At 43.7% G+C, this 135,518-nt stretch overlaps 2 protein-coding genes and 1 long non-coding RNA gene across 6 annotated transcripts; all 3 read right to left on the bottom strand.

The window, feature by feature from the left end:
• Positions 1-283: 283 nt before the first annotated feature.
• LOC137156221 (prosaposin-like) lies at positions 284-18,375 on the bottom strand (the record flags this gene model as incomplete). The annotated part of the gene is made up of 13 exons (XM_067552948.1): positions 284-421; positions 2,244-2,351; positions 2,948-3,028; positions 4,389-4,558; positions 4,794-4,977; positions 5,411-5,509; positions 6,977-7,093; positions 9,224-9,280; positions 10,390-10,533; positions 12,071-12,265; positions 14,052-14,177; positions 15,392-15,466; positions 18,235-18,375. Coding segments are annotated over 13 exons (1,533 nt in total), but the record flags the coding sequence as incomplete, so codon positions are not given.
• A 22,088-nt stretch (positions 18,376-40,463) lies between these two features.
• On the bottom strand, positions 40,464-74,412 carry LOC137156069 (prosaposin-like). 3 transcript variants are annotated; one of them, XM_067552662.1, is made up of 14 exons: positions 74,314-74,412; positions 59,675-59,808; positions 58,163-58,237; positions 57,728-57,853; positions 56,979-57,173; positions 55,532-55,675; positions 54,835-54,891; positions 50,209-50,322; positions 48,987-49,088; positions 48,507-48,690; positions 48,136-48,299; positions 45,206-45,286; positions 44,501-44,608; positions 40,464-43,896 (listed from the first exon to the last, which is right to left on the bottom strand). In XM_067552662.1, the coding sequence occupies exons 1-14, from the start codon at positions 74,351-74,353 to the stop codon at positions 43,861-43,863; spliced, it is 1,560 nt and encodes a 519-aa protein (XP_067408763.1). In that variant the 5' UTR covers positions 74,354-74,412; the 3' UTR covers positions 40,464-43,860. The 3 variants fall into 3 exon arrangements, with proteins under 3 accessions (XP_067408763.1, XP_067408762.1, XP_067408761.1); XM_067552661.1 differs by having other exon boundaries at positions 59,675-59,811; positions 74,314-74,361; XM_067552660.1 differs by lacking the exon at positions 74,314-74,412 and adding an exon at positions 73,946-74,072 and having other exon boundaries at positions 59,675-59,811.
• Positions 74,413-76,593: 2,181 nt separating this feature from the next.
• LOC137156220 (uncharacterized) lies at positions 76,594-94,824 on the bottom strand. Of its 2 annotated transcripts, none has more exons than XR_010920701.1 (3): positions 94,713-94,824; positions 86,902-86,968; positions 76,594-77,229 (listed from the first exon to the last, which is right to left on the bottom strand). It is a non-coding gene; the product is annotated as an uncharacterized lncRNA (long non-coding RNA). The 2 variants fall into 2 exon arrangements; XR_010920702.1 differs by lacking the exon at positions 76,594-77,229 and adding an exon at positions 84,326-85,003.
• Positions 94,825-135,518: the final 40,694 nt, after the last annotated feature.

Below are 135,518 nucleotides of genomic sequence, written 5' to 3'. Positions count from 1 at the left end.
GGACTAGGGTCATCACCAACCAACCACAAAATTTCAATTTAGTCAGCCTATTCTGGTTTTGGTTTTGTTTTTTTAAATTAGACATAAAGCTGTTAATTCACAATGGAACAAACCCTACACTACACCACTCCCCACCGAACAACCCCTCTGCTCCAAATGCACAAAAAACAGTACGGTTTTAAGGCTTTTAGTGAGTCAGCTCTGCAGATGAATTCCATACATGACAGCCGCACTGCAAAGAAACCTGAAGGTACAGGACCTTCAGGAGGGAGAGGAGAGAGATAGTTCTTGAACTGACCTGGACATCTCAACCATCCCCACCCAGACAAATCCCAGGATGCATTATCAAAACCATGGCAAACATTTTCAGCTGGAAAGGTTTCTTTTAGGACCATATATGACGTTTGCAGTGCTCAACGGCCTAGGAGAAAGAGGGAGAGAGGTGTGAAAGAGGCTTGTATCTTCACATTATAACATAGCCAGTGTCAACTTGTGAGAACAGTTTGGAGTTCCAGCACCAGGCAGGATTTCAGGGCAAACTGATATTAAATCAAACTCTCCTGCTCGTCTTTAGTGGTCCTAATGAGCACTGTAGGAGAAACTTCACCAGGGAAGGCCGGGGCAAAGGAAGTCATACATACAGGAAATCCCTGGTTTGATGTATGATCATGACCACTCCATTGCCACGTGGGCAGGGTCTAAGGAGCTCTGCCTCATCCCACTACAGGAAACAACTCATAGCTCATCGACCTGCTTGGGTTCTTGCACTGCTTTTGTCACCATGGTACCTGAGCAGCTCTCCTCAGTTAACAACAGTCCCTTCAGCTGCTTAATGAATGGCATCAACTGGCTCCAAAAAAGTACATCCAGTCCTCCTTGGCTGGAAGGACAGGTAGCCAAACAACCTAAGGCTCAATTTATACCTTAAATGTAGACTCTGAACTATTGACCAGGGAGTGGGAAAGGAAGGCCTCTCCCATACTAACAGTAAAATATTAGCAGAGCTAAGATTGGGTATTGTTTATTCCCAGGCTAAACTTCTGCTTTAGCAACTCACCCCTCTGTACTACAGGGTAACAGCCACTAAGTGCTTGTGCTCCTGTGCCAACCCTTTGTGCTGGCATTAGTGAGTAGCGGAGTTTTCCATGGCAAGCTGTGCTGAAATTAGCAGCCTGTATCGGCATCTGTATGCATCAGCAACCATTCTGTGACTGAAGCAGTCATCCAATAGGAGGGTGGAGCATGGGAAAAGAGTAGAGAGACTTGATCGTACAAATATTCAGTCACTGAGAGACTTTTCTACCTCACCAGTGAAGAACAGAGGCTCAAGGATCTGCAGCATTAACTTGCCATGCTACCACACCCAATAGCCCCAGCCCTGGCTGTGATGGCAAAAATTTGTCCTCCATGCTTGTTTTTTCCTGGACAGAGCCAGACAATTATCATGGGTCGTGAAGATACCTGTCCAAAGGCCAGTCCATAGTATAAAGTAAGAGTTCAAGTTCTAGAGGAAATGGCCAAGTCAGACGTGAACAAAGATAACTTCTTCTATTTCATCTATGGATGTGACCAACCTTCTTCCTAGCTGATCTCATTTCTTTAGGATGTGTTTTTAGTCTCATAATCAAAAGTCTAACTCCTCCATATTAGCATCTGTGAATTTCTCTGAAATAATCCCAGATTCCTGGCACCCCAGGAGTTAAAAAGCATTTGTGTGAGCTGGTTACATCTTCTGAGCCTCTCACCTCAGAGTCAGCTGTTTGAAATTCCACAAAATTAAATAAAAATTATCAACAGTGAAGTGTCAGGTTTTAGAGACAGAAGAGTCCCATTAGGGGACCACTGCCGGCACCAGATGGTCACACTCCAGTAGAACATCGAATCCTTTGACCAGCATAATTGTAAGTGTTCTAGCAGTGGCACATTTACACTTCTTCTGAAAGGACCTGAGAGATAAGCAAGAGCTGACAAGCCTCTATTCCCACTAGCTAAACTACCCTCTCTCAGCAACTGGAGGCCAGGTATTTGTGGTTCTCTCTCACAAAATGTGGCCTGATTCTCCTCTTATTTACACCAACATTACACTGATGAAAATCCACTTCATTCAGTGGAGTTGCTTCTCATTTACAACAGTGTAAGTGAAAGGAGAATCAGGTTCAATATTTTTGAAGTACTTTAGTTTGTTGCCCATTAATTTAACAGCATCTCAGAGCTGCCCTCTGAGGGAATCTCTGGTGACTTACATTGCATTGAGCTGCAGTCTCCATGTTCTTACACCAGTAGCTTGGGCCCCACACACATGGATCTTTACCCATGAGATCCTCTTTGGAAGATACGCAAGCTCCTACTTTCTGTGCAGTGAAAGGAGAGAGAGAATGAAAGAGGAAGTTATATCCTTCCATTTACCATTGACATTCAGTGATTTCACTTCCTTCCTCCCGCCACCCCCATCCCCCATGATTCAGTCCCTCCTGTACTGCTATGACTATTTCCAATGGGGATTGGAGTGTTTAGACAAAACAGAGGCAGTGCTGGGAACTTCCACACCACAGTGCTAGACTGCTATTGGCAGCTGGGTCTGTAGCTGAATGAACAGACTTGTGAGACACTCCCTGAGAGGACACCAATTTTCAGACTCCGGTTAATTTCAGCTTCTATGGTGGCTGCAGATTTGCTGATCTAATATTGAAGATCCCATTCAAAGTAGGAACACACACCTCACACTGCATTACATGACAGTTACATTTCCTGCATTTGAATTGTGAGGCAGGGGAGAGAATAAAGATTTGCACAATTAACCTTTGCAAACGGTAAGTATTATAAAACTATTTCTTCTTTCCTGGCAAAAAAGCAATAATCTATGAACAGCTGTCCTTTCGTGAGACCATGAAATAGTCTAAACCGATAGTATACTTCCCGCATAGCACATGCCAGCTGAACTACTTACAGTGCACACAAAGAAAGGATCCATTATCTGTACCAGGAGTCGTAGGGCTTCTGGTTCATACTGCAACACAATCTCATCACACTGTAACAAGAGGAGATGACATGAGACTGAATGCTCTGCTAGACCGTCACAAGATGAAGACAAAGTATCCTGAATCAAACTGGGAACCCCAGATTGCCTGGTACTTTATAGACGACCAAGTGTTTCCATTGAGATTGGGAAGGAGATGCCTAGGGAGAGTAGTTCAACCCTTCAGAAATGTGCAGTGCCTCACTACAGATCAGGAAGATTGCCCAAGGAACGTACAAGCTATCGCTTTCCCTCCTTCCCCACCGCACACTATATGCAGTGAGGCAGGTAGGAAAAGGGGAGGAGATGAAGCTCCTGTGACCCTATGCTGAAACACAAAGACTTGCACTGCTGTGCAGGAGCTGGCCCTACACTATCATGCTATGAATGGGTCAGTTACTCTCAGCAGCAGCGCCAAAGTACTGAGATAGCCAAATGCTCTTAGGCAGATGGTCTGTAGTTGTGCTAGGACCTTTTTCCCCCAGATGTAATAGTGCAGCGCCAAGACAGCAGCCACGATGGCTTTTACTCAGAAAGCAGATAGGAAAAGGATCCAGAAACTCATATGGATACATAAAGGTGGATTTTTAGACTGCTCACAGCTCAGGGCACAACAGGTGCCAACCCTCAACTCCCTTTTCCCTCCAGAGAAGGGTTTGCAACTTCTCCACACACCTCACTCTGACTGTTATACTTATTGCAAATGACTGAACAGCTCAGACACAATACAATGACAAAGTACAGCATGCGATGGATTTTATGGGCATGACAACATATATCTGAGTTAGCACATAAGGTGTCTCTCTCTAGAACGGTTCTGTAGTGATGCCGGAATACATGGCTCTCCACATTTGTCCATTTTGTATTACTCTTTGTTTCCGATTGTGATGCACGCTGCCACATATCCAGGGGCAGGTGCCACCATCTGATCTGCCAGAGATCAACTTACCCCGTATGCAGGCAGTTTATTTTGAACAAAAAGGAAGTCTATATTATTTGATGCTGAGTAAGAGAAGAGAAATCCCAGCAGGAATTTACAATTAATACACTATCCAGAGTCTCAGCTGCACTGTGGCCAGTTTCAAAGCTCCAAATATCACCTGCCGGAGATGGAGGCAGTCAGCCATCGAAAGTACAGAAGCCACTGCGAAGACTCAGACACTAATGCCCAGCCTCAGTGCATGTGAATTTGTTCCCAGCTGGATTTTAGAAACGATAATCTAAACTATAAAGGTGTAAAGCATTAAGAGAGGGGAGGAAAGCAGCAGATAGGTGACAGAGGCACTGCAGGTGGAGCACAGGACATGTGTTTTAGTGAACTGAGTAGGGAACATCAGATCTTCCATCCCCTACAGTAGCTACTTGCAATTACCTTGTCTGTCAAGGGTTTTGGCAATAAATGACAGCCCTTCACAAGCAGAATCCCAATTTCAGCCTGCGTTTCATTCTCCTCCAGCTCATTATCAATATAAGATACAACAATCTGACACACATTGCAGAATTCACCAGTATTTACTGGTAGCTGCTCCAGACCAATTCTCTCTATCAGAAACAGAAAATTAGAGTGTTAGATCTCAAGCTTTCTAGTGAGAGTTCTCAGCAGCGCAGTCTTCTCTAGTCCCAGACCTAGGAAACAGCAAAAGGTTCCCTTCCTCGAACCCCAGCAAGTGGTCTCAAATGAATACTGTACTAGTGCCATATATATATATCTATAGATTGGACACTTCACATGTAAACAAGCATGTTTTGGACAGGATACTGGTTACCCCGTGCTTACCAGTGTGCAAAGGACTACTTTTGGGGCAGCATTTCAGCATAATGCATACAACTTCAGGATTAGTCGCTTCCAACAACATGACTACGACAGCCTTGCCATAGGAGTCCACAAAGTCCTTACACTGCCCTATGACACCATGAGGTAGCATGTAGCAGACCTTCTCCATTTCATTGACTATTTGTGCCTGGAACACAAAAGCAGTAGGTGTAGGGAGAAGAGAGAATAAATCTATGCAATCTAGCCTCTGAGTATCTCCTGAGGGAACAGATAGATCTCAGTCGTCTGTGCAACCCTTCCCTCTGCTGCAGACAAAAGTTTAACTGCGTCAATTCACCCACTAACCCAAAATAGTGTCTAAGCCAAGGCCTCTCCCACACCAAGCCTTTGGAGGAGATTGCAAGCGGCATTTAGCCTTTCACAGAATTCCGTCTCTCCCTAACAACCCCTAAACAGCAGAAATGAGAATACAGTTAGGGCTATTGCCAGGGCTTCATGCCAGCTCTCACACGCCTCCAGAGCAACAGCAGAACATGCTCCACGCAGGACCTGCACCCATAAATAGCCGGGGCAAGCTCTGCATCACTGAACAAAAGGTGTCCCCTTCACCAGCCACATACCTCTGTCATGTTGTTGTCCATCAGTCGCTCTACTGTCTTCACCACAATCTCACACATACCACACAGGGGAGTTTTATTTCCTGGTCCCAGGTTTTTCTGCTTATTACAGCACAACAGAACACTCATATAAAACAATGATCATATGGAGTGGGGATACAGTCATTTCTATAGAACCCTACTGCTTTTATTAAATTCCCTACAATTTTTTTCCCCAGTGATCTGAAAGACATTGCTTGTGCATTGAAATCTCTCAAATGATAAATTGAAGAATTGGTCTGACATCAACTGGATGAAATTCAATAAAGAGCAAAGTACCACACTTAGGAAGGAAAAATTAAACACATAACTACAGAAAGGGGAAAAACTGGGTAGGTGATACAGCGGAAAAAGATCTGGCAGTGATAATGAATCACAAATTGAACGAGAGTCAACAATGTGATGCAGTTGTAAAAAAGGCTAATAGCATTCTGGGGGGTGTTAACAGGAGCGTCAGGAGTGTCATGGAAGGGAATTATCCCACTTTATTCAGCACTAGTGAGGTCTCAGCTAGAGTACTGTGTCCAGTTTTGTGCACCATAGTTTAGGAAAGACGTGGGCAAGTTGGAGAGAATCCAGAGAATAACAAAAATGATAAAAGGTTTAGAAAACCTGACCTATGAGGAAAGGTTAAAAAAAGGGTATGTTTAATCTAGAGAAAAGAAGACTCAGGTGACCTGATAACACTCTTCAACTATGTTAAGGGCTGTAGCAAAGAGGACTGTAATTAATTGTTTTCCATGTCCACTGAAAGTAGGACAAATAGTACTGGGCTGAATCAGCAGCAAGGGATATTTAGGTTAGATATTAGGGAAATCTTTCTAGCTGTAAGGATAGCTAAGTACTGGAATAGAATTCCAAGGGAGGTTGTGGAATCCCCGTCATTGGGATGTCAGGGATGGTTTTGGTTACTTGGCCCTGCCTCAGCGCAGCGGGCTGGGCTAGATGACTTCTTGAGGTTCCATCCAGCCCTACTTTTCAACGATTCTAAAATATAAATTGATCTGACTGACTTATGTGAATGTGAACACTGTACATTTTTTTAAAAGGTGCATCTGGGGTTCTGACAACTCCAAACTCAGACTAAATTTCAACCTTACCAGAGATTAGCCCTCAGTAAGGGCTAATTTCTCTGATGATGTATGTAGAATTGTATATCACAGATAAAGTTATAAGCAACTGAAAGTGATGGCCTAACCAGAGCTGGGGAAGAAGATAGGGGAAGGGGTAAAGTGAAAACATTTTTGCAAAACAAATGAAAGACCAACGTTTTTAAAATTTGAAAGCTTTGATCAGTTCTAATCCTGACCATGCTCTAGTTCTGTACTCCATTTCATACCACCTCTCAGCAGTTTTGCAATCTAACCACAGAACACTGAGGAGATCGATACTTTATACCAGAGATTCACGCTACTGAAGGCTCTGCATTTATTGCCTGACTTTGATCCTTCCTCCAGCTCATCTTGGTAATATGCAAGCCTTGCTCTTTCCGTGGCAAACCAACAGAGGGTGCTAAAACACTCATTTTACCTCTTCAGGCTCCTTCGTATTTGACATATGCATCACTTTAGCTGGTACCAGTGACTGGAGGGGCTCAGATTTCAGGAAAGGACAGAATCCAACCATGCCACAAATATCCTTCGGGTGCTGGAGAGAGATACATAAATTAAGTAAGGACAGGCTCTATTCGGTTATTTAGGCTCTATGAAGAATTCACTGAAGAGGGAAGAGATAACCCAAACCAGTGTTACGAAGGTTGCAATACACTTGGCAACTGTAGTTTTTCCATATATTCTTGGAGGAAACTGTGGTATAGGTAGGTTACCAGGCCAGCGGTCTGATCAGATTTCCTTTGTAATATACTCATACATAGACTCATAGATTATAAGGTCAGAAGGGACCATTATGATCATCTAGTCTGACCTCCTGCACAACACAGGTCACAGAACTTCATCCACCACTCTTCTAATAGATTCCTAACCTAAGACTGAGTTATTGATGTCCTCAAATAATGAAGGTAGGACAAGAAGTAATAGGCTTAATTTGCAGCAAGGGTGATCTAAGTTAGATAGTAGGAAAAGCTTTTTAACTATAAGAATATTTAAGCTCTGGAATACGCTTCCAAGAGAGATTGTGGAATATTGTTGGAAGTTTTAAAGAACAGGTTAGACAAACACCTGCCAGGGATGGTCTAGGTTTACTTGGTCCTGCCTCTGAGCAAGGGGCTGCACTTCTTGATCTCTGAAAGTTCCTTACAGCCCTATATTTCTATGAATCTATGAATTTTTTATGAAAAGTAGAAGAAATGCACCACCACAGGCAAGTTTCGCACATACCTTAGCTTTCTGTTGGTGAAGAAGCAGGGTGTTGAAAGAAAAAAGATGAAACAACAATTAGAATTCAGAAGAAATAAATCCAGCCGTCAAAATATGTATAGAAATTCCACAAATAAAATGAACTTGCTAGGAAAGAAAGCCACCTCTCCCCGCCATTCCACCAGGAGCCCAGTTATCTTTGTTTAGAAATGTGAAGCAAAGGTTTGATTGGCATTGTCCATTCCAGACTAGTGCCCAGCATGCTAACAGCCCATTTTCATGTGATTAACACAGAGATGTCCCTCAGTCAGACTAACTCAGGACAGAAGGAGAACATGGCCAAGAGCAAACCCAAGTGTGTTCTTTTCCCCACCTTAAAATATTACCCCTAAGTATTAGTTACAATCCACATTTAATTGGACCAAATATATAAACATTTGAATATTCTTGTTACCATATAAAACTATGTCTTCACATCCCCAGATGGCACTGAAAGAATAAATTCCAAACACGAGCCCATAACATTCCTTTGAATTTGAAAAGGATTATGTACAAATAAATTTAAAATCTGGATTATTCTTTTAAATAAAAGATTCTTTACTTTAAAGGCAGCCTTGCTGTCTAGCAGTTAGAATAGGAATGAAAGTCAAACTTGGGTTCTGTTCCCCACTGAATCAGAGAGACACTGTGCCTCAGTTTCCCAACCTTGCAATGAAAATACCAATGCTTAGCCATCTTTCTAGAGTGCTTTGAGATCTTGATTGAAAAATGCTGTGTAAATGCAAAGTGCTACTCTGAATAATGATTTTCATCTCACAGCAGTGGGGCCCTGCCATCTATTACTGCAATGACATGTTGCTCTTCTTTTCTCCATTGCTGTCAATCCAACCCACACCACCCACATTCAGATTTTAGTTGCTTTAAAGCCTCCAGGGCTGTGAAGCATTTTTCGGGGATGTGCCATGGCAGCTCCATTTATCATTTGTTCCATTGGGAGGGACCTACTCAGGTACCTGTTAGAAATGCTCAGTTTGCCTAGAGAGCTGAGTGTGCGTCAAATGTAGGAGATGAAGTCTACACAGTGGGAAAATTTAAAAGCTGCACTAGATGCAACTCTGACAAGACAAGAGGGTGCCTTCTTCTGAATCCAAAGTGACAGAGTTATCTAAAATTGGGACAATTCTATGGCAAAATTAGACATTTTTTAAAACCCCACTAAATAAAAAACTGTCAGATGTTATTCTTTCCAAAATCCACTAGCATTCCTGCATGGCCTAAAAGGAACAGTAGGACATTAATCATGTAGTTTTCATACTTCCATGGAGGACCTTAGGATTCCTCAAGGTTCATTCTGAAAGCTTAAAGGCAATAAAGTAACTTTTTCCAGAACAAGCTCTGATGAAGAACCAGCACCAAGAATAGAAATGATATCAAGAGGGTGTTTACATCATATTCAGCTTACCACGTTACTCATCAACTGGACAGCAAACTCTGAATGTTCAAAAATATAGCTCTTGCACTGTGGGAGAGACCGACATCTCAGTATATACCAACAAACCATTCTTGCCACAAGGCACTGTCAATGCCACATTAGGAAGGCAATTATACCAATGTTGGAAAATTCAAAGCAACAGTCCCCACAGAAGTTAGCCTGACCTCAATGCACATTTTGAATTTGAATAGCGTTTTGAATTATTCTAGGTGTTATCTTTCAAGCCTTATCAGGGGTATGCAGTGTGACAAAGACACAGTCACAGGGGGAATCAGAAATGAAGTGGCAGACGTCTGCATGTAGTGTTGCATTTTTGGGCCTATCTTTTTAAAGAATCCCTAGTGTTACCTCACCTGCCTCTGGAATTAATTGCCACTCCCCTCTAAGATGTATCCAGCGTTTTGGAAGCTTCCCTTATACAGCAGTGATGATATTTTAGGAGTGGGGTGGGAAAGGAACAGGAAAATAAGACCTTTAAGAGCCTACGGGAGTCAGGTGACCAGCACCGACAGTGGTGACATCTCACCAAGAACCAAAGGAGTTGGGAACTGAAGATTCCAGCCTTAACCATTTAGCACCTGAAGCCTTGTGTTTGATAAGTTGGCCCAGTAAATAAAATGGTATTATGTTACCTACCTTCCCTACAGTATTATTATTTTTTGTATTTCAGTAGCACCTGCTATGTGCTAGGCATTGTACTCACACATGAAGACACAGCCTTTACCCCAGATAGCCCCCAGCTATGAACATAAGCCAGCAGGCAGGATGGTGGAGGGGATAGCATAGAGTCAGTGTATACACAATTTCTTTAAAACAAATAATTTTCATCTCTCCCCAGTTTGCCCTCAACCTAGCTAATGTTAATTGGTTAACTTCTTGTCGGGAAGTGAGTAGAGGAAGGATTTGAAGAAGGAGAGGGTAGAGGTCTTACGGACTTTTCATCAGGGACATTGTTCAGCATTTTCATTAAGGACAAATACAGCCACAAACATTGTGTCCACGTGGAACAGCAGGAAGGGAATGGGTGCAGACTGTGAAGAAAGACTCCAAAGCAGAGCATTTAATGGACTCTACAGCTGTTCAGTACCACCCTGGCCACAACTGGAAGCTGATCTTAGTAAAATCAAAATTGTTACCCTGTCAGCCATGCTAGGTCCCAAGTATTCACACAGCTGCTTGGCGTTAGCAACAAAGGACTCAGGGAAGAAAGGTCTGGTTCTCACTTCTTCCTGAATGTCAGTGACCAGCTGAACACAGTGTCCACACAAGTGTCCTCCCTCCTGACAAAAGATAAGGGGATAGACAAAAATTAAAACACATGCCTTAGACTAGTGGTGCTACTGAGTCCTCACTACGAACAGAGGAAGCACTTACAGCAGTTTTATCCCGTTTGACAAGTGAAGAAAGCCAGGCAGAGAGGTTAAGTCTCAGAGAGAGACCGTGACAGAGCATTAAAACTCAGCATTCCTAGCTTCCATTCCTGTGCTCCGCCCATGTTTCTTTCCAAGGAACAGTCCCCTCAGAACACACAAGTAAGACACAGACTCTTCTCCCATGCTTCCCTCCCATCCAATTTAAATCTACAGCAGCCTTGCCTGGGCATATACAGGGCATGCCAGCTGAACCCTCACATCCCTGACTTTAACAAGCTGCTGACTTCTGTCTGGCGCTGGTGTGTGCAGGATGGAATCTCACCTTCACATGCTTTCTGCATGTTGCCCCTCACCCCAGTGGGAGAATTGAGAATTAGTACTACCTGACAATATGCATTGTTAGACAGCACAAACGATCATAAAGTTGGAGTGAATAAAACAATAAAAAAACCTGAGGTATGTACAACACAAAAGAGCTAGTAAAATGTACAGTGTCATTATACACTGTGAGGGAATAAGAAAGTCAGAGAGAGAGCAGAGAGAGAGAGCACTTCTAAGAGTGGAGGAGGAAGAGTAAAAACACATTAGCATAAGCCAGGAATGGTCCCATATCTAATCAAACTGTTCCTTGCTAAGCTGTACAGTGTTACTGTTTTAACACAATAACATTTAATTAATTAATTAGACCAACAATTGTGCTAGGCCCTATATAAATATATAAACATATATAAACATATAATAAGTGACAATCCCTGCCCCAAAGAACATTACTCTCCCAAATATAAAGCTGTTTCATTGAATGGTGTAATCCATTCATATACACTACACTTTGAATTTTATTGCCAAGGTCTTAAAATTGGGTTTGTTTGCCATTGCTGCTCCAACTAGACTCTTAGAGAATTCCTGTCGTTTACATGTGATAAAACAATTCAGAAACAATCCAAGTTATTGTATGATCAGCAATGAGGCTAATTTTCTCAATTATTGACACCACCTTAGTTGTTGATTTCATTTATTTTTAAATACCCACTAATGTGCATTCTAAAGTCTGCTTGTGGAGGGTCACATGTTCTATCACTGGCCACTGCAAAGGGAAGGGAAGAGACCCATTCTTTCAAAGGACTGTGTTCATTCTAAATCAGAATTGGAACAGTATTTCAGCCAATGTCAATCAGTGTGGCTCCATTGCCTTCAGTGGAGCTATGCTAATGTGCAGCAGCTCAAGGACTGGCCCAATATATTTCTGAAGTCCAATTGTCAACTTGAAACCTGAATGAGAGTTCCGCTCTCTTGCATTGTAAAGCCATGTGTTTGTGCTCCCACGTGTAATCAGCATGGTATGTGTTATTAAGAAGCATTGTGACACTAGAACACAACACAGCATGCTTCCTTTGTGTGCAGCTGATTAGCTTCCTCAGTCAATCTGTCCATATTGCATCCTCACCCAGGTGTCTTGCTGGGGCTTGTCTTGAGGGTAAAGGAGAAGAGGGACATTAGCAAGGAAAGGAGATGCCATTTTAGAGAAGTCCATCGCAGGTATCTCGTTGGACTGCAGAGGCTTCTCAAACTTCAGAGCTCCCTCATGAGTCTCTATGGATTTGCACAAGGTGAGGGCACGGCATACAACATCAGGGTTAGACTAAAAAGAACAAAGAAAGGCCAAGTCATTGCTTTGCTGGCATCCACAGCCGACTTAAAGTTCGCCTTGCACCTGAGGGGAGGAGATGAATACAAATAAAAAGCAGCATCCTTCCCTGCTACTTAGTGCCCCTCAGAGCAGCAAAAACCTAAGTGAACAAAGCAACAGTTGCTAAGGGCAGGTCTACACTACTGCTTAAGTCGATCTAACTTACATCACTCAAGGGTGTGAAAAAGCCACCTTTTGAGCGATACAAGTTACAGCTACCTAAGTGCTGTCCACACCAATGCTCTGTCGGCAGAGATGCTCTCCTCCCAACATAGCTTCTGCCTCTAACGGAGGTGGAGTAATTATGCGAACGGGAGAGAGCTCCTGGTGCAGTCCTACGCAGATCCCCTAGCTTTCTTCTGTAAATAAAAGTGACAACTAGAAGATACACAGCCAGCCAAGCTAACTGCTTTAAAGGTGAAGGAAAAAGGAAATTTTAAATACTATGCAAAGGGAAAAGGCTGGTGCAGACATCAAATTGTTGTGCGGAAATAAACATTAGAGATAGAGGAAAGCTTAACTTAAAGACTTTTCACCACTAGACCCTGAGTCAGGGCATCTGGTCTCTGTGTTTCTCTTGCAACGGGCTGGGGGAAGATGGCAAGTATGTTCCATGAAAATTTTTGAACCAAAAAAAATGGATTTAATTAGAAATTTTACTAAATTTTCTGGTGGTTTGTTTTTTTAACTAAACAAAATGAAAACGTTAATTTTGATTCATATTGAATTTTTTTTCTTTCAGGTGTTTTTGTGGGGCAGGGCAGGCAGGAAAATAAAAAAAGAAATTTTTCAACTTGAAACTAAACTAAAATGAACCTTTTCGTCTCATAAAAAAAGACAAAAGATTTCAAAGGAATCAGAAATGTCCATTTCCTACTTAAGGTCATTTTTTATCACAAAGCTTTTTGATCAGCTCTAATAGTAAGTGACCTCACTAACACATAAAGGGAGCCTGCAAAGAGGGGAAAGAGGCACTTGTGCCCTTTTTTTGCTTCTTTCTGATGCATGAAGAGGCCTGAGAAGTTTGTTTTTTAACATTAGAAATGCCAGTGTTGTCTACCCTGGAAGTCTCCATGGTAGACAGAGAATATAGTAATTTCACAAATACCAAGGATGTGAAACCTGACTAACTGAGAGGGGAAGGGGAGTTTCATCAGACTTTAAAAACTTAAATGTCTGAGAAGCACTTTGAAAAGGAAATTCAACATCCCCTACTCTCCAAGCTAAGTTCCAAAAAAGCTCTATATCTACATTTCTGAGACCTCCAACAAGTCTTCCTGCAAAATCATAGAGGGCCTTAACCCTCCTGATATTTCTAGTGTTAAAAATAAGCAGAAATCATTTCGTTTTGTAAATATCTTTTTAGAATCTCTTTATACATCATAAGAAGCAAAAAATGGAACAAACCTGTTTTATTTTCCTTTGGAGGTCACTTTTAAGGTTCCATTCCATACAGCAATTTAGGTTTTAATAGAGTCATCAATTGCTATAGTTCAAATAGGACCCTGTATTCAAATCTTGGCAGGTAAGTGAAGAATTTGTTTATTGGCGAGCTTAAGTTTTTGGTTTTTTATTACATAAAATAGTATATTGGATTGGAATCTGCTTATATGCTCTTTCATAAGCATATTACCATATTATTTATTATCATTGTCCGAAAAGGGACAAAAATGCAGAAAGTCAACCCGTCAGTTTTACATCAGAAATTTGTACTGTTGTTTTTTCCCCAACCAATTACCAATACTTGTTTGCTCAGCTCTACGATCATTATCATTCCAGTGTCCACCATCTTCTTGCATTTGACTGACCAGTCCTGAAAAGGAAGGTACCCGCATGACTTATCCAAGAAAACACGGAGCTTTTCCTAGGAGACAAGAGAAGAAGGGAGTGTTATGGGTTGTGTTCACATACACAATCCAAAAAGGTGTGTAAGTTCTTCACATTCTGAGGAGCGACTATGACAAATCTGGGCAAACCCTTATGCTCCTGGGGAAAGGCAGACTTACAGCAGAACTGGAGTATGGATGAATAAAATATGTTTATTTCTCCAGTCCCAAATTTAAAAACAGACTGTCCCAGATCTTCTGGAGGAGGAAAGAATGCTGGTACTGGCACCTACTACGCTGTAGTAAGAGGAACATTTCCTGCAAGACCAGTCATTGTGAGAAAGAATTCCTACTGGTTTAAAGGCTTCATATGAGGCAAGCTCTCTAGCTTATAAAATAAGATAGTGGATCCAGGAGATCCACTATCTTTTCTCTTTGCCTCTGTTTCATAGACACAAAGATTCCAACTAGAGATAAGAAAGGAGGCTAAAAAGACCTGACTAAGTGGGATAACGATGATTGACTGCTGATCAGATGGAATGGCACTTGCATCAAAGGGAAAGAGGGGAGAGTGTTGCAAAGTGGCTTCAGAATCCCCTTGTCACATCACACCCCAGAACTTTGTAGTTTCTTAGAGACTGCCTGGTAACCCACCATCCTAACCAAAGCTAAACAAGTGCACCACTAGTCCTCCAAGAGGGGTAGGCAAAGAAAACACAAAAACATTCAAACAACAGAGTGTTTTGAAGTCAGTCAGTGACATATCAGAAGTAAGTAGGAGCTCTGAATTTCCCAATGGGTGAGGCAGGGAAAGGGACCCTGTTTGCCAGAGATGATGAAGCCCAACCCCTCCGTGTATATCATAATTCTCACTTACACCTATTCCCCATTTAGGCACCTTCCCATTGCAGCGTAACCATTTGCATTGCCAAAGAGATCACAGTGTAAAGAGGCCTTAATGTAGATGAGACTCTGGATCAACGTCTGCATGGAAATTCCTGACTAGCAGGTATGTAGCAATAGTGACAATCTATTTCCAGCCCCCAAGTCATTTTCAGTCATTTGTGAACATTCTGATCATCCACCAGACAGGAGATCTTATGGTTGCTTTCCTTTTCTTCCCTCTGTGAAACTCAGGTAATGAAAGCCATTCATGATATTGTTCCCCTTCATTGCCCCTCCCTGGGTCACTACTATAGTACTGCATCTAGTGCTCAAAGCCAAAGGTTCCTGGGTTCTTCAAGCTACTTACTTCTGTACAATTGTCCTGCAAGATCCTCCCAACCAGAGATACCATCATTTTACACATATGGCATGGGATGCTTTTCTGGGGAAAAGAAAAGAGAAAAAAAGTTACCAGAGGGGGACCTGCATGTTGGTACATAAATGAAAAATTTCCTTTCCCTGTCTTGTCTCTGTATCATATAGCGAAGGAGGAAGCTAGCTTCATATAATAAGCCCAAGTTTTAACCCTTCCTCCCCCAATTTCTAAAAAAACAACATTTCCCTGAAATCTCACATGCCCCATCTCATCCCAGGATAGATTTTTTTTTCTGGGAAGGTTGAGTTTTTGGGTATTTGGAGAAAGGAGGGCAGAAAAGGAGTTTTAAAGCTACCATGCTTCCAAAATATTCCCATCATCATTTATTCCAAGAAAGTTTTCTTAACATCTTTTTGTCCTCCCATCTCTAAAGTGTCATGTCCGCCAAACTCATGTTTACTTTGGTGTATTGGACTCAGTAAAGAGAGGTGCCTGTTAGTGGAGTCTTTGGAGTAGGGATCCAGTGGGGGAATGACAAGAACTGGTTTTATCTGTATACATAGATAAATGTTACATAACATGAACATTTTTAAATATAAAACCCTTTACAGTACACTGACCTGCTGCTGGCAGAGGTGGGAAGACATAAGAAGGAGAGACAGGTAAATGAGAAGGGGCAGAAGATTGGGAAAGGTATAGAGATGGAGGCACAGAGAGGGGAGATTGGGGACTGGAGATGGAGTGGGTGGTACATAGAGCCATGCTTCCTGGTCTTAGAATGGGGGTATGAGCTAGGAAGAGGAGCTACATAGAGAAAGTGCAGGAGACTGAACGAGGAGAAATGTAAGGGGGCAGAAGGTACCTGGGGAAGGGGCTAGGAGAGGAAACAGATGCAGAAGACAAGTGATACGGACTGGGCCTAGGTGACTGCAGGAGACAGAAAGATGGAGTCTTATCCAGTTAAACACTTCAAATTTCCAGACATTTCAGATATAGAAAATTTCAAGCACTTAAGTTTTACAGAGAGGATAACACCCTACCTGTCTCATCCTCCATCCCCTGCGCCCCTCCCTGGCTTTCTACCACTCCCGTACCCCACCCAGGTGTCACTCCCCCACCATCCTTCCTACACGACTTCCATGGACTAGTGGACACCTGCAAGGCGGAGCCCTGCTCTAATGGGCCTGCTAAAATCTGTCAGAACCGGGATCCTGCCTGCAGACTTTGTACACCAACCTAACTTGCACTTCTGACACTAAAGCAAAAAGCCCCAACAACCCACAGTGAAACTCTGAATCAAAAATTCTCATGGATTAAAAAGAGTGAAGGATGAAAGCACGCCTCAGAAGGAGTGAGTTAACCCTCCAAAACAGTACCATGCTTGCTTCCTTTACTAAAGTCCTACACCTTCACAAAATACAAGCCAATACGTTAACAAGTCTGGCAATGACCAGATAAGGTCTCCTGCCAGTGCCAACTGCTTCTCTGGGAGAATTTAGGTTTTTTACTACTTTTCCCATTTAGGAAGAGGTGGAAAAGAAATGGTCTCTTGACCTGGCTGACTGGTGTGCAACATGAAATGGAGCATGGAAAGAGGAAGGAAGGAATTAAACACAAGATCAGGATGAGTCATAAGGTTGAAGAAAAGCAGATCTTCCTACACTGGGCTGAGGGAAGAGAACCCTTGGTGTGGGAGAGTCATCACTCTTTGCAAACTCAAGTGACCTTTACATTTGTTGCCTATTTCCCCATGCTTAGCCAGCTGGTGTCCCCCATTCTCTTTAACCAACTGACATACACAGGACCCAATTCCCACTTACCCCAAAGCCTTTTAACACTCTTCTAGCAGCAGAAAGAGACTTTAAAGGTGAAATGAGACTGACAAAGAGGGTGTCCCCACTGACATAGAGCTGGTGTAATGACTCTTTGCCAGCCTTGCTCCCAGCATAGGGGAACTTTGGGGGCATGTCAGTGCAGGCCAAGGGCATGACTAGAGTGCACTGCTTTTGAGCTATTCTCTCCCTCCCAAAAATAATGGGTAATGGGAAGCAGAGTGTAACTTAGAGCAGCTCCAAGGCTAACTTTAGCTTATACCAAAGACTGTGCAGTGCCCTGAACACCCCCAGAATATGAAGAACATACAGGTAGCTTAAAGACTCCCTTAACCATTCACCCTGTTGCTGCCTCAAGTGCAAGGGTGGGGCAACTGAGAATCAGACCCTCACGCACTATGTGCACAGAAACCAGTACATTTTATTGGCCATTTTTTTCAGCACACATGGTAATAATTGTGTAGTTTGAGAGATTTAGGCTAGTCCAAAAATTAGCTTCAGTTTCTACAGAAAAGTTCCATACATGGGAACTCTTGGGAGAATCTATAGGCATTTATATATATTCACAAACTTTTTATTATTGGAAGGCCTGCAAATCCTCTAGCATAAGTTTTACAGTAGCCTAACATGAGCTCTGGAATTATGCATTATTTCTGGCAGATGCAAAAGTTACATGGTGATTCCTGTAAACTTCAAAGAAATAGGGCTGTCTGTTAGATTGGTGGCAGCCTATCTTAGAAGGGGCCTGATCCATGTGGAGCAAAAGGACTGAAAGAGAGAGAAGTCAGCCAATCACTCTCTCCCTTTAGTTCATTCACATAGTGCAACCCTATTGATAGGAAAGAAAGACTTGATGCAAAACTTGTGGAGGACACAATTACAGAAAAGTGCAATTCAGATGTCACCTCTCGCCTCTAAGTAGGGCCAGAACTTTACAGAGAGCAGCATGTGGAAATACAAGGGCTATGACAGAAGGTAAGTTTGTTCAGCCTGCCCACTCACCACAGGAAACTTGTTCCAAACAGTTTGCTGACAGTGCTCCACGGCCCCACACCGCAAAGCAGACTGCAAATTCTGACACCAATTCTCAGGACCCTCCGTGCACTCTTTCTGCCAGGAGAGGGGGCTTGCCACAGCTGCCAATGAGAGAGGGAAAGAGTGTGTCAATTTTCAAACTACACAACAAAGAGGATATTCAACCGTTGAAGAAGAGAGTGACCTCATGTTGGTCCATACGGAGGCCTTGCCTGTATGCCGTCATCCTAAGACATCTTTATCACATTTTATCCTGAGGTGTTGGATGGCAGTGCAGGCCAATTCAGCATGTAGGCTACCCCACATAGCTCTGTGGGTCCTATTAGCCCCCCAACCCCAAACACTGATTTGTTTACTTCATAGATTAAACTATACCTCCAGTACACACAAAACCCCTGGTTCTAATACATTCATATGCTAGAACCAATTAAAAATCAATCCAAAAGAATTTGGAGGAATCAAAGAGATAAATTATATGAACTAGGAAGAGGATTCCAGAAACATAAGCCCCAAAGTTCCCTCCATTAGATCTCAGTCCCCCAGGACTCCCTGCCACTGCCTTCCTTCACACAGACTGTGCCTTGAAAAGGAAGAGTATTAAAGTCTTTTCACTATTACTGGCTGGTATGCATTTCAGCACGGGAACTAGCAAACTAGAGTACTAGTACTTCAGGGAAGTTTCCCTGATATTTTCCCCTGAGATGTAGCATATTCTCACAAGTGGGAAATGAAACCAATGCAGGCTAGTTCATTTTAGAACAAACAGTGCACAGTGCACGTGGATAGTATCTGAACAGGTAAGTGAAACTCAGCCATTGTATAATGTATAATTGTATCTGAAACTCAGTCATTGTATAAGATACAGACATGAGCATTTGCCTTCGGAAATGCTCTTTAACCTCTTTAGGGTTTATCCAAAGCCCATTAGCAACCAAACCCTACCAGACAAGACTTCCACTCCTTCAGGGTGAGTTGAAATCAAGTTTTGCAGTGGGAAGCAGTTCAGGACTGTGGAATAAGCACGTTAGCAGGAAATTTCAGATAAGTAATCATCAGTGAAACTGAAAAAAATTAATGTAAATAGTCATACTTAAGCTTCAGGGTGATCACCTGTTGGAGCTATTGGTTCAGATTTTCTGCAGAGGCAGGAAGACATAACCAGTACAAAGGCTTTATTTATTACAGTAAGCGATTTCCTCTGTGCACAGAATGTTAACCTATGAGGCTAACTGGCTAAGGGAAACTCACACTTTGATGCTTCAAACCCACTTCCCCCTTCTCTCCCAGCTAAAAAACCCCCACCTCCACCTACCCACAATAAGCACCTTAATGTATTATTTACAGAAGGCTAATGAGTAATGTTTATTAACAATTGGCCCCTTCAAAGGGTCTCTCATTAAGTCCGCTGAAGAATTATCAACCCAATATGAACACAAATATCCAAAGTGTGTACTCTCTGGGAAATTGGACCTAAATTCTATGGTGGGATCTCTGGTGCTTCAGCTGCAGCAGACTGATAATTGTATTAAAGTTTCATTTTAAAAATGTTTTTAATGAACAACATGAATAATCAGATACATGTGGCGGTCCCTGAGTTATTAATTTGATTACAGTCAGTACACTTTATGCTCTCCAGACATTTTTTTTACTGAAAATGTATAACTCCATTATAGAAGTTCTTGGGGAGAAACAAGAGATTTTTGCAGCTAGAAAGGGGACAGAATAGTTGGAGCTTTTTGCAGTCAAGATGCTGTGGGAAGCAGTTCAGGACTTTGGATCAGTAACTAGTTAAAAGACAGGAAACAAAGGGTAGGAATAAAGGGTCAGTTTTCAGAATGGAGAGAAATAAATAGTGGTGTCCCCTAGAGTCTGTACTGGGACCAGTACTGTTCTACATACTCAAATTATTTGGAAAAAGGGGTAAATTTGTGGGAAATTTTGCAGATGACACAAAACTACTCAAGATAGTTAAGTCCAAGTAGACTGCGAAGAGTTCCAAAGGGATCTCACCAAACTGGGTGACTGGGCAACAAAATGGCAAATGTTGATAAATGCAAAGTAATGCATATTGGAAAACATAAGCCCAATTATACATATAAAATGATGGGGTCTGAATTAGCTGTTACCACTCAAGAAAGCAATCTTAGAATCATTGTGGATAGTTTTCTGAAAACAGCCACTCAATATACAGAGGCAGTCAAAAACACCAATACAATGTTGGGAATCGTTAGGAAAGGGATAGATATTAAGACAGAAAATATCATATTGCCTCTTTATAAACCCATGGTATGCCCACATCTTGAATATTGCATGCAGATCTGGTCACCCCATCTCAAAAAAGATATATCAGAATTGGAACAGGTACAGAAAAGGACAACAAAAATTATTAGGGGTATGGAACAGCTTCCATCTGAGGAGAGATTAATAGGCCTGGAACTTTTCAACCTGGAAAAGAGATGACTAAGGGGGATATGATAAAGGTCTATAAAATCATGACTGGTGTGGAGAAAGTAATTAAGGAAGTTTTATTTACTTCTCATAACACAAGAACTAGGGGTCACCAAATGAAATGAATAGGCAGAAGGTTTAAAACGAACAAAAAGCAGTATTTCTTCACACAACGCACAGTCAATCTGTGGAACTCCTTGCCAGAGAATGTTGTGAAGGCCAATATTACAACAGGGTTCAAAAAAGAACTAGATAAGTTCATGGAGAATAGGTATATCAATGGCTATTAGCCAGGATGGGCAGGGATTGCTCTTTGCCAGAAGCTGGCAATGGGATGGATCACTTGATTATTCCCTGTTCTGTTCATTCCCTCTGAAGCACCTGGCATTGGCCTCTGTCAGCAGACAGGATACTGGGCTAGATGGACCATTGATCTGACCCACTATGGCCATTCTTATGTTCTTATAGAATAAGCATGTTAGCTGCAAGTTCAGATAAGTGATCAGCAGTGAAACTGTGAACAAGTTTTCATTTAAATAGTTACCTTTAAGCTTCAGGGTGATCACCCTATTAGAACTATTGGTTCAGACTTTCTGCAGATGCAGAACGACATCACTGCATCCATTTTTGCAAATTTTGGCCTTAATCTTGCTGTGCCTCAGGTCCCAATCTGTAAAATGGGAATAACCACCCCACCTCACAGGTGTGTTGTGAAGATAAATCCATTGTTTGTTAAGTATTCAGATATAATGGTGACCAAATACCACAGAAAAACACATGAAGAAATTAGTAATTACATATTCAATGGATGGTGTGCAATAAGTAACACATGGGGTCCATTCACTGAATAAAGAAAAAAGAAAATATTGAACTGCCGCCTCATTCCCTGAGCACCATCCATCCTGTGCAATGAATGAGGCAGGGGTTCTGTGGACAAAAATAATAGATGATCATGAAGACTCTCATAATGCATATATGTCTGGGGGCAGAACTAAGGTTATGTAGGCGACCACAAATCTGGCAATTCCTAACTTGAGTGATTGTCTTTCCAACCTTAAAAATGTTCTTTTAATGTAGTTTATTTGCATGGAACATGTGCATAGAACAAATGTAAGTGCACAATAGATGAGCTGTACCAAGTCAGTAGCATAGTCTTTGATCTAGAAGGCTCCTGCCACAGGCAAAAAACAGGAACCGGAAAGTCAGAAATTACAGGAAAATGGAGAATTTAAACATGTTTGCTACTATGGTTCCCAGACTCTTGCCTCCTCCAAGGAGAGGAGGTGACGGAGGATGGCAGACACCTCCCATCCTGCCTCTGGGCTCTTCTGTGGTGGCATCATACTATTATAAATAATTGCTGAATAAACTACTCAGTTAGCTTGTTCCTCTTCTTAGTCAGATCTTTTTTTCCCTGGCCCCCTCAACATTCAGGACCTGTTTTAATATTATAACTCAACTTATGCTGTTGGCTAAGAACAGGAAGTGAGTCCATAATATACAAATTGAGATTTGCCAAAGTCAGAGTAGGACTGGCCCATAGCAAATTTCATGTTAAGCAAACAGGGACAAGTCAAGGAGAAAATTCCATCTGACCCAAATACATGTTAGAGCTCAATTACTAGGGCTTGGTCCACACCGCAACTTCCTTGCACGATGTGAAGAGGGTCAGCACTATTGACACATTACTTAGCCCTGACACATGCGGTAATTCATACAGGTGAGTTCTGGATGAGCTAGATATTATTATTACTACTACTACCCCTGTTTTTATTAGATGAAATGGGAGGGTCAGACTTGAGAGTTTATTCCAAAGTGGAGGATACGATAAGCTATAAATCTTCAGGGCTAGAGTAAATGACAGCCTATTATTGTTTCATTCCTTTATTTTAGGAGTGCAGGATGATGACTCAAATTCTTAGGTAGCAGGTTTTGTAGGCATCTAACAGAGAGTCTTCTTGGCCTACTGTGACAGTGGCTGTAGCATGAGTCCCCATTCCCCAGATCAATTCAGGTATGGCAGTCATAAGATACTCCGTTGCACATCACTGAATAATCTGTTCAGAAGGCATCACTGCCTAAAGCAAGATGAAGTGGACTGTGGAAAACCAAGTTAAAAATCCTGGCCCCACTGAAGTCAAGGGCAAACCTCCCAGTGACTTCAGTGGGGCTAGAATTTCACAGCAAATGTGCTGCTGGTTATTTCTGGTTTCAGTCTCATACTTGTATACCAATTCCATCCTCACTAATTTGTCTGCCCCAATACCAGTGGTGTTTGCCACTTAGCATTGTCTTAGAAACAGGATGCTGAATCTACTTTAAAAGCCAAAGACAGTGTTAACTGCTACCTAGAAGCAGCCCTATTCGTTTAGACCCAGTCAAAAAATTAAATGCAAGCTAGGACAAAGACAAAAAATTAGGTACAGAAGGAAGATTTAGCGTGAAACTGAGAGGAAATAAACTGATATCACATGCAGACACAACTTGATGCTGGGCTCAGAGAACTATGGGAAATAGGTGGAGTTTAATGTAAATACTGAACATCAGTCACTGGTTAACCCCATTGGAATTGCTGCCAAGTTTAGTTCCATCCCGGAGGGATTCATCTGTGTCCTACCAACATTCGCATAAACAAGAGAGAAATTTAAAACATGGTGTGAGCTCCTGGCCCTCCAGAAGTCAGTGGGAGTTTTGCCATTGTCTTCAATGTGGCCAAGAATTGATTTCACTGGGGTCAGAATTTCACCCCACAATCAGGAGGCACGTAGTTTAAAAAAAAAATCCCACAATTTTCAGAAATTTTGACTTCTTTCCACAGAATCAAAGTTCTGATGTATTAAAATCTCTGCTACTACAGCGCTCCCCTTCCCACTGTAAACCATTGCCTTGCTAATGCAGCCTACCAGGAAACCATATTGATCTACACAGCAGCAGGGAAAGCATCGGTTCTGCTGTCTCCACCCAGCAGGTCCCTTGCCTCAGTAAGGTGGCAACCCACAAGCCTAGTTAGGGCCTTGGAATGTGCTCCTGAATGGAGCTTTAACAGCCTCCAGGCTCTTTTCCATACCCTTGTGTTTTGCTCAACAGGAGACATTCTTTGGTTACTCATTCACCAGTGCAATCGTTTCCTTTCCTGCCACAATGGCATTGCTGGAAGGAAATTACAGGCCTGCACCTGTTTATGTCATTTGCCCCACCTTGGTTTTCCAAGCTCCTGTGTAGCAATTGGAATGAAGGCTGGGCACACAGCCAGCCCCTGTGAGGGGGATGTTACAGGTTCAAAAGACCTGCATCTTAACACCGAGACTCAGTAAAACTGATACTGCTTCCCAGGTCTTCAGGAACGGACATGGCAGAGTCCAGAGCCCAGTCTGGGCCTCACTCTTTATTGCATGATGAAGCTACCGCTTGCTGCTGCTTGTGAGGATCTGACCCAGGGATTGCATATGTCATTTTGAAAGGATAGTGTCATGTAAGTAACCCTCATAAGGCCAAATTCATCCTTGGTTTGATTCTACTGACTCTGATGGGCTTCCACTAAGGATAAATTTCACCTGCAGCATTTAACAAGCCACCCTAGTTATTCCATGGGCCCCAGCGACACAAGCAACTGAAACAGTGACACTAACTGACTGAGAATAGGACTCAGAGCAGAGAGGTAACAGAGCATTTAGAGGCTAGCTCCAGTACTCTTTCCAGAAGAGAGTCTGGCATTCAAGTCAGAGCTTGTCCCAAGCTGGATCCTTTGCTGTGATGTCTACAAAAGACTTGACAATGGTTAAGGCAGCTGGTGTGCTGAGCCCACTGCCATCATGATGATCAGTAATGTTTCATTGTTTTCTTGGGCTCCCCCCATCTTCGTGGCTGTCTCCACTCATTGCCTCTTGTCTGGTAAGCCGGTTGGGACAGGGACTCTGTGTGTGTGTGTGTGTGTGTGTGCGCGCGCGCGCATTGCCTAATAATGAAATCTCTGGTCCATGACTGGGGCTCCGAGGTGCCGCCGCAATACAAGTAAATAAATACTAAGTATACTAACTATGTGCTAAATTCTGTCTAACAGCCAGGGGCAGAAGGCACTGAGCAAATTACTGCAAACTGATCTTTAAGATTAAGAAGGTCATGTCACATTCCCAACCCAATCTCACAAGCCAGCTCTATTGTGATGGCCTGTAATGCATTTTGTGATGCCATGGCTACTATGAAGTCTAATGAACCAGTAGTTGCCCACAGGGGCCAAAGGCAAGAGGCAGTTTTAGTTTACTGTGTAGTCTGAAAAAGATTTAATTACGTTGCTCCCCTGAGGGAAATACAAAAAAAAAAAAAAACCACCTTTAATCAAATAAACTCATTTGAAATTAACATTTTTTCTTGAGGCTCTGTGGGCCATTTCCAATGTGCCAGCACAGTTCCTAGTAGTTGTGACAACAGCGAAAAATGGCCTAGCCAGTGCGTAGGGTGCCAAGCTCTTTTTGGTCACAGTGAGTTATTTGCTCTGTGACCTCCACCTTTTGCTTTTAGAGGCTCTCAGCATGCAGTTCACAGCTGTCACTTCCCCACCAAAACATCATGGAGGTCACCTGTTGTGTACCATACACAGTTAATTATTTATAACTAGATCATACCAGTGAGTCTGTCCACAAAGATCTGAGGGAACCAACTGTGCTCTGCCCACAACACATTCCTCTGGGTAGAGCAACCAGTGAGCTCCTGAGGAACATTTACTTTCCTAAGACCTCAGTATCAACTGGGCAATTGCCTGATACTGAATGCTAGCCCCATAAGCCACTCAGAAAGATGAGGCTCAGACCAGCCAATAATTGCAAACAAAAATGCTGTGAAATAAAGACAGTGTCTGTCCACAGATCTTGAAATTAAAGCATACTAAAAGTAGTCTAAAAGGAATGCTGTAGCAAAGGTATCATAGGCCTCCATGTCTATTGTCTCCCAATAGCTTCCTTATCAGATATGTGCAGGGTATAAGTAAAAACATTATTTTTCTATTTGCTGGCCTTGCCACCTCACCCTGGGTCAAGCTGGGTTCTTTCCATCTCTCACATTTTATCTATCACCATTATGAAAAGGGTCTGCAGACCAATCAATACCCTCAGTTTCACTTATGTAAACCTATCGCCTACATTTGATTTGCACAGGTTGGCCCTGGAACTGGAACTTAAACAATTCTGTTGATGACACACAAAGGTGAGAAAAGTCCAGATCACACTGCATTAGGTGTACTGATAGATATGTTGAGTTAGATGGTGGTGTTTTTATAGGGTCACTTTCCATAGTAAAACCATAGTAAAGTGCCATTAACATTCTGCTATCACCTCCTCCCTCCCCCAGAGGGCTGCCAGGAATTTGCCAGAAATGCATGTTTGATTCATTTAGAGACACTGCCTTGATTTAAGCCTCATTCGTCTCCTGTTCACTCCAAGAAGCTTCCCTCAGTCTCTTACTGAGGGAGCAACAACCCCTTCCATTCATGCCTCTCTCCTGGATGCCCCTCATCTCTCCCATGATCCCCTCATGATACCCCCTCCATTTCTGGGATTTTTATCTGTGTCCTCCACTTGGCTCTCCACTCCGTCACCTCTCTATCTGTTCAGCTTTTTGGATACTTCGGAGAGAAACCTGCCAGTGACATGCATAAAGCAGAATAGGAGTGGGAGAGAGAGCAGAAGAAACACTCAGCAAAGCTGCAAAAGTAACTCTGTACATATGTACTGAGTTACGTATCCTACTGAGCAATAATATTTTAAGGGCACCTATATTTGCATAGTATATCTGCCCTGGACATCGAATGAGAATTTCAAGTCCTGCTCTAGTTTTATTTGGTTCTCTTTAAAATGGTGGTGTGCACCTAAGGATTGAAGTATTTGTAGTCCACTTTAATGGCCCTGCTGGTGGAGTGTAAACAATCTTCCAAGTAAGTAGCAGATGCAATATTTTTTAAAACACCCCCAGAAATAGACAGACTGTCAGGGTCCGCCTATCAGATGTTGCAACACTGGACTAAATCCAAATGGATCTATCCAGGGCAGGACGGTGCAGATTGCAATTCATGGCATCAGCAAGACTCACGTGTGTTAGCCTAGAGCTCTGACTGATACCAACATGCTATTTCAGGAGAAAAACAGGTTTAGCAACAAGACTCCCTTGCTGTCCTAGATTGGAGCATACACCCTGGGCTTTCAGAATCAACCACTGGTCTAGTTACAAAGAGGCACCGTACAAACATGGATTTATCTGTAGGTTCCCTGAAGGCTGCAGAGTGACAGAAACCCTCAAAACAAATTTCTGACCATTATTTAAAGTTTAAGGATTTGGAAGGGTAGTTTTCAAAACCAATAAAACTTGCCAAGGCCAGTCTACAAGAGTTAAGAAAGGCGGTTCCTTGTCCCTTCCCCCAACACCAAGCTCTCTCATCTTTATTCTCTCTCCCCTTACATGCCTCAGCCATCTATTAGTTGCACATCAGGTGGGAATGGCTCCTAAAGGAGCACTGCCCAACTAACTTTTAAATATGATCTGCTCCAATCCTCAATGGATTAGTTCCATGTCTTTGAAAGATTTATGTTTCCACTCCCTTAATGAAGCATTAGAGCTATGACTGTAAGTCATAATGAAGCCGAAATTTCTGGGATTTACTATTTGTTTTTTAATTGTGTGTTTATTTTAGGCACATTATGATACATTTTCAATCTGTATATTTCAGCATCTAAAACCTACTAATAGGTAAAAGCTAAGATGTATTTGGGCGGGGGTATGAATGAATTTGCAAAACTTACATCTACATTTTAGTTCAAATACTCCTGCCACTTATAATTGTTATATAACAAAAAGATATTAAATCTTCCTTAAAACTAGCTCTCTCCTGATCTGAATGTATTATTTAGCTTCTCAAAAAGAAATCAGAAGACAAAATCCAAAAACAGAAAAAGTTAAGATGGGGGGAGGGAAGAGAGTCAAAACAGCAACTAAAAAACTTCCCAGTGCATATGTTCAGAATGCTGCATTGTGGAAATTGGCTTTGGATTAGTTTTAACAGTGCCTAGCACAATGGGACCTGAGTTCTAGGGTGAAGCCTCAAGATACTACTGTAAATACAAATACAATAATTTTGATAATATTAGTATTAACAATAAACCACAAGCTAGAAATTCTAGCCAAAATGTTCACGCTTTGGAGGCCTAAAGCGAGGTACCCTAAATCCATATTTAGGAATCTACATTTGTGACTTGATCTTTAAAAGGTGCTGAGCACCCACAACTCCTGTTGAAGTCAGATTTGTAGTCAGTGAGCAGCACCTTTGAAAAACCCAGCCATTAACTAGATCTGTAAGCACCTAACTTTAGCTCCCATGTTGGAAAGTGTTAGTTTATCTTCACACTTTTATGCTGTAATTTCTGGTGGATTTTAAATCAAGATGAATTGCACCATAGCTCACACTGGAGCATCAATGGCGGGATTAAGGCTCTGGGCCAGAATTAGTAATTCAGGTTTCCCACAGAAAACCTCCCACACACATCTTCTGTGAATGGCATATTTAAGTCTCATCAGCTGAGCCTTTTGCCAGGGCCCCAGTGCTGGGTGAAAAATTAACAGGAACAGTGACAAAGTTAACAATTTCAGAACACCTTGTAGAAAAAAAGAAAGAAAAGAGCAGGAGGGAGGAGAGGTGAGAAAAGGAGCCAGGGTCTGCTTTTTAAATTTAGTTGTGTTCTCACACTGCAAAAGGCAGCAGCACACACCTCTGTTCAGTCGGGTTACAAATATTCATTGGCAAGGGTGACACCCTTATTCATCTATTTCTCCATCAGCTATACAGGGGAAGGGCAAAGTTATTGCCCATTTGTTTTCAAACCAGCCAGTCCTACAAACTGGGTGCTGCAATCTGTCCCATGATCAAGTTGTCCTCCATAAAGCCTAACCACAAGTCTGCCCTGGCTTACCTAAGCAGTCAATGTTTTCACAATGCACTCAGTCACCTGCTCACCTTGTATTCTTAGCAGGGCTCATTTTGCCTAGAACACCTAAAGTTTCTAGCTGAGAGGGAAAGACTAATCCAGGTCTAGTACTGTGGTCATAGACTCAGACTTTAAGGCCAGAAGGGACCATCATGATCATCTAGTCTGACCTCTTGCACGTCATAGGCCACAGAACCTCACCCACCTACTCCTGTAATAGACCCATAACCTCTGGCTCTGATCTTCTACTTCGTTTGGAAATACCTGTGCCATTTGACAGTTCCACAGCAGATAATACAATACGCTCTACATTAGTACCAGGGGTCTGTTACTTTTTACAGAGGGAGGGCCAGACCCGTAACTGTGTCAGAACCTCTCTCAGCACAGCTGGGGCACGAGGGGGTTGAGCAAAGGTAGATTTAAGGCATTTCTGTGCTCTCTAGGTCATCGGGGATCAATGTAATTTAGAACAACTCTAGGGGCTCTCAAGCCAGCTAGTATCACCAGAGCACTGCATGCTTCAGTCACATCCCCGTCGCTGTAGGTTGAGGTCAGGAGGAAGCGGAAGGGTGGCTTTCTATCATCTGGGATTTCCTCACACCACAGCAATCCTCAACCTGCCCTGCAAGTGTACTCTTCTGGCCAGCTTTGCACTAGTAAAATAGCAGCCAGAATCTGACCTTAGATCATGTTTTGGTTACACGTCTATGGAGTATCCGGGTCTGCATTTGTGGGAGTGAATTATTTTTATATATAAACAGAGAAATCCTGATTCCACTGAGGTCGGTGAGCAAAACAACCCTTGACTTCAAAGGGGCCACAGTTTCACTCAGAGTATGTACGTTCTATGGCTCATTAGGTTTAGGGCTGTGTGCTGCAAATGCTGCATTGATTGAGGTGCTTCATACCTGTCAGAAGTCTTAGACCCAGAAATGCCTTATTCATGGTGGTAACCTTGCCTATACTTCCTGGGAAAGGACTGCAGGAAGGGACAGTTACTTCCATTCCAGTTCTTAAAGACACAGGGTTGTTCACTTACATTTGGTTAATGTTAAAGTTTGTCAAAATATGGGAGAACCTTGCTACAAAAATTTTAGAAACATCAAGTTTCCATTTCACAGGCTTTGAAATGGCCCCCTTTTCCATGAAATTTTCTGAGATTGAGTTAATTAAAATTTTTCTTTTACTTGGAAACTCAGTTTTGGTAAGAAAAATACAGCTGTGGGTAAACAAAAAAATTGAGCAGGAGTTCAGTATAAATTATAGAAGGTTTCACAAAAAACCATTTCAACGGTGTTGACAACTTTTGGTACAAAGTGTCATATTGGAAAAGGCAGGTTTCTACAAAAAACTTCTTCAAAAATTTTGACCAGCTCTACTTACTATTCTGCAAGAGACTGAAACATGGCTCATGACGGATACAGGCAATCCTTGTCAATCTAGGGCCCATGGGAAAGCTCTGTGTTACATAGTAGACACACACACATTGGGGTAACTCCCCAGAGAAACAAGATCAAAAATATGGAGGCTAAGGAGTAGCAGAAACCTCCTCCAGCTCTCAGGGGTGGGGAGAGGCAGTGAGAACAGAGGGAGAACTAGTCCTGTGGTCAAGTTATTGGCAGTATCTTGTTTTAGTGTGCATACAATTTTTATGTAGATTCTGAATGTCAAGATCATAAATTCAAAGAAGCTGCCTGATGACACCTAGTTATACTGCTGAACATTTTGAAATATGTGCCACTTATTACCAACCCCCTTCAGATTCACAAGCGAAGTGATAGAGAAACCATCTTCATTGAATTTCAATTATTTTTTAATAAAAGCGTCACACTAATATTTTGTTAGGGAACATAATTAGCTAGGAAGTACATATATTATGTCTATATTAGCATATACCCTGTTAGTACCCTCTCTCATCTCCCCTTCCCTCTCCCCCAAACCAAGACACAAGGTATATTCTTATACTCTCAGAGCTTGCTTATATGACAAATTCTTACATATTCACTCGTGAGAATTAATTTTCAAATATTGGACAATTATAGACAGTAAGATTATAAATACATGAGCAGCAGTTTTCTTCTTTCACCTTTTGTTTTCTTTTTATGCTTCTTATTGTTTACTTTCCATGTGAACTATCACTACCTACTTGCAGTTTGCAGCCTGTTTACTCCTCACTTGGAGTGTGTGTTTGGTTTATACTGTATGGTTTTTTTTTTTTTAAAAAAAGAATATGATTAGAATAATACAGGCGTGTTGAATCTGGTTTTTGTAATATATTTTTTTCAAAATTACAAGAGGAGATAGTGCACTGTCTTTCATCTTTTCAAATCTCATGATTGATTTTTTCAAAAACAGAGAAAAATGTTTTGGCATATGGATATTCAACTGCCAGCCTGATCCACAAAACATGAGTGACAGTGGTCTAGTGAGAATAAAGACAAACCTAAGATGTAAAGACTCTGGTGATGGTATACATGAGCAACTCCATGCATGACTTGAGGCAGATAGCGCACTCACAATATGGTGTCACAGAAAGTGTGTCTACCTACACATCATCCTTGCAAGTAAAGAGGTACCCCAAAAGACTGGGACAACAACAAGAAAAGAGCCCCATCCCACCAAACAAGCAATGGTGTTCTGATGTCTCTGACTTCATCTTCCTGCCTCTTGACATCAAAAATATTTTATTTGACATCAAAAATACTGAGTCTGATAAGTTGACATCAAGAATGTTTTGTTACAAGTTGGCTCCTGTACCAACCACAATGTTCACTGACTCTGGTGACATGAGGATTGCCAGGGCAAAGCAAACCTAAAAAAGCAGCTTTAGACAGAGGTATCAGCTAGACATATCTCACAGGAGGTCATCTGCACAGTCACTGATGGTTCTGCAGCTCTTTGGGTAATACGCTGGCCAGTCAATGGTATCATCAAAGACTTTGTGACCAGTTTCAGAGTCTACACTGAACACAAGCTAGCAGCAGGTGATGTATTCCTTGTCTTTGATGGGTACAAAGACTTCAGTACAAAGAGTGCCACAATATCTAACAGAGCTGCTGTGGCAAGCAGAGTGCATCCATTGAAGATAAGTACACAGCTACCTCCCCATAAAGTCATCTTAGTTACTTGAAAATAAGAAACAGTTGTTTGACATCCTTTGTACAGCGCTCATTCAAGACAGCGCTAAAGCAGAAGATACTGACCACACACAGACAACAACCCAGCTGAAAATAAAAAAAATCAGGGAGGTATGGTGAGCAACAGAGAAAATATGGCCACCTCACATGAGAAAGCCAACAACATCCTTGTACAATACACAGTGATGGTTGCAAAAGAGAACCTGGTGGGAGTATCAGTATTATCAGATGACACTGATATTTGTTTTACTCTTGCATCATTACCTTGAACATGACCTAACATCTTTAGAGATTATGAAACCTTCAATCCAAGAGAGCTGTAAGAGACATCCTGCTGCTGCAGAGCAGCATAGGAAGATCTTACCAGGACTGTTAGCTGTCCATGCACTTTCAGGCTGAGATAAAGTAGCTTCCTATTTTGGTCTCTGCAAAGGGACTGTGTTGAAGATTCTGTGAGCTGGAAACTCCTTATCTTTGCTGGGTGAAATCAATGCACCAATGCCTGATGTCACTGAAGAGGCAACCAAATTCATGGCTGCTTGCTATGAACAATTAAATTGTGCCATCAAGTCAGAAGCACAGCAGAAATCATAGGCAGTGAAAATTAGCAAAGTTGCTACATCAACACCCAAGCTCAATTCCTTACCACCACCAATTGAAGCATTTATAGAACATGTAAAATGAGCGCCTCTTCAGGCATCTGTGTGGCATAGTGCTTTGGATGATACGCACCACCACTTGATCAACTTCAGTTAGAATGGGTACACGACAGTTCCAAGTCTTTCTTTCCAAAAACTACCAGACAATGTCGCACTTGCTCCTCCAGATATTTTGAAGTTAATCAAGCGATCTTGCAATGCACCTTGTGAAATCTATGAGAGGTGGATGTAAGAGTGCCAAACTGCCATGTACCATATTGTGTGCATGGTGAGGAGATGTGGTGCGTTGCAATTACCTGAGAAAATCAGCTTTAGCATTTGCAGATGAAAACAGCCACGGCAAGTAGTAACGTGTATTACTCATATTAAGACACTCAACTGTAGTTTGAATGGGGAAAAACATTAGTTATTTATAATGATTCTTAAATGAAGTATTCAGTTAAAATTATGATAATTTTGTTGAATACATATATTTAGGATTATTTTTCACATTAAAAATAGTGTTCACTATCAAATGAAAATTGAGGTCCATGCTATATCCTGAAACACCCCTCCTCATGTACCCCTATTATTCAAATATGTATAATTATTGATTGATATTGCAAACCTTCAATATATGTATTTCACATATTAGAACTCTTCTGCCTTGATTTTGCTTGCACCAAATTATGCAAACTCTTACTGATTATGGGTGGGGGGCAGTGAAGGTGCAATGAAATGTTCATATTTCAACATGCTTAACAGTGGTAGTGTGTCATCGGGCTGATTCTTAAAGTGTATGATCTTGCTATGCAGAATTCACAAAAAGAACCTCATATGGATCCTAAAAAGAGGTTGATCAGAGTGTTTGTGCAACTCAAAGCCCCTTGTCCCTTACAGTAGGCAGGGTGAAGTCTTAGTTTGATCAGGTAACTAGTAGCCAAAGACAAATGTGAAAGGTTGCGCCTGATCTGGGGATAGGGAGAACACCTTTGCTGGAATCCCAGTATCCTGACCTTTCAGCAGATGGAGGGGGTAATGGAGATGGGATTCTCACCAGGGCATTACTAGTGGGGACTCTTCATCTTATACCTTGACCTCAGTAGGGTTAGTACTCTGTTGTGTCGGTGTTAGATTCATTTTTTGAAGCCCTGGCTTTGAATTCTGGCCTGTACACCTACTCTCTCAGATAAGCAATTGTCCCTGTTGCTACAATACAGAGCAGGATGTAGTGCATCTTACACTTAGGGAAGTGATACAAGTCTCATTCTAAAATGGATGCCTTTGTTCTTGTTTCAAAGCCTTGTCCTGGCAACGAGCTATCACATGCTAGCCTATAACCAGTATGAAATGGGGAGATGCAGGGCCATAGAAATTCCCTGATGAAAAACCTCCCACTCAACCCACTTGCAGCTGCTGGGAAGGATGAGGGTGCTGGGATTCCTGCCAGGCAGGGTGGATAAAAATCTATGATTTAAAAAACAGAATTTGAGGTTTTTTTGTTTTTTTTTAAATTTACATTGGTTTTTATTTAAATTAAATTATTTATTTTTAAAAAATAAAAATACTTAAAATAAAAATAAAAATGATAAACTATGTTAAGGCCTAAATTTATTATAATCTGTTAAAATCACAAATGCAAAAACTAATACTGAGTAGAACGTGTTTGCTACCAAGTTTTAAAGAAAGACCACTGAACTGGTGGAAGTCACTGGCTAAGCACCTGGAACCAGTGTTTGCTGAAGTGCTAATCCAGCTTTTGACAGCAGTAGCGTCTTCTGCAGGTGCAGAGAGAATATTTTTTTTATTTCAGTTTATTCAACTAGTTCAGTTTAGAGACTACTTCATTGAATGATAAGATGTCAATTGGGAGTTGAAAAAGCAGGAAAGCTTGTTTTCCTCTTCCAGTCTAGGAATAAAAACTAGAGAGGATGAGATCTACTAGTTCTAAAATCTTGAAGGACATAGTGACTAGAAATAATCAGTTCAATTCACTAACTACATATAATACTCCTTTTTTTTAGTAAGTTGATTTTAAATTCTGAACCTGTTTTGATGAACTATTTGATAAACTTTTTTTTCTTATCCAGCATATTTCAGATTTTTTTTATTAAATAAAATTATTAAAAAGTTGATTTTCTTGCATTTTAATTGAATTTGAATTTCTACCCAAATAGAGCTTGACAGAAATCACAAGTAAAAATTAATCATCTAGTAAATAAGAAATATGTCATGCACCTTTTTCTAACATCATAAAAAAGTGAAAACTAAAAGTGTATGTTAAACTATATAGTTGCTTATATAAATGCATATAGACATAGTGTATCCTCTGGGTTTGCAAAAAGCAACAGCCAATTTAGTGTAAAGACTGTATTTAGTTGTAAATCAACAAGAATCAACCTTTCTTTAAGAAAATAACTAAACAGCATGAATGCAAAACACAATTAAAACTGACTATTTAAATCAAGGTTTCCTGCTTCCTGATTTAAATTGCTTTGATTCAAATTAATCCACCCACCTGCTTACCTGGGTATTAATCCTGACACCTGCTAAAGGGATAACATCTTTCCTATCAGTCTCTTGTTTATGAGTGACACATTTAATTTCCCTTGGACAGATCTCTCTCTCGCACACCCTTTACTCTTACTCCCTTACCCAGAGCCCCTTGACAGTTCACAGGATCTATGCTACTCTACCCCTTCTGGGCATGAAAGGGGGATCTCCACTAAGGGATCAGAAATAAAGCATTTTGGAGGGATGACAAAAGCCAAAGCTATTTCATCAACGCAGTGGGGGAACATGTATGACTGTCATTAACATGCACTTATTCAGGGGACTGGAATTCTGCCCTGATACAGGAGCTCAGAGCAGCACGCAGCCCCGACTGAGACTGGGTCTGCACCAGGAACGCTTTACCAGCATGGGAATACCAGTATTCTATACCGTCACAGTGGCCCTGGGGCAGGGGCATAACTATCCTTTGTACTGGCCTAGTAACACCTCAGGCCCACAAGCGGAACAAGCTACACTGGGAAAAGCGCTGTTTTGCCAGTATTGCTACATCCACACTAGGGACTTCTGGTGGCACAGCTGTGAAGGTCAGGGATCACACCTCTTCACACCCCTGACCCACACAGGTATGTTGGCAGGTCTGTGGTGTAGACCTGGGCTGAGTATAGATCCATGATGGTTCCTCCACACACCATGGGTGCCTTGATACTATACTACTTGATAGCAGATACTATACTATATCTATACAGTTGCACCAACCCATAAAATAGTTGTGCTTTGAGAGCAGTTTTGATTAGTGAGTTCTCAGCATTGCTCTTTTGATCTTTCGTGTTTGGTATTGTATTTGACTGAATTATACTGGGATCCTGAAGGCAAGGACGCGTCTGTGTAGCGTGCAAAAGCATTGCAGGCATGTCTGATGCAATCTTGTGTAGGTGGTGGTGTGGCTTGTGCAGTTCAGAATCTTCAGCCTATCTGAAGCTAACTTTCAGCTTGATAGTGGTGGACTCAAGGAGCTCCGTACATTTAGATGAACAAAGAGAAGGTCAAATGGAATTTAATTGTAGTCTATATATAACTACCTGGGGAACAAATATTTGATAACAGATAATGTGCTGTAATGGCTGGAAGTTGAAACAAGACAAATCAGGTGAAGATTTTTGACAGCGAGGGTAATTAATCATTGGAACAACTTACCAAGAGTCGTGGTGGATTCTCCATCACTGGCATTGTTTAAATCAAGATTGGAGTTTTTTTTCCTAAAAGATCTGCTGTAGGGAGCTATGTTGGGGAAGTTTATGGCCTGTGTTACAAAGAAGGTCAGATTGGATGATCACAAAATGGTTCTTTCTGACCTTAGAATCTATGAATGTGACTAATGTATTAATTCCCTGTATTAATTCCCTCCACAGACACCCATCCCAAATCAATCCAAGCACAGAGAGCAATGTTACCCATTATCACAACTACGTAGTGTAAAAATGATCCCAAAACAGACCCATATGAGGATGATGTTGGGGGACAGAGACGAGATGTTTAAGGTCTCCTTCACTTAACAGGAATAAGCCACACTCCCTGCTATGAGAACTGGGGAATAGGAGAGCGGTGCTGATGAGACTCTCAAACTACAGAAAACGCAAATACCTCAAATGGCTGATAGGTGCAGATCCCCGCAGGACTGAATAAACCTGTGAGCTCAGAGATTTTTCGGTTACAGTCTTGATGCTTAGGCTCCAACAAACACACCAGGTACGTAGACGTAAGGTATACCCCAATAACATTTTTGGCCTACCATGGCATGGCATTTACCCAGGACATGAAGTTGGGATCTCAAGATCACAGATTGACCCCAGTAGGGCCCCTTGGGGATTTAACATCTTCCCCTTTCCTTAGTTCTGTGTCTGACATCTACACCATGCCAAATGCCTAGTTCTCCAATCTTCTTTAGGTTATCTCCACTTGCAGCTCTTTTCTGAGTCCCTATCTAATCTCTCTAAGTGTTTATAAAGGTGCCAGCTAAGACTTGTCTACACAGAAGTTATTCTGGAATAAGGTAGGGTGTGAATTCAAAGTGCAATACCTACTGTGCAATAGCTTCCTGTGTGGGCATATAGGACTGGTCTACACATGGGCACCCCAAAAAAATTAATCCAAATTAACTAAAGGAGGGACTTTAAAGTGGATTAGTTAAACTGCATTAAACACCTGTGTAGATGTTCTTATTCAGAATTAGAATGGCCTTAATTTGGTTTAGCATAACTCACTTATTGACTCTCAGCACCCTGCAGAGTTATGTGTTACACACCCTGCCGCCTCGCACCACCCAGCTGGCCAGACTAGCACAGGAGGTTGAAAAGCACTCTAGCTTTGGGAGTTGGCTTGGCAAGCACTGACACGATAGCTGCTGACAAACTTCCCTGAATTTCCCAACTAGTTGCTTCTGACTCTGCTTTTGGTATTTATATTTCTCCATTCCTCAAACCGGGCAAGGTGCTACTGTCCTGTTACAAGGGTCAGCGTTTTGGCAGATCGCCACCCCCAAACAGCACACCTCGGACATCAGGCAGGCTGAGAGAGGATTTTCATTTCCATTTTAAACAAGTATTTCTGCCTACACAGAGTAAAACTGATTGCCAGCTTTGGGACTGGATGGATTTTTCCTTGGGGAATTTGGCAAGGACCTTAGTGATTCTGTGCCTCTCCCTAGATGCAGCAACAGGGATCACATGTTCAGATCAGATAAGCGTGTCTTGCAATCAGTTCCCTAGGACTACAAGGAGTCTAGTGGGTATTGGTTTGCTTGGGTTATTCTCATAGTCCAAGGCTATTTACTGGTAAGTTATGGCTTTAATTTTCAGTATGCAACTTTTACTAGCAAATATCCAAAATCCCACTTACAAGATTTCTCTATAGCCAGTGAAGTTCTGGAGATGCCACGTGAGATAGTAAACCTATCAAGAACTCACCCAAACACCAGCTGAAGTTCGGCAGCATGATCATTACTAGCTTACATGCAGCCATTCAGAACCTTAACAGGAGAAAAGCTTCAGAGCGGATCATTCATCAGCATCTTAATTTCTTTATACAAACTAGGGAACAGACAGTTCATGGATTGATGCAAAGGCAGCGCTGAATGACATTCCACCCACTCAGAGAATCAATCAGAAGTGACATGTCTTAACATTTTTAAGTACACACCACCTCTATGCAGGTAAGAGAGACAAATTGAGCATCTCTCTGGACTGCAAGGGACGTCTGCTATGAACTCAGACACCATTGTCTCTGCTTTGCTACACTGGGAACAAACCAAGTACATCCTCCCCCTGGAAACCAGGGCAAATGGGCTGTGCTCACTTCCTTTCTGGACAAGGGTTAAACCACAGATAGAAGCTATAGCATACTGCATATCCTCAGTTGGAGCGGGTGGGAGACAGAAAGCAGATACTAGAAAAAAAGAGGAGTGTATCTGCTATTGTCAGCTCTAAGAAAAAGGGGTTTTGTGCTCTCCTCTGAGGAGAGGAAAACCAGCCTGACCTTACCTTGGTAGGAAGCCAAGTAGAGCGCTATCAGCAGCACCCAGCCCTTCCACATGCCGTCCATGCTGTTGCTGGGTTGAAAATCCTTCAATGAGTGGAATCAGAGCTAACCCTGTTCCAGGGCTTTCTTCTCTCCTGTGCTTCTCAAACACTGAGCAACCCCGAGACAGACAGAGAGGCGTGAGCTGACACCCACACAAGATAATCACCACACCCATTCTCCTGCACATCACTGTAATAATTACCAATAATAATGTGTATGCTGAGGAAGGTGCGAGAACAGAGCGCACCCAGGAGAACTGAAGAAAAACTTGATGCTGCTCAGGACAATGGCCTGCTCCCCATAGGTGGAAAGAGACTGTCCTGTCATGGTTTCCTGCAGTCAACCAGGGTGGGGAGGAGAGATTGTTAAATCCAACTGTCTATTTCACACAGACTGAACACAGCAGTACACAAGCCACCCCCACCCCACTCCATATTGATCAGTTTCCCTCTATACTGTTTTTGTTGTTGGGTTTAGAGGAGGTGGATTCTTGACAGTGATCTAACATTATGCTTAGAGACGGCCAAGTGACGACTTCCCAGATGACTTATAAAAGGACTTTAAAAAAATACACACACACACTCGAAATCCAAGTCAGCTTGTAGACGGATATTGCCATGTCTCCAGCAGACTCCTCCACCCCATCCCAAAGCACAGCAATGACATTGTGATACCTTAATGTTGCTTTGTGGTCCCATGAAACAAAATGCACTAGCCCAGAGAAGGGGCCCATGCTGGCAATACTGCTCACAGATTAACTGCCTCAACCCTCTCCTGCTCAATACAGAAGACCTGACTGGGCCCTGAGACACAGTTGACTGGTGAATGGTAGAACCATGACCCCTGCCAGCCAAGCTCAGTGTCTGGAATCCCTCAGTACTGGAGCACAGAGGAAAGGACCACGGATATTGAATCCTCTAGCTATTTTTTTCCCTGGAGGAGTCTTCCATCCTACTGTAAATGGATGGAACAGGTTCATAGTTTGAGATCCCAAGGACATGACTTATGCCACAAACACTTTCAATTCCGCTAAGAGAGTTTTGAATACCACCCCCATCCAAGATTTTGGAAGGAGCTGGGCTCAGTTTCTGTCCTTCCTCTCCCTATCTCAGTGCCCTATGTTTCTGAAGCAAGCTGAATTAAGCCAGTGACTGGATAGTTGCCACACATACAGGTGCACATCAGTTGCTGTGTCAGGTTTCCTCTTAGAAAATACTTCCATCACTGGGAGATGTGATGTAGAGAACAGCTACACTGGTCATATCAGGAAGCACCATGATCACAGGTCTGTTTGCTCATTGGAATGGTAGATATGCTTGAAAGTTAAACTACATATAGGTATGGCCAAGGTGTGATCTTTTTCATATTGCTACATGGCACTCTAGCAGGGAAGGCACAGGATTTGCATAGCTCTCAATCTTTCATTGTCCTAGTATACATTGCTTTATTAGCAAAGAACCATCCCCAATGTCCTTAAGGTCTAAGATGCTAGTCAGCACTTGAAACAAAGTTCAGCCTCACTGAATTCCTCAACTCACAGTGTATAAATTCCCATTTCACAGGCCTTGTGTTCCAGATAAAGTCACAAAACCTTGATCTCTAAACCATAACACCACTCAAATAGGTTAACGTGTATCCTCCTTCAAGCAAGGATGGAAGCCCATCAAAAAGTGTCAATGCTGTTCTATATTCCAACAGTTTTGGTGAGAAGCTATAGCATGTACTCCCCTTCATGCTAGAGCTCCCATTGCAAGATATCTAACACTTAGGAGCATAGGGAAAGATGTGATCTCTAAATTCAGGCTCTCCTGGGAACTTTCAACAGAGGAACGTACACAATGCTTGGATCATCGGCAGATGAAAGCCAGTAAAAGGTTTCAGAAACTACTACTTAGAAAGCAAAAAGCACAAAGATGTCAGGTTTTCAAGAAGTTTTTATTGTTAATTACAGAAGCTTTAGTGCAAAATCAAGACAATGTGCTACAGAAAGCAACTGCATGCTTTTCTCCTCCAGTCTAGAGTAAGACAGTGCTCCCACTCTACAGGAGGAAAGAGAAAAAACTATAGGTTCCTAGCATCAGAATTGAAACACTACACAAAACACCTTCCAATTCACTTTGCCCCAAATGTGACTATATTAATCATTTGCTTCCAAAAAAAAGCAAGACAATTAAAACCTTGTCACCCTTACAAATCTAGCATGTTACCTCCAGCCATGATTAAAAGGATGCCCTCTAGTTTGAAAGATCTAAGGTTGCAGTATAGAATGCAGTATCTCACGTCCTGTAATTCCAGGGCAGAGGTGCTATGGTTAAGGAGAGCCCACTGTTCTCTGAAAACGTCTCTCCCTCCCTCCCCACCAATTCTGCACAGGGAAACCCCAGACGAGACAGAAGCCACTGTAGCCACTGCACAAACCTGCTATCATGGAGAAGGAGAAAAGATGCAGATGCATGTTATTTTTACAGCATTTTTTGAGAAATGAGAACTGTCAAGGGTTCTGTATACATTCAAACAGGAAAAAAATACATATATCAGTTTGATTTCTCAGTCGACTAGGACGTACAACTAGAAAAAGTCAAGATGCACGAAAGCAGCAACTGAGTGGTTTTAAGTTAACTCATTCCTGAAGTGTGCTACTAGAACTGCCCCCCACACACAAGCTACCCCAAGAGAATGCCCACACAGAGAAGCTGACTATCACTGGCAGCTCTCCGAATAAGCTGAAACTGGAATTTTCAAAGTTCTGTGTATGCCTCATTTGGGAAGACATGCACAGCTGTGCATCTTCTCTCCCTTCACAGACATTTTCAAAGTTTATTTTAAATGCCTCTTTTTACAAATCCTGTTCAGACTTATGCACTCTAATCTAGTCATCAGTTGTGTGATCCCAAGCCGAGTGTTTGGGGACCCTGTCAATGCCCACATAAGTGGCATTTTCCCAGTGGGTTTACGACCCTTGTCTATTCTCTAAATAGCAGAAGGCTGAGGTGTTCTGGGTCTGTTTCCTCACTCTGTGCCAGGGGAATGTGTGCCATTGGGCTTGTTCTCTGCTTTAAAAAGCAATGGATGTGAAAAGATGCTCATGAAACGTTACAAATAAAGGAATGTATTCCCACAATGCTTGGCTAGAGTTTAATTCACTCTGACATTCTTGACATGTCTTTCCCATTATTCTAGTGGTCAGGCTATAGAAAGGACCCCATTTCTTTGGCATGTGAAGAACCAGTGCTCAAATATGGTACTATCACATTAGCCATGTTTTGTGCTGCATGAACCCAGGCAGGGACATGGTCTGCTGCACAGGGCCCAGCATTAACACAAGGCTATTTTCCTTGCAGGTCCAGAGCTGCCAGAAACAGATCTACAGTACAACTATCTCCCCATATTTTTATTGCATCTCCCAACTGGCAGGCAAAACACTTCCGTATATTAGTGGGTGCCCTGTAGTGTCTCTCATGGAGCATTCAAGAGGATGCTAATTGGTACCTGACAGATTGAAAACAAGTGGCAGCTCTGGGCATAGCAGGACAGCTCCCAGTCTCCCTAGGTGTCCTGGATCACTGAAAGATACACCATTTAACACCAGCTGACTCAGTGAAACTCAAAGTGAGGAAATAAAATGTGATCGATCCATTCCCACCTTTTAGATGAATCCACTGCCCTCTTTTCTCATCCCTCTTTCATAAATTCCCTCCTTTGCACTTCATACACTCCATCTAGCAAAAGTGTGCTAGATCCATGAAAAGAGCTTACTGGAACCATTTTGTACGTTGATATGGGTGCTACAAGGCTGGTGAAAAGGAGCAAAAAATGCCAGTTTAAGACTTTCAATGGAAGTGGGATAACCTGTGCCCTAAATGTTTACCTATTGCCTGTGGAGTGGGACGCTCTGGACTGAAGCCTCTAGAATGAGGTCCAGAGGAGATGGCTGGGCTGCTCCAAGCTCATGCAGAATGGTTCTTCCACCCAGGCAGGGTCCAGCACCTCTCCATCAGGCAGCTTGGAGATATACAAAGGAGGTGCTGCTAGTTGTGTTCCACCCACACCCCTGGCGTGGCACGCACCCACAGGGAGTCCAGCAAGTCCTCCTCTTGGTAATGACGACACCACAATGCCCCAGATGATTACCATTTCCAGACTTCAAAAGGTGAGCAGACACCTCTGGTTGCCCAGCAGATGAGGGGAGCTATTTAGGCCACTACGGCCCTGATCATGGACTCACAGAAGCAAAGATGAGCACTGCTCACCTGCAGGGCACTTATGTGAAGAGATCTAACTTCAATCCCTCCCCCTGTTCCCCCCCACTCCACACATTTTTAGCTGGAGCTCACTTGGACATCACACAACTTTGCTTTTGTTTTCTCAAATTAACCCTCCCCATCTCCCCCAGTAGATCATAAGATATATTTAGAAATCCCTATAGGCTGTGTCTGTAGCACAGGCCAGGTCCTAGAATAACACATTGCCCAACTGCTTAGGCATACTCCGGGATTTATGAACTTCTCAATGCATAAAGCCTGTGACGTGACCCCACCCCACTCCCACAACTTTTTGGATCAGACCCTAAGTCTCAAAGGGATTTTTCAAAGTCCACTGAAGTCAATGATCCATTAATACTGGATCACATCCTTAAACCTTGGCCATGTCCTCAACACAAAAACTGCCCGACCCCCCCACACAAAGATCTTTCACACACTTATTACTGAAAATTCTCTAGGTGCATAAATTCCCCTTACACAATTATAAATCTTTGAAAATTCCAGCCCAAGGGATTCATGGGCTCATTTACCCTAACAGTTCCCTCTACAGATTACACAAGGAAAGTTCAATTCTTTACCAGTAGTATGTAATTTAATATTCCTGCCAGATGTTAATGCAGAGCACTCAAGAGCATATGGGCATCTTCCCAATTGCTGACTAGAACAACACTGAAAATTTAGACAGTGTTCTGATCTTTTTTAGAATTGACTCATCTGTTTTGTCTTCATTCACTTGCACTGTATGCCACTCCTCCCACCACTGACAATACTCCAGCCCACTGGTCAAAATCCACAGGGTAACATATATTTTTAGAGTATAATCAGTTAAACTGTATGATCAGAAATAGCCTCTGTTAAGTCAACATTGCAGAACAGAACCTTCAGCAGTACTACAACAAAAAAATGACAATAAAGGAACTTCAGGGTTGGGAAGTTAAGAAGGGAAGGAAGGGAGGGAGGGACACATTGAGATTTAGCTCTCCCACCAACCTCACCCCACAATTAAAGAAACAAAATCCATGGCAGCCATTTTCAGAATTAAAGATCTCTTCTAATTCCACACGTGATGTTTGCAGTGCTCGATGGCCTAGGAGGAAAAGAAAAGAGTAGTAGAAGAAGTGCAAAAAAGACAGCTTGCTAGTTTTAAATGAAACCATCACCAGTGTGAACCTGTATGAACACAGGACTCTGGAGGCAAAAACTGTTTGGTTTTGCACTGAATCAAATTAATCGTGAGGCACTGCACAAGGAAAAACTGGGGGACAGGAACTCAAATGTTAGAGGTCTTTAAGTTAGACTTAGGCTGCTGATTCTTTAGTCATCTTCTTATCAGGGCCCAGAGATTGCACCCTACAAGAGGAAACATCTCCCAGCAATGAACAGCAATACCTCCCATCTGTTTTTGGAGCCAGCAGAATCTATCCATTAAGAAGCCATGTTACAATTCTCCTTGGCCAAAGAATACATGGGAGACATTCCTGTTGTAAGTCAACAACAGGTACGAAAGAGGCTATAATTAAACCAGGACACCAGTCCTCTTAACAGGGGCTCACCTGGTTACTTTCTGAAACTGGAACTTGGGATTCTAAGGCTGTGTTACAGAAGCCAGAACATAGTATTTGTGTGATTTGTAACAAAAGCTATTGTATTTCTCAGAGCTGATGCTGAAGAGGAAATCCCTAACGACTTACATTGCACTGAGCTGCAGTTTCCATGTTCTTACACCAGTAGCCTGGGCCCCACACACATTCTTCTGATCCCAAGAGATGCTGTTTGGATGACACACAGACTCCTAATTTCTGTGCAGTGAAAGAGGGGAGAGAAAGGTGAAGTTATGTCTTTCCATTTACATGCAGGGATCTCAGTCCTCCCCTGTGATTCAGTCCTATCTGTACAGTTATGACTATTGCCAACAGGGTTAAAGTAGGGGCAGTGCCAGATTGCTAGTGCCAGTTCAGTCTGTAGTTGAATGAACAGATTTCTGAGACACCCCTTGAGGGGACACCAACTCTCAGACATTAGACAATTTCAGCTTTTATACTGTTTTCTGGTCTCTCAACTTTATACAGAAGATTCTACTAGAAACAGGAGACCTCACATGAGCAAATGTGAGTCATTCACTGAAGGTACAATTCTAGTGTTTAAAATTTGGGAAATACAGATCTGGTCATCTAACTCATGAACCCCTGTTTCCCCTTCATCCTTGCCAAAGACTACAAACTGCCAAACAGTCGTAAGACATTGAGCAGCTAGTCATGCAAGGCCCAAACCCAGCTGATGGCGTACTTATTTGTATTCCAGTGGAGCCTGTGTGCACGCACACGCAGAGGAAGGTATGGTCCCTACCTCAGAGCTTATTCTACACAGAAATTGTATTAGCTGCATGCACTACTTACACTACAGACAAAAGTGGGGTCCATTAACTCTGTCAAGAGCGTCACAAGCATCGGCTCATACTGCTCCACAAACTGAACACACTGTAACAAGACACAGTAATTAAGACATTTTGTATTAATTGAGACTGAAACAAGTCGCTGTCACCATTTAACCTTAAATTGTGTTCAACAAGTTTTGGTATACAGAGACTTCAGCCTGGTTAGTACCAGGGTAAATATTCATATTTTTAGCCTTTTCATAAAGTTACAGAAAAGAAGGAAAACCAGTTAAAGCATCTGAAGTGTTAAGTAAGGCTTTTTTTTAAACCAATATTACTTGTTCCCTTTCCCTTTAGCTGGAGAGAGTTTATAGAAGGAAAATTCCCCTTGTTTGAATGTCTTTTAGATGGTACTAAAGATAGTAGTAATTGTCCTTTTAAGGAAAGGAGACGTTAGTTGAGATGGATTGGCACTGTTGTTGAAGTCCAATCCCATTTCCTTTAAGACAAAAGGAGACAAGACAAACACAAAAGGGAAGAGAAAGGAATAGCAAAGGTAGAAAATGCAGCTTTTGTCTCTGGGGTTAACTTTCACTTGCAACCTCACTGATGAAAAACACACAGGCACAGCTCACAGTCTTATCAGACACTCTGAGACCTGGCAAACTCATAACAGCATTGGGCTGTTTTGGGCATTTCATTTTACCTTTTTTTGGTGACAGGCCTACACCAGTACTGCAGAATATGCAGCCAGACGTACTAGACAGAAGGAAAAAGGAGAGAGACAGGAAACAGAAGAAATGAGGAAAAGGAAGGAAAAGGACACATGGGGACAGTGGGAAAAGAAAGTCACATATCCCAGGTGGTGTTTACAATTCAGCTAGATTTGGTGGAGGTGGCGATGTCATCTGGGTCCCTCACTTTGGCCTGGTCTGGTCAGGACACCTCTCAAGATAGGAATGACAAATGCCCACGGTGTAGGGGGTGGCAGGGGAGGCAATCATGATGGTAAAGCTGGCTCCTGTAACCAATTTTTCTCCCAAAGTCTTTTTCTTTTAAGACCCAAATGCAGAGTGCTGGGCAGACTAGCCCACCCCTTCATTATGCTGTCCAGCAATCTGGCCTCATTTTCAACACACTAATGTTGTATTGATTTCTGGTGCTTTTACTTTTGTTTACTAATCATGATTTTAAGACAGTTCGTAAGTTATATTAGTAGGCCTTTTTGTTTGGTCTAATTTAAAGTATTTTTTTCTCCCTCCCACCTTTTTTGCTAACATTTGGTTTAGATTATGAATGTGTAGAGAAATTTATTGAAGAATTTATAAGACACTCCTCCTCCAAACAGTGTTCAAGGAGGCAATGGTTTATCTAACAGCAAGCATTAGGATGATATCTGTATGTTATCGGACATGAGCGCCAAATCTGACCTGCTACTGAGAAGCTAAAACACAGTCACAAGCATGAAAGAACTGAGGGGACATGGGGGGGGCGGAGAGACAGACTACAGATACAAATATTCCAAGGATAATCACAGCACTATGGAGAGAAGAGTCTGCTCAACATTTTAATGCAAATTTTAGTGCAAATGAAGAGATTATGCCAGTGTCTGAAATGGAAACTGAACAGGTAGAACACGGGCAGCAGCAGGGCAAGCTTTACTGCACCAATATCCATCACTCAGCCCTTTACTGGATATACCATCTCTAAGGGTGAGAAGATTGTCAGTCTCCATGATTATTAAGTCTATGATCTCTAATGAGAATTCAAGGTTGCCAATTTTGACACGGGCTGATCATCAGCTCACTCTACAGAAGTCATTGGAAAGCCACAACTTATAACTGCTTTTAGTCACAGACCTGTACTGGATTTACATGGCTAAACCTATGTGAAAAGCTATATCCCACTAGCACCCTCTTCAGCCATCAGAATATCTTCAGCTGTGTACTACCCCATGGTGCCTTTTGTTAGCTCACAAGGTCAAACGACAAACTGGTTAGTCCCCTAAACTGTACTAAGGGGTCTAACACATGATCGGTTCCCAATGCCTCCGCCTCAGATACAGGCCATCACAAACTGCAATCACTACAAGTTTCCCAAGAAAGGTATTCAGGAAACAATTCAGCAACTTGCTTCTCTATATAAAACGTGGATTTTTAAACTGAAGCCAGCTCAGGAAGGAACAGCAGATAACCGCCAACTCCTTTTATCCTCCAGAGAAGGAGGAAATTCCTTCATTATACTTATGGCAATTGACGGACCAATAATTAATTTAGCACGACATGGGCAGTATTTTCGTGTGAATTCTGTCTTTCTACAGTTTTACAGAAACGGCTGGGCTAGACAGATTTATACATTCACCCAATTTGCATTGCTCTCTATTTCTGATTGTAAGGCAGGCTGCCACATATCCAGACGCAGGTGCTGCCAATTCCAATATTGGAGAGATCAAGCTTCCTCCTCACCTCGTGCACTTTACTACGAACAAAAAGGAAGTTTATACCTTTTGATACCAAGCATAAGAGAAATCCCAGCAGGGATCAGGCTGTCAGTTTGGGGCAATGTAGAACCAAAACAGACGCAAGAGTCTTAGTTGCACTGTGGCTAGTTTCAAAGCAGTCAGCGGCTGATGAGCTCTTTCATAATTCTCCAAATATCACCCGCTGGAGATGGAGGAACTCAGTCATCTCAAGAACACAAGAAGCCACTATGAAGGTCCTGACGTTAACACCCAGCCACAGTGCACAAGAATTTATTCCCAGCTGGGTTTTAGAAAGGATAATCCCAAATATATTGAAGTGTAAAGGATCTGGGCTGGAAAAAAGCACTCAGATAGGTGACAGGGCATGTATTTTAGCCCTCCTGATGGTGAAGTTTTGAAATCCTATAGCCCCACAATGGTTAAGTGATAATTTTTATGTCTATTTATCCTCCCCACATGAGGTACTTTACCGTGTCACTGACAGATTCTGGCAGGAAATGACAGACTTTTTCAAGTGCAGCCTCAATTTCACCTGCTGTGGCATTCTTCTCCAATTGCTTCTCTAAGTAAGCTACAATCATCTTGCACACGTCACAAAAGTCACCAGCTTGTAACTTCTCTGGAACAATTCTCACTGATCAGAAACAGACAGATGACAATTAGCACTTTTTGATTATATGAAAAGCCTCTATCATGCAGCTGCTCCAGCTCTTAGTCGGAAGAGTAGCCAAGAGGATAACAGTTTAAACTCTAGGTAAATAGTATAATAAAAGATAGCTCTTACAAGGGGCGCTGATCACACACAAACAAGTGTGTTTTATACTCAAAACTCATTACCCACCTGCAGGAGAAGGCCTGTTGCTTGGGCATAATTTCAGCATGATGCATACAGCTTCAGGATTAGTTGCCTCCAACAACATGTCAATGACAGCTTTGCCATAGGTTTCCACAAAGTCCTTACACTGGTCTTTGATACCTTGAGGTAACACGGAGCAGACCTTCTCCATCTCATACACCATTTCTGCCTGGATGCAAGAGTGGGAGATTTGGTGAGAAGGAAGAATAAATCCATGGGATCAATCCCATTAGTATCCATTTGTGCCCCTGATCCCCCTTGGCAGGGGACGGAGACCTCACTGTTCCAGGAGAGCAAGGAACCCACAGAGTGCTATTAGACCAATACCAGCTACCACATACCACTTCTCCCTCCACCCCATAACAGCAGCAGCACATGCACCAAGCAAGAATTGCATCATTCCAGCAAGTATTTAATACAAGCTCTATTTCAAAACAAGATCTGTCCTTTCAACCAATAACATACCTCTGTCCTGTTGTTCTCCAGCAGGAGAGCCACCTCCTTCACCATAGTTTCACATATATCACACACAGAGAATGTTTTAGCTGGCACCAGGTTTTTCTGCATCTGAGTATAAGGGTAACATTTATAGAAGACAGTTAGGGTCATCAATATTCTAAAGTAAATCACTACAAATAGAAGCTAACGCTAATTACCACAGATAAATTGCTGGAAAGTAAGTTGCATATGATGAAGCTAATATGGACAAAGAGCCACAGAAGAAGTGAAATTTAAAGTCTGTTTGTAAATTCCAAAAGGGTCTCCCCACCCCCCAAAAAAAAATGGTTCTTGGAAAGGTCACTTCTTGGCCAGTTTAATATTGGATGAATAGTTATGTGAAGTGGACTGAACCCTGCAAAGGTAGGAGAATAAATGCCTATCTAGTGATTTTCCACCATTCCAAATACTTGGACTCTATTATCCGCATTGATTTTTAAAAAGCTACCAAAGTGATTAGGATATTCAGGACCAAGTCAAATCTGAACTGCAAACATCCTCCAGTTTCCTCTACCGGAAAGATGATCATCACACAGAGGCATTCCTTTCAGAGTCTTTATTTCGAGTGCATTATAACTAGCTCAAAAATACTTTTCTTTTGGGCTGAAGTGTCTCATCCTTCATCTCAGACAAAAGATGATGGGGAACCTACTTTCAGAAAGTTTGAACAAAATATAAATTGAACTGATTAAGTTATGTGTGAATACCGTCTTTTTTAAAAACATAAAACCACCACAAGCTTTCAACTCCAAACCCATGCTAAACTTCAATTTTAATCAAAGGTTTATTCCTCAGTGAGGCTTACTGCCTCTGATAATGCTTGAAGAATTGTTGTTCAAAATTAAAATTATAAGCAACTGAAAGCAACACCCTGGCCAGAGTCTAGTACTGTACTATAATTCACACTTGACTAAAGATTAAAATGGTACCTTATAGCTTTGTTCTGTGACCACCGCAAAGTGCAAGCCAACTCTCCAAAAGGAAGCAGCTTCATAAATTAACCCCCAACCAGTGAAGGTCAGTAGTTTAATATGCTAGGAGATATGTTATTCTGTGCACTCAACTGGAAGTCTGCATGCATCTGTAAAGCTTTGCTTCCTCATCTAGCTCATGTTGATAACTCAAGTCAGAAATAGCTTTGATCCTTTTATAAGCAAAGTAGCAGCAAGTATTGAAAGTCCCAACTTACCTCCACAGGTTCCATCTTCACTTCATGCATCACTTTCGCAGGCACCAGAGTCTGGAGGGGCACAGATTTCAGGGAAGGACAGAAGCCAACCATGACACAGATATCCTTTGGTTGCTGGAGAGACATACACAATCAAAAACAGAACTTAAAAAATTCTACACAGATTCCATTTAACCTCACAGACTCAATAAAGGGGGGGGAGAGAGAGGAGGGGAGGGGGAGAATAGGTCAGGTTTGAAAAAGCAGTAATACAGCTAGGAGCTTTAGAAGTCCAAGAAGGCTGTTCTCAAATTCAAGTATTGTGGAAAGAAACTAAAGTTTTGGCCATCACTGTTATAGGCAGGACAAACTTATCAGGTTAGCAATTTTTAATCTGATGCCAGTGTGGATTTAGGACTAGTTCTTTGGCATTTACAAATGATCAACTCCTTTAAAAGATATACATCTTTTACAGTAGCCGATGGGATTACACTGAGATGACATTCTCCTATTTCCCCTTTAAATCTTCTGAAAGTTTGAGTGAAGAACAAGCTTCTCTGGACTCCATGGAGTTTATGCAAGATCCAAGAAGTGCTGGTAAGTCCAAAGACTCCTCTCCCATCCATAAAATCAACTACTCTCTATAAAAGCCTCTGTTACATAATTAATCACATAATCTGGCATCCAATTAAAGTAAGTCAAATAATGACATGAAGAGATGCTTCCAACCAGATCACTTTTATGCAGTTATAATATACTATCACTACAGCAGCAAAGAATGTAACCCATACGTCTCTATATTATCCAGAAATGCAAAAAACTAAAGAAAAAAAAAAGCTAGCCAGAAGCCAGTTATTGTACACAAGGCTTTGGGTTTCATAAGTATCTGCAAGATTTGTACTAAGTTACTAGCTGAAACAAAGAGGAAGGGGCAAACCACAAACGGAAACAAAAGCTCTGGATCACCAGCACACATGGCTCTGCACATCTAGGTTCTTGGACTGAGCCCATCTCAATGGTACAGGAGCGATTCTGCTACAGCTCTTCGCTGCAGCACAACTGTTCCAGCTCAGCAAACCCAATGACAGCGACTGGATTACAGCAATCTGCTCCAACTTGCTGCAGCACAGGTATTTAAAAAGGGACACCAACAATTTAAAGATAAAATGTAGGTAGGGTAGTGAGACGACTTTACTATTACTACAATGACCAGTTAATATTGCTGTAACAGAGATTAGTGAAAAAAATTCTTTGTTTACTTTTTGCATCCTACAACACTTAACATCTCGTTTGTCTTGATCCTTCGCAAAGCAACAAAGAACAAAGTTTTTTCTTTAGCCTGAGAAGATTTCAAACTGATTGTGCTCCCTTAAGAACTTGCACCTACATAACAGTAACCAAGTAACTAAACATAGTTTAGCTGGTTCTGTGATCTTTGTGCTCAGACCACCACGGGGGGAGGGGGGGAGGAGAGAGATGGACGGACGGGACAGCAAGACTGGAGCTATTGTATCCATAGTTCTACCCATGCCAAGCAATGAATGATAAATGTACACCATAACTGGATTGCTTACTGCAAAAAAAGGGACTGCATTCTCTCCTCCTTAAAAGGAGAGTTTATTTCCTGAACTAAAACACTTCCTGCCCCACTCTTCTCCCAAGGTAGGTTTACTAAGGTTTGCTCCATCCTGTGTGGGGTTAATATAGGATTAGGGAAGAGCCAGGAGGAAGGGCTATTGAAATTTTAGTAGAACCCAGGACCCTACGACATGCAATACTAAAGCACTCAGAGCTGTAAGTGTGTGTGCACTTTATGATGATATAAAAGTTTGTCAAATATATTCAAAATATTTCCTCCCTTTAGAAGAGGAGGTTATTTTAGATGCTGGTTCTCTCTTATATCAATTCTGAGTGGACACTTTCACAGATGTAACCAGAAGTCCTGAGTTCTTTGAAACTGGTGGAACTACTAAATATACAAACTAGTGCCAGACACGTGAAACAGGGAACAATTGTTCAAAACAGGATGCACAATGCCAACACAACAGACAGCATTTACTACAGTGTAGGGTACAAAGCTAGAGGGTTGTGTTTCCAAAGAGCTTTTTGGTAAACTATCTTCAGCACTGTAGGCTAGCAGAAAAAGCAGTCTAGATTAGATGTGGCCAGACTCACTAATAGAGGTCAGACTGTCCTCTTCCCCCCCCTACACAGACAGTCTGACCACCAGGTAGTAATAGAAAGGGAGATGAAGTATTTTTCCATCTCCATCCTCTAGGAAGTCAAACAAGCTTCAAAATAATGAAGGTTTACTGTTTGAATGCAATAGAGTTTTATTTATCATGCCCGACGCCCATAAGACTTCCATGCACAGGTAGAAGCAATACCTCAGATATAGCACCGCTTCCAACTACACAGATTCAGATCAGACAGGCACTGCCTTTAGTTGAGTTCCCTGGCTCATGCACTATAATAAGCATTTCAAACTATTAATGCTACAGCAGCATCACATGCATGCAACATGTTCTCATTGAAACATGACAGACACAAGGTCTCCCAGGACTTCTCTAAACAGGAAAATAAGAGGCATTGGAAGAGCAGGAATCTGAAGGCCCCCTGTGGTTGTCTACAACTATTGCCCTGACCTATAAATCAGCCGTTCCCAAATGGGGTCGCACCTATCAGTGGATGGGGCTGCAGCAATCCCTAGTATGTGGAGGACCCATTTTGCTCCGCACAGCATGACCTTGCATGTGCGGTGCATGCGAGGTCACACTGTGCAAAGAGCAAAATGACGCCCCACATACTGTCTAGGGTCCCGGCAGCAAATACCTCATTAAAATGGAGTTGTGATGACAAAAAGTTTGGGAACCCCTGCTATAAAAGGTAATCCTAGAAAAGAACCAGTCACAGCACTGACTTCATCTTTGAGCTAAAGGACTCAAGAGTGAAACCAGAAACTGATTAGAGGGCAGTGACAAGATTTTATTATATCCTCACCTCTACCCCAGGAAAAGTAATCTGCTGCACTGGTGGTTCCACCATTAGATTGAAATCTTAATGAAGAGCTGATATCAGGAGCAGGAACCATGACCTATTTCACTGGAGATCTCTCTTGCCCTTCCCTTTTTCAAACCAGCCTCTCCCTCCCACACACATCCCTTGTATCTGTCAGAGCTGACTGCAGTCACATCACATACACAATTAATTAGCAAGAGGTGAACTACAGCCCTGTAGCTGAAAAGCAAAGCATCACCACAGGCAAGTTTCCCACATACCTGGTCCTGCTGTTGATAGAGGAGATTGGAGACAGACAGAAAGAAAAAAGAAATGAAAGACATAACAGTTAAGATTAAAGGAAAAAACCTCAAGCACTTGAACTGTGCATATGGTTTGTACCGAAAAAAATAAATCAATCTTGCTACTGCCCCAACCTCTATGCATGAGGCTCTAGTTCTTAAAGTTTGGTAGTGCAAGGACAACACTTCATTTAGTTAACTGCTCACTCCAGAACGGGTTGTAGCACACTAGACATTTTTCAAGCTATCACACTGAAAGCAGCCTGGGAAGGACTACATCCAGACAAAATTTGAACACTGCTCAGAGCAAACGAGAATGTTAGATGTGTTCATGTTCCAATTTTGAAGTATTGTCAAGATGCAATAGTTACAACTGAAAATATGAAGCCAACTAACTGGAATGAACATTTAAATTTTCTTCTTTGCGTAAAGTGTGCCCTGAAATACTGACAGACAAACTCAAAAAACAAAAGGTCCATAATATGCTGTCAATTTCAAGCCTTTGAGACACACTGAACACAATTTAAATAAGGTTATTTAAAGTGAGATAGCCTATCTATCACTTAGAACAAGTGTTCAAGTCAGTCATGGGCTCTATTCGCAGATCTACCACTAACAGTGAATATGTCACTTTGGACACACACGAGTGTCTCAGTTCCTCTACTTTTAAAATAGAGAAAATAGTGCTTACCAGTGTTTGTAAAATGCTTTGCAATCCCTGAATGAAAAAGTGCTAAGTAAGTGGTTACAAACAAGATTTATGCATTTTTGTACACAATACCCGTATCCATGGAATAAATTCTTTCTCCACTGCACACACCCAAACCTCATGATGCATTAGAACTTCAGCTATGTGAAACCTCACTCCTCTGACAATGCTTATTATTATGGGGATGTGCCACACCCATTTCATTAACCAGTTTTGTTATCAAGTCACCCCCAAGGAAAGGACCAGCTCTAGTATCATTGAGAAGTATTTTTGGCATAGAGGTGAAAAAGTAGCCAGGTTTGAGAGAATATACACACGGAAGATTTAAAAGCCATTTATTACATGCACTCCTAGGTTTGCAAGAACAAAGATGTCTCTCTATGGACCCTTAAAAGTGGCTGTGATAGATACATAGGGAAACAGCTAAAGAATGAATTCAGACTTTAGTCTTCAAGTAAACTAATATGACTTAAGGATCAAGACCTTAGCCGTGAAGTTTACACACTTCAAAAATGTATCTGGAGGAGTCCTGATGACCTTTAGAAAGCTTAAGGTAATATTCTCCAGAATGAGTTAATCAGAGGAAGCTACACAAAGCAGAGAAGTGATATTGAGAGGTTTGAGTTCATATGATCTTACCATGTGCATCAACATTTGAATAGCCAAGTCTGAATACTGGGAGATGTAGTCCTTGCACTGAGAGAGAGAGAAAGACAGCCTAGTAAACAACAAAACCATTTTATCCATACATGCCGCTGTTAACGCCATATTATGGTGAGATTACATATATGCTGGAAAATTCAAAGTGATGTTTTCCACAATCATTAATTTGTCCCCAGCATATATGTAGTATTTTGCCATCTGTTATGCAGTTACCTTTCAAGCAATCATAAGTACAAAATCTGGTACTTATGGACACAGTTTGAAACAAAATTTCTTGACTTGGGCATATCATGCGTTCCCTGCAACCTCATTATGTTATTTAATTAAAGAAAAATATATTAAAATCATCACAGCATTAACGATCTCAGAGCTAATAGCAATTACCAGATTAACTGCCACTATCCTCCAGGCTTTTATAAAAACGTTATGACTCTTACCTTAGAGTGAAGATTTAATTTTGGGAGGAAGGAAGGAAACAAGAAGTTTTTTAGATCAGAAAGCTTGCGATTTGTAAGTGCTGGACCAGCAGGTTAAAGCCAAGAGCCACACTTAACATTATCTACCTTGTTTCTAATAAATATAAATCCCATTGAAAACAAACAGTCATTTACAGAGGCCATTTCATGTCCCACTGTAGACAATTTCCTTAATTAACAGAAGATTAGTTTGTTACCAGGTCAGCTGCGCCAGGTCCCAAGCGGTCACACTCCTGCTTGGCATGAGCAATTAAGGAATTCACAAAAGATGAGTTGCTCCTTACAGCTTCCTGAACATCGGTGACTAGCTGAACACAGTCTTTGCACACCTCCCCAGCCCCCTGAAATGGAAGAAAGAAAAATACTACATTGGCAGATGTTCCTGCATAGCAAGCTCTAGACTTGTGTTGCTGGTGTCAATTACCACTTAGAAGTTCTTATCATAGAACACTTCTTAAAAGAAGTACTTTTAAAATCCTAACACACGAAAGGAGTAACTGACAGGAATAGTATGTTGGCGTCACTGTAATGTGCCAGCCACTTGAGGGGGGTGTTGTCCATATTTTGTCAGCAGGTGTCACAGCCATTTGTTGACAGCACAGTGATACTAAGACTCCAGAATCGCAGGTTCCATTTCCACCTCTGGGGGGAGTGAACTGATAGTCACATGCCATTCTGCCCCAATCCATTCCGGTCTGTCCTCTGTGGCTTCTTGTCCCAGTCTACTCCCTATGCAACACATCTTGTTCCTTCCCTGCAAGCCAGTTCTTGTTGCCTCAGGGTTGGACTCAGGTTGCTCTCTCTTCCACAAGGCATCAAGCAGGGAGATTACTGATTCCCTGCTGGAGTCTCTCTTTGCTTTCACATCTAGTGCCAGAGTGTCCCCTGGGAGAAGCAGCTGCAGGGAAAGTCCTGCTCAGTCCCTGCAGCCCTGGGCTGCAGCATGCCCAGGACAGACAGAATCTTCAGTAAATTTCAGCTAAACTAAAGTCTCTACTGAGCATTGCAAATTTAAGATGTTCAAAGGCTTATAAGTTGGCCAGATATGCGTGTTTTTTCACTGTACCAGCAAAAGCACTTCCCTGCCAAATTTCAAGCCCTTGTTCGAAAGCACGGAGAGGTACCAGAACTTCACTAACAACAGTAAGTTTGGATTTTGGGTTTGATTATGGTTTTTTTAAATGGGAAAAACATTTTTCCCCTCATCTCATTCTCTGAAACAGCAAATCATTTTTGCTGAAGCTTTTAAAGAGAACAATTCTGCCTGAGGCCGACACCTGGCCTGGAAGAGTTTTATCCCAGAGTTAAAGTTTGGCAAAAAGCTATAAGCAACTAAAAGCAGGATCCTATAATGGAAAAAGCCAGGCAACTCTAATTACAGGCAATACCATTTCCTCAGACTATAATACAGAAGACAAATCATAACAAATATTGCATAGCCAGCAACACTGCTATTCCACCATCATATGCATCACAGAATTTATTTGTAGTGCGGCGTCCACTTAGTTAAACGCATCTCGGCTTTCCAAACTTCTAAAGTTGCCTGTCAACCTGAATCATCGATAAGCTGTCATAAAGACCATTTTGATACTTGAATGGGACACATTCACATTTCCTGTGCCCCCCAATACACCGCATCCTTACCCGAGACTCCTGTTTGGGCTTGTCCTGAGGGTAAAGAAGAAGAGGCACATTAGCCATGAAGGGAGATGCCAGTTCTGAGAAGTCCAATTCAGGTATCTTGTTGGACTGGAGCTGTTTCTGAAGTTTCATTGCAGCAAGGTGTTTCTGGAGGGACTGGCACAAGCAGAGGGCACTGCACACTACTTCAGGATGATCCTGAGAAAGGCAGAAACAGAAAAACAAAGCACTAGTCTGATGCCACGTTCAATCCAACAGGAAGTTCAGAGCAAAAAATGAATACAAGAAAAAGCACTCTACCCAATGAACAGCTTAGAAGTGAACAAAAGATTCACTGCAAGAAAGTCATTTTAGGATTTAAACTATTAATTGTTTCTTTGTAATCCCCAATCTGCACCTTCCTGAAATAGAAACTCTTCTACTGGATAAGTCAACTTTGTATAGGCAAGTGAATAGAAACTACAGCTGGAAAAGTCCAAATGTTGTATTAACCCAATTTATAATAAAGCCATTTCTGGACATCAGGAACATTTATATTATCAGGAGTAGTAAAATTATTAGAGATTGAGGACAAAAATTAACAGCGAGTTTTGGATTATAACTGTCTATATATAAGAGGAGTTAGTAAATCTGATTTGTATCTGCTCAAAGGACTAAACCCGCACACCACTTACCCTACAAGGAACAAATCTCAGGGACAAGGAATAGTTTTTCAATTTAAGGTCTTCAAAAATTGTTTATAGCCAACTTACTAACTCTTCTTTGATCAGATCCATGACAACTGGTAGGTAGGAATCCACCATCTCCTTGCACTCAGATACCAGGCCTTGGTCAGGAAGGAACTCACATGTCTTCTCGATATAAGAACGGATCTCACCCTTGGAGATGAAAGGAGGATTATTGGCTGTGTTCATGTATGCAGTCAGAGAAAACTACACACCATTTAGAAACCCCTGAACTCTGAAGTGGGGCAATAGGAGTGTGATGATAGAGGTCTTGGCTCTCCGAATACCAGATCTTCTCAGAGATGCCAGTGTTGACACTCACTATACTAACACTTTCAATACTAGTTTTTAAAGGTGTTAAACCCCATTTGGAGATCACTCCCCTTCTCTGCTCCTTCCTCGAGCATCACCACTACTACAAAGAAGCCACATAGTGCCCTTAAGCAATTAAACACTGTTTACCTCTGTGCTATTGTCCTTCAAGAAATTCCCAGCCACTGTTACAACCTCTTTACATAAGTCACACGGGATGCTTTTCTGAGGAAAAGAGTGAACATCAGTTACTTGAGAGGGACTTAAATGTTAGTAAATATACTAAGTTTTCCTTGCACACTGCATTTTTCGAGACTTTTGTGCTTTATTTTCTCCCTTCCAAAAAAAAAAAAAAAATCTGACAGTAATTCTCTTCCTATTTGATCCCAAAATCAAGGCCAATTCAACTGTGTCAAGTTCCAGTTTCTACAGTAGATTGATGTCAGATACAGAACCAACGTATGTGGGTGAAAGAAAGCAAAGTAATAGCACACCTACAGCAGTCAGAAATATCCCTATAATACAGCATGTTTTCTTTCACATATAACTGAGAAAATTTGCTTTTGATATGCCCATCTTAGAAGGACCCTCCTGTTCACCTTCCCCTTTAAGACATTCAGGCTATTAAGATTGTTTTTGGATGCTCTGTTTAGGAATTAGTTAGAAAGGATGCCATCATTTGATTTTAATGCTTTGTGTTTAATAAGGAGAATAATAAAGATCAATGGGACTCAAAACTGTACTCCAAAACAAGGGAGAGTGGGGGACAGATGAACAGATCTTCCCATAACCATCTGAGACGTTGTGTAAAGTTAAGATATTGATTAGAAGCATAAAGGCAGTTTTAAAGCCAAGTTTTTTAGTTGAAGTACATCTTCACATATTTTACCAAGCTTAATAAACTCTGGTATTCCACCCTCCCAATTTTTTTTTTTAAATCAAGCTGAACCACCACCTCTCTGGGCATGGTATTCAATCAACTTTTGGTCTTATCTGTAGCAAAGAGTAAAACAAAGGGATAGAGGAACAGATGGTGCAGTAAAACTAGCCACCTTTGTACCCTCCCACACATTTCCTGATACATTTATACACAAACATTAAACCACATTAAGACATACTTTCTCAAGCACACAGATTTGGGAAGTTCATTAATTGTGCCATTAGGGAGATGAAGGTCATTGTCATAATACAAGATTCCACAGAAAATGCAGTATATGGTAAGTTTTAGTCAACATTGCAGGCATTTATACAATTACGTAAGTTATTTATTTTTCCACCATGACACCTTCAAATTTAGTGTGGCTCAATGTGATCTCTGCAGGAATAACAGAAGTTAGACAACAGGTTTTAAGTTATAGGATTCACTCCTGGAAACAGAAAAAGAATAAGTTTACATAGCCCATTCGGTCTCTGTCCCAGGATGGTCTATGCTATTTTTCCTTCCTCCTGCTTCCCCTACAAAACAATGATTGGACTGACATAGGTAGAAGTCAACAGAATGCTCTTCCTTTCTCTCCATTGCTTGCACAAGACAATACTATTTCTTTTTAAATGGCACCTTCTTCCTCCAAGTCAGACAAAAAATTTTAGAAACAGTTAAGCAGCACATGAAAATGCAGATGAACTGAACGGTAGAGTGGAACCAGTCTCATTTAGACTCACCACAGAAGGCTTATTCCAGACAGTTTGCTGACAGTGTTTCACAGCTCCACACTGTGATGCAGTCCGCAAATTCTGACACCATATCTCAGGGCCCTTCACGCAGTCCTTTTCCCTCAAGAGGGGGCTTGCCACAGCTGCTGAAGAGAAGTAAATTTTTCAGAATTGCACATTTGACGATCTCTCATACTCGAAGTAAATAGTTACTTCACATTGCGCTACATAACTTCTCTCAAAGTTCAGTTAGCTTTTTAAAATAGATTTAAGACACTTATGCCCTTATATTTTAGGGTAGGAATTTATGCAGATTGTAGTGAGACTTATACACAGACCTCACCCCCTTCTCACCTAATACCAGTCCCCACCCATACTTCCAACACAAAGGAAATGCTAAATTCTAATGTATCAGCAGTTTTGAATTTCCAGTATGCAATCAGATCAGGTGGAGGAATCAGCACTTCAGAAAGCTGGTTCTAGAAGAGTCAAAATGCTCCCACTGGGTGGCTTAATTTCCCCTACTTGGGAAACTGGCATGGAAGACTGACAATCCTTTTCAGCACCGAACTAATTAGAGGCAGTATTAACATGTGGGCAGCTGCCCCAATACGTAACCTGTGTGACCTACAGTTTTCTCCCAAGGGAACCACGACACCAACGCAAACAAGCTAGTTTCATACTAAGCCACAAAGGAAAGCACTCATTACATAAGGATGGTATCTAAACAGCAATGTGTGAAATGCCTCCATTCAAGATACAAATGAAAATTACCACTTTCAGAAGCTGCTCCAAATGAAAAATAGAACCAGTAAAATAAGCTACTCGCCAGGTCTTCTGCTTCCAGTTTTTTTCCCATTTAGGTGCCACCACCCTCTCATCCACACCCCCTCCAAAAGCCTCATTTGCTCCCGCTCACCGGCCCCCAAACTTTCTAACCCAGATCTCCCCTTATCCATGTCTGCACCTCCCACTTCCCCCTACCAGTGCTGGGGGCTGCAGTCCGGGCCGGGGGATCGAGGCTGGGAACAGAGCCCCAGGAGCCAAGGCAGGAGGGGCACGGAGGACCAGATGTCATGGCTGGAGGCCAAGGGCTGCAGCTGAACTGTGGGCAGAGGCTGCAGGCGGGCCTGGAGCAAAGCTTCAGGCAGAGGAAGGCTGGGTGGCTCCCTCCCAACCTTCCATGAGGGCTGGCCCGGAACCAGCCACACCCTCTCCCCCCCTAGGTGGGGCATGCCCCACAGCTTGTGGGATCTCTGCTCTAGCTCAGTTGTACATAGAAAGTCTTCACAGAACCAAATAGATTAAGGAAAAGCCCCACTGTAGCTTCTTCAGTTATAAACCCCCAGCCATGATCAAAGCACACAATGCTAGCTAAACATGCCATTCATTCAGGAGCAAGACCTCTTAAAAGAGGTTAATTGTGAAGTACTATAGAGACTTCCTCAGGAATTACTAGTCTAGTATTTAAGTGCAAAGTGCCTGCTGATCAGGAATTTGCAACCATTTTGTTCTGTTTATTCATTCTAAGGGACACCCACACCTGTAACATCCAAGGACATGTTGAACTATCACACACAATGTGTTTTTTACTCACAGGACACTGAAAAATAGGGGACAGACTAGAGATCAACTAAAGGGATAAATACAAATCCTAACGGGAAAGTAGCGGTACTCACAAGGGGGCCTTCAACTTTTTTGGGTTCATTGCCAACATTTGCCAAGCCTTGTACTAAAATTAATTTGCATACACTGCATTTAGTTTCTATCTTATATACTTTACAGCATCTCTATATCTGTACAGTTGCATTGCATCACCTTCTTTGAGAATGGTTTCAGGGCTTTCGCTATCTAATACAGAATCTGCTCACATCCTTCCCTTAGCCTCCCAAGGGTCTTTGTGACGTATCTTGGCACTGTTGCCCTTCCCGATGGCCCATCATGGAACAAGTTAAGAGAGACCACAGAGACAACACAATCTTCCTGATCAGTTTTACTCTACAGCTGGCTTTCCAATAAGTACCTTTAGTATGCTAATCTATAAATGCTGGTGGACAGCAGTGCTGGTTCTCAACATTAGGTCATAAGAGTCATGTCTTTCCAAATCCATCCAGCCTATGTGTAGACACCAACCCAAGCATTTAGTTTGCATGCCCTGGATTACAAAACTCTAATCCCTGCAAAAGCAGAATTTTCATTTGAGAAACCAGAGGTATGTGCACTTGCTCACATACACCTCTTTCTAAAGACAGGCTGTAATCAGGGACACGAACTCTGAAGAGATATAGACTTAAATTCCGTAGCACTTGGGGAAGATCAGAAACTCTGTAGCAGTTTCAGCTACCAGGGCTCGACAAACCCCAGGCACCAGGTCGCCATGGCACCTAGAAATTTAATTCTGGCACCTAGTATTTTTCCTGGGGGAGTGGCCGCCGCACTCCAGCCAGAGTGCCCCACTGCTGGGCCCATGTTGTCTGGCTACTTAATTTTCGGGCTGGCTCCTAGCTCCGAAGAAAATTTGTCAAGCACTGAGCTATACTAACTAAAAACTTGGGGGGGGGGGGGTTGGGTTGGGTTTACACAAAAGTATTTGTATAATATCCTGTTATTTTTACACTGAATTCAATTTTTTTTGTTCTCCCAGATTTTCTGCACATCACAAAGTGTTGCACTGAAAATATAAAACTGTACAGTAGAAGTTGCTCAGGGCAGGGGTTAAGGAGGTTTGGTAGCTACATAGGGGCCATTTGAGATTTTGGCACACAGGAAAGGATGAATCTGCTCTTTCCCACCTCTGGGCTGAGCTAAGAGTGGGCTGATATTTTTTTTTAATAGTTAAATTTCCAATCCAGCTAACAGCTACCCAATGACTTTATATATAATCAGTGAATTATTGTAGTTGAATGTTTGTACTTATTTCAACTGTCTTTTTTTAAAACAATGTTTGCATTACAGTTCAGAATGAATGCTCCCTTAAACTGAATGGGGAACCGTTCACACATATCAGCTATGAGGCTTTCTGCAGACCCAGAAAAACAATTTTAAATAACTTTACACCGATGACTCGTCTGGAAGATTAAGTTTACAAGCAAAAGATCAATAAAACCAAAAGCTTAGATTCAGAGTATGATTCTGCAGAAGTTCATAGCGCTATGAAATGTACACAGCCTTGCTTATAGGCCAACTGTTTGGATCACAGAATCTATAAGACCAATAAGACAGTCACAAGACTCACTAAAAAAATCTTGTGAAGCTGTTTACTCCACTTGCTAAGAGATACGTATTGTTCAGATTTGGGAATAATACAAGAATGGGTTAATTTTTTTATTGGAATTTAGTTGTTGATTCACTAGTGGATAGTTATTGACTACTTTAGTTGAGATGAGGTCAGAAACTGAACGTTCTTTTATGTCCACTGGTTAGTAAGGGAGCTGTTCTTATTTTGCTCTGCAGTCATTGTTGCTGGAGCCCCTGCATATATTTGTTTGCAAAATCCTATCTGTTGAATTTCTATTGGCGCCTAATTGGCATAATGGGCTACTAAAACTCAGACCTCAGGCTGTGCTCCCATATAATCAAATTATACTTTCAAATAGATACAACCCTCTGTTAAACCAATGGTTTTATCTTTGACACTGACCTGATTAGTTTTCCTTGTAATGTTTTTAAGCAATCTGAAGTTCCCTCACTCATTTATTCATTATGAGAGTCAGGTTTAGCATATGGTGTCCAATTTACATGTCTAATAAAATTTTGATTGATTGGGAGGAGGGGGCAGGGAGGTTTAGAGGCTGGCCAGGGAAGTTCACTCAACTGCAGTATACTTCTATTAGGTGTAAATTCCCTTGGAGACCACCTCAAGTGGGTAACAGGATGATAATATACAGAGAGGATTTTTTTTCTCCGATTTGTTTAATAGAAACCTTCGATTTGGCAGCTGCTTTGGTAGAGCCATCAGCTCATGGAGTGAATATATTGCAAGGGAATGGTTGATACGACATGCCTCTGTGCTGTTTTTGTGAGAATCAGATTCTTGGGACAAGGCAAAGCACTGCAACTGCTGCTATAGCACAGAGCTACACAGACTCTGGTAAGGTCTGAAGGCACTTATTTAGGAGCATAACAAGACAGTGATAACTGTTATAGGTGTTTTACTAATTCTTCATCATGATGGTGTGGATGGATGTTTTGTGAGGAAAATATGAGGAGGGAAGTATGAATATTGGTTTGGAGACCAGTACCCTTTAGAGCAGGGGTGTCAAACTCGCTGATGGTGATGGGCCAAATTCACAGAACCTGTACTTCAAGGGGGTCATGCAATGCCTCCACCGAAAATTTCAGCCCATCTTCCCATTTTCAGCGGCGTGGCATCAGCCCTTTTTGGGAGCGCGATTTCCCGCTGGGCCCCACTGACCGACTAGCTGCATTGCCGCTTTAAGGGGTTTCTCGGAGCAATACCCGCCGCCGAAAGAGTTAGACCGCCTTCCGCTTTTCGACGGCACGCTTCTGCGGAGAAAGGTATTGCCGCTTTAAGACCCCTGCTTTAGATTCTGCTTTAGAGTATCCTCAGGCACTATTAGATGGCATTTGTTCTTTTAATGGCAGAATCACCTTTTGAAATATTATAAAATTATCCTTTTCTCTCATGATCCTGATTCCCCAAATGCTAGCTGGCTCTAACTATTACTGCATTTACCAAGCCTCAGTCACAGACATTTCTAAACAGATTACCCTAATCCCATGGAATTGAACAACTTGTATTTGGGGATCCCGCTCATGGCAGGAAAAATACTCAGTTCAGGCAGAAGCTGAGGGACAAACAAGGCAGTCTACTGGCCGATACTGCTAAAACAGCATTTGAAGCCATGAATTCAGGAGGTTTTTGAAAAGCACAAGTGTAGTAGTTAGTCAGTTTAACTAGTATATCAGTTTAACTAGACAGGGATGACAGCAATACTGTGAATAAGAGCACTAGATTAAATGGGTGGGTTTTTAAACCTATTGTGTTATGTCAATGCAATCTTCTGCGCAGACTCTATTTACACACAGGACTTTCCTGCAGAAGAACAATCATCAGTTAGGTACCAGGAGAGGCCACAAACTTTAGAAGCCTGAGTAATTTATTCAAATAAATAAAAAAAATTCAAAATATATGAATGAAGAAGATATTCATGTGGAGAAACTGAGGCAGGTGGACAGCCAGCTTATTGTATCCTTTCAGCTGTAAAGAACCAAGAAACAGGAAAGCACAGGAGGGGAGGCAAGATCAATAATGAAGATACAAATTACAGAACCAGTCACTCACTCTTAGTAGCTTAAGTGATGGTGACCAAGCAAATGAGTTGTTTGTGGGTACAGATCATCGGTTTATTCTAGCTCTACCAATCTCACTCTAGCACAGTGTCTGCCTTTAGTTGGTAGTAATGACTCTACCTCTTTCAGCCAAACTCAAATTCCCCACATCTACACTACAGGATAGCCATCTGCAGAATTTTTCTGTTCCTAGAGGTTTACGTGCAGAGTTTGTTCACAGTAAGTTGCAGAGATGTGCCATGGTTTGATTCTCTTTCTATTATAAAAGTAGAAACTCTATAAAAGACTCATCCGCTTTACAAAAGCAGTTATGGCACAGGCATTACACGTATCTAGGTTAAATTACGACGGTTTTGTTTTTTACTTCTCAGCAATATTTAACTAGTATAGATTTGATATATTTGCTTAAAAATACACATAAGAGTTCACAATGTTTCTTTGAACTAGTTCATATACCATAATTGAAAGATGGTTGTTCTGGCATTATGATGATCCATTTTTAAAAATGTAAGGAAAACCTTATAGTCTTGTTTAAAGAGACCTCAGGCCACTTTGACTATCTGAACACTTCCTTCAATGTGCAGGAAGGAGGACTCTCTCAATTTAGAGGTTACTGAATTCTCTTTTACTGTAAGAAAAAAGGTACCAATCTCTTGCTATTGCTACTGCTATTTCTTCAGTCTTTGTCCAGCACTTTGTAGCCCGATCTATGAATTGTACTTTACATTGATAATTGGGAATTCTTAAGTAATCACTCTGAGGTTTAACAGGTTCTTGTCCCAAGATCAGACCCAGTATTATTAAAATTACTGTTTAGCTGGGAATCCCAATGTGCACAGTTGCAACATGCACAGATTAGGAACCCTTCTGTATTTGCAATAGTTTCTGAATAAATTTAGCAATGTCACAAACACTCTAACCCAGCAAGGTAGATAAGAGATAATACAGAACATACATCTGCACATCCATATACACACACCATCCCTTGCAGAACAAACTGAAATGTTAGCCATTATCTTCCTCATTCATCATCAGTGGCCACCTTCCTGGCACCCAAAGGGCTACATCTCTCTCTCTCTTCCCCCCACCCCACTGACTGGGATACAACTTTTATAATGTTGCACTGATGCCACTATGTCTAATGCATATTCAGTAGGGGTTTCCCCCCTTCCTATTTGTATTTCTTCATCCTACTAATGTTGGGGTGCCCTTCTTCTATAGCAGTGATCCCCAAACTAAGTCATGCCCCCCCCTTAATTTTAATGTAATCTGCTCACCACCCCCGCTCCAGGAGCTGTGGTCGGGAGCTCAGAGGACTGCAGCTGGGAGTCACTTCCTCCCCACCCCCCATGGGGGCTGGCCTGGGCCCCACCACACACCCCTGAACATTCCTCTGTGTCCCCCTGGGGGGGAGGGGCCATGCCCCACAGGTTGGAGATCACTGTTCTATAGGTTAGTATATTAATTATCTCAATTTATCATATACATCAATTTGCTGCCATGGCATTCTTGTGGTCAGACATCTGCAGATGTTCCCATCCTAACATATCCAAAATGTGGTATTAGCACATGTTCCTGCAGTTGGCTGCTGTCGTTATGGACAAGCTTCACCCTTCAACATTCTATTCCCAGTTCCCCAAAATTTAGGGTTGACCATTAGGCAATTTAACTGTGCCAAAGTTCACAGGCCTCAAGCATCATGTGAACTGCTGAAGCCAATGTCTTACAGGATACAGGCCTGTCGGTTCCTTGAATTACTGCTGACAAATATAAATGCTAAAGCTAGCTCTATGGGCTACAAGTTCCTTGGCTGTACTTTTGTTTCTATAGCTATCAGTGTCAGGATTTTTCTCATTTTATGTAAGTTTAGTGTTGTAATTGACTGTTATATAAAATACAGGAAGAAACCCACAACAGTACGATCTCTGCTCCTTTTAAGATTTATTTAATTTGGGATAACAACAGGGAGAAATTTTAAGTTGGTAGCGAATAGCCCTGAAAAGAATCAAACCATTCAACTATCTATTCTCGCATAATATCTTCTTTCGAAGAAGGAGTTGATCCTCACTGTGACAGCAACCGATTTGTTGCCAGCACTGGACAGAGAGGAGAGGACAAAGTGCCCTCAGTTACAATCTCACAGCTTTTAATACTTGCTGGATAAACCCAATGGGATTAATCTTTTAGTTATCTCTAGTGTCCTTTAAATTTGTATATTGTTCATTTATTTTTGATGTCATCCACTTTTAGATATTTTCTTTTTACAGCTTTCTCTGTACAAGAGCTCCTACTTCAGTTCCCCCCTTCCCTACCCAATGGAAAAACTTTTATGATCCTCTACTTTTTTTAACCAGTGTTTTACAGCAAAGCTGTGAGGGCTGATGAACTTGGTCAATAAGTAGGCATTATATTTAATTTAGTGTGGACTGGTTCTTCTCTCCTTTGTCTTCACAAGAGGTCTACACGCCATGTTTCCATCTCTGCTTTTAGAAGGCTGTTCTTAGAATTGCTTCACATAGATCTTGAACAGTGGGATTGAGGATATGTTCCAAGCCTTATGGGATTCCACAACTGAGGGCTTTGAAAGTTGAGAAACAGCTGCCCATAACCTTTTGGATTTGATCCAAGATAAAGGTCCAGGGCCATTTCAGGGTATTTCCATTTACACCTGCAGCTTCCTGAAGCTAGGACAGAAATGTTAGGGAGGTCAGCCAGGGTAGGTATGGATGTACTTCCTTTGTTGCTAGACAAAAAGTCATCTAATAGCTCAACAAGTACAATTTTAGTACCACAATCTGAAGCCTGACTGGAAGGAATCGAGAACTACAGAAGATGAAACGGAACAGACTTTTCTTTCTTCACTTCTAGCAGCAGACACAGAAAAGTGACATCATAGAGTGTTTAAAAGACATACCCTCCTGTCTGATGAGAATCCTTCTCCTACCTCCAGTAGAAACCTAGGGCTCCTCCCCACTGCCAACTACCAGCACCTGGCCAAAGCCTGTTTAGGAGAAAAGATGCTAAGAAGATAAATGTAACTTAATTTACATGCAATCCTTTCACACAGCAATTACAGAATGCCCAGGCACACTGAGCACATGAGGGTGCACATCTTCAATAACTAACCCTAACTCAGTCTTGTGACTCCTAACTCAAGCCAATAGCCTTGCCACACAATCTAGCAGGTGAGCCACTATCACCACTGCCACTAAAACTAACTCACATGTATCTCTGCAAAACAAAGAAACAGAAGATTCCATTCAGTGGCTGACTGCACCAAACAGCTACTTCCCCTTAGCTCAGAAAAAGCTACTAGGACCTCAGCCTCATTCTGATCTGTGCTGGCTAAACCCTCTACCAGTCCAACTTTGTTTGCATTATAGAAAAAAGTCTTCCATTGTTGTATGCGGGGTTGTTGTAGCTGTGCTGGTCTCTGGCTAACACTAGAGGTTTGGCACCACGACCCACCGTCAAGATACTCTATTTGTTAGATGCTCTGAGGCAGAGCGGTAAGTATTCCTGCATTTGAACCCACAAGCAAAAGCGCACTTGAAACAAAGTTCTTTGAGCAATCCCACTTAACCTTTAAGACTACAGAAGATATCAGCTTGGAAATCTTGCTAGTCTACAAGCCTCCAAACCCCTAAAACTTTCCAGAGAAGCCTTACATTTCATTGCTATGTTGACCAAGATTTATCCTGGGAGATTTTCAGCATTCAGATAGTTAGTACCTCTGATAAGACAGCCCAAAGCCCTCAGACTCAACTTTAGATTTCTGCAGAGTTGCTCTCAGCCTGGGGGAGAGGGAGGGCACAGCGGGGCAGCTCTCAGTGCCCCCATTTAAGTCGGGGCAAGCATTCCTGGTGAGGAAGCACACTGCCAATAGAAGGAGCATAACATGGACATGAACGGCTGATTTAATTAGTGCAGTGGCTGTAGGTTGACCTAACTTGACGTAACTTTGCAGTGTAGCTATGTCCTGAACACCTTTCCCAGACCTGAAGAACTCTGTGCAAGCTCAAAAGCATGTCTCTTTTACTAATAGAAGCTGATCCAATAAAAGATATCACCTCACCCAGCTTGTCTCTAGAAGAAAAGCAAAACAGTTGTACAGTAATGTGCTAACTAACCTCAACAGGAAGGAGCAGAACGGAAGGAGAAATTGATCGTAAATTGACCTTTACAGAATTCCTGTCCATCAGACCACCTGATTCTATTGCAGTGTTCCAAAATACATATACTGTGTCACAGCTACTATAAAATTTCTAAAGCAGGAGCAGCCCATGGGACCAAAGGCAGGCAGTAGTAATAGTTCACATATCACCAATGGGTAAAGCCAACATATACATTCTAAGAATTCTCATTATCTGAGCCACCACAAGCCAGACTCCACTGTTTGTGGAGAGATCTTCCTAACTGTATTATCAAAGAGGTAAACACTATTTGATGGAAGGAGACAAGCTTTTTGTTAAGCTTCTAATCAGTTGTTTGCTTAATGTTCCCTCCCCTTTTGCTTTAAGAGTACTCAGCACAGTTTATTAAAATGTTATTTTGAGACTATGCACACAATTTCTGCTTGGATTATACAAAAGCCAGCTGAAGAGTCTAGAGAGTCAAGCAGTTCTGTACAAGTGACAACAGTTCTACCACATAAGCAGCCAACAAGCTGCAGGGCAATTTTGCTCTCCAGGGAGCTCAACGTTTATTGTTCCATTTCCCGTTTCTGAACTACCCTGAGAAAGAATACAGTTCTTTAGCTCTAGACATACCATTTTAAAACCAAGGCATTTTGAAAGCTTATCTACACACAAGTTGTACCATTTTAACTACACCAGTATAAATGCAGTACAACCCCCCAGCATGGATGCCGTTATACTGATATAAGGTGCTTATACCAGTACAGTTTATGCCCCCTTCCCTTATGGGATTATTCTGCACATTAGGTAGAAGACATATTTATAACAAGGTACCTGCATCTACGCTAAGGAGAGTCGTACCAGTATAATTATTTTGGTAAAAAGTCACATCCTGACCAAAATAGATGAGTCTATACAAAGGCCTCTTTATACTAGGCCTGATTACCTGAAGTGGAACTTAAAAGCAACACCCTCCAACAATTATTACATTGGAAAGAATGCTCAAGATCCATTATGTTGTCTTCAACTATTGCCACTTTCCTTCTTCTGAAAATGAATTCGCCAGTGTCATTTGTTAGTTTCATGTATTACTTGAGAATCTAGAGGAATTAGTGTGTCTAGGCAGTCTTAAAACTTCTTCATTCCACATTACCTGCCATTTTATCTTGTTGAGAAGAAGTCTTTTATAGGCAAAGCATCATCTGTTTGTGCTTATGCTTCACCTAGATGTCTAGTTCTTCAGGGCTTGTCTTCACGTAAAGCACTATAGTGAAGTGACAAGAGAGCTTCTCCCTTTAGTGTATGTAGTTAATCCACCTCCCCATGGTAGTAGCTATGTCAACAGAAGCATACTGGGGACCAGGGGGGTGGAACCAAGATATTAGTGGGGCACTCAGCTTAGCAAGTATATTTTAAATGGCACCTGTATCCTTTAAAATTAAAGGTCACGGCACAGGTACTAATACCAGCCTTAAGTTTTTACATTCCACCAGCCACGTTAAAATGAGCTTCCAAACAATTCCTTTAAGATTTGACAACCAAAGCTAGACTTTAATAAGACTAGCTCATGAAATCAAACTATGCTACACCATTTCCATTACTAAGGAAACTGACTGGAATCTGCATGATCCTGCCATGAGGAAGTCAATTAGTGACCATAGCAAGACTCACATGAGCAGGCACAGAGCACTGAATGGTATCAGAACTGTATTTACGGAACAAACAGATCTAACAAAAGTCCTCTGTTATGCTCAATTGTGTCACACAGGGGCAGCTGAACCAGGCAGGTAACAGGCCCTGCAATGGAAGTGGTGAGCGGCTGATGTGGGTCTAGAAAACATCTGGAGGGGAATGTACAACATCTCAGAGGTGAGAACAGGACCCAGCAATGTTTCCACACACACAGGCAGGGGCAGGACCCAAGAGGGACTAGAATGGCCTTAACAACAGGCCAGCTGGTGGGGAGCAGGTTGGAACAGCTTCTCTCCCCCCCGGGTTGGGTGTCTGACCAGTGGCTGGAAGGTGGGAAGGACAAGAGCATGCATTGGGGTGGGAGACAGGGCACCAGCACCTGGGCCAGGGACATCAGGGTATCAAGAAATGGCAATTTAGAACTACCAGGCTCCCCCTTTCCATGCTGAAGCCACCCCCAATCCAAGACTCCCCCTCATGCCTCCACCACCTCTCCCCATTCACACACACACACACACACACACACACACACACACACACACACACACACACACACACCTCTCTCTTATAACCAGACCAATTCATCCTCACTGTCGTATTTACCTAAATACATCAAGTCTGAAACTTGGTAGAAAACCCCAAAACAATCTGGCCTTTTTTAAAATTGACAAGACATTGGTGGGTCTGTATTTTTTTTTGCATTGCTAAAATGCAAAGACAGCTTAGAAGATTAACTGCTGGCAAGTCTTCAGTAGCATAGACGAGTAAGAAAAGTTATGTTTTTAACAAAAATAAATGAAGGCCAAACCACTGGATTGAAAATTGTCCTGCATAGTTTCTCCATATACAGTACTCCAAGGTATCTCAGTTTTCCCCATTCATTTCTCAGAATGTAGTTACATATAAAACTGAACTGTTGTAAAAGAAGATGTCTCTCATAACATTGGCCAACTATGCACTATCTTTTCAGCGTGACCTTCTGCAGTCTCCTAACTGGTTATTTTTATGGTTTTCTAAAAAGCCAGAAAGTCATCTAAAGAACAATTTGTAAGTAAGGGTATGTCTACACTGACGCAGTCGCCTCTCTCAAATCGATCTTTCTGGATCGATTCAGCGGTCAGTGAAGACCCGCTCAATCGATCAGGAAGTCCACCTAGTAAAACCATCTCAAGTGGCGTAGCGCTGCGTCGACAGGAACACAGTTCCCATCGGCGCAGAGCAGTGAAGACACCATGCAGAACGGAAGTACAGCAGTTGACAGGAGTTACGCAAGCTACCATACATAGCTTGCGTAACTCCCGTCAACTGCTGCCAAATTTCCAGGTAAGTGTTGACCAGGACTGAGTTGTGGCTTAAAACCTCGAGGGTTAAAATCCATTTGTTCATTTATAAGTGGAAAGCTTTTGGATGAGTAGGGTGGACCAATGCAATCAGTTTCTACAGACTATAGTTTAGGAGAGTTTTTACCCATTGATTGCAAAAATACTTTTCCAGTCAGAGTGATGCGGTGCTATCTCCCTAGTTAATCTACAGACAACTCCAATACCTCTGCTGCTGTTCAGAGTTTTCCCATGCTACACAGTGAAGATTCACTGAAGAATTGTCAATTTTCATTTCTACTGTTCATAATCCTGTGGACAGTCATGAAACTGACAAAACTCATGTCACTTTCACTTTGCCAATACTTGGCAAGGCTATGAACAACAGCAGAGACAGGCATCAGAGCTATTCACCAGGGATAAAAAGGAGTCTAAATCAGAGAAGCTACTGAAGGGATAAAACAAACACCTCCTCCTCATCAGTAAAGAGGCTGTCAGAGAAATAGAGTAATAGACAACCATTGGCAGGAGCCTCTGGGCTAGGGGGTTCTGGGCTGGCAACTGGAAGAACAGAGAACAGCAAAAAAAAGAGTTGGCAGGATGTCCAAGATTTTAATCTGCCTCCAACCAGTAGCACAGGATATAAAAAATGTGTTTGATCAGACATAGCATCCTGCTAGAAGTCTCAGCACCCTCCCATTGTTCAGTAACTGGTGAGGAGATTGACTTCTCCTCATCTGCCCTTTGTCTCCAGACAACGCTCTCCTATTTAGTGTATTTGTTTTTTTAATTAGGTATCAGGTTATTTTTTCAAGATCTGTTTGGTTTTTTGGTGGATTTAAGATAGGTCCTTCATAAAGTCATGTGATAAATACTATTTCTCAAGAAACCTCTCCAATTTTTTTGTTTACTCCTTTCTTCGTCTATCACCTTGTCTGTCAACTCCCCCAATAGTCTATATTCTTAATAAAACAGAGTATCTGGGGCATGGAACATTTACTTGCTATGTAAAATACTAAACACACCCATATAGCACTATGGAAGCACTGAATATCAAATTAAATTGCATCATTATGAGTACTGCAGTGTCATTAGTACACTAATAGTAAGGCTCCAGGCGAGAATTATTTTCTCCAGACTTTCCACCCACAACATTTTGTTGGATGCTTTTTCCTTTTCTTGAGGGTTTTGGCAAGCCAAAGTAGTTTTACAATGCTGTGTCATTCGTAACAAGAGTCGGCATTATCTTTAGAAGAATGTGCCTGTAGACTGGATACCAAAACTTTTTGTAGACAAAGAACCTTTGAATATTTAAGGCATGAAGCTAGAAATATGTGATTTCTATAGTGCTTGCTCGAGATAAGGCATTTAATCTAGGGTGTTATGATCATTTGGCAGACTTGTTTTATTGTGGAAGTCCTTAACATCACATACATGGTATGGATTTTAATAGCCAATATTGTTGGCATCCAACTGACATCTGAAAAATAAGTAAGAACATGGCAACCCATTGCCCTGGCCACCCATTCAAAAAAGGAGATGAATGTAAACAACCTCTGCAAGGATGTTTATTACAAGAACTAACGCTATTTTCTTCAGACTGGGAGGGATGCAATCAGTCACTTAATACGCCAGCCAGTCCCTTGAAGGCTGCTCAGCTCAGAGCAGTGCTCACACAGTGGGCTGGGTGACACTGATTGTACGGACACACACTGCTGCCATTCCACGGAAGGGCAGATGACTGGACCGAGAGGGGAGCGGTTTACGCGGCCATGGGCCAGACTTGCTGAATCAGACGAAACTCCGAGGCCAGGATTTACCTAGTCTCTTTGCGTAACACCGACTGGACACACGGTGCAGCCAAGAACGCAGGCTGCGGCCTGGATCATACGCCACCAGCGGAGGGACGGGAAGGCCGAGGTCGAGGCCCATCCCCTCTTCAGCGGCGGGGAGGGCACCCAGCGTTCCCGGACGCCAGACCAGCCCCGGCTGTCTCTGCCCAGCTCCCTCCACCGGCCCCGCTGCCCCAGGACCGTCCTCGGTGCTGGCGCCGCTCCCTGGGCTTCGCCCTGCCTCCAGCCCCACGGCAGGGCAGTCCCACCCCCCGCCTAGCCCCCAGCCCCCCCAGCAGATATGCCCCCCCCAGCCCGGAGTCGCCCCACCCCGCGCGCGGCCCGGCCCGGCTTACCGGCGGCCAGCAGACACGGGAGAAGCACCAGCAGCTGCATGTCGAAGCTCCACCGCAATCTGCAATGCGGAGCTGCCTCAGCTGATCGCAGCCTATATAAAACCAGCCCGACCCCCCCGCCACTGCGCATGCTCCACCCACTCCGCCGGAGGACCCCCCCGCTACTACGCATGCGCCCGTCACTCCCTAGAGGGACCCCCCCCAGCGTCCCCACTACCGCGCATGCTCCTTTTCTCCCATCGCTGACTCATTTCGCCCCTGCCAGAGGGAGCTAGGCGCGGGGCAGGGATCGCTGTGTACGACGAGGTCTGTAGGGGGCCGACTCGCGGGAGGCAAACGAAGGGGCGGCCGCTGGTTGGCTCAATCGATGTCCGCCCGCCCCCCCGTTGTTCCTGAGCGGGGCCCCGCCTGGGGCTGGCTGCAAAGGCCTGACCGCCGCCTGGCGCCCGGCCCCACGGACGCTCCTGGTCCTGGCTAGTGCCGCCCAGCTCTGCAGCCAGCCCCCGCGGGCTCCTGGCGGGCCGGGCCCGGCGGCTGAGTGACCCGTGCGGAGGGGTGAGGCGAGGCGAGGCTCGGCCTGGCAGTCGCCTCTAGGCCTGAGTCACTCGCAGGCCCGAGGACGGGGCGGCGTGTGGGGCCAAACGCCACTAATCCGCTCTCAGCCCCTCAGGGCTGCTGACCCGAGGCACCTCCCGCTCGGCGGGGAGCCAGAGGAGCCCTTGGGCCACTGAGCTGCCGCGGGGAAGGTGAAGAGCTGGGTGGAGCTGGACAGCTGGCTCTCGCCCACAGCAGCTGGTCCAGTAAAAGCCATTCCTCCTGCCTACACCACCACGTCTCTGAGGCAGGGTATGTCTACACTGCAGTTTGACACCCCAGAGCTAACCCACACCAGCTGACAGGTTAAGGGGCTGTTTAATTGCAGCATAAAGATTTGGACTCAGGTTGGCGCCCCAGCTCTGGGACCCTCCCACCCCACAGGCAACTATAGGTGGGAATCCAGCCTAAGCCACAGCTACCCAGCAATTAAATAGACCCATGAATTGGAATCAGCTGATAGGACTTAGCCCTGGGGTTTTAGTTGCAGTGTATACATACTTCTAAGGCTAAGAAGTGGCAGTTATCCGGGTTTGAATACTTCTACCTGTCTAAATTTCTCCCGTGTTACTGTTTGTTGATCTTGCTTGACTATAATGTGACCATAGCAATGTGGCTCCCATTTCTAGTATGCAAGTGCCTCTTACAGAAATATACAAACACAAGCCTCTCCCTTCACTCCTTGCAGAAAGAAAGAAAGGGGTTGTTTTGTTCTACATGTGCACAAGACCACATAGTGAGATTATTATGAGAAAGATAAAGCAAAAATATTGATTCAGTGTTTGGTTCTGAACAGGCAGGGGTCCATGCTCAGTCGCATCTCTTTCATAGGCTAGGGCTGGCTCCTGTGAAAGATCTGCCCCGCCCTGTAAATCTCTGCGGGTTAGTCATCAGTTTCATTGTTTTAGCAGCATGTAACTGTCATGGGGAGAATAGGCAGGCAGGCAACCTTGGGGAGGGATTTGAATATCAAACAGAAACCTTGAAAAAGATATCTTAGCTGAATCCAAAATCATGTCAGTGCTCTCCTTTGCCTTCTAACCCCAAATACAGTGGCTTAAAAATAAAAAGATTAAAAAAATAAAATTGGGTTTTATGTACTCTCTCATTCTTGAGTCTAAGGGCTGTGTTTTTAACCTTTCGTCTGCAACTTTTTTTTTTTTAAAGTGAGTAGAGATTCTCACTCAAGGTGAGGGCTTTTAGGAAAAAAACAAGACTTGCAATAAAAAATAAAAACCACAAAAGCTGGCAGTAGTGTAGTTCAAGGGGGAGCCAGTACGCAGAGTAGAGCAGAAGATCAATATGTTTACAAGTTCCAGAGGGGTAGCTGTGTTAGTCTGTATACAGCAAAAACAACAAGAATCCTGCATCTGATGAAGTGGTTGTAGCCCACGAAAGCTTATATCCACAGAAATTTGTTAGTCTTTAAGGTGCTACAGGACTCTTGTTGTTTTTGCAATATGTTTACAGCAGCTCAGGTTGCTGAGCAAGCAAGCAAGCAACTGCTGTACCAGCTGATGCTTCTTTAGGCTGTCTGGCTTCATTCCCAGATATGGGAGTTGCAGTAATTGAGCCCGGAGGTCAAAATTGTGACTCACTGTTGCTAGTGCTGTGTCTGGGATAAGGGAGCAAAGTATTCTGGTTCATTGGAAATGTGTGTGTTTAGGCCTCTAAATTCACTGAGGAACCCAGAGGAGCCTGAGGCTGTGAAATGATTACATCAAAAGGCAGATGCCTTCAACTGAAGAGGATGTGATAGAGGAGAGAAGTGTCTCAAACTGCTTTCCTTTTTCCACCACTATTGTTTCTCTCTTGTCTGGATTCAATTTCCCCCATATGCTCCTCACCTAGATGATGATCATCTTTTCTGTGCATTAGAATTAGGAGATGGTGTTATTTACACCTCTTTCACATCATAAGTACAGCTGTGTGTTATATGCACATTACTGACAACTCAGCTATCAGCTTATGCATGGGCTTCACATAGATACTGGACATCTATTGTAGCTCAGCCCATCTGTAAGGGCAGTGGGATCATAGTGTGAGGTCCTAAGTGCTGTTGTACTGATTGTAGAAGCAGTCAAGGAGTGGTTGTTCTGTTTAACTAGTTCTTTAACTCAGAGGTTACTTGGTTTGATAGAGTTTGCTCCCACAAGATTTGGGAATTTGGTTGAATCCACCAATTTGGGGGTGGTTGAATCATGGTGATAACTTCTTCTTGGTCTAAGTAGGAAAAGGAATAATTTTTGGGTTCGGTGTAGCCATATCCAATCCAAGGACCTGCTGGGGGTGAGGGTCTTCTAGAGTCTTATAGGGAAAAACCTAAAAAGGAGGAAAGATTAGCTAAGAAATGTGATGGTTGTTGAAGCAAAGGTTTTGATTGACTTGGGAGACTTTAGCATCCACTCTATCAGCCATATGAATTTTATCATCATGGACACCATATTAAGTCCTCTTGGAAGCCTTTTGCATGGAGAGGTTTGTAGATTAATATAATGACTAGCTTAGTCTTATTTTGATTCACAGGTTAAATGGACGTGTTTGAAGGAATTTTTTTTTTTTTTTTTTGGCTAGAGCCTTTTTAGCTTTTGCGCTCACATGCTATACAACAACAATACACATTTGAAGTGTTAGAAAAGTCTGCAGTGGTTTTCTTGCTCAGATCAGCTGAATTTTTGCTGTTTTTCTCCAAAATGTCAGGGGAAGCTGTGGGTGTTTTGTTTAATCATACCAAACTTCACCAAAACAAATAAGATATTAAATTAAAACACACACCTAATGTCCTCAAACTAAAAATCCTTCACACTCCTAAACTGTTCCTTCTCTCTCTCCCCTCACTCCATATCATTGGGAGACAACAATCATTCCACCATATTTGTCTGTTTGTTCAGATGAACTGCTTCTGAACCACATTTATGGACACCCCATAGCCCACATCATAGGAGTACACTGCTTGTTAGATGATAATGACATGGTAAATAATCTTATCTCTGTTAAGCACCTCAGTTGTTGAATATTCAAAAGAATATTTGGTAGTCAAGCACTTGGTATGCATATTCAAAGAGTGTACCCTTATTTTCAAGAACTTTTGCTTCATATAAATAGAATATTAGAACATCTGTCAGCATTGCATTAGATCATTAGCCAGAAGTTTTTGATTCACGGATCAGCAGAAAAATGGTTAACAATGTTATTGATATTGTGAGATTAAAGTACACTTCAGGAATTAACCTTGGGACAAAGGGGAAGTTTACTTTTCTTTTTAAGTTTCATTTTGTCTGGATACAGATCAAAACATGAAAATCTGTTTTTTTATTTAATTCTTATTTTGAGTAAGTTTTTTTTAGTAACCTTGTTAAAATTAATTTAAAAATATCTTAAAGCCTAAACTACTTATACTCATAACATTTAAATAAAAAAATATGCTGAATCTATAAGTCTTTATCAAAACTTTGGAATTAAACTCTGCTTTTCTATATAAAGAAAGATGTTTTCCCCTAATTCTAACTTTTGAGGTTAAGGTTTATAAATATGGCACAATAAAATCAGCCTAAATAATTTAGGAGGTATCATTTTCAAGAGACTTACGTGAGGAAGAAATTAAGCTCCAGTCATTTTCAATTAGGCATATTTGAACATTTTCCCAGAATGGCCTGAAATCAGTTTAAGTTATCAGCTACAGTTAAAGGACCAGTGGGATAAAGAAGACATTTAATTGTAAATGTGAAACATGTTTTGATAAGATAAGTTGTGTCCAAAACATTTAAGGTTGTTTTGTTTAAAAAAAATACATATTGTATGCTGTTGTGTAATTAAATTCCATTTACTATCCTAATGCAGCTTGACAATCATGAGCAAAATGTTATCTAGTTAAGCAATATCATTCACCATTTTCTAACATTTTAAAAGTGTACAATCAAGAATCTTAAAATAAGCTATAATTGCCTAAATAAATGTATATAGTTATAGTATAAGCTCCTATGTAGCCCCCCCCCAAAAAAGGTACTTATTTAGTTGTTAAACACGTTTTAATGGTAGTATCAACCAATGAGAATCCACCTTTCTTTAGACAATAGAGTAAGTGAAAAAGGAAAAGTAAATTTAAAAAAAAACGAATTATTTAAATTGAGGCTTTCCACCTGATGATTTAAAAATCACCTGGATTTAAATCAATCCACTCTGATGCAGACTCACAAGGTCAACTCTACATATGTTTGCATTGTAAATGGTCTCTTCAGCTAGTGTCTATTCTGAGCAAGGAAATCTTTGCAGGGATATGAGTTGTAGAAATGGTTGGCTGCCTTGCTTGTCTTTGCAAGATATAGCAACTCTACAAAGCAACTGATTTTGACAAACATTTTGACCTGTCCACATACAGTTCCACTGACAATTCTTAGTCCAAGAATGAAGTGGTATATTATCTTCCATTGTATTCAGCTGTTGCTGGGAGCAGGAGTTTTAGGTGCTTTCCAAACCTGAGGTACTGCACTGATTTAGATCTCCCTGAACAGGTGCAATCACATGCTTGTAAATTGTTGTCTATAAATAGGAGCAAAAAAGGCCCCCATTGCAGACTGCACAGGTTCAGCCAAACTAAATAAAAGATCTCCACCAAGGAATTATTATGCTCTAATGCAGCCAATGCTTGTAAGAGACTAGGGACACAATGTGTTATATAGATGTTGTGGTTAAAGTACCTTCAACTTGCAGCTTTTAAAAAGCTGTTTTCCCCACCTAGTGCAGAAAAAGGAGGTTTTCAGAAAGAATTTGAAGGAAGATAGTTCTTGGAACATAGGAAGTAGCAGGATATTCCAGGGTGCAACTTGAGATATGGTACAAAGCCAATGGTATGGTAAGTATATATGGTCTTTACTATACATGCTGCTTTTAGTATCTAAGAATATCTTGTTCCCCATTCTATAACAGGCCAGAGCTATTCAGTGCTGTTCCACAATCCCATGATCTAGGGTCAACAATTAGACTGAGATGACTAATGACAGTGAGTATATTTCTGCCCCTCCTGCATTCCTTCAAACAACCAAACAAACAGACCCAAAACTATTCATTTGGAGATACTCCATTCTATTGTCCTTCTTTATCTTGCAGCTAACCTGGACTTTTTGGTGCTTTGTTTTATTTATTTTAAAATAAATTGATGATAAAAGCAGACCTGGCTTCAAAAGCCTAGCCATGTCCCTTTATAACCACTTAGAGGAGCATTTACAAACATGAGGTTCCATGATATAAATCACCTCATCTGTTACCTAAAATCGCAAATATGTATCTAGCCAGCCTTACAGGAAAAAAAAACACCCACACACTCCAACTTGGAACAAAGCTGTGCTTTAGCACCAGCCTTCTAGTTTGCTGTTCCCTTTCCCCACCCCACTCCTTTTTTTTTTTTTTTTAAATTAAGTGATCAGATGATGCTTCATGAAAATGACTATATGGTTAGACTCAACACATACGGGTTTTGGAACGGGCATTTAGATAATTACACTGCACCCATCACTGCAGTATGGTAGCTGAGCCCATACCAATTTATCAAACTAGCCATAAAACGATCTTCTCTGCCCACAGAGGGACCTGTTCAGCAACCCTTGGTGAAGCATCAGTTACCCTCTAGGCCCACACCAACATTTCTCTCTCCTGGCCTGTCTTTCATATCCCTCAGATGTAAGGATATGCTTTGATCTCTGACTTGAGGCCAGACTTGCAGATGGTGGGATGCTCTTCAGGGGACATTCCCTCTTCCAGATGAGCAGCAAAATGTCTTTAGAGAGGAGATGCAAGCAGAGGCGTAGCCAGACCTGATTTTTCTGGCAGGGCCTGTGGTTGACACAGGTGGGCCAAGCCTTGTGTCACAAGTGAAACAGAAGCTGATAAAAATGCAGAATGAATTGCTTAAAATCCGATTGGGTGGGCCTGCTTTCACGCCCACCCGTAGCTATGCCACTGGATGCAAGTGCAGTACCCTACAGGCTCAGAAGACTTGCAGAAAAACAGGGAAGAGCCCTTGCTTTGATCCAAAGTTCCTTTTCCAACTGCAGGCTGGTGGATGAGTGTCAAGGGAGTTCCCAGGTCAGAACATGCCTCATTTTCATCCAATGAATTCAGCTGTATGGCCTCTAATGTAATTTCCTACCTAGATTGACAGGTCCAATGCAAAAGATCCCAGCTGGCATGAGAAAGTAAAGACATTAATTTGCTCTTTGCTGAGCCTTCATGTGCTGGCTGCCTAGGGCACACAAATTGCCTTTGCTGCCTCCTCAAGCTCCTGTGATCTCGCATATTTGCATATGCAGCATGCATGACACAGCAATTTGGAAACCCTGGAACCCATCCAAGGGCCCTTGCAGTGTCAGGTTTTGCAGCCTGCCTGATTAAGCTCAATGCTGAAAGCACTTTAATAAGAGAAGGTGCTTTATGCAAGGGATTGGCTTCTCTAACAACTAAGTGTTCTGTGCTGACTGCTCTAAGCCATCAGGAGAGAGTGAGAAAGAACCACAAAAATAGAAACGGCTGCCTCTAAAGCATTTGAGGGTTTTTTCTAAGGGAAGTACCATTGCCCTTTTTTACAGATGGGAAAACAGAGGCAAGGTGATGTCGCTTACTCAAAGTCATGTGTGGTCAATGATAGAGCTTGTAACATAACAGATCTTGATTCCAGGCCAAGTGTCCAATCCAGAGGACCCCACTGCTCCCCAATTAACATAATGCACAAACAAGAAATAAAGATTTAACAACTGTTTATAGGTCACCATTAATGCAGAACCGTTCTAGTACCAAACTTCCAAACACTAAACAATATCAACAACAGTATTTTCATCTCCAGTGACTGATTTTTTTTTTGACAACTAATGCCAGAATAGTTGAGTTTTACATGTAATCAGCTCAGACTCCCCATACTTTCAAATGCAGGGTGTATTAATTGCATTGTACAATTAGCCTTCCAAATCTCTTATATCCAGTTTGCTACAGGAGTGCTGATGACTGGGAAAAAAGTTTGGATAGGTCAGCAGCCACAGATGTTTTGACAAGTTAACCCAGTTGAATGTCTGTCTGGTGCTGCTAAGTCCTATAGAGTAACAATAGTGTCAGCAAAGGACCGGGTGAATCCTATTCCACCTCAAAGCATTTGCTGTTCAGGCCGAAGATAGCCTGGAACCAACACAACTGTTTTTCTTTAACACACCCTTGATAGATTCAGGAGCATGTAGTGTAAGGTTTTCCCCTTTTTCATTCCAACAGTTTAGCAACCGATTGTGTCTGCAAGGAAAAAAAGTCTGAGAGAACAAGCCTCCATGATTTGCAGAGCACCTTTAAGGATCGGCTCTGAGCCATGGAAAAAACATTTGTGCCTGTCGTTGCCTGCTTGTGATCTGTCGAGACAATTGCATTTTTTCATTACAAGTTTGTCTTGTTTACCCTGAAAGAAGGAAGACTGGACAGCTGGTGGTGTTATGACATCACAGTCCAAGGAAGTGAAGCCTGAGCAACTGAGGGAAGGGATTTTTATTAAGACTTTTTAAGCTTAGTTTTATTCATGTAGTTGGAAGAAAATTCTTTTTAACCAAAGGAGTCAGCACTCCCACAGCCTACTTTTCCCATTGCAAGCCACCTTTAAAGCAGTCATTAGTTTGAAGCTTGTCCTGAATTTCTGGAATGCTCAATATACAACAGAATAGCACTGCTTTTCAGGCTCCAGCAACCCTACAAACAAACAGGTGATTTTCAGTACAGGCCTCTTATCGCACCTGTATTACTACTGTACCCAAGGTGTAACTTGCACTGGGAGGTCAGGTCAGCTTAACTACACCTCTCAGGGTGTGGATTTTTCCACATCTTTAAGAGACATAGTGATGCTGATGTAAGTTTTCAGTTTAGATCAGCCCTTGGTTGAAGCCATCTCAGTACCATTTTTAACCAAGTTATGCAGAAGCACCATAGCCACGCCAGCTGAAAAATGTATATAAAATCTGTTTTTAAAAAAGCCTTTTTACAAATGGCTTTTTTTGCAGTGCAGATGGGCTCCTTCGCTTTCAAAAGCAGCTGTCTGCTAGCTACATTTCTGCTTGGCATGGCCTTTCATCATTATTTGCTGAGGGTTCAATAGCAAGATAATGACAGTTACGAAGAAGTATTACTTAATCAATACCTCAGGACATGGAGTATATTAAGGGGCCCTTAATGTATACTGCAGATGTGTTGTGGGGCACAGGGCCAAAACTGAATGAGCTTGTAACTGCCCCAGAAGGGTATTAATGGAGTATTAACATGCACCCCAGAGAATATTGTGGCTAACAGAACATGTCTTTTGTATTTAAAAAAGTTTTACAAATAAAATTAAAAAGTCAGTTCTGCAGTCTTTGCCATGGGAATTTCAAGAAAGTAAAGCCTGCATGATCTGATCCAGTGGGGGAAAAGGAGGGAGGGATAATGTGTGCTTCTTTCACTACATTTTTCTCCTCTTAAAAACAAACAAACAAAAAGTCATATCTGAAAGACAAGAAGCAGCAGAAGAAAGGAATTAAAAGCCTTTTCTATGGCATGCATTTGTTCTGGTGGAAAACTAGTGGAGATTTCTGTATGCAGGAGAACCTCAATCTTCCTGAAGGCCCTGTTGTCATTCTTTGGGCAAATAGGGCTGCCTAACTCTCTCTTCAGAGCTAATTAAGAATGCTCCTGGATCTCAGCAGAGCAATTTATTTGAGGCACTCCCAACCTTCAGGGGATTTGTCCAGCAATGTGTTTCACCTTCAAGGAAAACTCTTTTAAAAACAAGTTGCTTTATCTCCACAGGCCTCCCTACGTAATGGATGAGAGACTGAATCTTGAATTTTTTTGTGTGGTTAATTCACGGCTTGGTCACACTGTAACCAGCCTAATGTTCTCCACCCGTTTGTTCCTCTTCCTCCATGGTGAAGTGCATTATATATACAAACCTTTTTAAAAATTGCTTCTGCTGCCTATTTTTACAGCTCTGCCCCGGGACTGGCCTCATTACAGATTTTGACAACTTACCAGTTGGGTTTGGCAAAAATTGTGAGTCAGACACATCCCCCCACTCTAATTAAAATATCTTGTAGGTTTTTATTTTCCTTCTGGTTTGTGAGTCTTTGGGGGTTATGTTTTTGCAAGTGTCTCAAAGCTTGACAATCTAGGCTAAGAAACTCACTTTTAAAATAATGAAAAGTTATGTTTACCTAACACTTTCACCACCTAACTCCAGGAGCTGAGGCTTTAAAAAAAAAAACAAAACAAAACAAAAAAACCAAGACAAATAACAAAACAAATATTGAAAGATTTGCAATAAAAATCAAGAGTTGGCAACACTGCTAGAAAAACCTATGATCAATAGTGTGCATCTTTACCAAGGCAGTGTAAAAGACAGAAGTAGAAAAGCTAAACTACTCTCCCTTCATCCATGTGATTTGCCACCCCAGCAGAAAGCTCTCAGGGCAAGATAAATTCTGCTATGAAGAGGATGATTCAAATCAGGTGACCTGAGCTAGGGAATCGTTTGAGTTTTATTTTTCACTCCTTGTATCCCTAACACACACAAGCAAAAAAATCCAAATAAGTATAAAGAATGTTAGCTGGTTTGCAGGGAGAAGACAAACTGATCATGTAGTCTGAGGTCTTAAGAATGAGGTCCCAATGAAGGAGTGGGTTGTTAAACAAATTCCTTTTTGATTCCTAGACTGTTGTGAAATCTGCAATCACTTAATTAGGTCAGGATTAAATTGAAGATGTAAACAGGGATTACTCAAAAAAGCAATGCCACACCATCAAACCATACTCAAACACTGTAAATCAAAGACTTTAATCCAGATAACAGTCCATTGCAGCCTGTGAGAACAAATGGATTTCTAATGGCCAAAACTCTGACGTGAATCAGAATGATTCAAAGCCACATAGATAAAGTGGAGGAACTGACATGTTTAGATACTCACAACCTTTAACATATTTTCTCGCTGACAGTTATTTCAGTATGTCACAGGGCTTCACCAAATTTCACATGATAGAATACACACTGATGGAGTTGATGCCGTAAGGGACTGAGGAGTCAAGCTCAGCATTTCTGTAGGAAAGTCTAAAAAATAAAGATTTGGCTGAAGCCAAGATCATCACAATTTAATCTGGCCTTTCAGGCCAGAGAATTCAACCCCAAAATTCTTCTGGAATTGGGGCAGAGAGGCAGAGCTCAGATAAACTTATCTGCTTTGTGCAGTGATGTGTTTCACCTTCAAAGAAACTCATTTAAAAAATAAGTAGCATGACAACATTATGGGGGTTTTTTCTTCCCTAAATCTGCAATATAGAAACACCCCATCAGGGTGATTTTCAAATTTCAGTTCTGCAGTGCAAAAACAAAGTTAAAATCAGGAAGGAAGTGAGGTCAGTTGCACCACAAATAAGGAAGCCACTTATAATTCAATACCCTTCTGTTTGCATTTCATATGACAGTGTCCAAGCATACAGCAACTGAATGTGCAACAGCAGGGAAACCATATACACTCTGCAAGCAGGGTCCCTAGTATATTGATTTACAATTTAATCATTGTTGGTATTCAGCTTGCAGAATATGAAGAGGTCTTCTTTCATCTAGTCTGACAGTGACCCAGGGATATTAGCCCTGCAATGCCTGAGGTAATGTTTTAATAGCTTTGTCTGTTAAGTACAGGTGATTGGGTTATCTAAAGCCATTGTCTACCTTCCAGACCAGCACTGGAGTGCTGCAAACCCAAGAACCTTGCTGCAAAATTTAGATCCAGCTTGTTGTCCTGTCTGCAGGGCTTTAGACATAGTGTGCTAGAGATAGCTGCACCCATAGGTCATGACTCTGACTTGAAGATGGTAGCCATGTGCCAAGTTAGGACTATATGAGTTGTATCTGAAGTGCAGGCCATGTTTTAGGCACCCTTCTCCTGAACTCCTTATGAAGAATGGAGCATCACAGAACAGCAACAAAGGATATCCTTGTACTATCTATTGCTGAACTGTGTTCCTGATGGCCAGCCCAACCCCATCAAAGCAAATAGGAAGATTTCCACTGATGTTAATGAGAGTTGGATCAAGTCTCTGGTCTTATACACTTCCATTGAGATCTTCAGAATCAAAGATATTTGTGTATTTGACAAACTGCGGGCACATGGGGCATCAAGTGACATTTCATCCAGATTGGATTTGCAAAGGTTAAAATAAGTCAGTTTCTCATATTTTCTGTGTTAAAAGACTACAGCAGGGAAAGGTCACAGAGAAAAAGCAAGCTGTGCATGAGGCACTGCATTTATCCTTGAGTTCTTACATAATTTCTGGATGTCTCTTCTCAGTTATGGTTTGGGGAAAAAAAAAAAAAAGTGGTGCAGTGACTTCTTTATTTTCACCTCAGCAGCCTTACAGAAACAGAAATGAAAACGGAACAGAAACTCTACTGATTAATTATTTCAAGAGCATGCACATTTGTGTGTGGGTGTACAGCTAAGAGAGGACAATTTGCAAGGTTCCGTTAAAGACATTGTCAGTGTTGATATTGCCTGTTGAATCTACCCCACCCTAAAATGTACACTTAACAAAACAAAACTTGCTGAAAAGTATGAAGTGAAAATCTCACTGATGAGCTGAAGATTATGGGATTTGTTGCGATTGCAGATATGAATGACAATGAGTAATGCTCGCAAGAAAAGTAATAACCAGAGACTGGATATAGGATAGCCCAGCCCTATTGCACTGTTGACAGCAGCCATTATTTATCTGTTTCCTATTCTGAAGAGAGGGAAGCTGTCCTGGAAAAAGTATCCTGGTGAGAGTACTGTCTTTTGTTTGAGACATAAAACCAAGGCCCTGACAACTCAAGGTCATCAAGCATCCCATTGAGCTTTTCACAATAGTGTGGGTATTAACATATGTGCCACACTTCAGGGCTATCTGCACCTTTGACCTCCTCCCCATTTGTATGAGTGCAATCCCTCCAGGTGGTTGGCCTGTTACCTTTGCCTCTCAGAAGTGTAATCCCAGGGTGGATTCTCCTATTCTTCAGACTGGGTCCTGGCATACCCTGTGTACAAACCATATTAAGTGTGATTACTCATCAGGCCCAACTAGATTGGGCTGCCATTCAGGTCTTTGGGAGCTATGACCAGAGGTGAATACAGTGACATAAAACAGCCTTGTCAAAGCAAAATATTTAGTCTTACAAGTAGGAATAAAGCACAACAAGAAAAAAGGGGGGGGGGGTGTTTCAACATAAACAGTCAAAACACATTTGTTTGATCTAAAGCGTAGGCAGGTCTATCTTATTCAGATCCACCCGCTTTTCGGAACTGAGGGTAGGGGTTTATTCAGCTTCCTCACAGTCCCCATGTTCCACTCTCTGGCTGGGGGTTGTATGTCCCTTTAGCCACCCCCAAAGTTCTTTGTCTCCCTGTATCTCTTGAGCTTGTTCAAACCAGTTTATGCACCCCACGGGGGATGGGAGCAGAGACTTCACAGCAGTTGTTCTCTAGATTATCTTTTAAGTATTGTTAAATGTGGGAGGCAGGCAATCAGAGGTGTTTGTCTGCTTTCCTGTATGGGCTGTTGGAATTAACCACTTTGTAATCATACAGCAGCCAAACACAAAGAGAAGAACATATGGTATTCATAAAATAATATAGGCAGCTTCAATGCCCTTCACAATAGGTGTTCTGGCCAAGCTGGATAATTTACATTCTTCCCTGAATTCCTTCTATATTTCCACATATCTACACAGTTTTCCTTCTTTTCCAGGCCTCAACTTCTGTACCAAATTATAATTAGCTACTGCTTTCCATCCCAAAGGTAGGTGCATTTAAACTGTGATTCCTTTTTATAAAGGGCTTGTAACCCAAAAGAAGGAAAGTCAGTGAATCCTTCAGCACAGGCTCAGGAGAAAGGAACTTAAAAGCCACACTGTGGAATGTGGAGCAACTTGTAAATTCTTTGATTTGGACCCATTATTCATCTTAGAAACTTTACAAGCTCCAGATATCTCGCCCACCTCCCACCCCTTTTGCTTTTCCTACCACTCTCCCACTTGTTTCTTTAAGCAAACAAAAACTAAATGTGAAACGTTTGCATTAATGCAACATTAAGTTGAAATATCAAGTATCTAAAGGTCAGGTCATTCCAAAAGTTAAGATGGCTCCCACAACATTAATTCAACTGCTTTGCACCTATGTAGCATGTTGTATTCCTGTTTGCTTTAAAATGCAAGCTTTAATGTACTGTTGTTCCCTACTGAGATAAGTATACCATTAAATACTGTAGGCTGAAAGGCTCCTGTTGCCTTTAGATCAGGCCCTAAACCAATAGGTGCAGCTCTACCCTCTGGACTTAGACTGTAACAAAAATCTGAGTTTTCACAGAAAGAACATCAGGCTTCTAATTTCTCCTTGTGAAGGTGCTGCCTGGAGTGAAGCAACTCTGAGCAGCTACAGCAGCCACTCACAACACAGACATGGGAAGTTAAAAAGCCAGCTAGAGATTAGTCCATCTGCTATCTTCGGCTTCTCTGGCCCCAGCTGCTGCAGTTAAGGATAGGAAGTGAAACAGGGAAGTGTTGCCAAACTGAATGTTCCTGTCCAGCACTTTGTACCCAGAGATGGCTTTTTTATGACTGTATTTTTGTTGTGTTGAATAAGGGTACACAATGCTTTAGCATAACTAAAATGTGCTAGGACTATGGCCTTGCCCCAAAGGGCTTAGATACTGGGGGCCTGGCCTGCACAGAGACAGTGCAACACAACATAATTCATGCAGTACACAAGTTAGATCCTAGAGCGCTATGTGATCATAGCTGGAGTGCAATAGGGTACACGTGGTCTGGAGGAAGAAAGAGGAGACTAAGGAGGGACTTGGGAAAAATGCTTGGGCACAGTGTAGAGAGAGGGAGGTATTGTAGGATGAGTTGAAGGCACAATTATACCTACCTCGCTCTATTAATCGATAGACATTCATATAGCACTTATCATAGGTAACACTGCAGTAGGATTAAATCTCAGTAAGGTGCAGGCATGGGCAGTGTCAGCAAAAGCATTGAAAATAAGGAACTGACTCATGAACTTTATGTGGGAAAAGATGAAGCAAGAGGGGGCGGGTGATCACATGGTCAAGTGGACAAGTTATAGGGTTGTAATGGCCAGAATCCAAGAGTTTTTTGTTTCAGAGATTTAAAAAAAAAAAAAAAAAAAAAGGAGGAGCAAGATTGAAAAAGCAGATGCAAATTCTGTGTGCCTTAACTTTACACTTGGAACCTCTGTGGTATCAAGGGAGAGGGAGTCAGAGCACAGAAACATTCAGAATCAAGAAAAATGTGAATTTTGAGGGGGATCTAGGAGGAGAGAAGAGGTCAAAACAAGATTCTACTGCCTGTCAGGGAGAATTCCTTTTGGAGACCATCAGTACTAGTCCTTAAATCAGCCAGGGGGGTGCGCTGGTGGTGTGAGCCCCACTCCCAGCCCTTGGCTGAATAGACAGACCCACTTCATATCAGATTGAATACTGGCTGTAACAAGTTTTAGTGGACTAGGTCAGGCTGTAGGAAATTGAATTTTGCTGTATCAGACTTCACTGGACTATAGCAGACTCATGAGGCTGGATGAAGTATTATACCGACACAGCGGAGGGGAAGTTCACTTGGAAGAAAGAGCTGCCTCAAGAGATTCCTGACGACACCTGGCTAATTATTTCAATACAGTGTTCTAACCTCTACAGTAAAAAATGCAGCCTGAATCCTCTCTGTACTATCCCCAGTTCTCAGTCATTGCAGATTTCATCTCAAGCCATAATACTAGTAGCAGTAGCAAGGCAGCCAGGTCCAGTGGTCACAGTACTGCAATTCAAGAATGGCCAGCTGCACCCTACAAGCCAGGACTGCTCTCCTTCCTGATTCGGGGTGAGGCATTTTGTATGGAAGACTTTTGCATCTTGCCGTAGGGATCCTCATGCTAGCTTTGGGGCACTGTATCCCAAAATGGTGGATCTGGAGGGCCAGTGGGGGAAGGGTTGTGAGGGCTTGCATTCCTCGGTCCCTCTTGTAGCAGGCATGGGAGACAGGTAGGTGGAAGTCAGGAGTTTGTCACAAATCAGAACTGAGCTATATATCTCACCACCTCTGGTTTTGGCCTGTAGTTTGGGTGTTATCAAAGAAGATCCCTGTTTTGGGATCATGCTATTAAATGCAAGATCATTGGTTAATAATGTTCCAGTTGCCCAAGGTTTAATTAAGAGCTAGGCCCTGGACCTTGCATATAAAACCTGACTGGATAATTCCATTGGGTCTGTATTAGCATAGTTGACACTGACAGGATATTTAGTGCAACATGACCCTCAGAGAGCTTGTGGGGGAGGGGGGAGGTGATGTGGCTGTGCTGTTTCCACCCAACCTGAAATGTAGGAGCCCCAGCTGGACTGAACACAGTGCATCCATTTACTGCTGCAGTTATAATCCACAAAGGTAATGTCAGTGACTAGGAAGTGGGCAATCATTCTGAGTGGTCGTAGCAAAGGTCGGTAGCCAGGAATCAAGTTCAGAAGTCAGTAGCCCAAAGTCAGAAGCAGAGTCTGGCTGCCTGCCAGAGCCAGGCTACCTGGAGTGAAGCAAGACAGGAGCAGAGCTGGGAACACCAGAGAGGAGCTATCGCAACCAGAGGCAAATGTTTTGAGCAGCCACTGAACTGCTGCTAGGCTTAAGAGCCTGTCTGCGGACTCTTCCAGCCAAGTAGGCAGCCGATTACAGGCCAGCTGGTCTTATTAGGTTGCCCGGAGACTGGCTCTGCTGTCGGCCCCGCTTCATGAGAGCTAATCAGGCTGGAGACCCTTTGATTAACAGAGAGGCATCCGTCAGCAGGGCATTCTTTGTGCAGGGAATAGAATCTCCTCCTTTCCCCGCAGGTCAAAAATAGCCAAAATGTATTGCCCCTTGGCATGCACTGCAGCGCCTTTATCTACGAAGACTGCTGGGGATGGATGAGGAGTGTTCTTTGTGAGGGGGGATGGGGCTCAGGGTCTCTTGTGCCTTTTCTTCAGGAGTGGTGCGTGGAAGGTGTTCGTCTTTACTCTTGTTCGGATTATACTGTTAACTTTTGGCAAAGGCTACAAGAGCCCTGGAGAGGCACTTTAAAAATAAATAATAATAATAAAAACCCCAATCAAGTATGAATCTAAGTCCAATAAGCAAGTTCTAGGTGACCAATCCATTATGGACAAAAGCACTCAGGTAATTTCTTCAGTTAGCCTTTGAACTGATGTAGGGTGATTGAAATGGAGAAGAACCTTGCATTCAAAACAAGAACTGCCCAATACCAGAAGATGGACATTGAAACCTCCTGGGCTGCATCACTTTATTTACACCATAAATCAAGAATTGTACAGTTTCCTGGTGCCTGTCTCAGCCACTGGGACTGATTGTATGCTCAGCCTGGAACTGCAATTCCCCCTGCTAGCAGAAAGATTTCCGATGAGGTTTGGGAAGCAGTAGTTTAGTGGTCAAAGCACGGCACTGGGTGACATGGCTGCTGCCACTATTTTAGCTTTACCAATTGGCTATGAGAGATACCACCCCAATACGTAGAACCTGCCTCCAGGTGAGGCCTGGACAACACTAATAAATGGACATAGGGGATAAGTCCCCAAGCACCGCATAAAGCCTACCCTGGCAGATTGTATCTATCTTTGACATACACCTGGGAGTTTCCCCTGACTTTTGACATTTGCATAGCTTGCCATGCCAATAATGTAGTACTGAACTGTGAGCTTAGACAAGTCACCACATCCCAGAGCCTCAGCTGTTGCATAAGGATAATACAACTTCTCTGTCTCACAGGGATGTTGTGAGGCTTCGTTCATTGTCTGTAAAGCACTTGGAGGTTCTCAGAGGAAAAGCACTAATGTTAATGCAAGCTATTATTAAATGTTGTTCTAGTCAAGAATGGTGTACCAGTGCTGGCTGTAGCTGTAGGAAGAGTACAGCCAACCACCCCCAGCAGCAGTCACTGAAGGAAATGGGCTGTGCTCTGTGGTGCGGTGAAGGGTAGAGGTCACTACTGCCCATCCTCTCACAGCAGGAGTCACTGTGGAGAATGATGCTGGAACACTCACTCTCCAGTCTTTCCATACCGGTCACATCAGAAGTCAGTCTTCTGAGATGTAGGAGCAACAGCAGTCCCAGTTTCACCCAGGAGGAGTCAGTCTAGTGGCCCATGGCTCCCCTCCCGCTGTCAGCAGAAGGGAGCCGCTGCCTAAGTACCCAGGTGGAATGTGTTGCTGGTGCAGGCTCCTTGTTGCAGCCAAGGGGCCGGGAGATCAGCGCTCCCCTCCCCCTGGCTGTAGCAGGAGCACAGCAAAGTGCTCTTCCTGGGTTCCTAGGCTCTGGGGTCCCTGCTGGAGCCAGAGGGAGGTGACCATTGATCTCCCGTCCCCCTGGTTGCAGAAGGAAGCCATTGCCTAGGGACCCAGGTGGAGCGAATGTTTTCCCTGCTGCAGCCAGAAGGATGGAAGATCCTCTTGGCTGAACTCCTTATCTCTGATTGCAGGGGGAGTGAGGGGCTGCTGGCAGAGGCTGGTGGCCATTCAAGGTGGTAAAAATTATATGTGTGGCCCTTGAGCCAAAAAGGTTGGGAACCACTGGCCTAGACAATCACCTAGCCAGGCTGGCTATGGGAATTTCTCAGCTATTGTGCTTTGATAGATTTTAGTTGAGGCACAGTATTTATTTTTCCCACCCCGACCAAGACAGCAGCTTGTCTGTTTGCTTGTCTGTAAAGAATCACAAGGCATTGTTTCCTTGTATTCAACAACAAATGGCAGCTTTTTGCAGAGCATAGAAGCCTCCACAACTCTCCCCAATGTCAGATGACAGCCTGGCCCTGGAAGCAGTGAGGCTAGCCAGAGTAAATGGATCCTAAAGGACTGGGTCTCCAGTAGTGGAGTCACAAGCCTAGAGAAAGGAATAAGAGTGTTGATGTGTGGAAGGACAGTGGAACGAGTCGGGAGCAGTCACCGCTAAGTATACAGTGAAGAGCCATCTATCACATGATTATTTACCTTGTCACCAAAGCCTTAGAGTCAGAGATGGATCAAAACACCATTGTGTCCCAAAATGCCATGCCTTTGTTTTATACTTCTGGGAGGCACTCAGATACTGTGGATGGGCATTCAGGTAAAAACCTGGATGGATGGATGCAAACAAGAGTCTTTAGCTACCTCATTCCCCACACTTTGAGAGTCCAGATAAAATGAGACCTGCATCCACACACCCTTGTGGGCTAAAGCCACCAGTTGCTTTGCCCTCTCTGCTTTGATTATCTGACTTGTATTTAGCTCTCACATCATCTCCCACTCTTGTAGTCAGATGCCCACAGGGCAAAGAAAGATCTGTATATTTTATATGTGTGGCTCATATTTAAAATGTTACATTGCTGTCTAATTTCTGGGTAGCCAAAATGAACGTAATGGTCAGACAGGAGAGATATATTTCAAAGGGTGCAGGATACATTTCAAATAAATATGTTTTGAGTGTCTTGCTACATACGTTGCTTCTGGGACAAATTCTGCTGCTCACTGTACTCAAGCAAATGGTCCCACTGACCTAAGTGCAATTATTACTCCGCAGGTGAAATTCACCCCTATGCAGAGTCCTGCACCAGGCCCAAGCACCATCTGAGTCCCCAAAATCATATGTCCTTAAAAAGGGGGTTATGTGAGACATAGGGTGAATTGCCCCTGATGTAAATAAAGGCAAGCAAGTTTTAGTCATTTAATCTGATAGCGGCCAGTTTGGCAACATTATAGCCACTGTGACTATTTCCATTATTCTCCCCTATTCCAGTTGGTCCTATTGTCTGAAATGTTTCCCCTTTGGAGCTGATGTTTTCCATGGTTGGTCTCTGCGGGAGAGTGAATTGATTTAGAAACATCACTTGAACTGGCAGTAAGCGGCTCTCTGCAGAGGCTATGCACTAATTGGCCAGGGAAACTGAACTCTTCTCTTGCCCAACAGGTGGCCCTCCAGCACAGGGTTAAGGCACATTGACAGCCCTGTGTAAGGAAGCCTGCACTGCTGCTGCAAACATTGTGCCTGATCTGTGGACTAGTAGAAAACTCTGTTCTCTGTGGCCATCTGTGAGGCACTTTTGGGAGCACTAAATTAGTTTAGGATTGTCAGGGAAAGTTCTCCATGTGCATTTCATGCCATCGATCGTAAAGTCAAACGGTAGCTTTTGGAATCTGTTAGTGTGAGAGGAGCTATGCTTGCTTGATTTTAGTCCTATCTGTCCCATTAGGCACGGTCTGTCGCTGCACACAGAGCAATTCTAATCTTGCTCCCATCCCACTTTCTTCAGACATCTGTTTTTGTTCTTTACGATTCAGCCTTTTTATACTGCTTTGGATGAAGTGATTCAAACATAAGGGGCCACATCTCATCTCCAATGCAGCCCTGTGAGCTATTATGCCAGTGCAATGTGGCCATAAAGCTTCCTTAACCAGGCAACTGAGAATTCCCCCACAGTGGTATAAAAGCCAACATAGCCAATGTTATGTTACCCTCTAGCAGTGTGGTCACTTATAGGCCCCTGACTCCTGTTAGCCCCCTCTTGCAGGGCCCTTGCGCCCCTCAAACAATCCTTGTTGTGGTTCATAGCACCTCTTTCTGGGGCTGGTTTAATATCAAGTAAAGTTCACACAGACCTCGGAGTCCTTAAGCACAAAACAATCCAAACAAACCTCAATGAATCCACAACATAAGTCCAACATCATAACTCAGCAAACAGAACAGTTCATACCTGGCTGCGGTTCTTCATCCACATCCAGAGCTTGTCTCTGTCAGTCTGTTCTACTGAAGTCATTCACCAGCCCTTTCTAACTAGAGAGCTCAGCCTTCTGGCCTTGCTTCCTTCTCCTATGAGTAGCTCTTGAGTCCTGCTGCCTTTTGCCCTGGGAGCACCTGATTCAGGCCAGGTGTGGCTTATCCTGCGTTCAGGACTGGCTTAGCCCCAGGGTCTCCAGCCCATGGGCCATGCCACCCTGTTATACACCCCCATTCAGCCATGTCCCAGTGTAAGGGCCATAGCCAAGAGTTAGGGGGGGCAAGGCAGGAGTGCTACTGTGCTCTGGCAATTCCCCTTGAATGTGGTATCTATTTTAGCTGGCAGGATTTAGAGCAGCCCTGAGACAGTGTTAAATTGCAGGGTGAGGGAGTCAAATTGGTCCCCACAAACTCCACGGATCAAGTGAGCACAGAGATGGCATCCAGCCATTTGTGTCCAGTTCCCCACCACCATCTCCACCTGCTGTGCTATGCTCAGAACTTGCTGGACCTCAGGATGAGGCCCATGCATGAGATTTCCATTCTTACAGTGGTGACACAATAGATTTATTTGAAGCTCACAATGAGTTGCTGTAAAAGTTCAAGTTTATATTTTTATACTAGATTGGCAAGTAGACTACCACTGGCAAATGAGGCAAAACAACCATATATGGTGATGTGGGAAAGGGCCTTCCAAAATGAATTCTCTCAGGACAATTGAGCTCATGTTTTGAATAAAGAATGAAATATGGCATTGTGGCCTGCAACCTCGCAAAATGATATTTTCAGATTTTAGCTCATATGTATAATCCCCCAGACAGAGTCAGTCATACTGACTGTCTTAAAAAAACTTCCACAATTGCCTTCCTCTGGAGTATCAAGTATAGACTGTGGACAGGTGTAGGAGCCTGGACGAGCTGGAAAAGTATCTTTCCAGTATGAGGTTGCTCTATCTGTCTCTGGTGAGATAATCCAAACCAACTTTTCTGGATCATTGAGAAAACTTATTAATTACTTCCTCCTGGTGGTTAGAGTCTGTATGCTATAAGTCAGAATATGAAAACAACTCTACCACTACAGAGAAAGTCTGATGGTGGCAGGTATGGTTAGTGGTGGTGGTGGGATTGGAAAAATTCTGCTATGATATCTTGGATGAACATATAGCCTTTTATAGCATTTATACACTTTTGATGTTCTTGAATATTTGCTATTCTTGGAGAATTCTTGACGTTCTTAGAGACTGAAAAAATCAAGGATGGCATAGAGGGGTTCTGCACCATCTCATAGGAACTTCAAAATTGGTTCTACTTTTGCCACACTGTTGGAATTTTATATCTATATAGTTATAATTTAGTTTTTAGTTATACACATTAAATATTTGAAAATACATTTAAAGTATGTATTTAAGAATATGCATTAAAAGTGTATTTTCATATGCTGAATATAAATGTATAAGCAAAGTGTACTATATACTTTCATAGCAAATATTAGGATTTAGTAGGGACTTAAAATATATTTTTATTATTATTAATATTATAATAGCACCTAGAGTCCCAGCTGAGATCAAAGTCCCAGGCACAGTACATGCATTCAGTAAGAGACAACTCTGCTTCAAGGATCTTCAAAACAAAATGGACAAAACAGACAAAGGGTAGGAGAAAGTATTATTAACACTGTTTTGCCAATATAAAACTGAGAGAGATTAAGTGACTTGCCTAAGGTCAAACAGGAATTCTGGCATAGCTAGGAACCAAACCCAGATTTCTCAAGGCTCCAGTCCAAGGCCTTCGCCATAAGACTATCTTCCCTCTTAATTTAATTTGAAAATACATACTTTAGCCACACATATATGAAACAGCCTTCTAATATACCAGTATATAATAAACTAAGTAAAAGTAACAACTGACTGCTGTGACTTCAATGGGAGCTGTGTACACATAAGACTAAGTGGATATTAACTTTCTTTAGAAAAAAAGCAAAGAAGAAATTAAAGCTAATAACAATACTTTCTTGTCTGTTCTGCATTTTATCTCCAAGCTTTCCAAACTGCTTTACAAACTATGACAAACATTTTAGACTTCAATGAGTAAGGTTTGGCACCTAAATCCATAGGTAAGTACCTAAGTGAGAATCCTGACTTTCAGGGCTTGAGCGTTCACAGATCCAACTGAAACCTAAGTTTAGGAATTTGGGTCTGAAATATTGGGCTGTGAACATCCAGTATCATTGAAATGCAGACATCTCTGGTGTGGAGTGTATTACACAACAGCTTAACGCACAAGAGCGCAGAAAGATGACGTTTTAGGCAAAAACACCTGGGCAAATTCTACTTTTACAAAAAGTACTGTGGGATCTTTAATAGCCACATACAGCAGACAGGACCTGAGTTTTATGGGTCTCATCCCAAAGACCCTCTCTCTGTAAACTGGGTGGCACTCAATTTATCTACACTGAAAGGATAGGTTCCAAAGAGCTCACCTTGCTAGACTATCAGTGACACAGAGACCACTTGGCAAAGGGTCTCCTGTTCTTTGCACACAACTCTCACCTAAGACTTGACAAACTCACTACATCAAACACATATTTTACATGGTATTTGTCCATAAAGAGTAATATGTAAGGTATCTACAGAAAGCTCAGAACTTGTCAAGACTTATAATCACTGTGAGATATATGTATGGATAATATTTAAGGAATAATGTATTTATATTGAAAGTATGCTTTATGGACTTGGAGTAGAAATTAGTCACCAGGAGGTGATGTGCCTCTGTGATGACCCATTCAAGCAAGAAGGCTTTGTCAGACCTCCCTAATCAGCTGGTGAGGTAATGCAGGGTTCTATTGTCTGCTCTTGCCACAGTCAAGGGAAAACCATCAGAGAAAATGTGAAACAATCAATACCACTTAAAGATAGGAAAGAAACTCTACCACAAAGCAGTATAACAGAGTGTAGGGAAAGGCACTCTGGATGCTTACTTTCAATATAAATACATTATTATACACTGAGGAAACCCCCGTTTAATGGGGTGGGTTCATGAATGTTTGGATTCTTGTTCTCGAGAAACCAGCCAGCTCTGCAATGGATTGAATGTTGGGGGAAAATCTACTTTATTAGACAGGAAAGGCAACTATTGATAAGTATAGACCCAGGTTCATGTTTTATGTCTTGTATTGTAACCACTTGTTTCCACCATTCTCTCTTGTTAGTTTTTATTCTTTCTTAAATAAACCTTCTTTTGTTTTATTGTAAATGTTCACAAGTGCTGTATGGTTTACAGGAGTGGGGATTTAAGGTATAACTGGTAAACTGGGGTATGCTGCACCTTTGGGTGCAGAGGTTCGGGAAATCCTGTGAGCAGCCAACGTCAGGGGCTGCATATCACAGGAGAAATATTCAAAGGAATTGGGATGCACCTAATGTTAACCTCTCTGGTGAAGGAAGGGCAGGCATAAGCCCAGAGTGGGGTGCTTGAGTGGCCAAAGCAGTGCAGTGTAATGGAGCTGACACCAAGATACCACAAGAAAGACTCCCTCTCATTGGAGGTAGGGGGGTAACAAGGTGACTTATAGTCCGGGTAACCCCAACAATTGACACACTACCCTTCCTTCTATGTGTGAATAATCCTCATATTTAACATATGACTTTACTCTGAAAAGCATCTGAATGAAACTGGTACCTCTTTACTCATTGCCCCTTTTGCATATTTGGAGTCACATCTGTTGATTCTAGTGTCAAACATAAATTCTTAGTACTTTTTACCCTCCTTAGCCCTGCAGAGCCAACATAGCTAAGAGGGAATGAGCTGGATTCTGTTCCATCTTGAAACATCAACAAAACTGTCGGCTAAATTCCAGTTACAAGTATAATCTGTTACCTCTGTGCAGCCCCAAAGAAGACAAAGAGAGATTGCACAATTGTCTGTGAAGATTGCCTGGATATAATTTAGCGTCCAAAACCTTTATTACTGGAAATCATGCATGAGATGAAAAGAAACTGCTTGAATCTCAGATTGCAGGGTGAGTTTGTAGGGCCAGCAATTAGAAAAAGAAACATGTTTATTAAAAACCGAGACCATTTGATATGGAAATTATTGAGAGACAGTAAACCTGGAACTCCATGATGGTATTTTGACTGAGTGGCTTTTCGGAGCACAGCTGCACTTTAAACTCCAACTAGTTAAGTTCTTCTTTTCCTTCATTCTGACCAGATTTGAAATTAGATGCCTATCATTTCCATATCCATAAGCTTCTACACCATACACAGAAAGACAGATCTTCATCATGTTACTGAGAACTGATCAGCATTCAAAGATAGATATCAAGGACTGTGCACAAAAATGTGCTTGTCTAATTTATTCCTGCCATTATCACAGTTATACTCACAAATGTTGAAATAGGTATCTAATTGGTCATTTGCACATGGATTTGTGGTAATCAGTTCTTTGCTGCTGAATTTATGAAAATCCAATATGGTTGATGCGTCTTAGTTAAGCCACTAATGAATTTAAATTTTCAGTGCATATTATGAAAGGCTGTAAGTCAGAAGAAAATTGACCTATCTGTACCATCTGTTCCAAGTTAATTTTTTCATCACCAATATGTTCTAAAATCTGACACACCACTCTGAAATGTTTGCTGCAAACACCTGTTTCCATGATGAGAAATACTGCATTGTTTCATCCAAACTGTGTATGCTTCTACCTTTGAGTGGTGTAGCAGCCATCCTTCTGAACTGCTGTTAGCCTATGATGTGAGAGTTCACTCACTTCCTTCACGGATACCACACATTTCTTTGTGTGTGTGGAACACAAGCAACCCTTGCTCACAAAGTTAAGTTTCAGAAACACAGAGTTAGTGTTATTCTTACTCGCCTAAATCACCATGTGATTCTGAGCCTAACTGAGTCCCACGCTCCAGACAGATTCACAGCCATGATTGATTTGCTTCCTGTCACATGGTTTTCCAGGGTTCGTGATGAGCTGTTAAACTGTCAACCACTTATACAAACTAGGAGAGATGATACAGAGTAAAAAAGTTAAAGTTATCTACCTCAAGCTTTTTAATCAACCTTTTCAGTGTATATAGGGAAAACATAAAGTACTCAACTGGCAGCTCTGAAATCCTCTATTTATCCATCAAAATGTATAGTACAAGAAGCAGCCAGAGAGCATGACCTTACACTTCAACTCTTCATCCCGATCTGGAGGGAACTGCCCTAAGAACGAGACAATAGTTCCGTCCTGTCTCCAGTCACTTTTTGACTTTTTTGATGAAACTGCCAATACGGCAGCCAGCTGTGATGTGTACAGCTATCCACTAGGAGAAGAACGGAGACCGCCAACTCATTTTGAACAGGCCACTGAGCAGCCATGAAATGCTATATGATTTGTTGTCACTACTGATTTGGGATGAGTTTGGGCCAGTGACAGGTCCTATAGCTCATTACCAAACCCCAAATCTACACTACTTAAAACTGTTCAGAAATTATTAGTCGTTCCTCTATGAATGCCTGACTTTCTCCATGTGCCTCTCTCCACAGCCACACTACCCTCCACCATAAAAATAGAAGCCAGAAGTGACCACATGCTCAGGGCAGTCCTAAACTTCTGACTGACAGAAGCCAGGAGGGGAAGCCAGGGTGGATTACTCCAACTGCCCTTTTTTGTACACTCCCTTGAAGTTCTGGCCCTGGCTACTCTCGGAGACAGGATAGTGGGCTAGATAGACCATTGGTTTGACCCAGTGTGGCCATTCTTAAAGTGACTGAAAAAGTGGAAAGGAATTGAACTTCATTTATATTGCATTTTTATGTATACATTATTTACAAAGCAGTATATTAACCCTGTACTGTCATGTGACACCAAAAATTGTTTTAAGGAAAATACAGAGTGAAGACTTTATTTGGATGTATACAATCCGTTGTGCTATCCTATGCAGTTGGTAGACAATACAGGTTCCTGTATCTGGACAAATTCGTGCAGTAGCTTTGACAGGATTAAATTCCAGTTGAGTAAGGGTTAATTTAAAAAACAGCCAGCGCTTTTTAAAATAAAACTGAGTGATGTTGCAGACACATCATGAGCTTGGACCAAGTGCAGGTATCCAGAGCTCCAGCTGGATAATTGGAACCAGATGATTGTTTTCCTCCCCAAGCCTCAGGCATTCTGGTTGCTGTAGCAACTTGTTCCCCTTGCCTCTCTTCTGATGTCATTCTTGGACGGCATTGCTTTGGAATGTAGGGACAGTGGCTGGGATAAGGAGGTGTGATGCCTGGAAATACAGACAGTGAACCCGCTCCCTGGGCTTTGAAGAAATGGTATGTTTGAATCCAGACTCCAAGAAAGCAGTTCCTACAGGAACTGAAAGTGATCATTTCATCAGGCCTGGTCTACACTAGACTGTTTTGCCCACAACTCAGCTTTTTTCAACCAACAGTGCTGGTGTACACAGTGCAATCACACCCTTCTCCACTACCCCCTTGCCAACGAAACTGCCCTGTTTTTTCAACAAAATAAAACCACCTCGATGAGAGGTGTAGAGTTTTTTTCGCACAACTTAAATCGGCAAAGCATCAGTGTAGACACTGCAGTTGGTTATGTCATGGTAAATGGCCTCCAGAAGTGTCCCACTATGCCCATCCTGACTGCTCTGGCCATCAGTTTGAACTCTGCTGCACTGCAGCCACCTGCCACTCCTTCTTTAAAGTCCGGGGAATTTTTGAAATTTCACTTCCTGTTTTGGTCGGAGTGGAGAGCTCGCATTTCTTCTTCCCACCTGAGCATGGTGGTTCCATGCACCAAATGCTCTCCTGCTTGGAACACACCAGAGCTTCTGGATCTCATCAGCATTTGGGGAGAGTTGGCCATGCAGTCCCAGTTCCTGCTGAAGGAACCTATGGCCAGATTTCTCGTGCCATTGCGGAGAAGGGCTATGAACGAGACACGCTGCAGTACTGAGCGAAAATCAAGGAGCTACCAAAAGGCTAGGGAGGCAAACAGTCACTCTGGTGCACAGCCAAACACCTGCTGCTTCTATAAAGAGCTGGAAACCATCATCAGTGGCGACCCCACCTCCACCCCCAAGACACCCGTGGATACCTCCATGTGCCCATGGGCAGGGGACACAGATTTGACTCCGATGAAGAAGCTGTTGATGAGGAGGCAGTGTTGGATGAGGAACCGAAGCTAGGGACTAGGTCATTTGGTGACATGGGAACTCAGGATCTCTTTGCAACCCCGGAAAGTTCCAGCCAGTCCGAGCCCTGCAGCTCTGGCATGTAGGGTGCAGGAGAGGGTAGCTCTGGTGTTTTTCAGAGCTGATGTTGCTTGTTTACAGGAGGCACAGGGATCCTTTGCTTTGCTCAATGATAGAGGTAGTTGAAGGGATAGAAATACACAAGAGTAGCTGTGTTTCCATGTGCTTCCCATTTCCTTGTGCTGCTTGGCAGCGCGGCTGAGAAGCAGGTTAATGCATGCTGAGATTTCACAAGTGACCTCCGGTGAGATCTCTAGGAAACTTTCCTGGGAGTACTTGTCAATCCTCTGCCTCAGATTCCTCGGCAGAGCAGCTCTGTTCCTTCCCCCGTTGTAGGACACTTCCCCATGCCAATCAGCAATCACTTGTGCAGAGACCAAAGAGGCGCACAGACAACCAGCATAGGGACCTGGTTTGAAGCTCCCCACATGGAGGAGATGCACCTTAGCATCTCTGTTTACTCTCAGGAGCAAGATATCGGCTTCTATGGCCCCTGCCTGTGGAAAATGCTGGCACAATTTGAAATTTTGTCCCTATGTACCTGCATTTATGCCCCAAGCATAAATGTCCCACTGAGAACCTCTTCCCCAGTAGGCCCCCCCCAAACAAAACTCACTATTCCCAGGCTGATCACGGAGCTCTGCACTTCCCAAGGGACAGTGAGAAAGAGGTATGTTTAACAGTAATGCATCTATAGTTTTAGGGCACCCATAATAATGCTTCTGTTCACTGTTTCCTGTGCTTCTAGAGGTGGCCTTCGCAGCAAAACCCCCCACACCAGCAGAGCACCTCCTAGGAAGCAACCTCAGAGAAGCAAAAAAAAGATGTTCCAATAACTCCACCAATCCTCTAAGGCAGCAAAAAGGGAAAAAAGAGCATGGAGACAATTTGTGTCCGAAAGTTAGAAAATTGATAGACAGGAAAGGAGGGAAAACCATGACAGAATGCTAGCAGGTCATGAGTGCATGATCAAGGCCATAGAGGAGCAGATGGAGCTGCTAAAGACAATTGTGACACTGCAGACAGAGTTCATACATTCTCACCCTCCCCTTGCAGCCACTATAGAACTGCTTTCCATGCACTCCCCAAACTCCCCACATACATTCCTACCAAACTCCCAACCCATCTCGTTATCCCTTTCACTCCACCCCTTCAGACAGCTATGACAGTGACAGTTGGACTTCCACCCAGCTATCATAGTTCACACTGTCCCTCACTGCTTTCTCCCCTCCAGCCCAGTATTTTGTTTGTATTGTAAACTGTTTTCGTTTAATAAAGACAAGCTGTGAGAACAATAGGCACTCTTTATTTCTGTGTTGCACATGGTACTTTCACCTGTCACTGATACACTGCTCAAGCTGGAAAGCAGTCATAGCATGGCACAGCTCTGTTCACAAAAACACCTTATTAGTGCTTATTCTCAAAATGGGCCCTCAGTGCCTCCCGGATTTGAATGGCCCCCCATTGTGCCCATCTAATACCCCTAGCATCTGGCTGTTCATATTCAGATGCAAGGCGATCTGCCTCTGCATTCCACCCAGGGGCAAACTTTTCACCCTTAGCTTCACATAAATTATGGAGCACACAGCAGGTGGCAATAATCATGGCACTATTGTCCTCATTTAGATCTAGCCTGCCATAAAGGCACATCCAGCGTGCCTTTAACGTGCCAAACACACATTCACCGGTCATTCAGACCTGCTCGGCCTGTTATTGAAACACTCCTTGCTGCTATCCAGGTTGCCCATACAAGGCTTCATGAGCGATGGGATTAATGGGTAGGCTGGGTCTCCCAGGATCACTATGGGCATCTCAACATCCCCCACCGGAATCTTTTGGTCTAGAAAGAAAGTCCCTGTTAGTAGCTTCCTGTACAGGCCAGTTTTCTTGAAGATGTTCTTGAAGAAGTTCTTATGCACCTTCCTTGACCAACCTGTGTTGATGTCAGTGAAACGCCCACAGTGATCCATGAGCGCCTGCAGTACCATAGAAAAGAACCCTTTTCTATTGATGTACTCCGACACAATATGGTCTGGGGCCAAAATTGGGATATATGTGCCATCTGTTGCTCCGCCAGTTAGGGAATCCCATTGCCACAAAGCCATCTACTATTTCATGAATATTTCCCAGGGCCACAGTCCTTTGTAGAAGAATACCGTTAATGGCTGTGCACACTTGCAATATCACAATTCCAACAGTGGACTTCCCGACTCCAAACTGATTAGCAAGTGACTGGTAGCAGTCTGGAGCTGCCAGCTTCCACGTGGCAATCGCCACATACTTCTCCACCAAGAGGGCAGATCTCATTTGTTTGTCCTTGTGCTGCAGGGCAAGGGTGAGCTCCGCACAGAGTTCCATGAAGTGCTTTGCACATTCAAAAGTTCTGCAGCCACTGCTCATCATTCCAGACCTGCATAATGATGCAATCCCACCACTCAGTGCTTGTTTCACATACCCAAAAGCAGCGGTGCATCGTGTGCAGATGCTCCATGAATTCAAATAGTAATCTGGTGCTGTTTGTTTGCATGGCACACAGCATGTCAGGTGCCTTGGATTCCTATTCTGATTGGGAGCTCATGATATACTGTGCAACCAGCCACGATGTGTTCAGAACACTGACAGCAAAAGTGGAGAGCAGTGCAGGAGCCATCCTTTCAGATAGAGACGATGGACGCTCAGGAAATGGGCGAGGACATTGAAAAACGCGACGAAATGCAGTCGGGAATGCAAGGAATGACTGGATGGAAATCAATGCCTCATGGGACATTGAGCCCGCACTCATGATCCACTGCAATCCTCTCCACCTTCCCACAACTCCTAGATGCACAAGGTGGTGAGTTGCACAGTGGGATAGCTGCCCACAATGCACTGCTCTCATTGTCGATGCTAGAGCACCAAATGTGGACGTGCTTTAGTGACACAATGAGTGTTGTGTGGATGGGTGCAAACGCTGTAATTACAGCGCTTTCTGATCACTGATGTAACTTGTGTTGAGATTGACAAACCTTTCTAGTGCAGACAAGGCTTCAGGGACACTTAGGGTGTATCCAGCAGACAGGGGCCAGTTTATGACACAGGTAAGTTGGGGACAGAAACTGACAGTCATTTCAGAGTGGAGAGCTGTTGTCATTTGGAGGATGAGTAGTTTAGCAAAGAAATATGATGTAGTGGCTAGAATAGGACAGTAGAAATCCAGACTCCTGGGCTCTTTTCCCAGCTCTAGCCCTATCTACTTTTTGGAAAAGTCACTTAAGCATCCTGGGCTTCAGTTAACTCATCAGTAAAATGGGAGAAATTATCCTTATGTCACAGGGGAGATTGTGAGACTTAATACGTGTTTGTGAAGCACTATGAGATCCTCAGAAGGGAGGTTCTATAGATATGAAGAGAATTGTTATTTTTGTGAATGAAAATACATAGAGAAGAGGCTTGTCCTAGCTATTTCCATTTTAAGTGAGTTGAAATCTGGCAAGAATCATGCAGATTTAAAGTGAAATAAAGTTCTGACTTGACAGAACCTGAGTCCAAAAAGCTTTTGGCTTTCTTTCAACTCCCCCAAGTATACTGACTGATACTACTGTTGGTGGTGTACTAGAAACCTACACAGGTTGTCACTCTCAGATATCATGTGTGACCAATTACAGACCCTCTTCCTTCTGCATTCATGTCAACATTATAATCATTTTAAAAATATATTTTCATTAGAATCTTCTCTGACCACCACGAGACATACCCACTTGTTACAATGGAAACAATAAGTGAGAAGTTCAAAAATACTGCAAGCTTAGCTATGTCTAGAAATCACAGATAAATCCCAGTAGCGTGCAGCCGATCCAAAAACCCATCATTTTTCACATATATCTAATCTCATTATATACACAGGCCCAATCCTGCAAGCCCTCTGTGTATGGAACTCCCACTTGCTTCAATGGGATCACCATACATAGAGGGCTTACAGAATTGGGGCACATTATATGTCTTTCATTCTTTAAATATAAACCTATAAAGACAAATTCAGTCTTTCTCTCCCTCCGCACTGGCGTTCTGTACAAGATTCCCATGATTGCATAGTCTCCAACCACACCAACTGGGCCATTATAGTACCAGAATTTAATTTGGTCTACCATATCTAACTGCAATGTCATCCAATATCAATGTTTTGGCTCCTTGGAGGAAGAAAGCAAAATTATACAACCAGTCGTAGGTTCACTGTCCAACAAGGTGGATGTGACATGAATGAAGAGGCAGGGTCTAAGCAAACAGCACTGACTGTGATGTAGACAGGAAGAGTAAAGAAGCCAAGCTAAGGAGCAGGTGGTTGTTGGAGGATGTGGAAATCCAGAATCCACTAAACAGCCTCCTTTGTGGAAGACAAGGGTAGTCAGCTGCTAATAACCAACCAGCAGTGATAGATGGAGGCTATAACCTGACATGCGGTATGCTGAGACTGTCATATACACACTCACATTCATGTGTATGCACACACCAATCCTCTACAGTCAGACACCCATGTACAAACACAAACACACACATATATACATTAATAGATTTTGTTAGCCTGAGTTTGGGATGGGTGCCCTACCCACAAGTAGCAAAGCCACTTGTAAATGATGCAGGTCATCCCAAATGAATGCCAGTAAAACCTTTATTCCACACCACACTAGTCACATGCATTCTGCATATGCCATGTGTTACAGAAAAAAATATGTTAGGAATGTTAAAGAGTGCTTAAACTTTTTATTGGGACTATTTGTTGTGTCCCTCTGTCTATAAAGCCAGATGCCTTAGTTACCATGAGTCCAACCATACAGGGTTCAGAGGGAGCTCTCTAAACAAGATCTAAAATGCCTCTTTTATACAGGTAAACAATGCTGTTTTAAAGTCTGATACTTTCCCAGAGATGAATAGCTCCCATTTCTAGCCCTGTGGGACTGCAACATGTTCATATACAGAAAAGCTGTCACTGGCTCAGGCCTTAACTCACCTGTCCTAAGCCTCAGGCTGGAGTACTTTGGGTGGAGGAAGCAGAGCATATTCTTGTGGCACATAGATTTAAAAAAAAAAAGAAGTTGTTGGCAACTATTCAAGGGGTTGGATGTTAGAATAAATCCTGGGGAGAGAGATTAGTGAACAGAGAGCAAGTAATGCAGCCCTGTGTGAATGATAACTAAATTTATCACGTCTGTACAGTTTATCACTTGGATGGCATCTTCACATTTATGGTATATATTATACCAAAAACCACACATTCATATATACACCTGCACAAATACACACACTAGCATACTCATGCACACCTAAATACATATACAGTTACAAATTCACTTATGTATACACAAACACACACCCCATAACACAAACATATACTCATATATACACTCACATTTACTTGCATAACTGTGAACATATACAAAGTGGTGTGCACACATATGCATCAATGTCGACACAAATCCTCACACAATCTCATTTACAGTGAGAAACCGATACACCAATTTCAGAAGAAACATTATCATTACAATATGTTTCAGCAGCTTGCTTAGCTTCTGCATTTGGAGCCAGAAGCCAATTTCAATAGGAGCTAGGGAGATAAATTGATTTTCCTGACCTCTTGGTGGAGCAGTTTTCCATATGGTCTGTTTATTTATTTATTTGAGGATCTCATCTCATTGTGGGCTTGCAGTTTCAGGTTTACAGTGAAGGGAGGGGAGAGTAACAGCAAGTTTACAAGCTCTGAAGGGTTTTTACAAGAAAATACAAGGATTTGAGGATCCTGTGTTTGCTGAATCTTTAGTATACACCCAGCTGTTCCAAAATAACCGATTTGTTGCAATGTCACACAGATAAATTCCATCTCACAGGTTCTGGTGATCTGAATGCCGCTTTGTGAGCAATCTGAATGCTCAAGTGGAATTAAAGCTGTGTATACATGGTTATATACTTATTCATGTTATCCCCTGAAGTCTTTTGATAAATGGGATGCATATGCACCTTGTAGTGCTAGAAGTATAATGTGACAATGGAGGGTGTTTTTAATAACTACAAGTTTGAGCTCACCATATCAGTAACAACCAGAAATGACTCTGAACCTAAATCCTGTCTCTAAAGCCCATGAACTTTGGGATGTTTGAAATTCAGATCTGCATCCCGATTCTGCAGTTTGAGCCCCCATCTGCTCCATTCAGGTATTACAATAAAACCACAACACCTGAGTGTGACCAAGTGTCCTCTCCCAGAGCAGCTGCTGATCTGAGATCAACATCCTGTACTCCAATGGAAAAAAACGTTCACAGTACTGTATTCAGATCCCCTTGCTCTGGAATGCAAACAGTGGAAGCATTATAACCATGAATTGCTGTGAAAGCTGAGCAAGAAGGGCTATACATTCAGTCCATCGGCTATAATCAAAAGAGCCCTGAAGCAACAGAAACTACACAATAATCAAAATAAGAAATAAACAATTTTGTCATAAATGCTCTTTCCTTACAAAAGAGAGATTACAGGCCTAATTTTTCCTTTTATTTCTGTGTAATCTCTTTCCCATTGTGCACCTACAGCGAGAACGGCGTCACATTCCAGTGAGCCTTGTGCAAAATTACCATTGATACAACTGTAATAAATGGGGTAGACAAGACAAGGGCCTTGGATTATTCGCATTGAAAAGGAGCTTGGAAACCCCCTGCTGAAGTGGGAAGGCCCCATCCAAGTGACTCTAGAGCCGTGGCGCCTGCGATTCCCTCCTAAGTTATTTCCTCGCTTGCAGGGTAATGATGGTATCACAAGTAGGGAGATAACACAGATGAAGTCCTGGACAAGTCCAGTCCTTTCGCTCCAGCCCCCCCTCCATTCTCCCTCTTCTCCCCCCTTCCCCCCAGTCGAGTTTCTTCTCCCGCAGTCTCTGCAGCTCTCCGTCCGTCCGTCTGTCCTACAGACAGATGTGGAGCTTTGCAAGCGGCAAGCGCACTGCACACCTTCCTTTCCTCCCCCGAGAGACAGCCCAGCCGCGGCGGAGAAGCAAGGGCGGCTCTGCGCACAGTGTCTCGAACAAAGGCAACAGAAGGGTCCTTGTTAGCCGGCTGCTCCCAGGAGGGGGCGAGCGGAGCGGGGAGGGGAGGGGATAGGAGGGGCGGGGCAGGCGGCCTCCCCTCCGGTCCCTTCCCGTCTCCTCCTCTCTAGCGCGCGGCCCGCAGCCGGTGACTTCGGCGGCTCACTGGAGAACTCCGTCTCTCGCCGCGCGCGTGGCGGCCTCGCCCACTGCCTCCGCTCCGGCCCCGCCGCGAGTTGGCGGGAGAGGCTGGGAGGCGCTCGGGAGCCCAGGCGGCGGCGGCGGCGCGAGGCTGGTGGTGTGGAGCCAGTGTCAGTGTGTGCCCGTGCCGGCCGGGCCCGGGGAGCTCGCGCCTCCCCCACCCCCGGGGGCTGCTCCGAAACGGACCTTCCCCTCGTCCATTGCAACCCCCAGGCCGCCCGGCGTCCAGCCAGCCCTGCTGCCCGCCCGCCTGCCTGCCAGGGGCGAGTCCCAGCCCGGCACGGGGAAGCAGAAGCGCTTTCCCCGGCGGGGCAGGCGGTGCGCGCGGCTGGAGGAGCAGGAGAGGGGCGCGCGGATGGTCCCCTGGCTGCAGCCCGTCCCGCCGGGCAGAGCTCACCGCGACCGTCCCCGGGAGCAGGGAGCCGGCCAGGGTAAGGCAACCAACCGGTAGCGCGCACGGTCCTGGCGCCTGGTCCGCTCCGCCGCCGCTGCTTTGTTCCTTGGTGGGGCGTGCGTTGTGCGCGGATGCCTGCGGGCCGTGCGCGGGGGTGGGGGAAGGCGCCGTCCAGGGCCCCCTGAGCGAGGACAGAGGAGGGCAGGAAACATGCGCCGAGCCGCGCAGCTGGGTCCCCTCTTGCCGCCCTGAGGAGCGAGCACAGGCCGGGGCGGGGCGCGATCCGCGGGCGCGCAGCCGCTTGTCTGTCTGCACCCCGCGTGCTCCTAGCGCTGCCGAGCCAGGCTGGGCAGAAGAAAGGGGGAGAAGAGAGCCCCGGAGCAGGCAAGGCACGGTGGCTCCCTTTGGCTTTGCAGAGGCTACGCTGTCGAAAGGAACAAGCGGCATGAAAGAGAAGATAAAAAGCTGTTCAGCTGCAAGCCAGAAGATCAGGCTCAGCCTGCTGCCACCCTGGCCAGGCAGGAGTCGTTGCACCGGTTGTTCTTCCAACTCGGGGATGCAATTGGGGAAAACTTGTGTGTGTGCAACGCGGCCTGTTCAGAGGGAAGTTTTAGGGAAAGATTCATGAAACTTTCTTCCAGAATGTAAATTGCCAGCAGATTTAAGATGAAGCAGCACTGCTGGGAGTGAAAGGCAGTTGCAGTTCTAAGTACAGGCTAAAATGCTTATATTGAATGCGCTGGCTCAGCATGCAGCTATGCCAGTTTACACCAGCTGAGGATCTGGCCGGCTAACTATATTTAATCTATTAAATAAAAATCCATTCCCTGGAATTAAAAGGAAGAGACACACACCCTAGTAGGTGGAAACAAAGGGGCAGGTGCTAGGTATGGTTTCTTTTTGGATGACATGAAGGATGGGGAAGTGCAACTGTCAGAAAAGTCTGTCCATCTATAGTAACACATATCCTGTTTATGACAATGATCAGATGCTTTAGAGGAAGGTGTAAAACCTCCTTAATGCACTGAATTGTGCTGTACAGGGAGAGGAAGGAGGGATTTCTTCCTGATCCCAGCTGATGATCAGTAACTACCCTGAAGCAGGAAGTTTGGTGATCTTTGTATCCTAGCTAGATGCTGTTCCTATTTCATATCAACAGCTTAAACTTTATATGTTATTTAGCTCTTATATGTTCTTAGCGCTTGACCTCCTGCTGTTTCCATCATGGGCTCACCCACCCATCTCTGCCAATTCACTTCAGTCTTTAATTGCAGCATCTTTCCTGGCCCTTGCTACAGACAACTTTGACAATCTAACTCAGGCCTGGCATGCAGCACCCTCTGATAATTCCTGGGCTTCTCATGAACAGAAACTGTTAACTGCCCTAAACTGCGCGGTGATTTTGTGGCTAAACGCCAGTTGGGGACTTCATTTCACTACTGGGGTGAGCCAGTTCTGAATTCAGTTCTTCAGGAGAGAAGATCTTGTTAGTATAGAACAAACCTCTCACACGATCTGGCTCTCTTGGTTACTTTGTTAAAAATTAAAAACAGTGAGTCCAGCTCAAACAGTGAGCTTCTGTCCAAAAAGAGCAACGTGTCTGGCTCTAGAAAAGGGGACTTACTCATAAGTATCTTGGAATTGCATCATCTTTTGTGTCAACCCTATTTCCTTACTCAGAGGTGTGGAAAATTCACCTCACGCACTTTTCTTTCTCCATGAGGAAGTGGTGGTGCAGACTGGGGCTGAGCACCAGTCCATGTCTGAAAATTCCATCCAGACCGTTCTGATGCAGAGTTGGCATTGGCAGGTTCAGTGCAAATCTTGCTAGTCCCTCCATCTTGGACCTCAGCCACAGTGATCAGAAGCACTGGCTCCTGTTGACTTAGCTGATTGCTGTAGCCAAACTTGGATATGGAGAAACAGACACATGGGTGCTTTCTTCTGTCAGAGCACGCGAGGCTTTCTGTGGATAATTCTTTTTAATATTCAGAGGACTTATCCACATAAATCCCTCATTCATCAGTGGGAGAATAGATCCCTATATGTATAAACCACAGGATTTCATCTTGACTTACCTCCTTTCCCCAAGGGATCTAAGTCCCTTTTTGCATTACTTGTCCTTTCCCACTATTAATCGGGGTGATTTATGGGTCCAGAGCAGGGTGATGAAGAGAGAATGATTTTAGTCAATAATACACACAGACACACACACATCTGATTTGTCACTTTGTGGGGAGACTAAGTTTCCTGGAAATGTGCTATATGCAGACAGATGCATTCTGGGATATTCATTCCAATTCCACAGGCATACAACAACAGATTTATTTACTAGCTGGAATTCTCTATTTCTTAACACTATTTCTTGCTTCCTGTGCTACCTGCAGGAGCTTGGATAGTGGGATCAGGCTAACACTGCTTTGTTTACATAATAAAACTGGAGCAAATGCAGGTCTCATACTAGCCTATTGAACAGACACAGTGCTCAGCAGTTTTTCTGTTCTCTCAATGCAGGAATGGGTCAGGGGGATTATGGGGAATAGAAAAGGACATTCCATTCCCATGGAAGCTGGGTGACTGTCTAGAAGGGCATTTTCCCAGAGTAGGGGAGAGGGAACCTGAGTTGTGGGAGGGTTTGAAAGCAATACATAAAATACATATCCTTGTGAAAGAACTTATTGAGATGAAGACATACATTCATGGTTCCAAATGTGCCCTGGGGGCAGAGTGGGGAAGAGCGGGCACACAGCAGCCAACATTGTCTCTCGTGCTGTAGAGCAGTGGTTCTCAACCGGGGTACACAGAGATCTTCTAGGGGATACATCAACATATTTGCCTTAGTTTTACAACAGGCTATATAAAAAGCACTAGCAAAGTCAGTATAAACTCAAATTCCATACAGACAATGACTTGTTTATACTGTTCTATATACTGAACACTGAAATTTATGTACAATATTTATATTCCAATTGATTTATAATGATATGGTAATTATGAGAAAGTAAACAATTTTTCAGTAATAGTGTGCTGTGACACTTTTGTATTTTTATGTCTGATTTTGTAAGCAAGTAGTTTTTAACTGAGGTGAAACTTGGGGATACGCAAGACAAATCAGACTCCTGAAAGGGGTACAGTAGTCTGGAAAGGTTGCAAGCCACTGCTATAGAGAAACAGAGCAGCAGCCAGGCACAGCACATTCCCCCTTTACCTGCAGGCATGCTGGGGTGTAAGCCAGTACTTCTCCGGCCTACTCATAGTTCAGTGGTGTCCCCCTTAACAGTCTGCAAAGTGAACCACTCTAGAACCAAGTATGCAGTGACTGAGGGTTGGGCTGGAAGGGGAGATGGGTCCAGAAGATTATCTTATTTCTCTTCCTAAGTAGTCTACAGAACAACTAGTAAACTATATACACTGTATCTCTCTTTCCCTTTCCCAAACCATTTCCTATATCATGCCATTTAGATATCACATACCTGTATAATTTCTTCAAGGGCATATGGCCGAACAGGTGATCAGGAGAAGCAGCCTTCTGCTACCCCTGCTTTCTAACTGGGAGAAAGGTAGAAATTGAAATGTTCATCAAGACTCCCTAACAACTTACCATCTCCCAGTCCGTCCCTGCTGCCCCATCTGCCCCACAAAGACCAACCTCACTGTTGCAGAGAGTTACATTCTCTGTTACTTCTGTGGTTTTCATTTCTCTTGCTTAAAAGCTGTCTGATAGCAGAACCCTTCACTGGAATGTGTCATGGGCAATGAAGGGGTGAGGTGGGGTTAAGCTTTTCATATTTGTAAAACAAGGGGGAACTGAAGTCCCTAACTCTCAGTCTCCCTCATCAGCTTTTCTCCTATTGAAATCATTTCTCAACCCTCTCTACTCCTATTCCTTCTGACTAGAGGGTTTCTGAGGGCATAATTACATCACCTGGACTTTTAATATTATAACATGAAATGACATGTCTAATGCATCTAATGAGCTGGTATGACACAATGGGTTTTAGTGTTTAGTTTGTTCTGGAGATGGCTCTTCCACAGGTGCAGGTCTTTGTCAGAGGCTCCTGAACGTGAGGCACCACTTGACCACTACATTTTTGGTTCCCCCTTATGTCAGTGTTATAACATAGCTATACAGTGTTTCTATCTACACCAGAAGATTTTTAACTCCAGTTGGTTGATTATCAGTTAACTCAAGTTAGCTAATGCATTTGTACGTGCTAGTACGGACACTCTACAAAGCTTTGTTCCAGGACACAAATATTTGTTCTAGGATAAACCACAAATATTTGTGTGTCCAGGCTGACATGCACAAATGTGTTAGCTAACTTGAGTTAATTGGTAATTACTGAACTCTGATGAAGACAAAACCAGAATGCAATCTGTTAAGGCCTCCTCCTTTTACAAGACACCAGTTGGAAGGTATTTATGGACCCATGAGTGGGCAGAGGACTGGAGAACAGTTATCTAAATGCTAACTGGAACAAGCCCTCTGCCCAGTGCTGATGTCTTTCCCTGAAAAGTCTATCTGCATTTAACTGTGGTTGAGTCAAGGGAGTATTTCTGGAGGCAGCAAAAATATCCAGGGAGGCACTTTTCATTTATAGTCAGATTCAGCAAACAATAACAGGGTTCTACTTCATGTCAACAGGCTTTCCTAGTAAAATGCCCAGTGGAGGCAACCAGAAAGAGTGGGCAGATGACAAGCCAAACACAATTGCTACAGAAAGGCAAAACTGCTAGAGAAAGAAAGGAGAGTCAAGTCCCCTTCTCAGGTGTGCCCTATGGATATGTCAACACAGCAGGCCTCCCAGCCCTGGTTGACAGACTGGTAGGGCTCTCAATGGGGCTTTAAAAATAGCTGTATAGACAGTGCTTTGAACTTGCGGCTTGCTTGGGCTGAAGGCTAGGATCTAAAGCCTACCCCTTCCCTAGTCTTCAGAGTCTGAGCTCCAGTTGTGCTAGTGGGAGCCCTGCTAGCCCAGCTCTGTCGACCAGGGCTGGGAGGCTCGCTCCAAAATGCTGTGTAGCGGTTCCCTTTATGTGCAGGACCTGTTATCAGTGGAGAAAGGGCCACCATCCTGCTATAGCACAACGCCTTATCATACTGGTGTGCTTCTGCTGTAGAGGAAAGAGAACACACAGTGCTCTATCCAAACCACACTGCCATTATGAATAATATTTTATTAACGGCCACTAACGTCTAAGTCATTGCTTAGTAAAGCCATTTGGGGTTCTGTGAGTAGGAAAGGTATTACATAAAAGCAAATTCCATTCTCATTATCAAAGTGATCAGTTCCTATTTCAAGGCAGACACAGTAATAAACAATGGTCCTAGGAAGTCCATCTGTATCCAGAATTTTGAAGTAAATACATAGAAATATTTTTATGCTCTCTCACTCTCTCTCTCTCGCACACAACAGAAATCCTGGAGTCCTTACTTAGGCACTGAAGTCGATGGGAGCTTTACCTGAGTAAAGATTGCAGGATTTGATCCTTTATGTAACCCCAGCAACTAATACATAATAATAAAACCTAGTGCCTAAATAGCAATTTTCATCAGTAGATCTCAAAGGGCTTTACAAAGGAGGTCAATATTATTACCCCATTTTACAGATGGGGAAATTGAGCCACAAAGAGGGAGAGTGACTTGCCCCCAGTTGCCGAGCTGGGAATAGAACCCAGGGCTCCTAATTCCCAGTCCAGTGTTCTAGCCACAAATTTTGGTATGTAAGTTGGAAACAAGTCCCTCCTTTTTGCTTTCTAAACTCAGCAGGACCAGATATGTTAGAGTTGAGGTAGGGAACAGGTGGGATAAGGAGTGAGCCACAGAATGCCCAGGCCATTATCTGGGAAAACTGCAAAGTGTCAGATATTGTTACAGAATGTGATTGTTTCCGTTCCTGGAGTATGAAAGGTAGAACTGGATTATTTTAGTTCTGAGGAGCCTTGGGGTATGTGTTCCCTCTCTTTCTGCAGGGTCATCTCAACTTTCCCTTCAAACAGCAGTTGGTGAGAGTTGGGAGTTTAACCGAGTCAGGAAAATATCTAATGACATGTCTCTAAGCTCATCTCCAGTCCTGTTGGGAGGGATTTCCACTGCAAACATAAAGCTCCTCAGGGTGGGATTTGTAATGTCCTTTTGCCGCCTTTTTCCATAGTCCTTTAAGAAGTCTGCAGTCTCCGGCAGGGCAAGGGAAAGCTGGGCTGGCTCATGTACTGTTCTAGGGGAGGGGAATGGACAATTTCTCCTGGTAGCACTGCTAGCATAGCCACTGAAGAAAAGAGCAGCTACCAAACGGGTTGGGGGGTAATAACGACTCTGATGGTGCCTGTCCTCTTTGGCCTGGTGTGGGGTACATCTGGAAAGAAAAGACACCAGAAGTGAGTGAGGGAGAAGCCTGAACAAGACCATAGCTGACAAGGGGGAGTGGGTCAGAATTTTTCTTTTCTTTTATCATCACAGAGTTTAAGGCCTGAATGGACCACCAGATGCTCTAATCTGACCTCCTGTACAGCACAGGCCACTGATCCCGCCCAGAAACCACACCCTAACCCAGCAACTGACATTAGACCAAAGTATTATAGCTGCCGGGAGACTAGACTATTACGTGCCAGGGGACCAAGGTGCGCCAGTGCCTGAGGCTCCCACAATGGCAGGGAAACGATTAAGCAAGGTATACCCAGATAATCCTGGCAAGTGACCTGTATCTGCATGCTGCAGAGGAAGGGGAAAATCCCCCAAGGTCTTTGCCAATCTGACCTGGTGGAAAATTCCTTTTTGACCCCATATAAGGTGATCAGTCAGACCGTGAGCACATGTGCAAGAGCCAGCCAGCCAAGCACCCGAGGGAGAGAATGCTAAGTGCCACCTCAGATTTCTAGCCCACCCCATTCAATGTCCCATCTCCTACTGGGGCCATCTCTGATGTTTCAAAGGAATCCATTACAGAATTCCTTAGCAAAGTGTTTCCAGTCAGAAGGCTGTCTCCACAAGGAAAAAGGTTAGAAATTTATTTAAAAAAATAAAGAAAGCTTAAGTCTGCACCAGTCAACTGATAGCCCTTTAAATTCTGCTAGAGCCTGACACACCATGCTGATGGTCTTGTGTCAGTGAAGAGCTTACAAATATGCCTTTCCCTGGGTCAGATTTGGTCATGCGCCCTAAATCTTGCCCAAAGATTCTGAATAAATTTCATCTGAAGTTTCTAGGAGAAGCTGATTCTGAGATAAGATGTGGTGGGGAAAAAAAGAGTGTTAGACATATTTTTAAAAACATGATTAAAAATTGATTGTCTTGAGTTCTGTATCACAAAAACTAATACCTCTAATCATCTCAAGTTTGGACAGAATTTTTCTGCTGGCCACAGACCATGCACCAAGATATAGTGTGTAAAAACCATTACCATGTAGTTTTAAAGCAACTAATTACTATAAATGGATAAAAGAAGAAGAATAGATACTGATATTGCACTGGACTGGGGATCAGGGTTCAATCCCCAGCTCTACCACAGACTTCCTGCATGCCCTTGGGTGAATCCCAGTATCTCTAGGCCTAAGCAACCACCTGTGAAACAAAAGCCAGAACACAGCCTCTTTTCTTCCAAGCAAGTATCTTACTTACATTTTTCTTTTCACAATGGATGCTGTGGTGTGCAGCACACTTAGTCAGTTTAACAGGCCTGTGGAAAACCTATTCAAAGTGGTCTTCCTATCTCCTATTCTTTATCTCTGTTGTCTATTTAGCATGTAAGGTCTGTGGGACATGGACTTTGTCTGTACATATGGGTTCTAGCACAGCAGGCTCTGATCTCACTTGAGGACTCTAGTTGTTACCATAATATAAATAATAATATTTGACATATTTACCCTAGCAAAATAATGGAACACATATTAAAAGAGAAACAGCTGTTAACATGTAGTGGATAATAGGAAAATGAGCAATGAGAAGAACATGTTTGAAAAGGGCAAGCAATATCAAGGAATTAGTACCTTTTTACAAAATCTAATTACAAAATGAACGAATAAAGAGACTGCAACAGAAGTGACTTTTGTAGAGCAGTTAATATCCTGTCTCCATAGTTTGCTGCTGTCCTCCAGAGTAATTGCAGAGAACAAAGAGGAAGCAATGGTCCGTTCTTCTCTTTTGTGGCCTTGCATGGACTACTTTTATTTGAAAACAAACTAAAAACAATGAAAGAAAGAAAAAACCTGAACTGTCTCAGAGGATAGAAAACCTAGAACTCAGAAGAATTGTTAAGCTTTAAGAAAATTAGCAGCCTAGAGAGAGGAAGGGAGACTGGTGTGGGGAAGATAGGGAGGGAAGAAGGAATTTTAAAGATTCAGTTTCTTTTTCTGAGCTTGTTAAAAACAATTCAGAAGTAACAAAAGGCTGCCTATATCAGATATCTGCTGTGCTCTCAACGCTGGATGCACGTGTGGTGTCACTCATGTACATCTCTACTAAGAAGATTGGTTTTGATTATCCTTTATGTGAGGTCACTGCCATGTGGCAGCATCCACACAACTTTTACATTCCCACGCAAACCTATCCCACCCACATATGTACCTACCCACACACTCCTTCCCTACATTCCTCTCCTATACATACACATTACCATCCAACCCTCTAGATGGCTGGCAGCTAGGCAGATCCGAAGTTTAACTCATGGCAAAGTGGGCCAAAACAGAGGAGTCAGTGAAAGCCTGAGGATCTACTCAGACTGGATTCTCTGACTCTTTGCTTGCTAATCAATGCTGTAAATTATGTATGGAAGAGGTGGGAGAGGTAGGGGAGGGCGGGTTCTTGTTCGCTTGCACTAGATTATACAGAGATATGCCAGAATTCTTTTTGCTCAGAGGAGAGATGATATAAATCCAACCAGCTTCTCTCCCTGTATCAAGAGACTGCATCAGACCCAAGTAGGAGAGAGAGAAAAATGCTCTTGACCTAAAGTTACAGAGTTCTGGGAGTTTTCCAAGGGTGCCACTTTGAAAATCACTGAAAGTCAGTTCCCTGTATCCATACTGAATAGTCATAGGTAAAGTGAACAGCAGTTATTTGTACACTAATTGGTTCCAGCCTTTTTTCTCTGACTGAGGCTTTCCAGTGGAATTCTGGCTACTTAATTTGGATGGGAGTTGGTGCTATTTCAGGAAGCTTTGAAAATGTACTGGGAGACAACTTTCTTTGACTCACATATATACTCTTTGTTTTTATTTTTAAATAAAATTCTGCTTGGCCATCATCTTAAACAAAACAAGGGCCCAAGGTTTTCATCCTGTGACCAAGTGACACTGGTCCCATGTTCACACTGCTTCATGTTATGCATTTCCTGATGGAACCCCTTATTGCGTGGTTGCTCCCAGATTACCTGGCAAGATGATGGCTATAGAGTAGATTGGCTGCTTGACAGTGGGAATGGCCTAGTGAATATAAATTTACACACAACTCTCTCTATTCAGTCTTCCCATTTCAGGGGGCAGTTAGCCACATATATATGTTTAGAATACCTAAATCAAGCTGATCTTTCTAAGGAAGTGTTTTGAAAACAAGCTGTGCAATCCACCCAACTGTATTTTATCTTTATATTAGTAACATCATAACTTGAGAAAGTCCAGATGCAGCATCAAAGTTGCACTTAGAGAAAGGATGTGGGGAGAATCTGTCATGCATTTCTGAAGAAGGCTTAAGGATTTGAACAAGCACCAATGTGGTTAATACAGTATAGTTTGACAAGGCAGTCAGGTTAGAAGCAACTTGTAAGCTACAAAGTTTTCTTCAGACAGAACAAAAAAGCACCAGAAACCACAACCAAGACTACACTTCTTATCACACTACTATGTCCACAATGTTGTTTCTTCTTTAGTTCTCATTGTTATTTTTAATCTGATAAAGTAAAAAGATGAAATATATATATATATATGTTATAAGCAACTGAAACAGAGTATTATAGTGGAAGGTATTGGGCAGCCTTAACTATATCAGTGCTATCTGCAGCACTTACAGTGTACAGGCTGGAATTAGAAATAAAACTACTCCCACATGGCAGGAATATCTTTGTCAGTGTATTCTGTTCCATTCAATTCTGCTCCCTTTAAAGTGGGAATAAGTAGTACAGTGCATTAGCGTGCTAGACTTTCCTGTTGGTGGCTAAGGTTTGAATTGTATTTAGGTTTACAAATGAAGCACGTTTGCTGATTTAAGTGAGTGTTTGCTCACATAACAAAACTACCGTCCGGTTTAGCACTGTACATCAGGTCAGGTGGCCTGTTTCATGGAGGCCCAGGAGTGAAGTACCGCGGGTGCTGCAAATAAATATTGAGCTACCTGGGAGTCATTTGCATTCTTCCTGGCTCTAGCTGCCACTGTAAGTCCTGCAGTCCAATTCACCCTCAAAAACTATATGCTGAAAGCAAGATCTTTGGGCTAGGGCAGCACCTCCCCTTATGATTGGGATGTGTCCTAATAATCCCTCCAGTATACTCCTCTTCATTATTCTTCTTCATTATTCTAAGGTTATTCTTGCCTCTGGTCTCTGTTCTAGGCAATGAATCACATGCAGTCTACACAAGTATAAATAGTTCACAGCCAATCCATCTGTGAAGTGGACTGTTTTTTTGCCATTTATGGCATTAGGAGAACCTCTCAAGTGAACTATGCTCTTGCAGTCACTCCAGGACCATATGTAAATATTTCCAGGAGCTGTTGCCACAGTTTCAGTTTGACTGATGGGGTGAAATTTAAAGTTGGTTCAAGTGGGCTACAGTTTCTCTGGAGTTGCGCACCCTTACATGGGTGTGAATTTGGCCAATGTAGTCTGCAGTCACCCAGGTCAGCTGTGGTTTGAAGAAACATCCCTACCATGCATTAATCAAACTACAAAACATCATTGGCGATTTAGCCACTGGGTGCAGCTTATCTCTGGAGGTTGGGGATGGAGAAGTGGGGATAGAGAATGGAAGGATGGAGAAGTGCACAATGGAGGGGAGGCAGAGTCCATTCGAAGTGAACAAATCGAAAACAGTTCAAGATTTCTTATGCCAGATGAATTTCCAGACTAAGGTAATCCTCGTCCCAACTGACACCAAAGTAGACGCCATTTCTCCAAGACAAGGGAAGCCTTCGCCCTGCCTAGCACTGGAGTACTCTTATTTTAGAACATTAATATTCTAGGGTAGCATTAACTGGGTGGTAACACAATCAAGTTCAAAGACCTTGCACCAGGGCATTGGAGAGGAATAATTAGTGCTACAGGTTCATTTCCATTGAGTTTTAATTTGTCCCTGAGTTCAGTCATAAAAACAGAGGTTGAAGGTGAAAGAGGATGAATGAATAAAGGAATCCCAGAAAGAAGGGGAGGGGACCTAGAACTAGATGCTCACAGTTCACACTCCAGGAGCTCTTTCGCTGACCGTTGAGTCATTTGGGGAAAACATGACTCCATTTATTCACACCTTGCATTGGTTTGCCCTAGTAATCGGAACTGCTTATTTTTTTCCTGTATGATGTTTCCCATTGATTGCTGCACATCGTCTGCAGCACATGGGAACGGACAGACATGAGCAAGCTGCCTTTGACTTTGGCAGGTGGCTGACCACCCAATCACCCTCATTTCCCTCCCCTTTCCTATAAAAGACAGCAGTTCTATCTGTGCACTTTTTGCTTACAGAGATTGCAAGTGATGTTAGTATATAATTTTGATCAGTTAGGTGAGATGGTGACTGCAGACAGCTTCAGGAAAGAGGAAATGAGTTCCTGGGGGCTTGTAATTGTACTGTTGGTGAAACCATTTGCACCTCTAGCCGTAGGAAGAACAGCAGACGGGCCTTTCTGGAAAGTGCTGCTTTGAACCATCAAAAGAGAAGGGAGAACTCACCAAATTGTTCTGACTCTACTTGTTTTAGGGACTTTTTATTTTTTATGCATGGTTGTACTTTTTGTTTTTGCACTGAGAACCTGGAGGTTACCGGTAAGCAGACATTGATCGTTACACAGACAGAGTTTGTAGTGCTGCCAGCTTGTTTCCTCAGCCCAGGAAGGACTAACCACACCAGTCTCTTTCAGACCCTTCCTTCAGGATGCAGTTTATTAATTCACATATAAAACTAGCAAAGTAACCCAAACCAAATCTATTCCCCTGACCAACACCAATTACAGAGGCCTTTCATTCTGCACCCCTTTCTCTGCTCCAGGGCCACTCACAGGGGACAACCTTCCTCCTCAGCTTTCTCAGCCATTTACAGGCATCACCTGACTCTTTCAAAGTGGGGTCTGACACTCCAGCAGGGCTGGTTGGCCCAGGACCCCTCAAGGGGCAGACCATGCTGTTCCAGGGTCCATCAGCTGGGGTAGATGAAGTATGTGACAGTGAGTGCAGCTGCAGAGTAGTAAGTGAGATGTGTGACTGCATGCACCACTTGAAGGCAGAGAATCTTCTCCTGGAGCCCTGCTACAATTCCCATCCACGGGCCCTTCAGGCACATCAGTCCTTTGTTTACTGCCTGCCACTGTTCCAGTTCTGGCCACTGCAGCTCAACTCTGCCAGTCATCTCAGTCTTGACTTGCAACGTGCCCTGCAGTCTTGTGACCCTCCTTAGCAGACAGTCAGTTGTACCAAATAATTTGGTACCTTCTGTGTTGTGGACAGCTGTGCACTGGGGACTCGTTTTCACTTCTGACCGAAACCTGGTGCATCCCAGGTGATGCCAACACATTCAATATCTTCTGTCACTGTCTTCTGCCAGTTCTTCCTTGGCCTTCCTTACTTTCTCTTTCCTCCTTCAGGTACCCAGTTCAGTGCTTGCTTAGGAAGTCTCCCATCTTCTGTATGGTGTACATGTCCCAACTACCTAAGCCTTCTTTCTTTGATAATATTTTCTAAAATGTCCTTCTCTCTCAGCTTCTTTACTCTCACATTTGTTATTATGTCTTTCCATGATTTGTCTATTATCTTCCTCAGCCATCTGTAACAGGCAGCCTCCAATCTCGTTTTGTTATCCACTGTCATTGGCCAAGTCACTGTTCCATACAGCAGCATGCTCAGTACAATCACATGCTATAGTCTGATCTTTAGTTCCATGTAGAAACCTCTGTTTGACTAGATGCTGTTCATCCTTCCAAAAGAGGTGTTTGCTTTCCCTAATCTCGTATGAATATCTTTATCTCAGCCACCTTCACATGTCATCACACTCCCCAGATAGCAGAACTCTTGTACCTGTTCCATTTGTTTTTCATCCACGTAGACCTTTGCATCAGTTGTCCAGTTTCCTACCTAATTTTGGGTTTCTTTGCATTTACTTTCAATCCAATTTTTGCTGCTTCCTATTCTCCCAGTGGTGTAAGAACAGTCATTCTGCTCTATGTCATCATAGGCATGTGCACGGGGTGTGCCGGGTGTGCCCAGGCACACCCTAATGCAGGGCTCGAGATACCTGGCGGCAGGTTTTCCGGCGGCGGGGAATCACGTGACGCGCGAGCTGCCGCCGAAAATAAGAATGCCATCAGCTTTTTCGGTGGCGGGGAAGGACCTGGCGTGTGATGCGAGTTGCTGCTGATCATCAGGACGCTGGTACTTTTTACAGCGGCGGGTGAGACACAGGGAAAATAGGTAATGTGTGCACACCCTAATCAAATGTGCTGCACACGCCTATGTATGTCATACTTAGTAAAGCAGTTTCATCAACAAAATCAATGTTGTGTAACTTGGTTCCACTAACCCATTTTATACTGTCCATGGGGAATTTGATGGCTGCTTTTGTTATTGGTGTTATTGGTCCCTCTTCTCTTTCTAACTTAACATTGGCATTTCTCTCAAACCAGTGCATGATCTTTGGCTCTAGATACTGTAATGTGGAATGGAAATGTTCTTTTAATCATCTGACTTATTCATCATGTGTTTTCAATGTCTGTCTGTGAGAGTCCCTGATGGGGATCACGTGTGACTGTCTGGTTCTTCCTGAGAGCTCTTTCATTATTCTGTAAGGCTGATTGTAATCTTCCTTCTGTGCTGCTTCTTCTGTATCTGCAGCCTTCTCCTGAACTCAGACATTTCTATCTTGCCTGCATCCCTTCTTTATTTCTTTGTCCTTTTCTCTGTATCTTGTATCCACCTCTAAGAGTTCTGCCATTGTCTCACATTGTTCCTTTTTTGCCTTTAGAGCTTTCTTCTCATCAATTGCTGCTCATGTTCTGCATATAATCCATGTCCACACATCTTTCTTCTGCTCTATTCGGTGGCCCACCACTTCCTCTGCTGTCTCAACTGCTGTCTTCTTCCAGTTTGACCAGCTGTCTTCCACCCTTTCATCGACCTGGCCCTTTAAAACAGTGGAATGGTTGCTATGTGCAGTCTGGAATCTGATCTGCATTTTTTTGTCCTTGAACTTCTCTATTGCAATAACACTCTTTCTGTCTGACTTTGTGATCTTTTTGAGTTTAAATGGCAACATGGCCACTAAACGATAATGGTTTGAGCCAACATATACTCCTCTGTTGACTCTGACTTCCCTCAAAGAAAATGCCCATCTCTTAGGTATACACACATGGTCTATCTTGTGTGACAGTCGCATTGTCTGAGGTCTCCTTGTGAGTCCTCTTGTGCTGTAAGAGCCTGTTTCCTATCATTAGGGTGTTTGTGCCACAGAGATTCAAGAACCGTTTGCTATTATCAGCTTGGATGCCTTCCACTTCTGTACCCAGGACTCCTTCCCAGCCAGTGGAATTGTTACAGATGTGTGCACTGAAGACACCTACCTTCAACTTGATGTCATGGTTAGGCGTGTCATCCAGTACTTGCTGCACTTGCTCATAGAATATATCCTTTTCACTGTCACCTGCTGCATTTGCTGGCACAGATATTTGAATTATTGTACATTTCTCATGTCTTGTTCGCAGCCTGACTGTTGTTATTCTTTTGTTCACTGGCTTCGAAGCCAGCAGGCTTCATTGTGAAGTTATCCAGTATAATTCCTCCAATTCTTTCATGCATTCCTCCTCCAGAGTATACAATTGAAGCACTATCAGACGCCACCATGCCACCCCCTGATCATTTAATCTCACTGACACCAAATATATTCAGATGGAATTTTTTCATTTCTTGTGCACCCTGTGCCATCTTTCCTGTACCATGCAGAGTGCATTCCATGTGCCTGTACTGGTTACAGATTCGGTTGCCACAATACCTGGTTTTGAGCTCCATCTGCATCTACCATCCTCAAGTTTTGGTTTAACTGAACTGGTTCTATTGCAGTAAAGTGTTACCTCTGCGGGATGCAACGCCAACTGCAGAATCCCCCTCTTCTATCCATGCTTAGGACTGGCACTGTTTAAATATTTTTAAAGACATAAAAAGCAGACAAAAAGAAACTCTACTGATCATTACTCTGTATTGGCTGCTCAGAACAGTTCTGCAAGCCTGTCTGCAAAACTAGACTCTTTGCAGCAGTGATGGCTCACTGGTGTGGGAAGCAATGCGGGTGGGGGGGGGCCTCAGTGCTTTCCAGTGGACACAGTTTGAAAAGAATGACTCAGATCAGAGGCCTTGTGCCAGCATTCTGAGAGCTGGCCTCTCAAACGACAGCATTCCGGATAGAGCTGCTGTAATCTGGCACGCTTCTCCCCATCTCCCACTCAGCAAGCAGCAGATTCGTAGGGTGCACTTACACTGCATTTTAACTCACCGCAGCGAGTTTCAGAGTGATGGGCTACAGACTTGGGCTCGTGGGGCTCATGCTATGGTGCTAAAAACAGCTGTGTAGACATTGCAGCTTGGGCTGGAGCTTGAGCTCTGAATCTGCCATGTCCCCAGGCTTCAGAACCCAAGCTTGAAGGTCTACACAGCAGTTTTTAGCTCTGTAGTGTGAGCCCCACAAGCCCAAGGTTGTAGATCTGCATCCTGAGACCCACTGCTATGGGTTTTAAAATGTAGTGTAGACATATCCGTAGATGTCCTATCATGTTGATGACCCTCTCTCTGGAGGAAGTTTCCCCAGATAGGGTGACAGGAGCTCTCAGCTGGTACCGTTTTGGCCTTTGGCTTCATGTTTCCATACCAGGCATTGAGCTTGTTCCGAGTGCAGACACTGCAGTGAAGAATAAGGGTGGGGTGTGGACAAGGGTCCTGCTCAGTTGGAGGTGCTGTCATTCAGATGAGATGGTTTGCACATGTTCTCCCAAGACATTGGTGGTAGCTGCTGTCCTGGTGGAATTTGACGAATTCCCAGCACTTTTCAGAGAATAGAGACATAATCTTTGTGGGCAGCCTGGCCAGAATTCTCTCTCATCAAAGGCCTGCAGAGCTAAGCATCTCTGGGCACTTCTCAGAATCAGCCCCTTAAATTGTTTTTAACATTCAAGGCAGCATGTGAGCTATTGCTGAGCACATAATCATGGGTGCTGGTTGTGCTCGTACAGTCACTGCATGCTCACTATCTTTGTAAGATATTTGGAGGCATAAGAGGTGTTCCAGAGAAAAAGGTTTCATTCTAACATTCTTTTTCTTCCAGCTGTGGCTAAAACAGTGACATCTGTTTCTTGCTATCTTCGGTATTATGTTCAATGTCAAGTCTGGCAGACAGAGCTTTCTAAACCCCAGAGACCTATGAAAAGTTATATGTATTGGTGCATGGTGTAACCCCTCTCACACCAACTCCTAGTAACCCTTTCCATGGGCTGCTTTTGTGATGATTTTGTGCCATCTTTCATTGCAAATGTCATGCCATTGTACCAGTCTGTCCTTCTTGCTTGGGGGTATATAGTTGTGTGTGTCCATATCCTCAGGTGTATGTGTAAAAACTGCATTTCTTTGACTAGTATTTATTGACCCTTTCTTATTTGGAAATGTATTAAGTCTTGACCTTCTTGTCATTGTCAATTGTAATGATCTGTGCCATAACTGGAAAACATTTCCAGCTCTTGTTGTGGAGAGAGGGGTAGTCAGTAGATGGTCAAGCACAGGACCATCAGAGAAGCAGGAGAAAGCTAACCAAACCACCTGTACTTTGTTTTAGGGGTTTTCTTTCTATTTCTAATGTTGTACTTTCCTTTTGTTTGCTCTGAGACACCTAGAACAACGTTGTATGCAGATGAGGAAAGTTACCAATGGGTAGACATTTGAGTTATTGAAATAAAGACTGTCCAGGGGTGTAGATGATGTGGCTGAAGCATTTAATAGGGCTAGACAAAGCTAGTTATTTCTGTTACCTTCCAAAAGGTGTGAATACACATTTACTTACGTTTTCAAAACATGAAAAATTCCTATCATATTCTTGTACAGAATACAGAGGCCATGGATAGTTTGTTGCCTAGGGCTTTTAAAGCTTCTCTGCTCCCAGTGGTGACAACACAAGGTGAAGAAATGCTAGAATCAGTTCATCTTGCAATCTGCCAGGATATCCAGTGAGCCCAAGGTAGTATTAAAAATTGCAAGAAACAAAATATTGCTGGCCTCTCTTTTCTGTGCAAGCAGATGATAGAAATGTTCACATATTTTTAATATAGCAACAAATAGAAGTACATTCACACCTCTTGGAAGGTGATGAAATAGTTGAGAAATTCGGTACACTGAGATCAGCTTGTACCTTGAAAGAGAAGAAAATCACAGTGCGTCCCATTTAGTATCTCCTTTTAGGTGCAGTTTGATATCTCTCAGACAGATTTGGGTTAACAGCAGAAGTGGTTCAATCAGGTTAGATACAGCCATGCTAGTGCCCATCATTTTCCTTTTCCTGTGATCCCAGGCTAGCCAGTTCCTGGATTTTACAGACTCACAAATCAGTTTTGCATCGGTCCTCCAATCTGATGAGCTACAAAGCCTGCCACACCCCCTCAGAAAGTACCAAATCCAAAACCTACATTAGCAACACAAACTGACCTTGATTTTCAAGAAAGCACTATCCTCCTCCTTCCCTCCACCCGGAAAACTTAAGTCTCATGGATAAAACTGAGTTAGAATGTTGAACGTCAGCTGGGAGTAACTTATCCAAGAGGGAAATGTTAAATGGTGCACAGAGACCCTCTCTGTTTCAGCTAACAATGGGCCATTTATGACTGTTCTGTCACCCAGCCGGCAGCAGGCACACATGCTCAGGATTTACTTCCAATACTGAAGGCCAAGGGTCGGGGAGTGGGGGGGACATTGAATAAAAAGCCACAGGGACAGAGTTGGGTCATGCATTCTTTAGTAAGGATGACTGTTAAGGGACAGATGGTCTCCCTATTTTGTCAATAGATTCAGACTTACCTAGACTTCCTCCTGTCCCCAGGTCCTCTGTTCTGTAATGAGGTCCAGATATGCCAGCAATGAGCACGCTCTTCCTTTCATCAGATTTTCCCCCTGACTACATGCTCATGTGTTGCCCAGTCAGAATTTCACACTCCCTTGCCTCTGCATTCTGTCTACATAGGTATTTTTGCTATACTGAGTAGGGGAGAAGAGCAGGCGAGCAAATTGTTACTTTTCTGCCTCTCCCCTGTAATCACAGGAACAGCAAGGCCCAGTCTTTGAACGATCATCAGTGTGGTGTTAGAGGGCTGACCTCTCAGTGCCTTGAGGCTGTGTCTATCATAGAATCATAGAATATTAGAGTTGGAAGGGACCTCAGGAGGTCATCTAGTCCAACCCCCTGCTCAAAGCAGGACTAACCTCAGCTATATCATCCCAGCCAGGGCTTTGTCAAGCCTCAGCTTAAAAACCTCTAAGGATGGAGATTCCACCACCTCCCTAGGTAACCCATTCCAGTGCTCCACCACCCTCCTAGTGAAAAACTTTTTCCTAATGTCCAACCTAGACCTCCCGCCCTGCAACTTGAGACCGTTGCTCCTTGTTCTGTCATCTGCCACCACCGAGAACAGCCTAGCCCCATCCTCCCTGGAACCCCCTTTCAGGTAGTTAAAGGCTGCTATCAAATCCCCTCTCATTCTTCTCTTTTGCAGACTAAACAAGCCCAGTTCCCTCAGCCTCTCCTCATAAGTCCTGTGCTCCAGCCCCCTAATGATTTTTGTTGCCCTCCGCTGGACTGTCTCCAACTTGTCCACATCCTTTTTGTAGTGGGGGGCCCAAAACTGGACACAATATTCTAAATGCGGCCTCACCAATGCCGAATAGAGGGAATAATCACTTCCCGTGACCTGCTGGCAATGCCCCTCTTAATGCAGCCCAATATGCTATTAGCCTTCTTGACAACCAGGGCACACTGCTGACTCATATCCAGCTTTTTATCCACTGTTACCCCCAGGTCCTTTTCTGCAGAGCAGCTGCCCAGCTCGTCGGTCCCCAGTCTATAGCTGTGCATGGGATTCTTCCATCCTAAGTGCAGGACTCTGCACTTTTCTTTGTTGAACCTCATTAGATTTCTTTTGGCCCAATCCTCCAGTTTGTTTAGGTCACTCTGTATCCTATCCCTACCTTGCAGGGTATCTACCACTACCCCCAGTTTAGTGTCGTCCGCAAACTTGCTGAGGGTGCAATCTACCCCATCCTCCAGATCATTAAGAAAGATGTTGAACAAAACTGGCCCCAGGACCGACCCCTTGGGCACTCCACTTGTGACCGGTTGCCAGCTAGACATGGAGCCATTGATCACTACTTGTTGAGCCCTATGCTCTAGCCATTTTATAGTCCATTCATCCAACCCATACTTCTTTAACTTGCTGATAAGAATACTGTGAGAGACAGTATCAAAAGCTTTGCTAAAGTCAAGGTATATCACATCCACCGCCTTCCCTACATCCACAGAGCCAGTCACCTCATCATAGAAAGCAATCAGGTTGGTCAGGCATGACTTTCCCTTGGTGAATCCGTACAGTACAGATCAGTATCAGTACAGATCAGTATCAGTACAGATTTGTATTCAGACATATAATTTTCAGTTCTACTTCGAGATGTGTTGCTCATATCCATTCCAATATAGGTGAGTGCACGCCCTGTGTACTGGTTCCCGGAACTTTTTTGCCCTTAGCAAGCCCCATAGGGCCGGCTGCAGCACCCCCTGGAGTGCTGCGCTCATGCTGCGGTATATCAGGCGCCACCGGCCCTGAGGGCTCCCAGTTCCTTCTTTCCGCCCATTGACGGTTGCTGGAACGTCTGCCCCTGGCTGAACAGCAAGTAGCAATCCCTGTTTCATCATTGTTTGTTGTTAGAGATAGCATTAGATATAGTAGTTTAGTGGAATCGTTAATTAGTGTTAGAGAAAACAATAGATAGTTAGCCCACAGGGGCCTAAGGTTGGGCCGTGCCTGGCTCAACCCCGGTTTTAAGGCCTGTGCCACTTGTGGCAAGGCTTTCCCTGTGAGTGATCCTCACGACCACTGCCTCCGTTGTCTTGGGGAGCAGCACAGAAAGGACAAATGTAAAATTTGCAAGGCCTTCAAGCCGCGGACCCAGAAGGAGAGAGACGCCCACTTGAAGGCCATCCTGATGGAGTCCGCACTCCGGCCGGACTCCGAACCGGTGCGATCCCCTGCGGCACCAAGTGTCTCCTCGGTGCGAAGCGCACCGCCGGCACCGGAGTCATCTGATCAGCAACCTTCGGTGCCAAGGAAGAAGAAGCAGCAGGCGGCCGCCCACAAGGAGCCCCCCGCGGCGCTGGTCGGGCCGGGGGCTACTCAGGAGATGACCCAGCCACGTGCCATGGAGAGTACTCCGGCACTGGCATCTCCTCGCAGGGAGCCTCCCCTGACTCCTGGGAGTGGGGGAATGCCCCTGCAAGGGCCGTCGACACCGTAGGCGTTCGCTGCAGCATGGGCCCTGATGGGCATGCCCACATCTCCTTCCCCTGCTCAGCCGAGGGCGCCGGGACCGGTGTCTCGGGATAAACCCGTGCTGGGTTGCCCCGGTGAGTGGTCGAAGCAGAAGTCCAGGTCTCCCCCCAGACGGTCATGGAGGGTAGAGAGTGCGAACTCCCCTCCCAGCTCCGACTCTGAGTCGTCGAGCTCCTCGACACCGCGGCACCAAGGGTGGTCCAGAGGCTCACACACGAGGCGACGTCGCTACAGTTCCGCCTCCCGTGGGGATCGCACTTCGGGATCTCACACCCCGGCACCGAGTCCAGCATGGCACCGGTCTCAATCCCCGGCACGCAGCCTGGCGCAGATCCCGAAGCCTGACCAGACCCGACACACTCGGCACCGGTCTCAATCCCTGGTGCACAGCCCAGTGTGGATCCCGGTGCCTGACCAGACCCGACGTGCTCGGCACCAGTCTCGATCCCCGGCACACAGCCCGGCGTGGATCCCGGTGCCGGATGACACCTGCCACCGATCACGATCCCGGTCCCACAGCCCAGTGCGGTCCCTGTCACCAATAGGGACCAAAGGTGTGCGGCACCGGTCCAGATCCCCGATTCGCAGCCTGGCACGGATCCCAGCGCCAGGCAATGCAGACAGGCAACACCGGTCCTGGTTCCTGGTGCAGCCGCCAGCACCGGTGGAGACTCAGCGGCACTGGTCCCGATCCCCAGTACCGAGGGCCTCGGCACCGCGCCACTGGTCAGAGTCGGTGCAAGGGTGGAGAAGTCACAGCTGGCACTGCTCCCGATCCGCTAGGGGCAAGCGCCTTCGTAAGACCTCGGCGCCAAGGTAGAGATCCCATTCCAGCTCCTCCAGCCACTCGCCCCCCCCGTCAGCACCGTAGGTGTCGGCACTGACGTTCCTCCTCCTCTCGGAGCAGGTCGTCGTCAAGGGTTGGCCGAGGCCACAAGTACCATTGGCACCACTCCAGCAACTCGGGGTCCCGCGCCTATCAGGGGACTTCCCAATCGGCACCGGGGTGGCCTCAAGGCCCTTGGCAGTGGCCCTACTGATGGTGCTGGGGGACCCAGATGGGCCAGGGTACGGTTTCGGTCCAGTCATCGGTGGCCCAACCAGTACCCCCCCTCCGAGCCAGCGGGACGAGGGCCATTCCTCGGCGGAAGAATCAGACCCTCAGGAGGGCCCATCCACGGGGCCCCTCCCAAAATCCTCCTCCTCCTCTCCTGACGATGTAGCCGCCAGGGACCGTAGGGCACCCATTCCTGACTTTAAAGCGTATCAGAAACTGCTTAGGAGGGTGGCAAGTAACTTGAATCTTGAGCTCAAGGAGCTCTCTGAGGAGGAGGACCCCCTCTTTGGGGTGTCGGGGTTTGCGGGGCCCTCCAGAGTCGCCCTGCCTGTGCACGAGAGGGTCTTGAAGCTGGCTAAGGTCCTCTGGCAAACCACTGCCTCGGTTGTTCCTACATCCAAGGGCGCCGAGAGGAAGTATTATGTTCCCGTGGAAGGGTTCGACTTCCTGTACAACCACCCTGCCCTGGGGTCCCTCGTGGTTGATGCCGTGAACCAGAGAGACAGGCAGGGAGCCCAGGCCAACACCCCCAAAAATAAGGATGGTAAAAAGTTGGACCTTTTCGGCCGCAAGGTCTACTCCACGGGGGTCCTGCAGCTGAGGATCGCCAACCACCAGGTGCTCCTTGGCCGGTACAATCTGAACCTCTGGTCCTCCTTACAGAGGTTCGCGCAGGGATTGGCCCAAGACCAGACAGCAGATTTTGCCACGGTCATCGATGAGGGCGCTGCTGTGGCAGGGGCGGCCCTACAGTCAGCCAGCGATGCAGCCGATGCTGCTAGCAGAGCGATGGCGTTAGGCATCGTGATGCAGCGGTGTGCTTGGCTGTAATCTTCGGGGCTGTCACAAGAGGTCCAGCAATTCATCCAGGACCTACCCTTCGATGGCGCTGGCCTGCTTTCTGAGAGAACAGATGACAAACTGCACGCCTTTAAAGACTCCAGGGCTACATTGAAGTCACTAGGGCTTTACACCCCACAGGCCTCGAGGCGTCAGTCTCGGCCACAAGGTCAACGCCAGCCCCAGCCCGCCCCTTGGCCGCCTCCCAGACCCGCTCAACCCCGGAGGGGTCAAGATAGATACAGGCCACCTCACTGCCGCAACCGCCAGGGGCCGTCGGCGGGTCCCCAGCACGGCCCAGCCAAGGGGAACAATTCCAAGCGGCAATTTTAATGGTGCGCCCGAGGGTGGCACTTTCCACTTCCCCATGGATCTGACCCTACCGTTTGCCCACAGACTCAGGCCGTACTACACCGAGTGGCAAAACATCACCACAGACCGCTGGGTCCTCGGTGTAGTCCGCAGGGGCTACGCCCTCCAACTCACGGCCTTCCCCCCAGACTTCCCCCTACCCCATCCTTCTTCAGGGACCCCTCTCACGAGCAACTCCTCATGCAGGAGGTAGACTCTCTCCTCTGCCTGGGAGCTGTGGAGGAGGTTCCTCCACGGGAAAGGGGAAGAGGGTTCTACTCAAGATATTTCCTCATTCCCAAAGCAAAGGGGGTTCTGAGGCCCATTTTGTACCTCTGCCGTCTGAACAGGTTCATCAGATGTCTCAGGTTCCGTATGGTTTCCCTAGCCTCCATCATTCCCGCTCTAGATCCAGGGGACTGGTTCGCTGCCCTTGACTTGAAGGATGCTTATTTTCATATTACTATCCTTGGCAGTCACAGAAGGTTCCTCTGGTTTGTGGTAGCTGGCTGCCACTATCAGTTCTCGGCCCTCCCCTTCAGCCTCTCATCTGCCTCCAGAGTATTCACGAAGTGTATTGCAGTGGTGGCAGCACATCTGCGCCGCAGAGGGGTCCAGATCTTCCCCTACCTGGATAACTGGCTGATTCGGGGCAAGTCCAGGGCCCACGTGAGAAACAGCCTGGCGCTCACCTGTTCGACATGCACCAGACTGGGGCTGTTCATCAACGAGTAAAAGTCTACTCTCATCCCAGTGCAGAGTATAGACTTCATCAGGGCCACCCTGGATGCCACTCAGGCCAGGGCCTTCCTCCCACAGCCTCGCTTCGAGGCAATGGCTGCCATAATCAACGATCTCTACAGGTCCCCCACGACGACAGCTAGGCACTGCCTGCAGCTGTTGGGACACGTGGCGGCCTGCACGTACGTGGTGAGGCTGGCTCGCCTCAAGCTCAGGCCTCTCCAGGCGTGGTTAGCCTCAATGTACGCACCCGCCAGACACTCCCTGAATAGGGTGGTCACGGTTCCCACACCGGTCCTGACCTCCATAAACTGGTGGCGGACTCCTGGGCAGGTATTGCAGGGAGTCCCTTTCAGAGAGTTGGCCCTTCGGTCACCCTTATCACAGACGCCTCGGATATGGGATGGGGGGCCCACATCAGCAGCGACTGGAGCAGCCAAGGGCTCTGATCAGCGGACGAGAGGGGTCTTCACATCAATGTCCGGGATCTCAGGGCAGTCCGCCTGGCCTGCAAGGTGTTCCTCAGATTCCTGAGGGGCAGGATGGTGCAGGTCCTCACGGACAACACGGTGGCCATGTTTTATATGAACAGGCAAGGGGGAGCGCGCTCCTCGGCCCTTTGCCAGGAGGCCATTCGACTGTGGGACTTTGCGGTGAGGCACGACTTCCACATATCTGCCTCTTACCTCCCAGGGGTCAGGAACGACGAGGCGGACCACCTCAGCAGGTCGTTTCTACCCTGTCACGACTGGTCGTTGCACCCGGTGATGGCGACTTTTATTTTCCGCAAGTGGGGTGTTCCCCAACTGGACCTGTTCGCGTCATCCTGGAACAGGAAGTGCCTGAGGTTCTGCTCGCTCTGAGGTCGCGAGCCGGGCTCCATCTCCGACGCGTTCCTCATAGATTGGATGGGGACCCTCATGTATGCATTTCCCCCCATTCCACTACTGCCCAAAGTCCTCTTGAAAATCAAGAGGGACAAAGCGGACGTGATACTGATGGCCCCGGCCTGGCCGAGGCAGCATTGGTTCAGTATACTTCTGGACCTGTCGGTTGCCCCGCTGTTGCCGCTCCTGAGGCAGTTCGACCTGCTCTCCCAGGACCGGGGTCACCTGCTGCACCTGGACCTGGACTCCCTCCACTTGACAGCATGGAGACTCTGTGGCTGACGAAGGGAGAGAGGGCCTACTCGGCGCAGCTCCAGCAGGTTCTGCTGGGCAGCAGGAAACCTTCCACTCAGGTGGTGTACCGGGCCAAGTGGAAGCGGTTTACCTGTTGGGCGGAGGCCCAGGACATCCCGCCAAGCTGCTCGCCTATTCAGGCGATCCTGGAGTACCTGCTCCACCTTAAGCTCCAGGGTTTAGCGCTGGCTTTCCACCAGCCAATGGAAGGGAGGTCACTATTCTCGCACCTCATGTCAGTGAGGTTCCTCAACGGGGTGGAGAGGATGTATGCGCAGGTCCGTGACTCGGTGCCTCCCTGGGACTTGAACCTGGTCCTCGCCAGACTGACGGGACCACCCGTCGAGCCCATGGCTACATACCCGCTGCTCGTCCTGTCATAGAAGGTAGCCTTCCTAGTGGCCATCACATCGGCTCGGAGGGTCTCTGAGTTAAGGGCTTTGACCTTGGAGCCCCCCTACACTGTCTTATATAAAGACAAGGTGCGGCTGAGACCCCACCCGGCCTTCCTGCCTATGGTGGTGTCCCAGTTCCACTATAACCAAGATATCTTCCTCCCTGTGTTCTTTCCCAAACCGCATGGGTCGGAGGAGGAGCGGAGATGGCACTCGCTGGACGTGAGACGAGCCCTGGCTTACTACATCGAGCGTACAAAGCCGTTCCGGAAGTCGACGCAGCTGTTTGTGGCCGTGGCAGACCGGATGAAGGGCTCACCTGTCTCCACCCAACGCATCTCCTGGATCACTGCCTGTATCAGGACCTGCTACGAGCAGATGAAGGTGCCGCTTCCAGGAGCTGTGTCAGTGCACTCAAACAGAGCCGAGGCCTCGTCAGCGGCCTTCCTGGAAAGAGTGCCCCTGCAGGACATCTGCAAAGCAGCAACCTGGGCGTCAGTCACACCTTCACGTCCCACTACGCCATCGTGCAGCAGCCAAGAGAGGATGCGGGACTCGGCAGGGCAGTGCTG

This window comes from Emydura macquarii, unplaced genomic scaffold (assembly GCF_026122565.2).
Source record: "Emydura macquarii macquarii isolate MOO-44397 ecotype Brisbane River unplaced genomic scaffold, CSIRO-AGI_Emac_v2 contig_1390, whole genome shotgun sequence".
In the NCBI taxonomy this organism is placed as follows: domain Eukaryota; kingdom Metazoa; phylum Chordata; order Testudines; family Chelidae; genus Emydura; species Emydura macquarii.
Note: the sequence above shows the minus strand (reverse complement) of the source record. Positions and strands in the feature narration are given on the sequence as shown.

Coding starts and splice junctions, on each gene's coding strand:
- LOC137156069 (XM_067552660.1), bottom strand. CDS start 74,057: ATGGGCCTCGACCTCGGCCTTCCCGTCCCTCCGCTGGTGGCGTATGAT. Junction 57,174..57,727: donor ATCTGATCAAAGAAGAGTTA/GTAAGTTGGCTA, acceptor TGCCTTTCTCAG/GATCATCCTGAAGTAGTGTG. Junction 48,300..48,506: donor CAACAGGCCTTCTCCTGCAG/GTGGGTAATGAG, acceptor GTTTCTGATCAG/TGAGAATTGTTCCAGAGAAG.